Below are 144,179 nucleotides of genomic sequence, written 5' to 3' on the forward strand. Positions count from 1 at the left end.
CATCACTTGCAGATTGTCACTTGCCGCATCACTTGCCACCATTAGCATATTGTCACTTGCCACGTCACCTGCCACTAGATGTGGGTTGTCACTTGCCATGCAAGCAATTTCCACCAAATGTGCATTGTTTCTGCATTGGTGGCAGGCTGGCAGCACTGGTCCATTTAGTGAGGGCAGGAGAGCAGAGATGCAGGGCGGGCAATGAGAGATGATGTAATCTCTCTGTTCCCCGCCGCACCTCCGACATTTAAGAGGCCCGCACTATGAGGACGGAAGTGCGCTGATGTGTGGCGGGCAGTGAGAGATGATGTAATCTCTCTGCTCCCTGCCGCACATCGCTCCCACATTGAAGTGGCCCGGCTGTGAGGGCGGAAGAGTGATGACGTGCAGGCGGAGAGAGATGATGTCATCTCTGCTCGTCCGCCCGCTTGTCTCTCTCCTCTACCTCTAATGCCACCCGATGCAGCCACGACCCTGACCCAGACACCAGAGGCTCGGGGCTATGGCCTCCAGCCTCGATAGCCACCCTCTTGCGACGCCTATGGTCATAGTGCTTTAACCACTTAAAGTGGTTGTATAGTCTTTTTTACAACTTTTACCTACAGGTAAGCCTATAATAAGGCTTACCTGTAGGTAAAAAAAAATCTAAACCTGTACAGCTTAGGAGATATTCCCCTCACAATGCGCCGCTGACTGCAGCGGCGCATGCGCACAGGGGATTCTCGGCTGAAAGTCCGGCAGACGCCGGTCCCTGCCGGAGAGAAAGTGACGATATCGCGGCTCCGGCCACTCGTAGCGTCGGAGCCACGATACCGGGAAGACACGCAGAGGGAACATGTCAGCTCCCTCAGCGTGGATTGGGCCAGATGTCTGGGCCTCCTTCTAAGGTAAGTATTTCATAATGAGCTCGTATGCGGTGCATACTAGCTCATTATGCCTTTTCCCTTGCAGGTCAGAAAAAAAAAAAAAAACCTCAGCGGGTTTACTACCGCTTTAAGGTCGGCCTTATAGGAGTTTTCATGCCACAGGGCAGCACCTCTGCTCCGAATCACGTGTATATATTGTGATATATTGTGTGGATCTGAGGGGTTAACAGGCAGCTGGGAGACAGATCAGTCAACTTAACTGGCTTTATTCAGCAAAAAACTGAAAAAATAATGACAGACTTTGTCTTCATGGGCAGCTCAACACAACACAAGGTGCTCTGCTCATCAGTTTAACATTCTTTTATATCATGTTAGCATCCCAGCCAAACATTGCAAAGTCCCAGTTACAGGCCAGCTCTCCCAGCAGGTTCCATCCAGCATTCAAGTATTCTCAGAACTGATAGCAAAACAGCCATCTCCCCCCCAGGCCTCTCTGACCAGCTGCCTAATAAGCGGGCCTGAAAGGGAAGTACTTGCCCTCTTCCATTAACCTAACCCAGGCTGACTCTTTACAATATATGTGATTCGGCTCTTCCGAGTAGCGGGCCTGAATGTGTGCCGCCAGCAGCTCACTCTCGCTGTGACTTAATGTTTGCCGGCACCCGCCGATCATTCGGTACAGAGGCAGAACGATGATCTAGATGATCTGCCTATGTAAACAAGGCAGATCGCCGTTCTGTCAGTAGGGAAGGCATAGATCCGGTCTTCCTGCAAAGCAGGGACCTGGATCCCATGCCTTCACCTAGTAAAAGCACCTCCCCCCACAGTACACACAGTATTAGGGGGGGGTTTGGGTATTTAAATGAGGCCCGTGACATTCTATAGCCATATGCCTCCATCTCTGAATCTGTAATTTAAAAGGAAAAGGTTTGGGACTTTAATTAACCAGTTCCCGACCGGCGCACGCCGATGTACGTCGGCAGAATGTCACGGGCAGGCATACTAGCGTACAGGTACGTCCATTTTTAAATGCCACCCTGCCATCACGTGCGCGCCGCCAGCGGCGCGCTTGCGTGCCGGTCGGGACCCCCGTGAGTCCGGTCACAGGTCCCACGGACTCGATCGATCGCCGCATCTCCCTGTTCTGCCAAGCAACAAGTGACGCTGATCTCTGCTCCATGTGATTGGAGCAGAGATCAGTGTTCACTAACACAAAGCCCAGACCCCCACAGTTAGTAACACACCCCTAGGAACACTTAACCCCTACACTGCCACCCCCTGGTTAACCCCTTCACTGCCAGTGTCATTTACACAGGAATCAGTGCATTTGTATAGCATTGATTGCTGTATAAATGACAATGGTCCCAAACATGTGTCAAAAATGTCCGATGTGTCCGCCACAATGTCGCAGTCACAATAAAAATCGCTGATCGCCACCATTACTAGTAAAAAAAAAATATTAATAAAAATGCCATAAAATTATCCCCCATTTTGTAAACGCTATAACTTTTGCGCAAACCAATCAATAATCGCTTATTGCGATTTTTTTTTACCAAAAATATGTAGAAGAATACGTATCGGCCTAAACTGAGGGAAAAAAATGTTTTTTTATATATTTTTGGGGGATATTTATTATAACAAAAAGTAAAAAAGTATGCGTTTTTTTCAAAATTGTCGCTCTATTTTTGTTTATAGCGCCAAAAATTAAAACCGCAGAGGTGATCAAATACCACCAAAAGAAAGCTCTATTTGTGGGAAAAAAAGGACGTCAATTTTGTTTGGGAGCCATGTCGCACGACCGCACAATTGTCAGTTAAAGCGACGCAGTGCCGAATCGCAAAAAGTGGTCTGGTCTTAAGCCAGCAAAATGGTCTGGTCTGAAAGTGGTTAAAGCACGTGGCACATAGTTGGTAAAGTGGTCAAATGTAAGATAGCACATTTATTCTTTCATATCCATTCAGATATCATGATGGCATATTATCATTATAATATATCCACTTAACAACCGCCCATTGCCGATTAACGGCTTCAGGGCGGTTGTTTAACTCTGAGAGGCCGTTAATTAACGGCCTCCCATAATTCTGCTCTCGCGCGCCCCCTGGGGCGCGCACACGAGATCATCCGTGACCGCCAGGTCCAGTGGACCCGGCGCATCACGGATCGCGGTAAACGGCCACTCGTCGCGGCCGTTTACCACGTGAACGCTCCGTCAAATGACGGAGTGATCACTTGTAAACAAACCGGCGTCATAACATGACGCCGGTTCCTCCCTCCCCCTCTCTGTACCGATCGGTACAGCGGAGGGGAAAGAGATCGGTGTCAGCAGCGATGTGGGCTGCATCTGCAGTGCCCACATCGCTGCTCACCGAATTTAACCCCTCAATTCCCTGCCAATACTCTGCAATACCCTGCAATACTCTGCAATACCCTGCAATACTCTGCAGTACCCCCCCATTACTCTGCAGTACCCTGCCATTACTCTGCAGTACCCCCCAATACTCTGCAGTACCCTGCCATTACTCTGCAGTACCCCCCAATACTCTGCAGTACCCGCCATTACTCTGCAGTACCCGCCATTACTCTGCAGTACCCTGCCATTACTCTGCAGTACCCCCAATACACTGCAGTACCCCCCAATACTCTGCAGTACCCTGCCATTACTCTGCAGTACCCGCCATTACTCTGCAGTACCCTGCCATTACTCTGCAGTACCCGCCATTACTCTGCAGTACCCCCCATTACTCTGCAGTACCCCGCCATTACTCTGCAGTACCCTGCCATTACTCTGCAGTACCCCCCAATACTCTGCAGTACCCTGCCATTACTCTGCAGTACCCCCCAATACTCTGCAATACCCCCAATACTCTGCAATACCCCCAATACTCTGCAATACCCCGCCAATACACCGCAATACCCTGCCATAAATTGCCATACCCAGCCATACTCGGAGATACCCAGCCATACTCGGTGATACCCTGCAATACCCAGCCATAGACGCCTCCCACCCCTCACCACCCTCCGGTGCTTCTACCAACTCGCCAGTACGATCAAAGCCAGAATCTTTTTTTTTTATTTCAGGCTTCCCAGCCTAGAGGTGAGATGTGGGGTCATATTGACTCCCAGATTTCACTGTAAAGAGGACCTGTCACCCCATATTCCTATTACAAGGGATGTTTACATTCCTTGTAATAGGAATAAAAGTGATCAAAAATTTATTTTTGGGGAAAAAAATGTCAAACTAAAATAAAGAAAGTAAAATGAACAATAAAAAATAAAAAAAATAAAAATAAATTTAAAGCGCCCCTGTCCCCATGTGCTCGCACGCAGAAGCGAACGCATACGTAAGCCCCGCCCACATATGAAAACGGTGTTCAAACCACACATGTGAGGTATCGCCACGAACGTTAGAGCGAGAGCAATAATTCTAGCCCTAGACCTCCTCTGCAACTCAAAACATGTAACCAGTAAAAAAAATTTAAAGCGTCGCCTATGGGGATTTTTTAAGTAGCGACGTTTGCCGACATTCCACTGGCATGTGCAATTTTGAAGAGTGACATGTTCGATATCTATTTACTCAGCATAACTTCATCTTTCACTTTATGCAAAAATTGGGCTAACTTTACTGTTTTTTTTTTAAGCACAAAACTGTTTTTCCCCCAAAAAAACGCGTTCGAAAAATTGCTGCGCAAATACCGTGTGAGATAAAAATTTGCAATGACCACCATTGTATTCTCCAGGGTCTTTGCTAAAAATATATATATATATAATGTTTTGGGGTTCTCTGTAATTTTCTAGCAAATAAATGATGATTTTTACATGTAGGAGAGAAATGTCAGAATTGTCCTGGGTGCTCCAGAACGCCTGATGGCGCTCCCTGCATGTTGGGCCTCTGTATGTGGCCACGCTGTGTAAAAATCTCACACATGTGGTATCGCCGTACTCGGGAATAATAGCAGAATGTGTTTTGGGGTGTAATTTGTGGTATGCATATGCTGTGTGTGAGAAATAAACTGATAATATGACAATTTTGTGGAAAAAAAAAAGGAAAAAAAATCTTGATTTTGCAAAGAATTGTGGGAAAAAATGACAACTTCAAAAAACTCATCATGCCTCTTACTAAATACATTGGAATGTCTTCTTTCCAAAAAGGGGTCATTTGGCGGGTATTTGTACTTTTCTGGCATGTTAGGGTCTCAAGAATTGAAATAGGCCGTCAGTACTTCAGGTGTGATCAATTTTCAGATATTGGCACTATAGCTTGTGGGCTCTATAACTTTCACAAAGACCAAATAATATCCACCAATTTGTACTTATTTTTACCAAAGATATGTAGTAGTATACATTTTGGCCAAAATTTTTGAAGAAAAAATTACTAATCTGCTAAATTTTATAACAGAAACGAAGAAAAATTCATTTTTTCGCAGAATTTTCGGTCTTTTTTCTTTTATAGCACAAAAAATAAAAAAAATGAGAGGTGATTAAATACCACCAAAAGAAAGCTCTATTTGTGTGAAAAAAAGGACAAACATTTCATATAGGTCCAGTGTTGCATGACTGAGTAATTGTCATTCAAAATGTGAGAGCACCAAAAGCTGAAAATTGGTCTGGTTATTAAGGGTGTTTAAGTGCCCAGTGGTCAAGTGGTTAAACACATAGATGTCATGAATAACACATTGCAGTATAAAATATAATTGTTGTGGGGCTGGCTTGTAATCCACATAATAAAATATTAAAATCAATAATGACTGCGAAAAGTTCATAGTATTCTAAGCTGTAAATGCATGATTATAAGGCATCTAAAAAAGTTTGACGCGTGCGTGTAAGTCATCAGATTCAGTATGCAGTGTTGCAATTGAGGGCTGTCAGGGATGTGTCTGTCCGGGAGCTGTGGCAGTGGCATGTGGAAAACCAAGGTACACACGTGCAAACCCCCAATGGCAATTTCTGGTGATTCCAGATGTTAGCAACATAATCCGGAGGTGGTGTGCAATGTCACACAGAAACACAGGCTAGGCACAGAGTTAACCCTTTGATCACCTATGATGTTAACCCATTCACAGCCATTAGTACAGTGACATGCATATTTTTAGCACTAATCATTGGATTAGTGTCACTGGTCCCCAAAAAGTGTCCAGAGTGTCAGAATGTTCCCCGAAATATCGCAGTCCTGCTATAAGTCACTGATTGGTGCCATTACTAGTAAAAAGATACAAATATTCCATAGTTTGTAGACACTATAACTTTTGCGCAAACCAATCAATATACGCTTATTGGGATTTTTTACCAAAAATATATAGCAGAATACATATTGGCCTAAATAAATATAGAAATTAGATTTTTTTCTTTTTTTTTATTGGATATTGAACTTAGTCTTTATATCATGTATGTCATGTACTTAATGAGCTTGTCACCATATTTGTATTAACCGATTCCCGACCAGCGTACGTCGGCAGAATGGCACGGGCAGGCATATTGGCGTACAGGTACGTCCAATCTTCAATGCCACCCTGCCATCGCGAGCGCGCCACCAGCGGCGCGCTCGCGTGCAGGTCGCGACCCCCGTGAGTCCCGTCGCGGTTCCCGCGGACTCGATCGCCGCGGGCATACCCGCGATCGTCTCACGGGATGGCTGAATGGAGGAAATGCCGTGTAAACAGCATTTCTCCATTCTGCCTAGCAACTAGTGATGCTGATTTCTGCTCTATGTGATTGGAGCAGAGATCAGTGTTCACTAAATGAAAGCCCAACCCCCCCACAGTTAGTAACACACCCTTAGGAACACTTAACCCTTACACTGCCACCCACTGGTTTACCCCTTCACTGCCAGTGTCATTTACACAGGAATCACTGCATTTATATAGCAGTGATTACTGTAGAAATGACAATGGTCCCAAAAATGTGTCAAAATGTCCGATGTGTCCGCCACAATGTCGCAGTCACAATAAAAATCGCTGATCGCCGCCATAACTAGTTAAAAAAAAAATAATAAAAAATTATTAATAAAAATGCCATAAAACTATCCCTATTTTGTAAACGCTATAACTTTTGCGCAAACCAATCAATAATCGCTTATTGCGATTTTTTTTACCAAAAATATGTAGAAGAATACGTATCGGCCTAAACTGAGGGAAAAAAATGTTTTTTATATATATTTTTGGGGGATATTTATTATAACAAAAAGTAAAAAATAATGTGTTTTTTTCAAAATTGTTGCCCTATTTTTGTTTATAGCGCAAAATATAAAATCTGCAGAGGTGATCAAATACCACCAAAAGAAAGCTCTATTTGTGGGAAAAAAAGGACGTCAATTTTGTTTGGGAGCCACGTCGCACGACCGCGCAATTGTCAGTTAAAGCGACGCAGTGCCGAATCGCAAAAAGTGGACTGGTCTTAAGCCAGCAAAATGGTCCGGTCTGTAAGTGGTTAATGGCCAAATCTAGTGTTGCCTATAGCAAGCACTGAGCCTCCAGCTGTGTATTTTACAGGCAGGATTGAAAAGACATAAGGAAGCTGATTGTTTTCTATAGTATACAGGGCTGTTGTATCATTGTCAGACATTTGTTATTAGTAGGGATGAGCCGAACACCCCCCGGTTCGGTTCGCACCAGAACTTTCGAACGGACCCCACGTTCGTTACGAACGTTAGAACCCCATTGAAGTCTATGGGACTCGAACGTTCGAAATGGAAAGTGCTAATTTTAACGGCTAATATGCAAGATACTGTCCTAAAAAGGGTTTGGAGACCTGGCTTCTGCCCCAGGGGACATGGGTCACTGCAAAAAAAAGTTTTAAAAACGGCCGTTTTGGCGGGAGCAGTGATTTTAATGACGATTAAAGTGAAAAAAAAAAAGTGAAATATTCCTTTAAATATGGTGCCTGTGGGGTGACTGTAGTATGCCTGTGAAGTGCCACGTGTTTCCCGTGTTTAGAACAGTCCCTGCACAAAATGACATTTAACGGAAATAACTCCATTTAAAACTGCTTGCGGTTTTAATGTTATATCTGGTTCCTGCAATATGGTTGAAAATCATTGAGAAAAATGGCATGGGTAGCCCTCCCTGCCCATTACCAGCCTATTTGGGTCTTGTACGCATATTAAGGGGAACCCTGTACCCATATTAAAAAAAAGGAAATACGTGTGGCCCCCAGGCCCTATATACTCAGAACAGCAGTATACAGGCGGTGCAAACAAGACAGGGACTGTGTAGGTTTGTTGTGTTAAGTTGAATCTGTTTGTAATTTTCAACTGGTACATTTTTAAAGTGTAGCTCCAGTCAAAAAAACTATTTTTAAGCTTTTTGGAAAACATAGGGAAGGGTTATCACCCCTGTATAATTTGTTTTGTCGTCCATCTTTTTTCATCTCACTTGCTGCTGTCTCCTTCCGTTTGCAAGTAGGAGATGTTTGTAAGTTGGATGTTTGAAAGTAGGGGCCTGCCCTGTATGCTCTGCAGAAATGGCGGAACAAGGTGTTGGTTTTGCCACAACATTGTAAGCCCTCAAAGTGACTCTTGGTGGGCGCTGGAGCGCCCTGCTGTGAACGATTATATCAAGAATTGTAATTACATGCCATTGTTGAACAGTGGTAGAAAAATTGACCTTTGGTGGTTGTGGTGCTGGTGCCACAACACTATAAGTCCTCACCGTTACTCTGGGTGGGCACAGGAAGGGGCCCTCCTGTGAAATATTATATCAAGAATTGTAATTACATGTCCCTGTTAAACAGGGGCAGAAAAATTGGGCCTTAGGCACTGGTGCTGGTGCCACCACACTGCAACCTCTGCCATATACTCTAGTTTTATTGCAGGAATTAGCCCTGTTTTATTGCAGGAATTTGCAGGAAATAACCCCAATTGGGCTCAAATAGAGAACAGCTATGTAGGTGGATTATAGCGGTATGTACTGGGTACAGAGCACGCAGACAGCACGCACTATCTCCTAACACTACTGACTGCAAGCTCTATTATTAAAGATAGATCACTAGCTATATAGGTGAGGTGAATATTGCGGTGTATCCTGCGGTCAGGGCATGCAGACAATAACCAGAAAACAGCAGAGATAAAGGGGTATATACAGATGTATACTGTGCTGTGCTGGAGGCACACACAACTTCCAATAACTCCTGCAGATGGCAATTGGGCTCAAATAGAGAACAGCTATGTAGGTGGATTATAGCGGTATGTACTGGGTACAGAGCACGCAGACAGCACGCACTATCTCCTAACACTACTGACTGCAAGCTCTATTATTAAAGATAGATCACTAGCTATATAGGTGAGGTGAATATAGTGGTGTATACTGTGGTCAGGGCACAGACAATAACCACTACACAACAGCAAGATAGGAAATCAGCCAAAAACGATCGGTGTGTACTGTGTTGAAGGTACACAGAACACCCACTGCTTCAGATGCCAACATACTACACGAGGCCGCCTCAATGGCGGCCTTATATAGTGTGGGGCGTGCACTACACAGCCTGAGCTATGATTGGCCACAGGCATCCTGCCTGTGGCCAATCATAGCTCTCCTCGCTGCTGGCGCTGCGATTGGCCAAGCATACAGGGTCACAGTGCATGCTTGGCCAATCATGAGCCAGCAATGCACTGCGCCATCGCAGTGCATTGTGGGCCGTGAGCGCCACGCGAATTTTGACGCGAACGGACCAAGTTTTCGGATTTCGCCGAACGGACGAACAGCCAATGTTCGAGTCGAATGTACGTTCGACTCGAACACGAAGCTCATCCCTAGTTATTAGGTGCTATGTGTCCATTCCAAGTGTAAAAAGATGTTGGCAATAGCAAGCAATCAGAGGGTAATTTGACTACAATCCAGGGTGAAAAAAAGGGGAGTGAATGATTGTACTATAGGCTTGTTAGATAGATGTAACTCTAGCAGAATGTCTTTGGTGTATGGGAGGAAACTGGAGTATCCAGAGGAAACGCATGCAGGCACAGGGAGAACATGCAAACTTGTTGTGGTTAAAAACTTGTTTCAGGTAAAAAGCAGTAAACTGATTTTTATTTTGTTTTTTACCCTCCTTTTCAACATACTAATGCGTTTTTTAGATCAAACCTTTCTGTTTTAATAACATTCCTTATTTCAGACCAAGTGTTTTCATCACTGGGTCTTTATGCTTCTCTATTGAATGCAGGCAGATCATGGCTGGTGGGAGGGACCAGCTGGGTACTATACACAGCTTCCTGAAGACCTTGCAGCACCCTGCCCCAGTACTCCTCTCAAGAGCCCTCAGCCCTGATGCAAGCAATGGGCTGGCTTTTGGGACAAGTTATGCAAATATTAAAATGCCACATGGGCAAATGTTGGTCTGCAGGAGTGGGATTACCTAGGGAGCCTGTATTTGCATGCAGACCACCATAGGTAACACCCATATATGACGCTGAGCTTCCGTAATTAGAAGAACTAAAATCCAATGAATGAAAAGGCTGGACTGGGGAGGAAAGTACTAAATGACGATGGACATTTTACAGACAGAAAATTAGGTGCGCTCTTCTGGGGAATGGGACAAATGGGAATCATGTAAAAGGCACAGCGCAATATTTTTTTTTAATTATGCAGTTTCTAATGCACACTGTGAGAAGGTCACAGTGTGCTTCTCACAGTATGCAGTACAATCAGAGTAAATAATTTCAGTACCGGAAAGGAGCCTGTACAACTGTGCAAGACTGATGGGAAGGCTTTTATGAAATTTGATCCCCTTGTGGGTTAGCTGTTAAGAAGTCCAAAGAGTTGAGATAAATCTATAGATAAAGTAGAAACCCCTTCAAGAAATACAATGCTTCAAAGAGCAAAATCATGCAGTAACCAATTAAGAGATGACCAAATAGAATTGGACAAATCGCACGCCGGTGGTAAGCAATTTTTTGCGGGCAAAGGAAGGCTAGTGCTGGCAATCATCATGGCACCATGGTTATTATGGTGTCAGGGTGATTGAAGCGCATTGTTTCTACTGTTACATTCTAATGTATAATGAAGTGGTTCAACTCACCATAATGCAGAATCAGTGGGAGCTTGCCACATCTCCTGCCACCAGATGCATCATGTCACTTGCCACGTCGCCTGTCATCAGATGCAGCTTTTTAACTTGCCACTGTCAACTGCCACTAGATGTGGATTGTCACTTGTCACATCACCTGCCACCATTTTCAGATTGTCACTTGCCACGTCACCTGTCACCGTTTTCAGATTGTCACTTGCCACGTCACTTGTCACATCACCTGCCACCATTTGCAGATTGTCACTTGCCACATCACTTGCCACCATTTGCAGATTGTCACTTGCCACCTCACCTGCCACTAGATGTGAGTTGTCACTTGCCATGCCAGCCAGTGCCCCCAAATGTGAATTGTCGCTGCATTGGTGGCAGGCTGGCAGCACTGGTCCACTTAGTGAATTTTTTGGAGACAGATAGAGCTTTCTTTTGGTGCTATTTAATCACCACAATTTTTTCGCTAAACAAAAAAAATTTTGTTTTTTTCGTTTCTGTTTTACAATTTTGTAAATAAGTACGTTTTCTCCTTCACTGATGGGGACTGGTGAGGCTGCACTAATGGGCACTGATGAAGCAACACTGATGGGCACTGATGAGGAGACACTAATATGCAGCACTGATGGGCACTAATAGGCGGCATTGATATGTAGCATTGATGGGCCATTATAGGCAGGACTGATGGGCACTAATATGCAGCACTGATAGGTGCCACTGATGGGCAGCCCTTATGGGCACTGATGGACACTGATAGGCAGCAATGTTGGACTCTAATGAGGAGACACTGACAGTCATCACTGATTGGCATCACTCATGGGCACTCCGGGAAGCTAATGCGGGACATCACAGCAGGTGTATTCACACGTAGAACACAGAGCAGTAATGATGAGCAGCGGCATGCAGTGATCTTCAGACTATACTCTACTGATGCCTGAATCTATTGAGAATCGGTCAAGTACCAGGGTTCAAATTCATATGCTGCCTGCAGCCCTGCTGAGTTACCAGGACTGGCCTTTTTATACCAAAATTGAGCGGCTTACTAACAGAGCATAGAGGTTGAACTGGGATTTGTAAGGACTGAACTGTCACTGTCTGTCTTACGGGTTATATACTCTATCTATTCCCTCTGCTCCTTGCATACTGATGCAGTGCTCACTGTCTCTGGTCTGGTGCAAAGACCTGCTACTTATTGCCTGCTGTCGCTTATCTGCTCACGGCTTGTCCCTTCCTGCAATTTTGCTTCACATTTACTTTATGGCATAATGACCATATGTCCATACATGATATGCCTACACAGTGGTTAGCCACATATGGACACTAGTCTGGCTTCTTTATTTGCACTGGGGTAACAGTTTTTTGTCGTATTCTTTATTTGGGGCATCCTTTTAGTACCGCCAACTGGGAACAGTTTATTTAGCATCATACCTGCATTATTCAGATCCACCTGTGGATTGCCAGGGAGTCAGACTACTTATGTTTTGTCCTCATATCTATGGTACCTCTATCTACCCGGGGACTCTACACATTGATGCTGCAGCGGAGACAGATCATTTATTTACCCACATTGACCTGCATACTCCATGTCATTGGGCTTTGCATGTGACTGCTCTGTACCTGCTGCATCACCCTGTTGAGATGTCCTAGGTGTTTTTTTGTGTACACATAGTTCCCATATAATCTACTTTATTTGCTTAAGCTATATTAGGAATGATTGAGCTGTGTACATGTGAGTGTGGCATCCCGGGCACCTTTTTTTGGTTTATTTAAAACAACGTTGTCTTTTTTATTGGTGATGGTGGGTAGTTCGTGTATATGTATTTTGGTTACTATATATGTATTTACTATTTTTTTTTTATATAATCTTTATTTATAGAAATTTTTCTTTTGTAACATAACAATCAAATAAAACAAAATACATACAGAACTGTCCAGCCGTATATCCATATAATACACAGAACAGTAGGCTCGATTAGCCTTCCAACAAAGAGGATATAAGAGACGGAGGTGTCTATTGCGTAGTCAGAAAAACATATCCAAACATTATTAGGGTGTCCCCAATCACTCTGCTGGACACAGGGGGAGATTAAGGGTAGATATCACCAAGTCGGATAGGCAACATTAAAACAAAAACAAAGAAACAAACAACAAAGGATGCACTCATGAGCATATCTGCAGCAGTTAATTCAAATGTTAATCTGGATCAAAAATCAGTCTGACAATTACTCCCCTCCCGCTGGGGACCGGTCTGTTGGACGTGAGTCCATAGCGTCCCCCTCCATGTAGTGAATCCATGTGTCCTATATACTATACCACTTGTCATACCTGTCCCTACATCTCGCCATCCACTCCTCCGCAGCGTTGATGTTATTCACTAACCAGACCCAGTCCGAGCGGCTCGGTATTTGGCTATTCTTCCAGTAGACGGGAATCAATCTCCTAGCCGCATTCAAGAGATGAGGCAGTACTGATTTTCGGTAAAGGCTGAGAGGAATGGTGGGAACATGCAGGAGGAAGCCAAGCGGGGAATCAGGGAAGTCCACATCTAGGATCATTTTAATTTGGGTTCTAATATCTTGCCAGAAAGGGCGTAACTTAGGACAGTCCCACCATATGTGCAGAAAAGAACCTCTATGGCCACATTTCCACCAGCAGCCATCTGAGGACAGCGGGTACATTTTTTGAGCCTGGTGGGGACCCCATACCACCTAGTCAGCACCTTAAAACTATTTTCCTGCATTTTTGTGTCAACAGAGCTGGAATGAGTGAGGCGGTATAGTTGGTCAAGTTGAGTATCAGTGAATTCATGTTGCAAGTCCCTTTCCCACTCCCGAATGTAGGCGGGTTTCCCGGGGGGGTCCCCGTCTCTGTAATAGCTCGTAAAGGACAGATATAGACTGGGGATCGAGCTGGGAGACATGCACAGCTTCTCAAAGGGGATGAAGGATGTAGGGGAACGTATGGCGTGTTGTAGACCACACGCCATGTGCTGAAGCTGCCCATGTCTCCAGCTGTCCATCGGAAATCCACCATAAAGGGCTCTAAGTTCCTCCAATGGGAGCAGTCCCGGTCATGGAAGAACCTGCCGCATCTCAGCTCTCCATCTGATGTCCAAGTACGAAGGAAAGACGGGTGTTCCCCCGGGGAAAACCAGGGGAAGCCACCTAGGGGTGCCAGCGGGGAAAATGGGGGCACGAGCTGTCCTGATTTATTTAAAGCATTCCATAACTTTAAAGCAGGGGCAGTCGTTGGGGGGACATAGATTGGCAGACCTCTATGTGCTTGGGGAAACCATGGGGCATGAGATAGATTGCAACCCACCAAAAAAATTTCTAATGGTACCCAAACCTTAGTAAATACCCCATGGTGCCAGTCCAATATCTGCTGAAGGGCGATAGCCTCATAGTACTTGCGTACATCTGGGACTCCTAGGCCTCCCATACTCTTGGGTATCTGTAAGGTATGGAGAGCCAGACGAGGGCTCCGTCCCTGCCAAATATATTTAAGAAACGCACTGTTGAGGCTCAAAAAGAAAGACCTAGGCAATGAGATAGGCATCATTTGGAGATAAAACATAATGCGAGGTAACACTTTCATCTTTAACACATTGACTTGGCCCATCCACGAAAAAAAGGCCTCCCTATCCCACCGGAGCAGATCAGATTTGATAGTAGAGAGTAGCTGGGCATAGTTAGTGCTATACAGCTGGGAATAGAGGTCCCCACGAATAAGTCTTTTTACTACGAAACGTACGTTGGGTGGCAGACGTGCTGACGTCATCACGATACAGGGTAGGTTGGACGGGCGATTGCATGCAGGCTGGCATTTTTTATGTCCGTTTTTACTGCTTTCTATGTAAGTGTATTTCTTTACTTTTATTAAATTTGTTATACGGAATTATGTCTTCTTTCCATTTCCCTGGGATTTCGAGTACTGCCTTACTGCTTCACGTGCTGCTGTTGACAGTCCCGGCCTGTTTTATTCAATAAGGGAACCTACTGTGATCATGGTCTGAGGAGGTGCTGTGGAGATTGACTATGGGCATGAAATCGCTTGCCTTTTGGTAAGCGCATATTTTGTGTGGTGGTGGTCACGATCCTTGGTGTTTGTTGGTTGCACAGAAGATTGAATACTTTTTATTTTTATTTTCACATTATTATTACACTCATTAGTACCACCATTTTTTTTTATTATTATCGCTAATATATATGTTTTTTAGTTTTATTTTTATTGCTACTATTAACTTAATATTTTTATTTTTTTATGAATTCTTATGAATTTTTACTTTTTATCAATTTAGGTATTTATTAAGTTCTCACTGGTCTATTTTTCATTTATTTGACTTTTTTATCACTTTATCAATTTATGTATTTATTAAGTTCTCACTGGACTATTTTTCATTTATTGGACTTTTTTTTATCACTTTATCAATTTAGGTATTTATTAAGTTCTCACTGGACTATTTTTCATTTATTGGACTTTTTTATCACTTCACTGGGATTTATTAGAGGGGAAGATAAACTTTTCTCACTATTATTGTAATCAATTAATCACTCATGGGTGTTTATATTTAATTTATTTATAGTATTTATGTATGTGCGCAGCTTTTTCCTTTTGTTATCTTATTGTGTTTACATGTATCTTGTAAAACTGAGCTGCAGCGATTTTTTGTTATATTAGTGTATATTTAGGTTTAGCGCGGTATTTATTTTTATGTTACATAGTAAGATATGTAGCATTGCCAATAGGGGAGTTGCCATAGAGGTCAGCGAGTAGCATGGGGTCCCAAACTCGGGACATAACTCCAAGGAGTTGGCCTATGTGGGGGAAGAGGCACAGTATTGGGTGTGAGCTCTCCGGTAAGACCCACCCCATAAAGTCAGAGGGGCATAGCCAGCCCAGTGCAAAAATACCACAGCAGCAGTGTATAACAGTTTCAGAACAGTGCTCCTAAAAGGGGGCATAATGGGCCCTGCAAATAAGTCCAGATGAACTTAAACTTTGAAATCACACGGGTCCTTCAGGTTCTCCCCTGAGAAGGGGAATGCGGCGGACAATGCGGAGCTTCCTGGCAAGTATCAATTTGGGACCGGCATCTGTTCCGACCCCTGCGACGGGAAGTGCTCCAGGGTTGTGGTTGAGGTCGCATAGGAAGCGGGATTTAAGGCTCAGTTTTCCAATCAGGGAATACAATGGCTGGAAGGCCCAGTTGTTGCAGGAACTGTGGTAGGTCTTCTATGGTGCACAAAATAACTTGCCGGCCATCTTTAGTGATGGATAGTTGAAAAGGAAAGCCCCATCTATAGGGCAGCTGAGCATCTTGTAGGGCTTCAAGTAGTGGCTTAAGGGCTCGACGTTGCATCAAGGTGCGCCTGGAAAGATCTGAGAAAAAGGACAACTGGGCACCATCAAAGTCCACATGTCGGACACCTCTGACATGAGCCATAATGCTTTCCTTCAGGCAATATTTATGTAGCTTCTAAATAATGTCCCGTGGTTTGTCAGGATCTTCCAAAGGTGGACGAAGGGCCCTATGATTTCGATCTATTTCAATATGGTCAGGTGCGTCATGGCCGAGGACATGTTTGAAGAGACCCTGCAGAGAGGGCACTATGTCTCTGGGGCCGGTGGCTTCAGGCATGCCCCTGATGCGTATGTTAACCCTGCGGCTCCTGTTATCAAAGTCATCAATTTTATCGATTAAAGAGTCGATCCTGCGATCCTGTCTTTTACAGTGTTCATGGAGAGCCTGCAGGGCTGGTGAAACTACATCCCAATGTGTCTCAAGCTCCTCCAGTCTGCCCCCAATGTGTTCAGTGTCAGCTTGCAGCGCCTCAATGTCCTGCCTAAGGGCCTTCTCCACCCTGGTAGCAAACATCTCCAAGTCTGCTTTTGTGGGGAGGACCAGAATGTGGACCCTGAGATCTGCATCCCCCATTGCTTCCCCCAAGGTTGCAGCGGCCATTGAGCTGACTGAGCTGGTGGGGGAGGTAGGAGGAGGGAGTGAAGGAGAAGGTAGCTGTGGTGAAGGGTTATGGGATGCCGCGTGTGCAGCCTTCTACTTGCCAGTCGGTGCCATCTTGGGGGTCTCCAACGTGGCACAGCCCTGCTCAGAAAATTATAAAACCAATAATACGGATCGGTGTTGGGAGACCCGCTAAGGCTGCGGAGATGTCCGCCGTTAGGGAGGCATGCCTGGAGCCGAGAATCCCCCTGGAGAGGCTGCTGTGGCTTCTGTTAGGGTGGTGGGGAAACAGAGCTCCTCAGCCACATGTCCTCACACTTTCATGCCGTGACCACGCCTCCCCCCCATGTATTTACTATTTTATATTTTTTGTATAATGATATACAGTGGTGTGAAAAAGTGTTTGCCCCCTTCCTCATTTCCTGTTCCTTTGCATGTTTGTCACACTTAAGTGTTTCGGAACATCAAACCAATTTAAACAATAGTCAAGGGCAACACAAGTAAACACAAAATGCAATTTGTAAATGAAGGTGTTTATTATTAAAGGTGAAAAAAAATCCAAACCATCATGGCCCTGTGTGAAAAAGTGATTGCCCCCCTTGTTAAAACATAATATAACTGTGGCTGTCCACACCTGAGTTCAATTTCTCTAGCCACACCCAGGCCTGATTATTGCCACACCTGTTCACAATCAAGGCATCACTTAAATAGGAGCTGCTTGACACAGTAAGGTCCACCAGAAGATCCTTAAAAGCTACACATCATGCCGAGACCCAAAGAAATTCAGGAACAATTGAGAAAGAAAGTAATTGAGATCTATCAGTCTGGAAAGGGTTATAAAGCCATTTCCAAAGCTTTGGGAATCCAGCAAACCACAGTGAGAGCCATTATCCACAAATGGCGAAGACATGGAACAGTGGTGAACCTTCCCAGGAGTGGCCGGCCGCCCAAAATTACCCCAAGAGCGCAGCGACGACTCATCCAAGAGGTCACAAAAGACCCCACAACAACGTCCAAGGAACTGCAGGCCTCACTTGCCTCAGTTAAGGTCAGCGTTCATGCCTCCACCATCAGGAAAAGACTGGGCAAAAATGGCCTGCATGGCAGAGTTCCAAGGAGAAAACCACTGCTGAGCAAAAAGAACATCAAAGCTCGTCTCAATTTCTCCACAACACATCTTGATGATCCCCAAGACTTTTGGGACAACATTCTGTGGACCGATGAGACAAAAGTGGAACTCTTTGGAAGGTGTGTGTCCAAGTATATCTGGCGTAGAAGGAACACTGCATTTCATAAAAAGAACATTATACCAACAGTAAAATATAGTGGTGGTAGTGTGATGGTCTGGGGCTGTTTTGCTGCTTCAGGACCTGGAAGACTTGCCGTGATAAAAGGAACTATGAATTCTGCTGTCTACCAAGAGATCCTGAAGGAGAATGTCCGACCATCTGTTCGTGTACTCAAGCTGAAACGAACTTGGGTTCTGCAGCAGGACAATGATCCTAAACACACCAGCAAGTCCACCACCTAATGGCTGAAGAAAAACAAAATGAAGACTTTGGAATGGCCTAGCCAAAGTCCTGGCCTGAATCCTATTGAGATGTTGTGGTATGACCTTAAAAAGGCCGTTCATGCTCGAAAACCCTCTAATGTAACTGAATTAGGACAATTCTGCAAAGATGAGTGGGCCAAAATTCCTCCAGGACGCTGTAAAAGCCTCATTGCACGTTATCGCAAACGCTTGGTTGCAGTTGTTGCTGCTAAGGGTGGCCCAACCAGTTATTAGGTTTAGGGGGCAATCACTTTTTCACACAGGGCCATGATGGTTTGGATTTTTTTTCACCTTTAATAATAAACACCTTCATTTACAAATTGCATTTTGTGTTTACTTGTGTTGTCCTTGACTATTGTTTAAATTGGTTTGATGTTCTGAAACACTTAAGTGTGACAAACATGCAAAGGAACAGGAAATGAGGAAGGGGGCAAACACTTTTTCACACCACTGTATGTATGATTTGTATTTGTATTTTTCATTGATTCTGGTATTCAGTTTTTTTTACCATATCCGAATGTTTTACGGTTAAATGTGCTTAAGGCAGCTCTGTCTATCTGCCTATTTTGTATATGCATTGTTTTTGGCCATATTTCAGTGAGTGGGTAGGTGAACCTTGTAATGTGTAGGTTCCTCTTTTGTTTCTCCTAAAATTACATACTTTCCTACACTGCATAAGTGAGAAAAGGCCCTAAGATTGATATATAAAACCTATAACAGATTTTCTCAAAAAGGATTCATCCAGATCAGCCTTTCTCAACCAGGGTTCCATGGAACTGTAGGGTTCCACCACAGCTTATTAGGGGTTCCATGAGCTGTGGGCAATTTCTGAATTTCAGATGAGTAACAGCTGACACCAATGATCTTATTAGCTATCTGTAATGCTGCGTACACACGATCAGACTATCCGGTGGACTTGGTCCGGCGGCCAGAGCGGCGACAGAAGACCGGGCCACTGCTAGTAAAAGAGCTGGAAGAAGAAAGCAGAGGCCCGGCAAGAAGAACCGAAGAGGGGGACAAGACCCCCGAAGTCGGAAGAAGAGGTGGCGGCGGCGACAGAAGACCGGGCCATCGCTAGTAAAAGAGCTATAGGAAGAAAGCAGAGGCCTGGCAAGAAGAACCGAAGAGGGGGACAAGACCCCCGAAGTCAGAAGAAGACCCCCGGATGGCGACGAAGAAGAAAGCCGGGCTCCTCCGCTAGTAAAAGAGCAGAAGATAGCGGGGGAGTCTGGCGAGAAGACCCCCCAAGACGGAAGAAGACCCCCGGAGCTGTGCAAGAAATTACTTTAAACCATTGTGTGGTGGTTTTTTTTTACATTTTTTTCACCAGGTGTATGGGTAGGGGTACATTGTACCCCATACTCATTCACATAGGGTGGGGGGCCGGTATCTGGGGGTCCCCTTATTAAAGGGGGCTCCAGGATTCCGATAAGCCTGTCGCCTGCAGACCCCGACAACCAATAGCCAGGGTTGACGGGAAGAGGCCCTTGTCCTCATCAACATGGGGACAAGGTGCTTTGGGGTAGGAGGGCCGCACAGCCCCCCCTTCCCCAAAGCACCCCCCATGTTGAGGGCACGCGGCCTGGTATGGCTCGGGGGGGGGCTTGCTTGTCCCCACCCCCTTTCCTGACTGGCCGGGTTGCGTGCTCGGATAAGGGTCTTATATAGACCTGGGGGGGACCCCCACGCTGTTTTTTCGGCGTAGGGCTTCCCCTTTAAGTCCATATCAGGTGATGGGGCCAGTGACGTGTCAATCTCGCCACCGAACGCGGCGACATTGACTTCCTTCGCTGGTCCCGGCTACCTGGAGCAGTGTTAAAAATGAGCAGACTTTTCTCCGTGTGTAGGCAAGTCCGTTCATTTCAAAAGTCTGGCGGAGGTCCGCCGGAAAAGTCCAGTGGTGGGCAAGTCCCCTCGTTCGGAAAGTTCGGCGGACTTTCCGGCGGTTTGTCCGCCAGACTAAGTCCGCCGGATAGTCTGATCGTGTGTACGCGGCATAAGGGTGAATTCTTCCCACTGACCATTAGGCTCCATTCACACCTGAGTGTAGCGTTTCACTGGCATTCAGGTGTTCTTTTTCAGCATTTTTTCAGCTTTTTATAAGCTTTCTTTTTTTTTTAAAGCAATTTAGGAGCGTATTACAAGTATTTGACAGCTTCAGGCTTTTTTGTTTAGCCAATAGAAAGCACTAGGGGGAGGAGAGGGAATTAGGGGTGGAAAGCTGCAGTTTAAGCAGAAACGAGCAACAAAACGCTGTTAAAACTCTTAAGTAAGGCATTTCTATTGAAGCCTAAGATACTCATGCAAATGTTCTGATGCTTGATCTGATACCTGAGCAGTCAGGGTTGGGCGATGCTGCAGTGGGGGCCGTTACAAGCACCAATCTCCCTGTATAGACTTCAATAAAACAGCTGATAGCCGCTTCTGCTTCTCTCCCTCCTGTGGCTTTCAGCTGCTTTTTTTTAAATCTATACAGGTGCTTATAACGGCTCCCGCCACCACACTGTTCAACCCCAACTGTTCCCTGTCTCCTCCCTGGTCCCCCTCCATGTCCTCGTACAGTCCCGCTCTCTCCTTCTCCACTCCTCCTCCGCGTCCTCCTCCGCTCCCCCTCCATGTTCTCCTACAGTTCCACTCTGTCCTCCTCTGCTTACCCTCCGCATCATCCTCTGTTCCTCCTCCATGACCTCCTCCGCTCCCCATCCGTGTCCTCCTCCGGTCCCGACCGCCCCAGATCTGTCAGGATGGAGAGCAGAGGTAGGGCTTTTAAATCTGTCATTTTCTGGCTCCTTCCTTTTCCAAATGCACAGTGATCACCGACTATGTCCATTCATAACTGAGAATTGTAAACTGGGTTTACAGTGCTTCAGTTTATGAATGAACAGGAGCCTCTGTCTAATGTCCATTCATCTTTAGTGCAGCTGAGGCTGCTGAGAAAGGGACAAGGGAATCTGTGTCCTCAGTCCCTTTCCCTGACTCAAAGGGGAGATGTCAGGTGTCTATTTAGACCCCTGATATCTCCCCAAAGCCCCCCACTTGTCATTTCTGTCTGCTGTTTCGTTCCTCTGCTATCTGCATGAATCACTTCTGACAATTTTTCCTGACACTAAGAGAAAGAAAAAGGTGACGGGGAGGGATCTCCAGCTGATTGACAGGCTCAACTCTTTTCCTGTGTGAAGTGGCCCTTCCCTCCAATCAAATCTCAGAGCTCCTCTCACTGAGCTTTGTAGAGTGTAACTTCTCTCCCTTTTTTAAGAATTCTCAAACTTTATATATTCTGGACTTTGAATGGATTTAAAGACCAGAAGCGTGCAGATAAACAGGTACTACTTATGCAGGAGGATTTATTTCACCTTTGGGTATCACCTGATGATAGCCCCTCGATAGATGTAAGGGCTTACAACCACTTTTGGGGTCGTAAAGGTTTGTGTTTTTCACCTTAATGCATCCTATGCATTAAAGCGGAGGTTCACCCTAAAGTGGACCTTCCACTCATTGGAATCCCCCCCCCCCCCCTCCGGCGCCACAATTGGCACCTTTCAGGGGGAGGGGGGTGCAGGTACCTGCACAGTACAGGTAGCTGCACCCACTTCTGGGATAGCTCTCTGCGGAAAGGGGCGTAGATTACGCCCCTTTCCGAAAGTCCCCCGTTGCCTCCTGGGAAACACACAGATCCCAGAGGCAGCGGGTCCATCCTTATTGCGCAGCGCGACTCGCGCAGTAGGGAACCGGGAAATTAAGCCGAAAGGCTCCACTTCCTGATTCCCATACCCAAGATGGCGGCGGCAGCACCCGAGAGACGATCGAGAGATCGGCTTCGGGTGCCGACATCGTGGGCGCGCATGTGTCCTTATTTTAAAAGTCAGCAGCTGCAGTATTTGTAGCTGCTGGCTTTTAAAAAAAAAAAAAACTGCGGAACTCCCGGCGGACTCCCGCTTTAAGGTGAAAAAACACCTGTCAGTGACTGCCCCCCCCCCCCCCCCATTTTACTTACCTGAACCCTCAAACTTGTCCCACAGTGACGAGTGGTCCCTCTGCCCGGGGTTCTCGGCTGTTGATTGGATAGATTGATAGCAGCACAGCCATTGGCTCCTGCTACTGTCAATCAAATCCAAAGAGGCAGCCGATGGGGGACGGGGCCGAGTCCTGCATTTGGCATCTATGTATGGCGAAATACTGGACTCAGGAGCGCACCTGCAAGGTAACCCCCTCAGGAGAATGCTTCTACCAGGGGGTTATCTGATGTGGGAAGGAGCCACGAGAGCCTCTGAGGGACCCCTGAAGACGAGTCTGTGGCCACTCTGTGCAAAACGAGCTGCAAAGTGGAGGTAAGTATGACATGTTTGTTCTTTAAAAAAAAAAAATGTATCTTTAGTGTCACCTTAAGTAACATACAGGGTTTAGGAGTCAGGATTATATAAGAATTCAGGGATCTGAGCGCATATTTCGCAGCATAGAGCAGCTTGTTCACTTGGGCTGCCCTACACACGGTGAACACAGCAAAGGTAGCTCATGGTAATTGAAATGTTGGCATGTGATTGTGTCTGTGCGTCTGTATCTGCTTCTATGGGCTGCCGTGCAATCATGCATGCAGCTCTGTGATGGATTCACATCTATTGCACTGCAGTGCTTGTGAAGAAAACATGATTCCTAGTAATCAGAAAACATGCCACGTGGGATGCCTGGAAAAAGACGAATTTCTCTTAAAGGAAAGCACGACCTGTGGTATCCCCCAATCTATTGTGTAAAGGCGTTACAGAGTAACCATAGGATCAATAGCTGAGGGAACCGGAAATCCGTGCGTTCCACGGCCTTCCCAAGACCCGGAAGTAGACGCGCAGATGTTCATGGGCAATTGGCACAGCCATTTTCCGTGTAAACAGGAAGTACGCGGTATGAGAGGGAGCAGGTACTGGCCTTAGCTAGTGTTCTCTGATAGCTATGGACATTCTGAAAGCGGAGATAGCCAGGAAGAGGAAGCAGCTGGAGGAAAATGCGCTGCTGGGGGTGAGTAGATGGCCGTGTCCCTGCTGGGGTCGCCCTCTGAAGAGTAGAACATCCCTGCACCTCCCATACTCCCTTATAGTGTAATGTCTATCCTCCCCGCACTTCTCATACTCCTTCATTATAGTGTAATGTCTATCCTCCCCGCACCTTACATACTCCTCCATTATAGTGTAATGTCTATCCTCCCCGCACCTCTCATACTCCTCCATTATAGTGTAATGTCTATCCTCCCCGCACTTCTCATACTCCTTCATTATAGTGTAATGTCTATCCTCCCCGCACCTCTCATACTCCTCCATTATAGTGTAATGTCTATCCTCCCAGCACCTCTCATACTCCTCCATTATAGTGTAATGTCTATCCTCCCCGCACCTCCCATACTCCTCCATTATAGTGTAATGTCTATCCTCCCCGCACCTCTCATACTCCTCCATTATAGTGTAATGTCTATCCTCCCCGCACCTCTCATACTCCTCCATTATAGTGTAATGTCTATCCTCCCCGCACCTCTCATACTCCTCCATTATAGTGTAATGTCTATCCTCCCCGCACCTCTCATACTCCTCCATTATAGTGTAATGTCTATCCTCCCCGCACCTCTCATACTCCTCCATTATAGTGTAATGTCTATCCTCCCCGCACCTCTCATACTCCTCCATTATAGTGTAATGTCTATCCTCCCCGCACCTCTCATACTCCTCCATTATAGTGTAATGTCTATCCTCCCCGCACCTCTCATACTCCTCCATTATAGTGTAATGTCTATCCTCCCCGCACCTCTCATACTCCTCCATTATAGTGTAATGTCTATCCTCCCCGCACCTCTCATACTCCTCCATTATAGTGTAATGTCTATCCTCCCCGCACCTCTCATACTCCTCCATTATAGTGTAATGTCTATCCTCCCCGCACCTCTCATACTCCTCCATTATAGTGTAATGTCTATCCTCCCCGCACCTCTCATACTCCTCCATTATAGTGTAATGTCTATCCTCCCCGCACCTCTCATACTCCTCCATTATAGTGTAATGTCTATCCTCCCCGCACCTCTCATACTCCTCCATTATAGTGTAATGTCTATCCTCCCCGCACCTCTCATACTCCTCCATTATAGTGTAATGTCTATCCTCCCCGCACCTCTCATACTCCTCCATTATAGTGTAATGTCTATCCTCCCCGCACCTCTCATACTCCTCCATTATAGTGTAATGTCTATCCTCCCCGCACCTCTCATACTCCTCCATTATAGTGTAATGTCTATCCTCCCCGCACCTCTCATACTCCTCCATTATAGTGTAATGTCTATCCTCCCCGCACCTCTCATACTCCTCCATTATAGTGTAATGTCTATCCTCCCCGCACCTCTCATACTCCTCCATTATAGTGTAATGTCTATCCTCCCCGCACCTCTCATACTCCTCCATTATAGTGTAATGTCTATCCTCCCCGCACCTCTCATACTCCTCCATTATAGTGTAATGTCTATCCTCCCCGCACCTCTCATACTCCTCCATTATAGTGTAATGTCTATCCTCCCCGCACCTCTCATACTCCTCCATTATAGTGTAATGTCTATCCTCCCCGCACCTCTCATACTCCTCCATTATAGTGTAATGTCTATCCTCCCCGCACCTCTCATACTCCTCCATTATAGTGTAATGTCTATCCTCCCCGCACCTCTCATACTCCTCCATTATAGTGTAATGTCTATCCTCCCCGCACCTCTCATACTCCTCCATTATAGTGTAATGTCTATCCTCCCCGCACCTCTCATACTCCTCCATTATAGTGTAATGTCTATCCTCCCCGCACCTCTCATACTCCTCCATTATAGTGTAATGTCTATCCTCCCCGCACCTCTCATACTCCTCCATTATAGTGTAATGTCTATCCTCCCCGCACCTCTCATACTCCTCCATTATAGTGTAATGTCTATCCTCCCCGCACCTCTCATACTCCTCCATTATAGTGTAATGTCTATCCTCCCCGCACCTCTCATACTCCTCCATTATAGTGTAATGTCTATCCTCCCCGCACCTCTCATACTCCTCCATTATAGTGTAATGTCTATCCTCCCCGCACCTCTCATACTCCTCCATTATAGTGTAATGTCTATCCTCCCCGCACCTCTCATACTCCTCCATTATAGTGTAATGTCTATCCTCCCCGCACCTCTCATACTCCTCCATTATAGTGTAATGTCTATCCTCCCCGCACCTCTCATACTCCTCCATTATAGTGTAATGTCTATCCTCCCCGCACCTCTCATACTCCTCCATTATAGTGTAATGTCTATCCTCCCCGCACCTCTCATACTCCTCCATTATAGTGTAATGTCTATCCTCCCCGCACCTCTCATACTCCTCCATTATAGTGTAATGTCTATCCTCCCCGCACCTCTCATACTCCTCCATTATAGTGTAATGTCTATCCTCCCCGCACCTCTCATACTCCTCCATTATAGTGTAATGTCTATCCTCCCCGCACCTCTCATACTCCTCCATTATAGTGTAATGTCTATCCTCCCCGCACCTCTCATACTCCTCCATTATAGTGTAATGTCTATCCTCCCCGCACCTCTCATACTCCTCCATTATAGTGTAATGTCTATCCTCCCCGCACCTCTCATACTCCTCCATTATAGTGTAATGTCTATCCTCCCCGCACCTCTCATACTCCTCCATTATAGTGTAATGTCTATCCTCCCCGCACCTCTCATACTCCTCCATTATAGTGTAATGTCTATCCTCCCCGCACCTCTCATACTCCTCCATTATAGTGTAATGTCTATCCTCCCCGCACCTCTCATACTCCTCCATTATAGTGTAATGTCTATCCTCCCCGCACCTCTCATACTCCTCCATTATAGTGTAATGTCTATCCTCCCCGCACCTCTCATACTCCTCCATTATAGTGTAATGTCTATCCTCCCCGCACCTCTCATACTCCTCCATTATAGTGTAATGTCTATCCTCCCCGCACCTCTCATACTCCTCCATTATAGTGTAATGTCTATCCTCCCCGCACCTCTCATACTCCTCCATTATAGTGTAATGTCTATCCTCCCCGCACCTCTCATACTCCTCCATTATAGTGTAATGTCTATCCTCCCCGCACCTCTCATACTCCTCCATTATAGTGTAATGTCTATCCTCCCCGCACCTCTCATACTCCTCCATTATAGTGTAATGTCTATCCTCCCCGCACCTCTCATACTCCTCCATTATAGTGTAATGTCTATCCTCCCCGCACCTCTCATACTCCTCCATTATAGTGTAATGTCTATCCTCCCCGCACCTCTCATACTCCTCCATTATAGTGTAATGTCTATCCTCCCCGCACCTCTCATACTCCTCCATTATAGTGTAATGTCTATCCTCCCCGCACCTCTCATACTCCTCCATTATAGTGTAATGTCTATCCTCCCCGCACCTCTCATACTCCTCCATTATAGTGTAATGTCTATCCTCCCCGCACCTCTCATACTCCTCCATTATAGTGTAATGTCTATCCTCCCCGCACCTCTCATACTCCTCCATTATAGTGTAATGTCTATCCTCCCCGCACCTCTCATACTCCTCCATTATAGTGTAATGTCTATCCTCCCCGCACCTCTCATACTCCTCCATTATAGTGTAATGTCTATCCTCCCCGCACCTCTCATACTCCTCCATTATAGTGTAATGTCTATCCTCCCCGCACCTCTCATACTCCTCCATTATAGTGTAATGTCTATCCTCCCCGCACCTCTCATACTCCTCCATTATAGTGTAATGTCTATCCTCCCCGCACCTCTCATACTCCTCCATTATAGTGTAATGTCTATCCTCCCTGCACCTCTCATAATCCTCCGTTTTATAGTGTAATGTCTATCCTCCCTGCATCTGGTGTAACTTTAGATTCAAAGGGTCTGCACATACATACTGTACAGGCCATTTTTTGCTATTCAGCACTGCCCTACTTTAACTGGTAATTGTGCGGTCATGCAACGCTGTACCCAAATTAACTTTATATCGCTCCATTTTTTTTTTCACACAAATAGCGCTTTCTTTTGGTGGTATTGGATCATGATTGTTTTTTTTTTTTTATATAAACTAACAAAAAAAATGTATAATTTTTAATTTCTGATATAAAATATATCTAATAATATTAATAAAACATTTTTTTTGTTATGTCTTTGGTAAAAAAATAAATACCAGGAAGTGTATAATGATTGGTTTGTGTGAAAGTTATAGCGACTTACAATGTATGGTATATGTATATACTGTAATTTTAATTTGTTTTTCAACTAGTAATGGTGGTAATTGGCGGCTTATAATGGGACTGCGATAGTGCAGTGGGAAAACTGACCCTGGGTAGGTGCTGACTAACTGCCACTGACATCACCAGTGACACTAATACAGTGATCAGTGATAATCATATACACTGTCACTGTACTAACGACATTGCTTGGAAAGGGTCTTGGGTTTTTTTTTTTGTTTAAAAATAATAAACCATGTTATACTTCCCTGCTCTGTGTAATGGTTTTGGCAAGAGCAGCCCAGATTCTCCTCTTCTTGGGTCCCTTGTCCCTGTTCCTGACCCTTCCTTCTGCCGAGTGCCCCCACAGCAAGCAGCTTGCTGTGGGGTCACCCGAGCCAAGCCGCTGCTCTTTGTGTTCATTCAGACACAGAGCCGCAGCTTGGCCCCACCCCCCTCTATCTCCTCATTGGCTCACAGACTTTGGTCAGAAGGTTTTTTTATCTTATATCTTGTTGCTAAACCTAAGAGCTCATGCACACTTACTTACACTATTTGAAAGCTGGACCTTGCTGACAAAAGTTGGCGGAGAGGACCAGCGCAAAAATGACTTAAATATGCTCCTCCTGCTGCTCTAAAGATACAAATTTAAACCAGGGCTACACAAATCCCAGGCACCAGGTTGCTATGATGACTATAAATTGTGGCCTGGCCTTTGTCAGCCTATTCCCATAATCGGCTAGTGTGAGCAATTCCCACATTCGTCTAATTCTGATGTCCTCCCAGAGAACCCCCTCCTCCCCCCCGGTTTGCATCTGTGTGCTCTGCTTGAGGTAAAGGGCCAAACACAGAGACCCTTTTCCATGTGATTTAGCTGTGTCCAATCACAGCTGATCACATTGAACACAGACCTGCTGGTTATCGGCAGTACTTTCCTTACGTGCTGTCACAGGCAATTATGACAGGCACATTTACACTGATAATCGGTGCCTATTAGTGGCCATCAGTGCAGGCTCATCAATAATGCACATCAGTGAAAAAGAAAAAATTTGCAGAAATTAACCACTTACCCATCGTACGTTTTACTGTACCTAGTACATGATCTGACATGTCAGGGCCTGGGGTGCACATTTCGCTGGTGACCGGCTCCCGCTGTGATTCTACACAGTGGAAGCCCAGCAGCGGGTACCGCAGACTTGATGTCTGCAGGCACCCGTTCATTTCACATGCAGAACGACAGTCTGCCAATGTAAACAAGGCAGTTTGCCATTCTGTCAGAAGGGAAAACATTGACCCTGTGTTTCTGCAAAGCACCTTCTCTACAGTGAGTAAGCACAACCTAGGCACAGAGTTAACCCTTTTATTGCCCCGATGTTTACCCCTTTCTTGCCATTCTTGTCATTAGTACAGTGACAGTGCATATTTTTTTTTAGCACTGATCATTGTAGGCATCACTGGTCCCCAATAAGAGTCCAGTGTCTGATTTGTCTCCCGCTATAAGTCGCTGATCGCCGGCATTACAAGTAAAAAAAGAAAAAAAAATGTCCCACAGTTTGTAGAGGCTATAACTTTTGCGCAAACCAATAAATATACTCTTATTGGGCTTTCGTTTACCAAGAATATGTAGCAGAATACATAGTGGCCTAAATCTGATGTGTGTGTGTGTGTGTGTGTATATATATATATATATATATATATATATATATATATATATATATATATATATATATATATATATATATATATATATATATATATATATATATATATATATATATATATATATATATATATATATAATTTTTTTTTTTTTTGTTTATAGCGCAAAAAAAAAAAAAACAGAGATGATCAAATACCACCAAAAGAAAGCTATATTTGTGTGGGAAAAAAAAAAAGGACAAAAATTGAATTTGGGTACAGTGTTGCATGATCGCACAATTGTCATTCAAAGCGATGAAAGCTGAAAATTGTCCTGGGCAGGAGGGGGTGAAAGAGACGTTTATTGAAGTGGTTAAAGCGTGAGTCCGCGTTTTTTTTTTTTTTTTTTTTTTTTTAAAGCCAGCACCTACAAATACTGCAGCTGCTGACTTTTAAAATAGTGACACTTACCTGTCCAGCGCACCCGCGATGTTGGCACCCGAAGCCGATCTCTCGATCGTCTCTCGGGTGCTGCCGCCGCCATCTTGGGTATGGGAATCAGGAAGTGGAGCCTTTCGGCTTCATTTCCCGGTTCCCTACTGCGCTGCGCCAGTCGCGCTGCGCTATAAGGATGGACACGCTGCCTCTGGGATCCGTGTGTTTCCCAGCAGGCAGCGGGGGACTTTTGGAAAGGGGCGTAATCTACGCCCCTTTCCGCAGAGAGCTATCCCGGAAGTGGGTGCAGATACCTGTACTGTACAGGTACTTGCACCTCCCTCCCCCCTGAAAGGTGCCAATTGTGGCGCCGGAGGGGGGGAGGATTCCAATGAGCGGCGGAAGGTCCACTTTAGGGTGGACCTCCGCTTTAACCACTAAAAACAAATCAAAAAAACTTTAGCTCTGCTGCTGACCCACAGCAGAGCTAAAGTCTTATATATTTTTTTTTTTTCTTCATATACCGGCACTTCCTATATATTCTCCATGTGTAAAACTGTGTTGTGCATCTGCAAAGATACACATCAGGGCTACATAAGAGAACGGGTTTTGTCGTTGAAAATTAAAGCTTTGTTCGTTAAAATAAATAAAAAAAACTGGCTCCTAATTTTAACGTCAGGTAATGTATCGGGCAAAGAAATTATCATATCAGACAGCCTTAGGACTTGGCTGAAGGTGTCTGTGGTTTGCAATAATTTCTTTCTTCCCCCTTGCTGACTGTTACCGGTTGTCTTTTACATGTAGATTCATCTTTTCATTTGCAATTTTTTTTTTTTTCTTTTTTTAATGTTTCAGGAAAACAAGAAGTTCTTTAAGCGTAGTGAACTTGCTGAAAAAGAAAAGGAAGCATACCTTGAAAGATGTGGATACAAGGTACTGGATTTCTTTCTGCAAAAAAGCTCACATTTTTACAAGGTTTTCTTATCATGTTTATCTAACCCTCTCTTTGTTTAATCTGTCACAAATGTTAGCCTATAAGTGAGAAGCCAACACAAAAGGTAGGAATGCAAATAAAATGGTAATGCATGTTTTGCCTCCAGGCACATTTTCCAAATGGCATTTTGATGGAGACCATTTTGGAAATGTCAGCTGCTGTCACTAGTGTGCTGTCATTTGGCTTGAGATGCTGAGCATGTAATGGCTTGATATGCCTGGCATTCATTTACTTGGACACTGGATCTTTTTTATATGATTGTAATGCACCAATAGTAAGCACACTCTAATCTGTATTTTTGACAGAAATTTCTGATTGCTTTGGATGTAATTGAAGATTGTTTTTTTTTTTTTATCTATCTCCAGCCACCTTACAGTGTTTTCTAAACACCCTCAGGAAAATCCACTTTTTTCCACTCACCCGATTTTTTTTTTTTTTTTTTTTTTTTTTTTTTTTAAATATAATATACATAAGACCAATAGACAATGAAATTAGTAGGGATTACATTGGGAAATGTGTGGATGTTTACAGTGGGGTCACAGTGAGCAGTATTAAATCAAGAATGTATGTAACTAAAATGTTAAAATTTTCACATTCAAGTTATCTTCTTATTCAGTTAAAGGAGGTTCCAAGAGAGTAACATCATGGAGATTCCTTCCTGGGGTGACATGCTACAAACAGTTTTTCTCTATTGGCAAATTTTGTTTTTCAATAGATGTTTTTTTTTCTCATTTCTATTTGAATTGAAAATGCATTTAACAGCTGGCGTGCTGCATTTAGACAATAAAATTATCATGCACTTAGTCACATAACCGCATATATAGAATGAGTGTATAACGTAGAATACAATATTGTTTTAATGTCCAGCTAAGAATATGGGATTCACAAAACCAAATGGGTAATTATTGAGTGGTGGTCCGTCTTATCCTAATCACACACGCCTCATTTGGAAAGGTTAGTTTGAGGTTTGTGCATATTGTAGAACTTTAACTGGGTGCTGATTTGTGATTAGCTTAGTTAGATACACATTGTGATTGATTTGTTAGGTATCCGTAACTAGGGTTTGGATAAATTTAATCCTAAATGTCTAAGAATTTTTAAACCTGGGATTCTTTATTTAGAGAGGCCTCCACCCACTTCATGTACAATACAGTTATCTTTTGTAAACAAGAAAATAGATTAAGTCAGAATAAACCCACAGGATTGTCTTTTTAATTATGAGAGAAATAATAGTTGGTACTAGGGGTTTCCAAAAACACTCATTATGAGGTTAGAAATAACTATGTATGGAGTGGAGTATGCTACTGCCGCCCAAAATTGATTAATCTTGTGACATGGCTAGAAGGCATGATTGGACATAGGGGGGGTATTTACTAAAGGAAAATTCACTTTGCACTGCAAATGCACTTGGAAGTAAAGTCGCTGTAGATCCGAGGGGGGGGGGGGGGGGGGGCATGCAAGGAAAATAAAAAAACAGCATTTTAGCTTGCACATGATTGGATGCAAGGAAAATAAAAAAACAGCATTTTAGCTTGCACATGATTGGATGATAAAATCAGCAGAGCTTCCACTCATTTCAGATCTACCCCTTAGACTTAGAGTGACTGCACTTCCAAGTGTACTTTCAGTGCAGAGTGGTTTTGCCTTTCATAAATAACCCCCATAGTCTGCTTCTAATTGTCCACATTTTAGACAGTGAGAACAGGGGCTTATGCCCAAGAGATACGTTTGATAACGGGGATATATAAGGGTGATAAAAGCATAATTTCACAATAAATTGTGGCTTTGATCGTTCAATCCAAGATAGTTGTAGAGCATTAAGGAGGGTGTCCACGTATACCTGAGCGAAAGCTCAAGTCTATTGATTTATTAGAAGGCCATAATTAAAGTGGATTTCCGGTCAAAACCTAATTAAACCTAAATCTACTCTCTGCCACATTCTAAGCCTAATCTATCTAGCCCTGTGAAGCAAAAATCACTCGCTGTACTTACCTTTTCTGAAGCTGATCCGCTCTGATCTCCAGTGGTGGATCCTGTGTTCAGGAGAGAACTGATGACGGCTGTGAGATGCCTGGAAATTGAAGTCACCCATAGTTACTATGGGGCTTCCATTGTCGGCTGCCTCTCCTGCACTCTCTCACACACTGAAGCTGCCGATGACAGCTCAACATGGGACCCAACTGGAGGGCCTGAAAAACCAAAACAATTTTTTTTTTAATTTTTTTTTTTTCCCTCTCGCTCTACAGGGCTAGATAAATTATGCTTAGAATGTGGCAGAGAGTAAGTTTAGAGCATGTCTTGTTGTAAGTAAGTCCTGATGTTTATATACAAGAAAATAGGGTACTTCTCTTAATCAGATAAGCCTCTTGATTGTTATTGAAAGCCCTCAGAGGGAAATTCAATTAAACAAAAAGTGGGGTAGGAAAACTAAAGCTGTCTTTCTGCGACTCAACAGATATGTCACTGTCCTAGTACCCAGTATCTTGCCTGGGAGTTAGAGCTTTACAGTTTCTATTTTGGGACCTCTTCCTGAGACATGTTGCTTCATTACAGGTTTTTTAAAAGTGGGCATTCACACCAGAGTGCATGCGTTAAAGTGCATTATTTTGACGTGTATGGCAGTGCTTTGACACATTTTTGAAAGGCTCTGAATGCATTTGAATGAAAAACAGCTGGTAAACGCAGCTAAAATGTAGCATGTAGGGTTTATTTTTCCAGCATTGGTATGCACACAATAGAAAATAACCAGTCTTTAAAGAGGAAGTAAACCCTGATGGGTTTATTTCCTCTTTGTCTCTCTGCAAAGCTAAAGCATAATGGGATACTATGCATCGCATAGTACCCCATTATGTGTCACTTACCTGACACAGGAGCCAGCGATGTCACCACTGTCCCCAGTAGCACGAAGCGTCAATCTTCTTCTAGGTATCGCTGCTCCGGCCACTCACAGCGCCGGAGCAGCGATGATGGCACTCCCGCGCATGCGTACGTGAGCCGTCACTAACGGCATTTCGCCGATAGCAGCATGCTCAGTGCGCCTGAGCTCTGCTGTCTACGACGCATACGCCGTAGACAGTGGTGCCTGTGTTTTTGTAAATATCTCCTAAAACAGTGTAGGTTTAGGAGATATTTCTTGGACCTACAGGTAAGCCTTAATCTAGGCTTACCAGTAGGTCAAGTGCTTTGTAAGAGTTTACAATCACTTTAATGTCCAGGAATTTCACCTGAACTAGAAAATGCATTAAAATGTATGATGATGCATTTAGTATAGAACCACTTATAGGAAGGAAAATTTAATAAATTCTATTTTTTTACAAATATCTGAAAATTATGGCATGCATTTGTATTCAGCCCCCTTTACTCTGATGCCCCTTATTAAAATCTGGTGGATTTGCCTTCAGTAAATAGTCCACCTGTGAAATTTATTCTCAGTATAAATACAATTGCTCTGTGAAGCCCTCAGAGGTTTGTTAGGGAACCTTAGTGAACAAACTGCATCATGAAGGCCAAGGAACACACCAGAAAGGTCAGGGATAAAGTTGTGGAGAAGTTTAAAGCAGGGTCGGGGGAAAAAAAAAATATCTCAAGCTTTGAATATCTCACTGAGCACTGTTCAATTAATCTTTCAAAAATGGAAAGAGTATGGCACAACTGCAAACCTACCAAGACATAGCCGTCCACCTAAACTGACAGGCCGGGTAAGGAGAGCATTCATCAGAGAACAATCATCATACAAAATTGAAAATAAAAAAATTGAAAACCATTTATCATTTCCTTCCACTTCACAATTATGTGCCACTTTGTGTTGGTCTATCAAATAAAATACATTTACGATTTTGGTTGTAACATGAAAATGTAGAAAATTTCTAGGGGTATGAATACTTTTTCAAGGCACTGTACGTGTGTGTATGTGTGTGTATATATATATATATATATATATATATATATATATATATATAAATTTACTAATCAATAAAATGGGATGCAAGGCAGAGCATGATATAAGTTCCGTGTACAATATGTTCCATTACACCTGTCCTGAATCCACTGTTTGCTAACCCTGTACTTGTCCCCAAAAGATTGCCAACTCCACTCCAAATATCTTATGTATTGTTACTTTAAATCGTTTGTTAGTGTCACGGTTCTCTTCTGTTTTACTTAATTTACTGATTAAGATCCAGTGCCCTCAAGTGAAATGCATTTTATTTTTAGCCAAGTCAAAGTAAACTTAAAAACTGCTTTTTGAATGTTCAAGCATTAAAGGGGCATTAATGTAGACTTTTTTTTTTATTTTTTTTATTGCCTCCTAAAAAGAATACTTTCTTTGCTCAGATTATGAACTGATATTCATACTCAGTAGGGCTCATGATGAAACTGTCTGTTGCTCTTAGTAAGCAATCTTCTTTTTCCTGTTCTTGCACCAGAATCATGATTGTGGTAGTCTATAATATGGGTAACAAAGCATCTGTTCTTTGGGACACTTCAATCCTAGCGCTGAATGCAATGCTATCACTGATGCACTGTGATGTATACAGAATATTGCATGCTTTTGAATTGGCAAACCTTCCACACTGGTGTTTTTTTTTTTTTTTTTTTTTTTTTTCTGTGAAGTAAGGTTCTCTTCTCTGTTCCTTCTCCAGGGATAAAGCATCAAAGGTGATGAAACATTGTAGCAAAGGGCAAGGCATGCAGCTCTTCCTTTACCGTAGTTTGTTAGGCCATAAGCTGTAAAAAGTTTTATACCAAGTACTGTTCATATCCGTTATGCAGTGCCAAATCATAGAGGCTTGTTCAGCTTAAAAGGGGTTGTAAACCCTTGTTTGTTATGGTGTTTTTCTTTTTTTAAATATCATACTTGCCTCCACTGTGCAGTTAGTTTTGCACAAAGCGGCCTTGATCATTGTCTTCTAGGGTCCCCCAAAGACGCTAGCTGCTTCTCCCTGCATTGGTAAACCCCCTAGGAGAAGTGCTCTCCCTGAGGGTTACCGTGCAGGCGCGCTCTTGAGTCCAGCATTTGCGTCCATAGACACAGAATGCTGGACTTGGCCCCGCCCAACAGCAGCTGTTTCATTGGATTTGATTGACAGCAGCGGGAGCCAATGGCTGCTCTGCTATAAATCTATCCAATCAAGAGCCGAGCCCCGGCCAGAGAGGAAGAGCACATCTCCGGCGGGGGAACGAATGGGCTCAGGTGAATAAAACGGGGGGGGAGGGGGGGCTGCTCAGTGACAGCATTTTATTTTATTTTTTTCACCTTAATGCATAGGATGCATTAAGGTGAAAAAACACAAGGGTTTACCTGGGTCAACACACAGATCCATCTTCATAGCAGGAAGACAAGATCCTGTGTCCTCCCCTGTCAGAACGGAGATCTGCCTTGTTTACTTTCGGCAGATCCCCATAATGTCTCTGCGGGGCACGATCACAGATGGCCGGTGGACATAGAGTCTGCTGGGCCGGCTGATTGGTCAGCAGGGGAGCCAATCTGCGTGCGCCCACAGAACCCCTGTGTATGAACTGATGTACACCTATGCCGATTTGCACAGCCGAGCCAGCTTGCCGTAGCTAAACTTAAATGGCTGGCCAGCAAGAGATTAAAATGGATGCAAACCATTAAACAAAAATTTCAGAAGACTTCTACCTGGTACAGTAGAGGATGTCAAGTCATCTGTGCCCATTCTCACCATGAAGAGTTAACTCGGGTCTGAGCAAGCCTCTTGTCCTTATTTATCTTTTTTGCTAAGATAAGTGTGACGCCACCTCCCCCACTGCTGGGACTGGCATCTGATTTCTTTATCTCATGCATAAGCATGAGAGCAGAGAGAATGTTACTATTCCAGCTTCACATCCCTCCTCCTTTCTTCTCAAGCTTTCCCAGGATTTTCTGCTCCAAACCTCAAAATGATTGGGCAAGCTAAAATCATTTGGTGCCTTTCCTGATTTTTGACTGGATGTTGCTCATCATGTGTCCTGATCAGCTTGATTTGAGGAGGATTTACATGGTGCAGTCAGCTCCCAGGACACCAGCAAAAAGGGTGGGTGGGGAGTCTTGTGACGTCACAACTCTGTCCACCAAACCCTGGCAAAGAGACCTGCCCACCGATTCCAGAGTTTTGAGATACTCCTACAGCTGGAGGGGGTTACAGAGGAAAGGTAAGGGTATATGTGCACAGATTAATATTGTGCCATTAGTTTATACTGGGTGAGTGGTGGGTTTACAGTACATCCACTTTCAGAGAAATAAAGTTAGTGTACTGATGTTTAGCTTCGAGAAGAACGGTAATGCATGCTGGTTCAGTTATCTCCTAGAGCACCCCTGAAGTGCTAAAGAATGCATAATTAAGCTAATAATCTGACACATTGGCTTGCCCCTATACCACCCTTGCTAGTGAAGCAGTAGAGGGGAGGCAATCCCTAAACTGATGATTTCCTAGCTATGGTGCTTCTGGACATGCTTTATGAAATTTGTTTGGAAAGCTTACACACTGAGACAACAGTTTACTTTGATGGGGTCACAATGAATTTCCTTCTTTTTTTTTTTTTTTTTTTTCTCTTTAAAGCCCAGCTTACATAAAACAAAGGAACATTGCAAAAAAACCTCCCACCCATTGTACATCCATTACATAGATGATACGTTGACTTACAAAACCTAGTTGTTAACTATATATTTACATCAGTTTAAAATATGTATACCTGATCACAACCTATAAAGTTATTTTGAAAAGTATGTAAAAATAAACAATGAGATATTTACGAGACAGGATAGGTACCATTTTCGTATTGAATATTCCCATACTAAAAAGAATAATACAGGGCACACTGCTTTTTTTTTTTTTTTTTTTTTTTTATTTTATTTTTTTTTTTTTTCATTCTTTAACCATCCCGGTTCAATCAGGCAAATGTATTTCATTTTTGAATTAGTAGTAAAAAAGTAGTAAAAAAAAGTAGTGTTCTTCAGTGAATTTCAGCCGCTATAGTAGTTGTAGTATCCTCCCGCCTCTGCTTTCTTACCATCTTTTACCCAGGTGCCATAATATTAGTTATTGGGCACCTTTTATACACAATTAGATGGTGCTTAGAAGCAAGGCTACTTGAGTGTCTAATTCCAGCCTTGCTTGCATAGCCAGCAAATCATATGCATACGGAAAAAGGAAAATTTAAGAGAACAGTCAGACAAGGGTGAAATGATGCTGCTGGTCGATTTCTGTTATTTCTGAAGTCATTTTAAAGTAAAAAAAAAAAAAAATATATGTATAATCATCTATCAAGCACCAGTTCTTGAGCAGAGCATTATACTTGATTGGCCATATATGCATATTGGGCCAAACATTTTGTGGATATTAAAGGTAATTAGGAAGTTTTACAACTTAATTTTTCTATTGCATTCTTACATATTCCTTTTCTGAACAATTAGCTACAGAAGCAAGAAGAGGAAGAGCAGCCTTCTTCATCAAGCAATCCTGTGTTGGAGCTAGAGCTGGCAGAGGAGAAGTTACCTATGACTCTGTCAAGGCAGGAAGTGAGTACCGAAATTGTTCTATTGCTTTTATCAAATGTTTTATTTCCCCTATATCTATATCAGCGAAATATTAACATGACAGTTTTGTCACATTACCAGCAGTCAAGCTATATAACAAACTTAATACAAGGGCACAAACTGTGATCCAGTGTAGTCTCACTAAAGCAAGCAGAAACACCTGTCAAACTGTATTAGTAAAGCTGGAATGGATGTTTTGGGCATACTAATCCAGTGGGCAAGGATAGAGCATAGTACATGCGGGCTAAATATCGGATGGCATTGGCCGGTTCAATAGAAGCATTCAGCAATTTGGCCTGTGTGTGCGGCAGTGGAAGGGGCATGACTGAAAAAGGTCTGGCGATTTGCTCCTGATCAGCGCTCTCAGACAATGGTAGGGTTGTCTCCCCACCCCCCCCCCCCCCCCGGAAAAACACAATAGCTCAGCAGGGGAGATTGCTGTACTAACATTCGATTGTTTTGTAGAATGGCTCCTCCCGAACTATACAAATGCACTGATTACTGTGTAAATGTCACTGGGCAGGGTAGGAGTTAACACTAGGGAGCGATCAAGGGGTTAATTGTGTGTCCTAGGGAGTGTTTCTAACTGTGGGGAGATGGACCTGCCTGAGTGAGGAGACCGATTGTTGTTCATACTTGGTATGAATAACAGATTTTCTCTACTCACCCCTGATGGCACAGAGATTTTTCTGTTTCCATTGACAGATCTCCGTTCTGTCTCTGTGGAGCGATTGTGGGTGCTCAGTGGTCATCGTGACTGCCGGGCACGTGCATCGGCTCTGGCGTGCACGCACCCCCTAGTGGCCAAAAAGCAAACCTACGTAAGGTAACATCGTTTTGCCCAGGAGAGCCAACCTGCCACAATACAACTGCGGCAGCTGGTTGGGAAGGGTTTAAAGTACTCAGTAAATCTAACTACATAAGTGAATGAATTTCATATTAATAATAGTGTAAAAACCAGATAAAGAATATATAAATGAAGAAAAGTCAAAATCAAGTGCAAATGTATGATCCACCACGCTGATTAACTCCTGTGTAGAATTCTTGGGTGAGTAACACCACCAAAGAATTGTGCCACAGAACCACTCCACTATAAAGGGTTAATAAGCTCCATACCAGGCCATTAGATCTCACACAGAGATCACAGAACGCCTTGCTGCTCTGCAGCCACCTAAACTCCAGTCCAGAGATAGCAACCTCTCCACTCCAGAATCCACTCATTCCATAAAGGGAATTAAAATATAGTGGAATCTAACATAGTGTAGTATTTTATGGCAGCAAGTTTAATAAAATATTTCAAATGCACTTACAAGAGGCACGGGTACAAATGGCATGTAATGCAACAGGCAGACACACTGGCATACAGAATGATGTTGTGTGTGGCCCAACCCGGCGCGTTTCTCCATAACAAGAGGCGCCAAGGGAGCCTGAGCCTCTGTTTCCCTGACAATGCCTGTCATATTCTTAAACTTAGAAAATATTAATTTAAAATCATTTGTTGCTTTACCATTGCATAATGCTTGTTGAAATTGGAATGCCCCCCCCCCCCCAGGCTGTTTTTAGCCTTTGCTGGGGTGTGGGGGTTACTCAACTGAGAAGCACTGTAGATAATTAACACTAAGGTATGTATATACAGCAGTTGGGTTCATATATATTTGGACACGGCACAATTTTAATTTTTTGTCAGGTATTTACAAAACTATTCATGCTTTAGTTCTATAATGGATATATGCTGAAAGTGCACACTCTTAGGTTTAATTAGAGGGTATGTACATCCAAATCTGAGGAAAGGTTTAGGAAATGCAGCTTTTAAGAATAGCCACCCCCCTTTTCAAGGGACCGAAGGTAGTTGGACAATTGAGTTGAAAGCGGTTTCATGGCTTGGTGAAGGGCTACTCCTTCGTTATTCCTTCATCAATTGAGCAGGTAAAAGGTCTGCAGTTGATGCTAAGTGTGGTATTTGCATTTGAAATCTATTGCTGTGAACCTACATCATGTATTCAAAGGTCCATGCAAGCGAAACAGGCCATTGTAAGGCGTGATGGCAGCAATGTTAGGAGCGACCACATCGACAGTTTGGTACATTCTGAGCTCGGAACCTTAAAAAGGCCTGGATGTCCATGGAAGATAATAGTGGTGGATGATCGCAGGATCTTCTCTATGGTAAAGAAAAACCCATTCGCAACATCCAGACAAGTGAAGGACACTCTCCAGGAGGTGGGTGTATCATTGTCAAAGTCTACAATCAAGAGAAGACTTCACAAGAGCAAATACAGAGGGTTCACCACAAGGTGCAAACCATTCATAAGTGTAAAGAGGAGAAAAGCCAGATTAACCAAAAAACATTAAAAAAAAATAAAATAAAAAATCCAGACCAGTTCTGGAAAAGCATTGTTTGGACGGATGAAACTAAGATTAATCTGTAAAAGAATTCAGATAATGTATGGCCATATTACAGTAGGGGAATGGGTGGAAGGGATCTGCAATTGTTGCTCTTACTCTCTGTTACTCTTTTTATGGGAGGTATCAGTGTGACAATCTGACCGCATTACACGTAGCTGTATATTTGGTATTCAGGTTTTACTGTTGCTGAGTTATTTTTGCAGAATGGACTCTCCTTAAAGTGGTTGTATACCCACATTTTTAACTTTTACCTACAGGAAAGCCTATAATAAGGCTTACCTGTAGGTAAAAAAAATATCTCATAAACCTGTACGGTTTAGGAGATATTCCCCTCGGTATGCGCCGCTGACTGCAGCGGTGCATGCGCACAAGGGGTTTCTCGCCATCAAAATCCGGCAGCAGCCGAGCGGCCGGACTGAAATCTCCCGCGCGCATGCGCGGGAGTGACGATATCGCGGCTCCGGCCACTCACAGCGCCGGAGCCGCGATACCCGGAAGAAACGCCGAGGGAGCATGTCAGCTCCCTCGGCGTGGATCGGGCCAGATGTCGGGGCCTCGTTCTAAGGTAAGTATTTCATAATGAGCTAGTATGCGGTGCATACTAGCTCATTATGCCTTTTGCTTTGCAGGTTTAAAAAAAAAAAAAAAAAAAAAAAAAAATGTGCGGGTTTACTACCGCTTTAAACTCCATACAAGATAGGAGGGTGGCTTGTTAGTGTGTTTTCTTCCATGTCTTTCTAAGCCAACGTTTTCATTAATTTGTAACTTCCTGGGCAACTGTAAATATAAATAAAGCAGTATTGTATAATAGGGCATTTCCATTTTGGGGAAGCTTTTATCTTCCAGTTCGCTTCTCTTCCATGCATAGTTTTAAAAATAAAAGCATGTCTAGTGTAAGAATCTTTTATATTCAGATGTCTATCTTTTTCCTCATCAGCAGTCTTAGTTGGCATTGGCTTTTAAACCACCTGCATCTAAACTAGAGGTCGACCGATATGGGTTTTTCGCTGGCCGATGCCGATATTTAGAAATCATGGCGGCCGATGGCCGATATGTTAGGCCGATTTTATTTATTTATTTTATTTATTTATTTATTTATTTATTTATTTTATATCCCCCTTCATCTCATAAAATCTAACACACCTTTCCCACTGGGGTGTTTTTTCAGGTGCTTTTGGGCTAAAAATAGCGCTTGTAAAACGGCTCCCCTGCAGTCTGTGTGAGAGACAGAGTGCTTTCACACAGAGGTGGTGCGTTGGCAGGATGTTAAAAAAAAAAAAAAAAAAGTCCTGCAAGCAGCACGTTTGGAGTGATGTATACCGCTCCTCCACCACTCCTGCCCATTGATATGAATGGGCACCACTGCCGAAGCGCATGCAATGCGATTTGGCAGCACTGCTTCACGGGCGCATTTAACCTCTTCCTCAGACACTAGCTGGGTTATATGCGCCCCACTAGCAGCCGAATAGCACCGCTAAAATGATGGTAAAGCGCCCCTAAAACTAGCAGCGTTTTACCATCAACGCTTGCCCGCTCCAGTGTGAAAGCAGCCTTCGTAAGTGATGCAGAAAATTTCTTACATTTAAACATTTACTAAACAAAAAAAAACCTCCAATCAGTTCACTTGTATGTATGATTTAGATAAAAACAAAAAAAAAAACCTGATTATATTAAATAAAAACAGGTAGTCAAAACTTTTGGGAAAACAATGGGCTAATTTTACAGTTTTTTTAGTGTGGTTTTTCTTTTCTTTTTTTTTTTTTTTTAAATCATTATTGTATTTTTTTTCCCCAAAAAATTGAATTTGAAAGACCTGCGCAAATGCCGTGTGACATAAAATATTGCAACAACCACTATTTTATTCCCTAGGATCTCTGCTAAAAATACAGGATTTTTACTTGTAAGCAACAAGTGTCAGAGAAGATTTAGACTTTAAATGGTTAAACTGAGAACTCTACACACTGAGATGAGTTCATTCATTCAAGTGTAAACATTGTATCTTTTTGCTCTTTTCTTGGCAGACTGCCCAGAGAGGAGGAAAGTACCTTCTATGAAGACTCAGGCAACTTACACTGACTTCTATTACAGAAGTCTTTTTTGCAAGTCCTGCTGTAGTAATAAATCGGCCTTTTTATCAGTACAATCGTCCGATGCCGATTAATTAAACGACAAATATTGTCCGACCTCTAATCTAAACAGTATAGTTTGGATGGTTGAAAATAAATGGGGCATGGGCGATATACTTTTTGGCCACTTGCAAAGATTCCTGATACTTGACGGTTTTTTCCTTTTTTTTTTTTTTTTTTTCTTTGAACGTTTTATAAGAAAATTCATATCCACAATGTTGCCTTAAGGGATTAAACTTGGCATGTGCAGACCAATTTCTCCATGTACGTTGATTGTGGTTCTGCTCTGGAGCTAAAAAGCTCTCCAACAATAACAGTGTGGTTACTATGTCTTCTGCTTGAGATTACCAAGACATAGGAAGAAAACTCCTCCGCTCTTAATAGGTTTCAGCGTTTTCCATAACCAGAGCATCAGTCTGTGTAGCTTAACATCTACTGGAATCTGAACATTTCAAGGTCACTTGCCCATTTCTTGCAGCTTTATATGGACTAAACACAGTGTTGAAGGCAGTTATATTCAGTGAAATATTAAACTGTTGGACTGATTGGCCTTTCCATCTAAAATAGTAAAATGATTACATTTTTAATAGGTAGGTATCCAAATTCATTACAGACTTTACAATTCAATTTAAGCAATATATAATAGCACTCTACTGGCTTTACAAGTCACACATGAGAGCTTTATTTTGACTTGGCTTTATATAATCACTTTGCTGCCAGTACTTCTGTGATTTTTATTTCCTATAGTAATGATAGGTTTAAAATATATCGCTGAAATAAGAGTTCCAGACTTACTTGCTAGTGTTTATTTAATTGTTAATGTACCCAGTTTATGAGCAAAGTCAGTGCTAGTCAAGAGGTTAAAGACTGTAAACCTAAATACATTTTGCTTTCTGTGGAAGGTTACATAGGTGAAATAATGTTAAAGATATAACTTGTTAATTGTATTTAATGTACCCAGATATTGCTGTCCATGTGCACCAAAAGAGAAAGACAACTGGAACTTTTCAGGTGCCACTCTTACAATTGTCAGTGACTAACGTTAAAATACTCAGGATAGCAAAACCACCGCCTGGCAGTCATTTGTCTGTAGGCTGGACGGGAAGTGGTTAAGGAAAGATTAAAAAAAAAATATATATAATAATAAACATGTTATACTTGCTTACCTGGCCAGCACAGTCTCCAGACCTAAACCCCATCAAGCTGGTTTGGGCTGAACTAGACCGTAAAGGCAGTACATTAGTAGTTCTGGTGTTTTCATCGGTTAAGGAGGGGCATACTTTAAGAATGTTACGGCAGTAAAGGCTAAGTGGTTAGCACATACACCTGGCAGCACTAGGGTCGTTGGTTCAAATCAAATCACAACCACGGCACCACCTGCCTGGAGTTTGCATGTTCTCCCTGAACCTATGTGGGTTTCCTCTGGCGTGTGTAAGGAAACTGGCGTACTCAAAGACATACTGGTAGGTTATTTGGATCCTGTCTAAATATGGCCCTAGTATCTATGTATGAATGTGAGTTAGGGACCTTAGATTGTAAGCTGCTGGATGGCAGGGACTGATGTGCATATATATGTAAAGCGCTATGTAAATTTATGGCTCTATAGAAGTACCAGTAATAAATAAATCATTAGCCGCTTACACATCAGCCACCGTCGTTTATACGTCAATACTTTGACAGGGAATACCATTGTTATGGCAGCAAATAGCTGCCATAACCCCGATATCCTCAAACAGCGGGTGGTCCTCTTTCAGATAAAAAGTGGTCTCTGCAAGATCACTTTTATTGGCAGCGGGAAAGGTGCTCCCCTCCCACCGCGCTCCAGTCATCTCCGCCGCTTATTGGAGTCGTCGATAGCAGCGGAGTTGAGCCGATCCCATCCCCTCACAGGCCTGAAGCCGAGTCGGTGAAAGATGACCTCCACAATATTGGATGATTTTTATTTTAGCAACCTGGCTAGGGACTGATAGATGTGCTATTGCTCTGGATAAAAAAATTCAGGATATGGGACATGGGAAAGAGGGAGGAAAAATGTATAAGCTCAGTTTTTTTAGAAAGGTTGAATAAGTGGTTTGACATTCATACTGTCAGTTAGTAAATTAGTGATCCGTGGAGAGAAGGGTGAGCAAAGAAGAGAGATAGAGTTGGTGTTGTCAACAGTGATTTTTCTGTGCTTGCAGCATGTGTAAAAGGTATAAAACTTGGGGAAATGTGCACGGTTTTTCTTTGTGCTTGGACTTATGCTTTGAAATTGCCAAGACGATAGGTAGACATACTGTTTACTGTACATATTATGTATGTGCAGGCAGGTGGCTTTTTTGCTTATTTACCTTGTTTCTGTGGACTGGTATATTGTGAAATGTGAAGGTAAATCTTCTTAGTTATTGGTCTTGGCTGCATTTCAGTTCTCGTTATTCTTGACAAAGAAGCTTTACTGTGCCCGAAACGCCCAGCTAGCCCTGTGCATTGTTGGTTTTCTTTCTGTGGTGGCTTGGTTCAGCAAAAGCCACATTTACAATGTCAGAGTGAAGATAAAGCATCACGTTAATTCACATTGATAACATTCGGTGCTTATTAGTAGTTAAAGCGTTTTATAAAGATTCAGCTTTTCTTTTTTAATAACAAACACGTCATACTTACCTGCTCTTTGCAATGGTTTTGCTTCGAGCAGCCCTGATCCTCCCTCCTCTTCTGGGTTCCCTGCTGGCTCTCCTGGCCCCCCCTCCCACTAGATGCCCCCATTAAATCTTCCCCCATACTAGTAAAAAAACCTTCAACCTTTAGAACCACTTTAAGTGTAAAGGGAACATGGTACATGAAATATGACAAGTTTAGTCCACAGTTTGTGGATTGTAGATTGTAAAATGGTAACACCCACCTACTACTCCCCTGTAAATTTACCAGTGCTTGGCATTCTTACTTCACTTCACATCATTTCTACTATATGCACTTTCCAAACTAAAACATACCTCCCTATATGGTGAGCTTTCTAAACGGTGGAAAAAAATTGCTGGACAAATGAATAAATAATCTAAACATATCAGAAGTGGGTGTTTTTATAGAGCAGCTTAAAATGACCTCTCAGCACAGGGCCACTTGTATGTAAAACAAAACAACATACCTGAAAAGACTAACCACAAAGTCTGGGGAATGCCCAGGAAAAACCCAAGCATACTTGCCAACCAGCTCGCAGACAACTGAATGAACCTGTCTAGTGCGTTTAAAAATAGGGGTTTAGTCCACACGCTTCTGCAAATGCATGTGTAAGTAAAGACTACATATACTTACCTTTCCAGAAACGCCTTTCCTACAAAAGCTGTGGCTTAACTGCTCACTGCTCTGCAAGTATTTGCCTTACTATATAGATTGCCTATCTGTTCCCTCTGCAGCTTGCTGAGGTACCTTTTTATCGATTTGTATGTCTCGTAGTGATGTAAGAGCTGGTGTTGAAAGCCAGTGAGCGATGGGGAAGCATTTTATTTACACACTTAGCTCTGGTTCACACTGATGCGATGCAGGAAAGCACAAGATTCACTGTTTCCCCGCATCGCACTGCATAGCAATCTCAATGTCCACCCCGAAACAGATTGCAAAATGCAGTGAGATTGCCAGACTGGCATCACATGGGTGTGAACACCCATGCAATGCTATTCAGGTGTGGCAAAAAAAGGGGTCCTGCAACATTTCAGTATGGATGTGATTCGAGCCAAACAAAATGTATTCTCAAATCTCACTGCACAGACATCGCATGTGATCTGCACAGGAATCCAGTGCAACTCCTGTGCGAATTACATGCGGTGTTCTGCATGCATCAGTGTGAATATTTGCAGAGGATGGTGAGCAGTCAAGTGGCAGCTTCTCAGGAAACGGACTGCCAGACAGGCAAGTTTATTTAGTCTTCTCTTGCAGTAGTGATCTTGTGCTGACCAGGTCAAATTAACACCTTATTCACATGGATGCAAGGGTGGTGTTAGGCAATTTAATGTCCATTTTTATTTATTAATGTGTGTCCATTCATTTTAGTGGGCCCTTCAGCGCACATCATTGTATCAGAAAACCTGCATGAACAAGTTTTTTTGTTTTACAATAAATTTTAATAATTTTTGAATAGACAAAGTAAGATGGGAAAAAAATGAAATAAATGTACAATACAAATTTTAAAACGCATACAAGGTAAATGTATAGAATGAAATATAAAATGGGTATAATGTAGGTTTAAAAAAAAAAAAAAAATCGAAATAAAAAGAAACAAAATAAAGGGGGGGGGGGTAAACCTAAAATGGATAAGCAGAATATAGATCAAACAATACAAGGGTGGTTTATAAGGGGAGAAAAGGAAAAATATCAGCATTAAGTTTTTGAAAACACACTGCAATGCAGTACAGGTTACTTCTGAGTTTTTTTTTTTTCCCCCTGCAGGGTTACTCCCATGTAATATAATGCATCATGTTACATGTATGAATGGGCCCTCCAGTGAACCTATACTTTTTTTACCTGCAGAAACCTGAAGATACCTGCTATTTCTGTAGCTTGGCAAGTCTCTTGTATGTTCCTCTCACTTTATTGGAGTCTTCCAGACTTTATTGCTGAGTTTGCCACCCCCCTGCCCAATGAGTGCATTTTTCCTGGACCCTGAGGTAGTTTAAGGAAAGCGGAACTAAACTCATCAATTTAACGGTTTCAAAAAGAGTTGGTCAAAGTAAGTCAGATTTGCTTGTTCTGTCAACCAAACTGCAAGATTTTCAAAAGGCCGGTGTCCGAACTGATCACATGTGCAATGTGCATCATCATGGCAGTTACAGATCAGAAGATCGGAGGCCAAGATGGGATCTTCCTTGGCTGAAAAAGGATAGGAGGGTTTAGTTCTGCTTTAATGTGTATTTTTTATTTAATTAAAATATATCTATATCTATCCACACAGGCAATCAAAGAGTAGATCTGCTTTGATCTCCTCTATGGCCTTGGAAAACTGGAATGACGTCATGTCACTTCCAGTCCAGGCTGGAGGTAAACACGTGTTTTTTTTTTTTTTTTTTTTTTTGATCTTTTGCTTTTAAGGCTAAAGGAGGGATTTGGGGTCTTTTTGACCCCAGATCTCTCCATAAAGAGAGCCTGTCATCCTTATTTATATTACAAGGGATGTTTACATTCCTTGTAATAGAAGTAAAAGTGATCAGAAAAATAAAGGGACAGTGTAAAAATAAAAAATTGTATGCGCCCTTACCCCTGCGCGCAGAAGCGAACGCATACCTAAGTCACGCATGCATATGTAAACTGTGTTCGCACCACACGTGAGGTATCGACATAAATGTTAGCGAAAGAGCAATAATTCTAGCACTAGACCTCCTCTGTTACTCTAAACAGGTAACCTAAAGCATTGCCTATGGAGATTTTTAAGTACTTACTAGTTGCCATTCCATGAGCATGCGCAATTTTAAAGCATGGAATGTTGGGTATCTATTTACTCAATGTAACATCATCTTTCACATTTTACAAAATTAGGATAAATAGTTTTATTTTTTTATTTTTTGTTTTGTTTTGTTTTTTCACAAAAAAATTTCTTGGTAAAACCGCTGCACAAATACTGTGATGCACCAAAAATTTTTTATTTTATTCCCTAGAGTCTCTGCTAAAAAAAAAAAAAAAAAAAAAAGTCTTTTGGGCACTACAATCTATAACATAGGGCCTTTATGCAATAAATAATAGTGTGGTAATACACAACCGCTAATCGGATTTATTTTTCACCATTCTTGCCTGCTGATTTTTAAACATTTTGCTATTTGCAACTGCTCATCATTATTCTATGGGCTGAGCAACTCACCATCTGTATTGTGATCAGCTTTATGTCAGGCTGGTGCACCTGTGTCTTGAAGTATTTTAAATAGTATATTTCATTTACAGGGATAAAAATCCATTCCTTTGTGTCTAATTATTGTCAAGATTTTATAAGTGAAGCTCATTTGTAATATTTCCCATTCTAGGTGATACGTAGACTGCGAGAAAGAGGTGAACCAATTCGACTCTATGGGGAAACTGATTATGATAGCTTCCAGCGCTTGAGGAAGATAGAGATTCTTGCTCCAGAAGTGAACAAGGTACTGCGTTTTGTTTTTTGTTTTTTTGATTTTTTTTTTTTAACAGGGCAATCGCATTCATATATAATGTTTCAAACCAGTACTTCCAGTATTATTGAGTTATTTCATTATTGAACGATTGTATAAACTAATGATGTATTTATTTGATGCACTTTTTTATTGATTTGCGCAGCATTCTTTGTTATACATCATTTAGAATGTATGTTTTTTTTTTTTTTTTTTTTTTTTTTTTAATGCAGTGATGTGTTGATTTTCAAGTGGTAAACCTTAGATGTTTATGATAAACCATGCATATCCCTCTATAGTGTGTACTTGTCTCAACCCAGATCACTTAAAGAAGAGTTCTAACCCCGCCCAAAAATTAAGATTCAGCAGCTACAAATACGGTAGCTGCTGACTTTTAATATTGGGACACTTACCTGTTCATTGATCCCACAATGTCGGCACCCCAGCCCTTTTTCCGATCGACTCTCGGGTGCTGCCACAGCCGCCATTTGAGGTTGGGGAAAACGCCAATAAAGCCTTTCGGCTTCACAACCGTTTCCCTACTTCTAATGCGCAGAGCGTACTGCGCTTTCAAACTGGCCTGGCGGTGGAAGAAGGAGGAGGGGGACGGAGGCACAGTTTTCCGGAAGTGTGTGACAGGTACCTGTCAAAAAATGGGTACCCCACCATAAGGTGCCAAATGTTGCATCGGAGAAGGGGGAGGGAGGAGGCAGGTTCACTTTTGGATGGAACTCCGCTTTAACTGTCATTTCTGTCTGCTGCCTTGTTCCTCTATCAGCATGAAACACTTCTGACAAGGTTTCCAGACACCAAGAGAAAAATGGTGACAGATGAGGAAGCTCCAGCAAACGGCCTCTGAGTGATGGCCTCAGCTCTGTTTCTGTGTGCTGTGTAAAGTTGCGGGTGGTCTCTTCTGTCCAGTTAGGTCTCAGAGCTGTCCTTACTGAGCTCTGCAGAGTGACTTCAACTCTGCCCACTTTCTGACCGAGCTCAGACAATCTTTATAAATTCTGTACTTGATGAATGGATGTAGCAAATAAGACTGCATGTAAACAGGTCTGACCTATGTGAGAGGATTTGTTTCATCTGTTTATCACCTGAGGTGAGTCACTTCACTGGGTATATACAGTGAGGAAAAATCATGGCGTAGTGTGTTACCAATTGTTTTCTTGGTGACTACGGTCCCAGCTGCCTTGAGATCATTGACAAGGTTCTCCCGTGTAGTTATGGGCTGATTCCTCACCGTTCTTATGATCGTTAAAACTCCACGGGGTGAGATCTTGCATGAAGCCCCAAACTGAGGGACATTGACAGTTATTTTGCTTTTCGTCTATTTGTGAATAATCGCACCAACTGTTGTCACCCTCTCACCAAGCTGCTTGGCGATTGGTCTTGTAGCCCATTCCAACCTTGTGTAGATCTACAATGTTGTCCCTGATATCCTTGGACAGCTCTTTGGTCTTGGCCATGGTGGAGAGAGTGGAATCTGATTAAATGCTTCTGCGAACATGTCTTTTTATACAGGTAACAAGCTGAGATTAGGAGCACTCCCTTTAAGAGAGCGCTCCTAATCTCAGCTTGTTACCTGTATAGAAGCCACCTGGGAGCCAGAAATCTTGCTGATTGATAGGGGATCAAATAATAATTTCACTCAAAATGAAAATCAATTTTATAACTATTTTTGTAATGCATTTTTCTGGATATTTTTGTTGTTCTGTCTCTCTCTAAAATAAACCTACCATTAAAATTTATAGACTGATCATTTCTTTATCAATGGGCAAACGTAAAAAATCAGCAGGGGATCAAATACTCTGCTGTCTTTTAATAAATTGACACTTACCTGTCCCAGGGTCCAGCGATGTCGGTCGCTCGTCTCTCCGCTGCCCCCGCCACCATCCTCCTGTCAGGGAATCGGGAAGTAAAGCATTGCGGCTTCACTGCCCGGTTCCCTACTGCGCATGCGCGAGTTGCGCTGCGCGTCTCCACTGGTCCCCACTGTGTTCTGGGAACTGTGTGTTTCCCAGAACACAACGGGGGGGCGGCATCTGCGGCTAGCTTGTCCCGGAAGTGGGTGCAGATACCTGGATTATCCAGGTATCTGCACCCCCCTCCCCCCTGAAAGGTGCCAATTGTGGCACCAGAGGGGGGCAGGGATCAGATGAGCGGAACTTCCACTTCAGGGTGGAGGTCTGCTTTAATATTTATTTTTAATCAGCTATTTGTACACCAGCTTTGGATAAAGTTCTTTTAGGGAGAGCACGGACATTTTTTGAATTTTGCTTTTTAGGAGGACTCTAACTTTTCAGAAATTAGATCTAGGGCTGAAACAACTAATCGATTAATCGATTATGAAATTAATCGATTACTATTTTCATAATCGATTAATCGGCCAGTCACATAATGGGGTTAAAAAAAAAATTAGCCCTTTATAGTACAAAAAGAGAAAATCACTACAGTAAAAAAATGAACCCCTTACAGTAGTGATTATCTACTTTTTTTTTTCTACTATAAAGGGCTAATTTTAGTTTTTTTTTAACCCCATTATGTTACTAAACATCTTAGATCTGGTTCATATCTATGCGTTTTATAGTGCTTTTTGCAGAAATGCACTACAGTTTATTTACACGGTTTCAGGGACTTTTAACGCAAAATAGTGCTTTATTAGTTCAATATACTTCAATGGAGAAGCTGCAGAAAAGCATGTAATGCGTTTTTGCAGCAATTTGTGTTTTTTTTTTATCTGCCCAAAAAAATGCAAACTGCAGTAAAATCATGTGCGCAAAAATCAAAAAGCACTACAGAAACAGATCAAAAGCAAACTGTATATGTGTGTACCGAGCCTTATGCTGGCCTCATGAATCAATTTTCAATATTCAGATGAAAAATCTTTGTACATTCGCTGAATGAAAGAAAACCACATACACTGTCTGAAAATTCCTTTTGACTAAGAAGTTTTCTATTTCCAAATTTTCCTGTAACTGTGGTTGAAAATGAATGTCAATTTGACCCACTTTTTTTTTTTTTTTTATTTTTTTTTTAAGGTTATTATCCGATTAATCGATTAATCGAAACAATAATCGGCCAACTAATCGATTATGAAAATAATCGTTAGTTGCAGCCCTTATTAGATCTTTAAAGTGGTGCTACCACCAAAAATCGTAAAAAAAATCTTTAAAAAAAAACTAAATAATTGGAAAAAAAATAATTTTTTTACTCACCTCTAAATACCTGTTGCTAGGGGTCCCTCGTAGTCTGCCTTCTTCCTTGCCCGGGCTGGTGACATCACTTCCCGTCGCACCACACAGTCATCTGGGACCTCTGACGTGTCCCAGATGACTGTGCGGCGTATCACGGCTCCCTGCGCCGCTTGGGTGCCCAGCTGTGAAGCCACAGCCGGGTGCCCACAGTACGAATGACGGCGGAGCGAGGAATGAGGGGGGGGGGGGGGCTTCGTTCCCCTGCATCGCTGGACCCTGGAACAGGTAAGTGTCCGATTTATTAAAAGTCAGCAGCTGCAGTATTTGTAGCTGCTGACTTAAAAAAATTTTTTTTTTTTTAAGGGCACCCCACTTTAACTTCAAGACGATTGCTAAATTAATTAGCGCAAGATTGAGACCTAAAATAGGAATGTCCAATCAAAATTCCAATGTTCTCTCTATTCACCAAATTGTCCATTAGTTTTTAGAAACATGTTTGAATTTTAAGTAGACTGTATTTAAAGTAAATAAAAAGAAGGAGCTGCGCTAAGTAAGTGACCACACAGAATAATACCAAAACTAGTAAAAAGTGTTACTAATAAAATGAATCACAGAAACGAATTTTATATTAATACTGCAAATATAAAGACAGATCAATTAGTGCAAAGAAAAAAAGTGTCAGAAATTTAAATATAGTGGCGTCATTAGAAATAGTCCAAACCGATAGTAATATCATATATTGAAAGTGATATACATCAAAGTGAATGTCTTTAAATATCCGTGATTTTATTTGAAGATTATTTCCACAAAAACTGATATGTGAAGAACCTCCACCACATAAACACTGCCGCTTACCAGAACCCAGTGGTTCCTTATTACAGGGGACCACACTGCACAGATGGCTGTAACCCCAGCCTAGGATAAAACCGGATCCTCAGCCCCAATGGAAACGTCCCAATTTGCAGCAGACTGGTACCATGAAGTCTCCCCAGCTCAAGGGTAATACCCAGACACACATATATGGCAGGTAACCCAAAAAGCAAATAGACTCGCATAGCATAAAATCCTTATAAATTTATTGTATCCATATAGACAAATGAACATTTACCATACAGAATATAAAAGTCACTATAAAGCGAGCCGGCCGGCCTCGCAAACAGCCTGTGGTTTCCGGGACTGGGCATGTAGCGGTGACGTCAGTACATCACTCCTCATCCCTACGTGTTTTGTCATCAACAGGATGTCGGCATGGGGTATTTAAAGTAGACTGTAGATAAGAAAAATGCAGGAGCTGCCATTGCTAGCCTATCTCTAACAATACTAGTACTAGTCGTCTACTTATCACTGTATTCAGTGCTCTGACTTTAATCAGATTTCCCAATCAGCCAGCATGCACCATTTTAAAGCCCTAGAAAGTAATGGAGTTGTTGGAACAACATCACAACTGGCATTTTCAGAAAAAGTAGTCAAGAATGTCAGCCTCTATATTTTCATACTACAGGTTTCCTTTTAAAGTGACATTTAAAAAATTAAAACCCTCTTCAAAGTATATTTATTAAAAGGGGTAAAAAAAAGTAATCACACCGGTGTGATTTGTCATGCGATTTGCTGGCGATGCGCACTGCTTTGCCGATAATGGAACTGTTCAAATTGCCAAGACTCTTGTCTTGAACTCTTTCGGTTTCTGCACTACTTTTTCCCAATTCATTGTGATTTGTGTAGACTTTTCTTAAACAAAGTCGCAAGCAGCAATGAAATCTGAGGTGCAAATCACAGTGGTGTGAACCAGGGCTTGTGGTTTTGTCTCACTAGATGAATCGCTGCTTCTCGACAGTCTGTGTGACATCCATAGACATGCTTGGTACAGCATTTGTCCCAAGGATTAGAAATGTTCTGCTACCGGTAATACACTGCAGGTAGTGTGTTTTCCTGGAGGGCATATATCTGCTTATAAAATCAATTTTGCAACACCCAGTTCTGGTGGGGCATATCAGAATTATTAGATGGCGGCAACTACTAACTTTATCTGAGGTTAATGTTATTCATGAACAAATGCATTTTTAAAATAATGAAGTAATTATGGTATATATGCATAGTATATGACTTCAGGTTTTTTTTTTTTTTTTTGTCAATGACTATGATCAGCACTCTCCCTATTAACCAAAAGATCAGGAGGTATGTCTGACCTCAGCCTGACAGGTTTGTTACTGGTAAATGCCCTAACTTTTGAGGTGGGAATTGCTATAGTTATGTGGAAGCACCTCTGGGTGCCTGTGATTTATACACACTGACAGTTTGGCTAATCTCTTCTACATGCATGCTGTAAAAGCCAGAGGGTGCTGTTTTCTCACTTTTTACTATGTGTTTTCTAAATCTGACCATTCAGTGTATTTAGCACTTTGGCATTTAGCAATAAAGTCTAAAACTAAGTTTTCTGAGCAATGCTAAATTGTTCCTCTTGTATTGATCTTGTCTGCTAGGGCTTACGAAATGACTTGAAGGCTGCTCTGGATAAGATCGACCAGCAGTATCTCCATGAGATTGTAGCTGGTCAAGAACAGACCGAAGAAGATACACAGAATGACCTGAAAGTCCATGAGGAAAATACTACAATTGAGGAGCTGGAGGTGTGTACTATACTCTGCATTGCAATCAACACATGTACATTATGCTAATGTATATTCTCCTCCTAACATTTGATCCATCCCCTACTTTAAAGTTGGTGCTGAAAAATAATGAACACAGGCAGCCATGATGCTTATTCCTCTTAAGACAAACTCTTAGCTGTTGGGCTTTGGTATGCCTACCAACCAAGAGCAAAGGACAGTGGTGTGCAGTAATACATGATGGTTAAGTGTGTTTAGAGCTACTAAAGACTGAATTACTTTTATTGTTATAAATGCTATAATTTTTTCTTTGACTACTTAAAAACCCCACTGGATCTCATTTGCCCTTACTCTGATTAAATCTTAGTGATTTTGTCTACTCTTGTCTTAGCAATAGTTGGCTAATAAATGGTTGCTCCATTCTAGCTGCTTTAGGTTCCTTAACCACTTCAATACAAGGCACTTACACACCCTTTCTGCCCAGACCAATTTTCAGCTTTCAGCTCTCTCACACTTTGAATGCCAATTAGTTATGCAACACTGTACCCAAACAACATTTTTATATTTATTTTTTTTCACACAAATTGAGCTTTCTTTTAGTGGTACTTAATCACCACTATGTTTTTTTATTTTTTGTGACACAAGTGAAAAAAGTGCAAACATTTTGAAAAACTACGGTTCCGGCTGCCTTGAGATCATTGACAAGGTTCTCCCATGTAGTTCTGGGCTGATTCCTCACCGTTCTCATATCATAAACCTCCACAAAGTGGTCGGGTACTATGATGGGCTGGTGACAGGTACTCTGGGTTGTCGAGGGGACGAGCCTCGTGCTCGATCGCCGCTCTGCACGAGCCCCAGGGGCGCGCAGGAGCACTATGCACGTGATCAGCGGTGATTGGACATAGCCGGTAACGCGGTAAAGAGCTTTTTATTGGCTCTTTACATGAATCTGGGATGGCCTGTTTCTGAGGGACATGCCTCATCCCTGATCGCCGCGCTGGTGGCCTGCAGAAAAGCACCCAGAATGGGAGATCCCACCTGCAGATGTCATTTGACTATGGGCTGGGAGTGAAGTGGTTAAAGTGGTTCTAAAAGCAGAAGGTTTTTTTTTTTTTTTTTTTTTTTTTTTGTGTACCTTAAAGTCCCGCAAATTTTTTTTATTTTTTTTTTAAAAGTCAGCACCTACAAATACTACAGCTGCTAATTTTTAAAATAAGGACGCTCACCTGTCCCAGGGTCCAATGATGTCTGCACCCAAGGCCGAACCGCCCCTCGGTCCTCTGATGCTGCCGTCGCCATCTTCGGTAAGGGAATCGGGAAATGAAGCCTTGCGGCTTCACTTCCTGGTTCCCTACTGCGCATGCGTGAGTCGCGCTGCGCAATCAGAATGGTCCCTGCTGTCTTTGGGAGACCCGTGTGTGTCCCAGCAGACAGCGTGGTGGGGACGGGAAGAGGCGTAGATTCCCACAGGAGTCTATGCCCGGAATTGGGTGCAAATACCTGTCTTAGAGGGTTCCAAAAAGTGGAGGTTCATTTTTTGTGTGAACCTCCGCTTTAACGCATTCTATGCATTAAAGTGGTAGTAAACTCTGTTACTCCACTTATACCTACAGGCAAGCCTATAAAAATGCTTACCTGTAGGTACTGTGATAATCTCTTAAACTTGCAATGTTTAGGATATATTAAGAGTTCATGCAGTGATGTCACCAGCATATGTGCTCTGAAGGTCCAGCATAAAGTGCCGGACCTTTAGAGACTGCGCTGCAAACAGCGGCTCCTGCGTCATCGCGCTCCCGGCCACTCATGTAGCCGGGGGCCGCAAACCCGGTAGGAAGACTGGGGGAAGATGGAAGCCCACTCAGCAGTGGCAATGCGTCGCTGGTGGGCTTTTTTCTCAGGTAAATTTGCGTTGCAGCTGCGGGTTACTACCGCTTTAAGGCAAAAAAGACCTGTGTACAGCTTGCCCCCATATACTTTCCTCAAAGGGGTAAGTATATGTCCCTCCCTCCTCCCTCCTCCCTCCTCCTCCCTCCTCCCCCCTCCTCCCTCCTCCTCCCTCCTCCTCCCCCCTCCTCCCCCCTCCTCCCCCCTCCTCCCTCCTCCTCCCCCCTCCTCCCCCCTCCTCCCTCCTCCCTCCTCCCTCCTCCTCCTCAGGCAGCCGTGGGAGCCATTGGTGCTGCTGTCAATCACAGCCAGTGTTAGTGTCAACGGGCACACAGAGCTCAGCTTGGGAGGGGGAGCCAGAAGTGCCTGCAAGGGACCTGAGGAGGATCGAGGCTGTGCTGGCCTTTTGGTGGTTATAGCGGGATGATCATCCTAGGCATCCTCCCAGTACTGTTTTTAGAGTCAGGTTTCTTGTAAAAGGAATCCTAACAGCTATTTAGCTGCTGTACTGCTTTAACAAGCAGTGAGAGGGGTCGTTCACCCCGCTGCCTTCTACGGCTGGCTTGGGCTGCCCTGTCGGGAGACCTGAGCGGCCAGCTGGCAGGCCTGTCGGCTGGTCAGGAGGTCTAACAAAGCTGGGGATCAGCTTTGAGCGGCTCTCCACTATTGTTACAGTGCAGAGGAAAGATTTGGGGCCTTATAGACCCCAGATTCCTCCATTAAGAGTACCTGTCACATGCCTATTGCGGTCACAAGGATGTTTACATTTCTTGTGACCGCAATAAAAGGGATCAATTTTTTTTTTTCAAAGCAACAGTGTAAAAATAAATTTAAATAATAAAAAAAAATGTAAAGTGCCCCAGTCCTCCTGTGTTCAAGTGCAAAGGCAAATGTGCGTTGGTCCCACACGCACACAAACGGCAATCGTCCCACACATGTGAAGTATCACGGCGAATGCCAGTCATGGGCAGTAAATCTGGAACCACACCTCCTCTGTAAATCTAGAATGATAACCTGTATAGGCTTTAAAGCGTTGCCTATGGATAGTAACATTTACAGCGTTTGTTGCACGGGCATGCACAATTTTAAATCCCAACCCGTTTGATGATTATCTTTTATATTTTACAAAAAAAAATAATTGGGTTATTTACTGTGTTTTTTGCATTAGAAATTCATTAAGGTTTCCCCAAAAATTGCATTTGAAAAACCACTGTGCAAATACCATGCAAAATCTCTGCACTTAAACCAGATAAAAGCCCAGTCCTTGATGGACAAACCTTACACTACTATAGCCTTTGCCCCAGATCATTATCCCCCACTTTCTAGCAGCATGATGGGTTCACGCATCTCTAAAATTTTTAAATCAACTATTCTAAATCCTTTGTGCCTAACCTCATACTTCCCTCAGATGTGCTTGCCACTTGCACCCTTTGCCTAGAAATGTAAAGCTCTCACATACTTTGATATCCAACTACCAGTTAACCAATTTTAGACCTACAGTACATTCACAGAACCACCGCAAGCTGGACCTCAACTTTACCTGGACCTAAGCAGTTGGGACAGATCGGCATTCTTCTGGTCTAGACCCCCCAACTACCCAAACTCTTTTAAGATCAAGGCAGTCTTTCCCATTTAGATACCCGTGTGCTACATCTGCTGTTTTACGACTGCTCTCTGCCATCACCATGATATCCTTTTATTAATTGCAGAGTACTCTTCCATACTGGAGAGTGTTGATTTAACCTTTTATATCAACAGATAGTTACATAGTTAGTAAGGTTGAATAAAGACACCAGTCCACCCAGTTCAACCTGAGTGAGTGTGCGTGTCTACAATTATCCCTGTACCTGTACATTGCATCTCATTAAGCTGCTCATCTATTATATTATTATTTATTTAAGGTACCCATATAGCACTGTCAATTTACACATACATTGCACACTCACATCAGTCCCTACCCTCAAGGAGCTCACAATCCAAGGTCCCCAACTCACACTTGTATACTAGGGCCAATTTTTGTACAGAAGCAAATTAACCTACCTGCATGTCTTTAGAGTGTGGGAGGAAACCAAAGTGCCTGGAGAAAACCCACACAGGCACAGGGAGAACATGCAAACTGCAGGTAGTGTTGTGGTTGGGATTTGAGCCAGCGACCCTTTTTACTGCTAGGTCAGAGTGCTACCCACTATACCACTGTGCCGCCTGATGAAAGCTCTTTGGGACTTTTACGCTCCCCACTCAACTCCCCACAACCCTCTTACTATTTTACCTCTCTGCTATTACCGTATTTATCGGTGTATAACACGCACCTTTTCCCCTTAAAATCAGGGGAAAATCACAGTTGCGTGTTATACACCATTCTTCCACTATTTTGGAGCCTCTGGGTGGCTTTCGGCCACCTTTGGCCCTTCTCGCCGGCTTTCGGCCCTGCTCGGAGGCCGAAAGCCGACGAGAAGGGCCAAAGGCGGGCGAGAACTACCGAGCGCTGCCGAGATACACACTACATCTCGGCTGCGCCATTTTTAAAAATAAAAGCTGAATATAAAACTGACAAGGCTGAAAATGACACTGACAAGGGGACAACGATGGACAAGGCTTCACGACAAAGCTGCATATGACACTGACAAGGCTTCAGATGGACACTGATAAGGCTGCATTGATGGGCACTTAAATTTAAAGTTTTTTTTTTTTGTTTGTTTTGTTTTTCCTTAAACTTCCCTCCTAAGCTTGGGGTGCGTGTTATACTCCGATAAATACGGTACTTTACTACACTTGTCGTCTTTAATATCTTTGATTATTACATAACTTTTTTTCTTTTGTAAAATTCCTAAAAAAAAATACTTGAAGAAAAGACAAATCTGAAGCCAGGTATGTTAGCCCAGGAGCTCCTTTTTAGGGAGCCAGGGAACATATTTTTATATTGGCAATAAAATGTTTAAAAAGTTAGGTACTGGCTGTATTTTTTAGGCATATTGGCTTCCTGTCTCATAAATGTATTCAGGGCTGTTTTACTGATATTTTTCATATTCCGGTAAACTAGGTACACCATACCAAGACTGGAAAAGGGCTTTTGTACATTCAGTACCTTTTTACAGGGTTCATCTGGCTGTGATGCTTTCCTTGGGTGACGATTGCCATTCACTATATCTCTTGTTTTAGCTAAAACAGATGTTCAATTTATTTATGAGGACTAACCCATTCCAAGAACCATTACATCAGTAAAGGTCCATATTCCTCTCTTCTCTTGCACAAAGCATTAGTATTTTAATTCAAGATGGCCTCTGGAGTGCTTTATGGATGACTACACAGAGATGAAATAAGACCCTGCTGGGGAAACTGACTGCCAACAATGATATTAGGACACATTATCTTTAACTTAGTTTCTCACCCAATTATTGAAACAGAATATGGAGATTTCTCTTCATAAATATACTTTGCTGTTCTCAGATTTGTTACCATTATGGATGTTGAATGACTTCTGTACTGGGGAATTGTAGCTGAGAAGTGTTGCTCTTATGTATTCTAAAGACTGAATAAGATAATCTAAAGACGTGTTGTAGATTTCCCTGAATATATAAGAAAAGTCTCTATAAAGTTGTAAATATTGAAAGTAGAAATGAAATGAGCTATATTTTGCCAGTGGTCTCTAAAGAAGAAATTCTGTCTAGAACTTGCTATGCTATGTGCAATATACTTACCTGCACTGTCCAATAGAATGGCACAGAGCAGCCCTGAACCACCTCTTCTTGGGTCCCCCGCTGGCGCTCCTCCTCTCGGGCTAGTGCCCCCAATAAGAAGGCATTTCCCATGGGGGCACACCTACGGGTTTGCTCCTGAGCCCCGCTGCTGCATTCATTGACAGACAGCGGGACTTGCCACTGGCTTTGATTGACAATAGTGGGAGCCAATAGCTCCGGCTACCTCAGTAAAGCCTGTGAAACCAAGAAGCGAGTGGGGAGAAGAGCTGCAGACGTGCACAGCATTGGATTGAACGAAGGGCTCAGGTAAGTATAGGAGAGGGTGAGGGGCCAATATTGATGCCTAAACACTTTATACCTTTAATGCAAGGAATGTTTAAAGCGGATGTAACGGCGAAATTTTTTATTTTTTTTTAAACCCTGCAAAGTAACAACATTATCTGCTAGTATGTATCGCATAATTGACAATTGCACGGTCGTGCGACGTGGCTCCCAAACAAAATTGACATCCTTTTTTTCCCACAAATAGAGCTTTCTTTTGGTGGTATTTGATCACCCCTGCGGTTTTTATTTTTTGCGCTATAAACAAAAATAGAGCGACAATTTTGAAAAAAACGCATTATTTTTTACTTTTTGTTATAATAAATATCCCCCAAAAATATATAAAAAACATTTTTTTCCCTCAATTTAGGCCGATACGTATTCTTCTACATATTTTTGGTAAAAAAATCGCAACAAGCGATTATTGATTGGTTTGCGCAAAAGTTATAGCGTTTACAAAATAGGGATAGTTTTATAGCATTTTTATTAATAATTTTTTATTATTATTTTTTTTTTACTAGTAATGGCGGCGATCTGCGATTTTTTATTTTTTTATTTTTTGTGACTGCGACATTGTCGGGGACCCATCGGACATTTTTGACACATTTTTGGGACCATTGTCATTTATACAGTAATCACTGCTATATAAATGCTGTGATTCCTGTGTAAATGACACTGGCAGTGAAAGGGTTAACCAGTGGGTGGCAGTGTAGGGGTTAAGTGTTCCTAGGGGTGTGTTACTAACTGTTGGGCTTTCATTTAGTGTACACTGATCTGTGCTCCAATCACATGGAGCAGAGATCAGCGTCACTAGTTGCTAGGCAGAATGGAAAAATGTTGTTTACACAGCATTTCCTCCATTCGGCCGCTCCGTGAGACGATCGCGGGGATGCCTGCGGCGATCGAGTCGCGGGTCCCGCGACCGGACTCACGGGGGTCCCGACCAGCGCAGGAGCGCGCCGCCGGCGGCGCGCTCCCGATGGCAGGGCGGCATTGAATATTGGACGTACCTGTACGCCAATATGCCTGCCCGTGCCATTCTGTCGACGTATATCGTCGTGCGCTGGTCGGAAAGTGGTTAAGATTTAGAACAATTTTAAGGCCTCTTGCACACAGGATTAATAAATGCTGCATTTTTTTTTTTTTTTTTTTTTTTTTTTTACTGATTTGAAATTTAGATTCTTTGACTTGGTGACACAAAGAGTGGGACTTTAAAGGTGCAAAAAAAGAGATGACAACTTCTCACAAATGGATAAAACTTTATAATGTTTTATTTTATAACCGTTTAAAAATTTGTCACATCAACATGCGATTCATACAACAATGCAACAACTTCTGCTCTGTGTTTCGCCCAGAAGAACTTCCTCAAGAGAGTTAAGAGTGCTGCATGAAGTTGATGCTATAGATTAAAAGACAAACATTTTATAAACATTTGCAAATATCTAATTATACAAATATTTCCCATTATAATTTATCTTTTTATTATACAAAGTATTTTCTTTCAGGAATATCAGAATATTGAACTAAAGAAGATGGGTCTACCAGATGCTTAAAAATCGGAACTTGAATAAAATGAGCACATAAATTCCAGTAGATGCCAGGCTTATGAGACATAGTGTAACCATAGGGGGAGACGAGGGAGATGTCACCTAGGGTATATAAGACGTTTTTACAAATAATCAAAGACATATAAGACATTTACCTTAATCGTAATGGATCAGCTTCAAACTAATTGGTTCCCCTTTTCCCAGTGAGAAGGGTATTCAGCTTCTGAGAATGCAGGGGGAAGGAGAGCATAGAGGATAAAGGCTAGACGGAAACCCCATAGAGGACAAAAACAGCGAAGATCTCTTCAGCTGTAAAGGCTCAATACAATTGCCTTCTGATCAAAGTTCAGCCAAGGAATCCCGAAGGAACAAAGAAAGCTGTGTTCTTTCTATATGGTTTATGTATAGTGCGAGGGTTAAGACGGAACTCCAGTATCACCCAGGCGGTAGAGAGGTCAGGCACAAGTCTCCCACTCATATGGGGCAAAATAGCCCGTCTCAGCTGGATAACATCCCGCAAGGGCAACTGGCAGGTCCCTGTTCTTATCCCTCACAGTGGTGACAAAGGAGTGTAAGTGGTCAAGTGATTCTTGCCTGTCTTGAATAGATTCCACAGCTCAAATATAGAGGGAGAGGAGAGACACAAGCTCTCTCCACTTAGTTAGAAAATGGTGGCTGGACGCCACTGCTTGTCCCCCCCCGTCCTAATGGCATCTGGAGGGGGGGGGGGGGTGTAGTGTATCTGGAAAGTGCCACAGTCATACAATGGTAGATACAGTCGTTGCAGCATCGCTTGTCAATCATACAATACTTGGGCCTACTACTACTCAAGCCTTCTATTCTGAACTCATGAAAGAAAATATTTTGTATAATGATAATCAGTTATACAGCGTTGAGTACAGAGTGATAAAACAAAAATATAAAATGTTACATGTGTGTGCAGTAATTTACGTTCATGTGCGTGTTTACTCGTCTATAAACATGTTTACACGAGTATAAATGAGTATATTACAACACTGGCAATGAAGAATTTTACTCGCCTATGCCTAATATTACTCAGGTTTTTATTCAGACTTTCTGTCAACAAGTTCTAGAGTAAGCATCAGTAAATTTATGGCACCTGTGTGCAAGGGGCCAAAGCTTAAATGCAACTCAAACTTTAGTTCTAAATGACCACTTTTTTAAGAAAAAATGTATTTCCCATGTTGGCCTATCCATTTCTTTTCTTCTATTTTGCTCTCTTATTTGAAAGTTATAGTTGTAGCATAACAGAGACTAAAAAAAATTCTGTACAGGAATCTGGACATTAAGAAAGATAAACTGTATGTAAAGCTTAAAGTGAAAGTATGGCAAGATTATATAAAAGCAGTGCTAATTTCTAAGTTTAGTTAAAAAAAAAAAAAAAAAAAAAAAAACTACAATGGATATTACATACAATCAATGGCACATAAAATCTCCCCCCCCCCCCCCCTTGCCTTAATCATACTGTGCTGTGGGGGTTAATAGAGCCGAAAGACCTGTCGTGTGCACTCATCAAGAGTGCCAGCTATGCCCACCCTTTTCCCCCCACCTCCTCCAATCATAGAAGCTGCACTATTGTTTTGCATTCATAAAAGCCATCTATGAACAGTGGAGGCAGACGTTTGATTCCTTTTCCTGTCTTCCATTCATAGATCACATTGAATTCAATCTATGGTGCAGCTTCAATCTATTGAGAATGCAGACAATAACACGCTTCTTGTCTTCTCCACTCTTGGATGGAGGAGCAACGGAGACCTGTTTGAACAGCAGAATTGTCAGTCTGGGAAGAGGGTAGTGATGGATGCGCTAGAAAATTACGCCAAACTCCAGCTATCAGTTTTTTTTTCCCTTTTTGGGACAAATAAACATCAAGTCCAATTTACTACTTCTTCCTTTTTTTTTTTTCCTGTCCCTTTACTATCAGGCAGATTTCCCTTCACCTCCCCTAAGAGACACAGTAGAAAGTTAAAGATCTTTCCAGTGAGGGAATATTCAAGGGCAGATGAGCAGGTGTTACAGTGGTGGGGTAGATGTGGTGGGGCAGATGTGCAGGGTAGTACAGTGGTGGCGCAGATGAGCAGGGGAATACAGTGGTGGGGCTGATGAGCGGGGGGATACAGTGGTGGGGCTGATGAGCGGGGGGATACAGTGGTGGGGCTGATGAGCGGGGGGATACAGTGGTGGGGCTGATGAGCGGGGGGATACAGTGGTGGGGCTGATGAGCGGGGGGATACAGTGGTGGGGCTGATGAGCGGGGGGATACAGTGGTGGGGCTGATGAGCGGGGGGGATACAGTGGTGGGGCTGATGAGCGGGGGGGATACAGTGGTGGGGCTGATGAGCGGGGGGGATACAGTGGTGGGGCTGATGAGCGGGGGGGATACAGTGGTGGGGCTGATGAGCGGGGGGGATACAGTGGTGGGGCTGATGAGCGGGGGGGGATACAGTGGTGGGGCTGATGAGCGGGGGGGATACAGTGGTGGGGCTGATGAGCGGGGGGGGATACAGTGGTGGGGCTGATGAGCGGGGGGGATACAGTGGTGGGGCTGATGAGCGGGGGGGATACAGTGGTGGGGCTGATGAGCGGGGGGGATACAGTGGTGGGGCTGATGAGCGGGGGGGATACAGTGGTGGGGCTGATGAGCGGGGGGGATACAGTGGTGGGGCCGATGAGCGGGGGGGATACAGTGGTGGGGCCGATGAGCGGGGGGGATACAGTGGTGGGGCCGATGAGCGGGGGGGATACAGTGGTGGGGCCGATGAGCGGGGGGGATACAGTGGTGGGGCCGATGAGCGGGGGGGATACAGTGGTGGGGCCGATGAGCGGGGGGGATACAGTGGTGGGGCCGATGAGCGGGGGGGATACAGTGGTGGGGCCGATGAGCGGGGGGGATACAGTGGTGGGGCCGAGAGCGGGGGGGATACAGTGGTGGGGCCGAGAGCGGGGGGGATACAGTGGTGGGGCCGATGAGCGGGGGGGGGGTACAGTGGTGGGGCCGATGAGCGGGGGGGGGTACAGTGGTGGGGCCGATGAGCGGGGGGGGGTACAGTGGTGGGGCCGATGAGCAGGGGGGGTACAGTGGTGGGGCCGATGAGCAGGGGGGGTACAGTGGTGGGGCTGATGAGCAGGGGGGGGGGTACAGTGGTGAAACAGATTTGCAGGGGGGTCAGTGATCTGAGGTGTGAAGGTGCATGAATTGGGGCTCATCTGAGGTGTAAAGTTGCAGGAATTGGGGCTGATCTGAGGCGTTAGAGTGCAGGATGTTAATTTCTCACTATTACTAAAGTAGTTTACAGCATTTACTTTATAAAAAAAATCCTTTTTGTGATTTGAGAGTGTGAAGTTGACATTTTTTTGTTAAAAAATTGGCACGTTCAATTTTTTTTTAAAACATTTTTCGGCACACTGCGCTCAAAAGGTGGTCTCCCCCTGGGTTAGTAGGATAGAGAGGGTAAATCTCAACAGCGGGGACAGCAAAAATAGCCAGAAAGAGGTCCTAACCCTTCAACAGTGTATCACAAACTTAAAAACCTATATTAAATATGGTTTTACAAATAAACAATGTAAAAAACATGAACTCAGACTTAACTAATACTGCTGCCAGGAATAAGGCATACTTCAGTTTAGGATAAATGGACTAGTTCCAAGGTTCCCCCCCCCCCCCCCCTTTTTTTTTTTTTTTTTGGTCCTTGTTTCACTGTTAAAATAAAAAAAAGATACCCTTGTGGCCTTCAATGCATTTTTTATTTTTTTATTTTAACATACCTCTGTAGGATTTCTACTCTGAAAGGTTTAAACCCTTCCAGAAGGCGTCAGGCTTCTCACAGCGGAGAGCTGCACATATTTTATACAAACATCTGGAAAGTGGGATTTGAATGACGTCCAGAATAGCTACAACAGGTGTTTGAAATGAATAGTGCTTTAACTACATTATGCGATGGGAAGCAGTCTGTGTATCAGCTGGAACTAATTTTAATATTTAACTCTTTTAGCATGCATCTGCATTAGTACAGAAAACTGTCTCCACAACAAAATGACAGATTTACAGTATAGCATTTTGGTTTAATGCTGTAAGTGTATTAATTGTTGTCTTTTTGTGATGCAGGCTTTGGGAGAGTGTCTTGGACAAGGAGATGACAACAAAGATATGGATATCATTAATAAAGTCTTAAAGGTAAATATAGCTAGAGTATGTCTGCCCAATCTTGTATGATCTACTTTTTTTATGGCTTACTCATCTGATATGCAGTCATTAGAGTATGAATGTGATATACAATATTCAGCCATGCTGACTGCTTCTTACCACTCAAATTTGGACAGGTGTGTGTAGGAGAGCCCACAATTTGCAGTTATAATAAGTTTCTGACTTCAGGACTTCTCATTGGTGTATGCTGTTTGCCAGAACAAATACGTGCCTTCTTTTTCCTACATCCTTGCATTATGAAGTGACAGCTGACATGACTGGTTCTTGTTTAGCTTGGCATGTTGGGATGATGTTATTAGGGCCTTAACTGAGCAGGTGTCACTGATGTTTCAAAAGTGTAGTCTAATGGTAGTAGAGTCCTTATTCTGCTCAATTATAGTCATGCACATATGGTTTCTTTTTATTGCTTGAAAAGTGTTTTGGGACTTTAAAAGGTAAATCTATTTTCATATAACATAATCTTAATCTCTCCCTCTCCCATCCGTAGTCATAGACTCTTGTACAGAAGTCTTCAAACTTCCTAAGCAAAGGGCCAGTTTACTGTCCTTCAGAGTTTAGGGGGGGCCAGACAGTGACCATTGGGAATAGAAATTGTCCTGGCGTCAGTGGGAGTAAACAATGCATTTTTGGTATTCGGGGGAGTAGTAGTTCCTCATTGTTGGCATCAATGGGGAGAAATGGTGCCCCTTAGCTGCTGTCAGCTGCCAGAATTATGGTCCGTTTTGGTGTTAGCAGGAGGAATAGTGTCTTATATCAATGGGAGGGAAAAGGGCTTCAAGGGCCAGATAAAGGCAAGCAAATGGCCACATCTGGCTCCCAGACTGCAGTTTGGAGACCACTACGCTAGTGGAAAAGCTCTCTACTTTCAGGCCTGCAGTGAGATAACATTCCCTTGGGATAGCTATACATTGAAATAACCTAATCCTAACAGACACTACAACCCGCCCCTGCTTAGGATAGCATGCATAGGGAATATAATTTACTAAATGAAAAAAAAATGTTTGTGCAATTCTCTGTAAACCCTGTTTATTTTCCTTACCTGTATTGTATAAATAACATACTTTTAACATTACCTACTCGTCTCAGATTTTCAGGTATCCTTGAAATTATAATTTTCTTGTTAATTTTTTTTTTTTTTTTGGTCCAGTATGTCCTTTATATTTATGTCCTTGTAGCTGTATGGGTGTTTTTTTAAATTTATTAACTTTTTGGGGTTTTTTTTGTTGAAATATATGATTGCATGCTTTCGGGTGACCTCTAGATGGCAATGTGGAGTAAACAAAATCATTGTTTAGTTCCTTTTAGGTGTTTGGGCAAAGGAGTTGAATGCAAGAGAAGACTATGTAAAACGCAGCGTGCATGGTAAACTGGCAAGTGCCACACAGAAGCAAACAGAATCGTATTTGAAACCACTTTTTAGAAAATTGCGCAAAAAGGTGAGGAATGTTAATACAATCTTGGAGTACCTCTGCACATTAATGCCCTTTTATGATTTACTCTATTAATATTACACTTTTTTTTGTAATGTTGCCCAGTATATCACAGAAGGACTTGACAGTTTTGATTGCGATGATACCATTCTCCTTCTTGATCACTGTTTATAGCCCATTTGGTATAAAGTTCCTGCAGCTTACAAAGTGACATGCTTTTCTTGGTAACCCGTCTGTCATCAGTCCTTTTAGTAGAATGAGCAGGCCAAACCTTTTCTAGTATCTTGCTTTTGACTGGAACTTCAGAACCATAAACATAATATGAGATGTCTTGTTATTGTCTTGTTGTTAAGAGAGAAGATATGAAAAGATTTTTAGGCTCCATGCACACTGGCGCTCATAAATGGCCATTTTTTGGAGTTGCGGCATTTTTTTTTTTTTTTTTTAAAAGCCCATAAACTCCACTCTTTAATAAGGGGCCCCCCAGATCCCGGCCCCCCACCCTGTGTGAATGAGTATGGGGTACATTGTACCCCTACCCATTCACTTTGAAAAGTGTCAAAAATAAAATGCACTAAACAGGTTTTTAAAGTAATTTATTAGGCAGCACCGGGGGTCTCTCCCGACTGCGGGGGTTTCTTCCTTCTATTCCGCGCTCTCCGGCCTCTTTTCCGTGCTCTCCGGTTCTTCTGCCAGGCTCCTCCGCTATCTTCTGCTCTTTTGTCCGCTCTTTTGCTAGCGGTGGCCCGGTCTTCTCCTTCGCCTTCTTCCCTCTTCTCTTCCGATGTTGTCAAGATGCTCTCTGCCAAAGTAACGCCCCATGCCAATATAAGTCGTTGCACACCCGGCATTACATCGGGAGAGAGCGTCGTGTCAACATTGGAAGAAGAGAAGAGGGAAGACGGTGATGGAGAAAATCAGGCCACCACTAGCAAAAGAGCAGTCGGTAGTAGAGGAGCCTGGCAGTAGAACCGGAGAGCGCAGAGAAGCAAGAGACCCCTGGAGCTGCCTAATAAATGACTTTAAAAACCTGTCTAGTGTGTTTGTTTTATTTTTGACACTTTTAAAGGTGAATAGGTAGGGGTACAATGTACCTCATACTCATTCACATAGGGTGGGGGGGCTGGGATCTGGGGACCCCCTTATTAAAGGGGCTCCCAGATTCCGATAAGCCCCCCGCCCACGGACCCCGACAACCAATGGCCAGGGTTGTCAGGAAGAGGCCCTTGTCCTCCTCAACATGGAGACAAGGTGCTTTGGGATGGGGGGGGTGTCGCAGGGCATGTTGAGGGCACAGTTCGGGGGGGCACTCGCTCGTCCCCACCCCCTTTCCTGACCGTCCGTGCTCGGATAAGGGCCTCTTGTGGATTTTTGGGGGGACCCCACGCCACCTTTTCGACAAAGAGGGTTTCCCTTAAAATCCATACCAGACCGAAGGGTCTGGTATCGTCTGGGGGGGGGGGGGTGTAACCCCACGCCAATTTTTTTTTTTTTTTTTTTTTTTTTTTTTTTTTGACGGGGGTTCCCCTTTATCCTCGGCACACAAGTCTAATCATGATGATCCGACTTCTGGTGCGACTTCTATTCAAATCAGTGGGCTCCCATAGGGAACCATTGATTTTGAATACAGGCAGAGAAACGCTACTAAACGCTGATAAAATCACATTCAGCCAGTGTTTTCTGCCAGCAATCTGCATCCAGAAAAAGCTTTTTTTGAGCTCCAGTGTGCATGGAGCCTTAAAGCAGAATTATATGCATGTGGATTCCACAGAGCTCATGCTATAATGTGTAAATATGCTCAGCATATTTATTTGCACATTATGGCACACTTGCCTACCCAAGTGGCCCCCTCCAGCATTCTAATATCTTCTCTTCTCTTCATTCCTCCATTGCTGCTGCGGACATCTGCTGGGTCCAGCATTTTCTGCCGTTTCATTAGCCACCCAGGGATGGGCACAAGAGTTACTTGATCTCAGCACCCACGGTATGCTGAGTTTTGTGATTGGGAAACTTCTCTCTTTTCAACAGTCAGCTGTGGAAAGCAGATTGTACTGAAAGCCAATCAGGGGTCAGATTTTAGCTTTGTCGGTCTTCTTCCAAAGCCTCCCATTCACTGATCCAAACCTTTATGCAGGGGGTAACTCATTTGCTTCCCCCTATTAGGTCACCTATGTGTCCTTGGGACTTGAACTTGGTGCTGTCTGTGTTACAGAAATAACCATTTGAGCATATCAAGGAAATTCCATTAGACTTGCTGTCACGCAAGCTAGACTTCCTGATGGCCATCACCTCGGCTAGAAGGGTGTTGGAGTTGGCCTCAACTGTTACATCTACTTTTAGATTCTTGTCTCAACTGTTTGATCTATTTTTAGATTGTAGACCTATTTTTAGCTCTTTGATCTATTTTTAGATCATGGTCTCAACTGTTGGATCTATTTTTAGATCATGGTCTCAACTGTTGGATCTATTTTTAGATCATGGTCTCAACTGTTGGATCTATTTTTAGATCATGGTCTCAACTGTTGGATCTATTTTTAGATCATGGTCTCAACTGTTTCATCTACCTTTTTAGATCCCGGTCTCAAATGTTTTTAGATCCTGGACCTTTATTTTAGATCCTAAAATCCTTAAAATAGAAATGAAAAGCAAAACATTTGTGTATAGATATAAAACATAAATATACCCCCCCCTTTTTTTTTTTTTAATAAGTGATCACATTCCCTCTGTTCACAGCAGCATTGGAGCTGGGGGGAGGAGAAGCAGCAGAACACTGATCTTTCCAGTAAAAGGCTGTGCAGGAGGGGTTTGTCAAGTCTGATCATTGGAGGACAGCAGGCTGAGTTCCCAGCACAGCTAGAGAACTGACCATGGTGTGTTATCTTGCTTAGTGTGGTCAAATTTTAATAGAAAAGCAGAAGGGCTGTTAAGAACATCAGGGATTTCAGTCAAAAGAAGCAATACAAGATAGCAGGATACTTTCTCATACAAGTACATCAGGTACAGCAGGCACATATCAAAAAATTTAGGGTTTACATATTCTTTAAAACTAAATTCAACATCTTGCATGCAAAACTGTTATCAGAATACAATTATGGAGATTATTGCATGCCTCTCTATGCCATGTATTATATCTGAGTACCTTTTTTATTTTTATTTTTTGTGTGTGCAATTGTCATGGTCTTGATGTTTTTCTAGTTGATCAGAACCCTTGATATTTCGTACAACGTTTTGTAAGTTATTATCTTAGGTTGTAGATGTCAGTCATTTCTCTGTAATGGACACTATGGGGGTTATTTACTCAAGGCAAAATCCACTTTGCATTATAAGTGCACTTGGAAGTGCAGTCACTGTAAATCTGAGGGGGAAATGCAAGGAAAATAAACAGCATTTTAGCTTGCACATGATTGGATGATAAAATCAGCAGAGCTTCCCCCTCATTTCAGATCTACCCCTCAGATTTATAGCGACTGCACTTCCAAGTGCACTTGCAGTGCAAAGTGGATTTTCCTTTCCTAAATAACCCCCCTATGTCCGTTTCTTCCTAATTTCTGTATGCAAGGGTTTGAATTCATAAAAGATTAAAAACCTAAAATCAGTTAGGAGGGGGCGTGGTCGGAAATGGATGGGAGTGAGTGTGAGTGAGGAGTGAGAGCATGGCGCGGCTCTCCCTCTTGCCATCCTGCCTATGCTGAGACCCCCGCTCTGACTCTCCACTCCCCGGGCTTGTTTGCTGCCTAAGAGCCCCCCCCCGTATATGCGGGTCTATGGTCTATGGTCCCTATGCCCAGGCTCATAGTGTCTATCTGAGCCGTTGCGGTCTGCTGTTTCTGGGTTTTGGATGTCCGCGGCTGGAGCAGGGGCTGAGATTCTCGCTGGGGATCTCGCGAGATCTCGGCGCCTAGGTTCCTGTGATATTGCAGCCTTCTTCCCTCCGCTCCGTTTGAGCTTGGCGCGCGGATACGTCTGGCGCTCTAGGCTCTGGGCGGCGGGTTCGCTGGCGTGCGGGCCCTGTGTGCAGACCCCCCTCTCCCTCGCTCTCCCCCGCCCTCCCCTTTTCGTTTTGCTGCGCTCTGCCTCCCCCCGGTTTACCTGTTAGCAGGATAGATGAGATAAAAGGCAACATATTGAAGTTCTGACAGTGCTGCCTGATAAAGGGTGCGGAGAAGGGAGAGGAAGACCTGATTGCCCTGCAGACCCCCATCCTATGGACTCATGGATTCTCATGTGGTAACGGATTAGCAAATGAGATAAGTACTCCCTTTTTCTTCCCTTTTTTTTTTTTATTTTTTATTTTTTTTTTTTGGCTCCATTTATCAATATAGTGAACTACTGTGATCAATTGACTGGAATTACCCTAGCCTGAATATGTGCAGATATAAACAAATATAAAACAATAGTGAATACTTGGCTGAAGGGTCATTGCGGAGGCTGGAGGTCTGATGTTAATTAGTATTGTCCCCTCTGATAGATGAGCAGGTGTCACCTACAAAAGGAGAGACGCCACACTATTGCTGTCCCCCTCTTTTTTTTTTTTTTGTGGAATTAAGCGTGCTGTACTAGCGCTACTCCTGCCTGATGAACTGATAGGTGGAAATTGATTACATATAAAACAGGCTTCTACGTGGTCATCCAATTTAAATATGTCGAGAAAAAGATCCCCTGGGGAGCAAATACCCTCAGAGGGTCAACAAATTACCCGAGCCGCTAAGGACAAAACTAACCAGATGGCTTCAGCGTCGGCAGCGGCAAAATTGGAGCGTTATGCCCACTCGGGCCCAGCCTCTCCTAGCAATCTAAGCTCTCAGCAGGCAAATCCACATAATAAAGACACTAAAAACTCTTCCACAGATAGGAGTCAAGGCCAGTCTCTGGTCAACTCCACATTATCAGCTGCTAAGGTGGGGGGCAATAAGGGAGGGGGGGGAGGTAAATCAGCAACAATAACAACGAACCCGGAAGTAACACTAGGCAGCTCCCACTTACCGATGCCGGGCAACCTGGATGAGGAGCCTACATTAAGAGACATTTTGAATGCAATTAAGGAATGTAAAGATTCAATATCCAGTTTTGATGAACAGCTGAGATATATAAAGGAGGAACTATTGTCTATAAGGCAGGAACTGAATAGGACTATACTGAGAACTACCGAGCTTGAGGAACGCACGGGCGCGATTGAGGACGAGTTGAGACCTGCAATGCTGGAAATTGACTCACTTAAAAAGATAGTTACTACACAAGCGGATAAACTCGATGAGATGGAGAACAGGAATCGAAGAAACAACATCAGGGTGCTAGGTCTCCCTGAGCACTCCGAGGGGACTAATTTGATAGGTTTTCTTGAGGGGTGGTTCCGAGAACTTTTTGGGGCTGCAATATTTACCCCGATATTTGCAATAGAATGGGCTTACCGTACCCCGGTAAAAGCTCGTTATGTGGGGGAGCGTCCTAGGCCTATAATGCTTAAGATCCTTAATTACCAGGATAAGGTGTCCCTACTGCGGGAGGCCAGAGCGAGGGGAGATATTAGGTTCAAAGGAGCTAGGGTCTCTTTGTATCCTGATTTCTCTCCCGACCTCCAGAAAAGAAGAGCCGAATTTATACCAGTCAAACGAGAAATGGTTAAATATAAGCTAGAGTATGCGCTCCTCTATCCAGCTCGTTTAAGGGCGATTGCATTGGGAAAAACTTTTTTTTTCAACGCGCCAGAGGAAGCATTCCAATGGCTAGATGAAATTAAAAAGGACCTATAAATATACAATATAGGGCAGTAAGGTGGATTTCAAGGGATTTGGGGGTATATATTCTATGGGGGGGGGTGGGTAGGAATTGCGGGTTAGTTGGGTGTAAATTTTTATATTTTGTAATGTGCACAGTATAGGTGGGGGGTAGGGGTTGAGCAGCAAGGATGTGTGAAGGACAAGGAGGTATGTGTAGTGAGTGGTGGGAGTATTGTAAGAAGGCCACAAGTGTACCCCTAGGGGGTAGCCCTATGGGGCGGGGAGGTTGGTAAGGGGGGGGGGGTGGGAGAGTTGGGATGGGAAGGTGGGGTAAGGGAATAACAATAAAAATAATACAAGGATACACAAATTTGGAGATGCACTACTTAGAAGGGGATGGGAGAAAATATTATGCACTATATAGGGCACACATAGGTAAAATTAAAGGAAAAAAAAGGGGGAAGGCTTCTTCTGGTATTATTATACTTATGCACTTTTTTTATTTTTTACTTTTTTTTTTCTCTCACCTTTTTTTTTTTTACTGTTTTTTTTCAAAACTGCCAAATGTATAAGTTGTTAAGTAGTGATGCAGGTGAAAAGAATTAGGATAGTATCGTGGAATGTGCGGGGCCTGGGAGATCCGACCAAAAGAAAAGTGGTATTGTCAGCTCTAGAGGGTAAAGGACCCGGATTATTATGTCTCCAGGAGACTCATCTGATGGATGATACGATTCGGTGTCTACAAGGTCGGAAATTTCAGACCCAGTTTCATTCTGTGTTCTCAACCTATGCAAGAGGGGTTAGCATCCTCGTTGATAGGGCGGTTCGGTTCGTTTGCTATAATGGCTGTATAGATGCAGAGGGTAGGTACATTTTTTTACATTGTCAAATTGAAAATAACCCCTACGTGATAGCCAACATCTATGTCCCTCCTCCATTTAAATTGGAGATTTTATATGAGTTATTATCCTTTGTAATAGATAAACCTGATATTCCAGTGATAGCAGTAGGGGACTTTAACGAAGTTTTGGATAAATCCCTGGACAGGTTCCCAACTGTAAATGCATCAACGGTGAAAGATGCAACGAGGTTAGCTCGTTTCCTACATGAAGCTGGCCTATGCGATGCATGGCGCACTCGGTACCCGGGAGAGCGACAATACTCTTGTTACTCAGCAACTTTCTCTACATTATCAAGACTCGACATGGCTCTGGTGAATAGTAGCGCGGTGTTACGAGTGGATGAGGTAGAATATGGCCCGAGAGGAGTCTCGGACCATTCCCCTCTAACAGTGACACTCTCTGTAGGTAGGAAACAATATTCTGGCCAATGGAAAATGGACCCCGTATGGTTGGAACTAATGAAGGATACGGATTGGGTAACAACCGGGATAAAGGAGTTTATAAATGTCAATATGGACACAGCACCAATGGGGGTCGTCTGGGACTCTTTAAAGGCCTTTTTAAGAGGTCTTTTTATTCAACAAATTGCTAGAAATAGGGCCGGGATGAAAAAACAGGAAGAGGAAGCCATTAAGGCGGTATTAGAGACAGAAAGACAATATATTATAAACCCAAATCCTATTACACAGAAGGCCTGGCTCGATAAACAGCAAGAATTCAAGATAATCACCAGGTACAAAATGGACAACAGACGTATATTGCAGAAACAAGCAAACTTTGGGGAGGGAGAGAGAGTGGGACGTATGCTGTCCCTGCTGGTTAAAGTAAATACGGCCCCTTCAGCGATATTATCAATTAGGACCCTAGAGGGAGGGACTACTTCTGAACCATCCATTATTAATAACATATTTTATCAATACTATAGTTCATTATATAAATCTCAAGGAGGGAGCGAAGGGGGAGCTACGGCTGCCTTTCTGGGGAATCTGAATATACCAATAGTAACGGCAGAAGATTTAGCAGTATTGTAGGCCCCAATTACTATCGAGGAACTCCAAAGAGCGGTAGCAGAGATGCCTAACTTAAAAGCACCAGGACCCGATGGATTACCAATCGAGGTCTATAAGAGATATGGGGAGGTCCTGCTGCCACAATTATTGGAGACACTGAGGCAGTCCTTGGAGTGTGGAGCCTTGCCTTCCTCGATGCTGGAAGCCACTATAGTGGTTATCCCTAAAGAGGATAAGGACCCTATGGACCCGGCCTCATATCGCCCGATCTCGCTTTTGGGATCAGATGTAAAAATCTTAGCAAAGGTGCTTGCAACACGCCTAAAAAGAATTGTCCATAAGCTCATTCACCCTGATCAGTCGGGTTTTATCCCGAATAGATCTACTAGTATTAATATCCGTAGATTGTTTTTGAATGCCCAGATCCCGGTAGATAATGGAAGCTCCAGAGTAGTTTTGACTCTGGATGCAGCCAAAGCATTCGATATCCTCGAATGGGTATACCTATTCAAAGTGCTTATTAGATTTGGGTTCGGACCAAATTTTCTTAAATGGATAAAACTGCTTTATACAGACCCAAGAGCGAAAATTAAAATCAATAATGTGCTCTCTGAGACGTTTTTGCTGGAACGAGGCACGAGGCAGGGGTGCCCCCTCTCACCCCTATTGTTTGTTCTGGCGGTGGAGCCACTGGCCATCGCCATTAGGGCTAGCCCTGATATACAGGGATTTAGGAGAGGACAGGTAGAGGAAAAAATGTCATTGTTTGCCGACGATATTTTGCTTTTTCTAGGGGATGCTCAAACCTCATTAAAAGTGGCAATGAAGATGATTAGAGAATTTGGTCTCATATCAGGATTAACCATTAACTGGGATAAATCCGCTTTGATGCCACTGGAACGGGGGTTTATTTGCGCTCCCCAGGATATTTTGAACTTGAAACAGGTCGAGAAGTTCAAATATCTAGGGGTGTGGTTTACTAGGGACGCAAATTCTTACCTGGAAGATAATTTATCCCCTCTCCTAGTGAAGTTAAAACAAAAGGCTGATATTTGGAGTCGTCTCCCCCTTTCGCTGGCAGGCCGCTGCAATCTGGTTAAGATGGTATGGCTTCCTCAAATCCTGTACTTCCTTCACAACTCGCCAGTATGGATTGGGGAAGGATGGTTTAAGAAAATAGAATCCTTATTCAGACTCCTTATATGGAAAAAGGGTCCACCGAGGATTAGCTTACGGACTTTGCAGCTGCCGCCGGAAGAGGGGGGGTTGGCGATTCCATACCCTAGACTCTACTACTTAGCGGCCCAGTTGCAGCATTTAGCTGGAGTAATAGCAATAAATGAAGCCAATCCCTGTCATAAGCTACTAATGCTAGGATGTCCACACAATACGCTCATGGAGGCGTTAGAGGCAAACTCGTTTAATATGCGCTGCCCAACAACTATTCAGGTTACTAAACTCTGGAAAACAGTCAAGGCTTTATTGGGATATCAGAAGGTATATCTGATATACCGTGGTGGCTCCCCTATGGGATAATAGGAATCTAGATGAGCTATTTAAAGTTGAAAGATGTAAGGAATGGGTAACTCAAGGGATACATAAGCTAGAGCAAATGGTGCAGGGTTCAACTATTAGGTCATTTATTGACTTAAGGTCTGAATTCTCTTTATCAAACCACTCATTCTATAAATATCTCCAGGTCAGACACGCAATTCAGGCCCAATTTAGATCACAGGAGATACAGCTGATACAGATCCCGGTGATATCCCAAATCATGTCTAGAGATACGTTAAAAGGCTTGATTTCATTTATATATACTAGGTTGGGCGATAAATTGTTAGATCGAAGTGGTATGACCAAAAGTAAAAGGAAATGGGAGAGGGATGTGGGACCAGTGTCTATACCCGATTGGGAGTGGATAATGGATCAGGGAACTAAGGTTTCTATCTCTCCGGCACAAAAAGCCTCCCAACTCTTCTTTTTTCACCGGGTATACCATACACCTAGGAAAATGTTTAAAATGGGATGGAGAGATAATGATCAGTGTCCTAGATGTGGCCAGGTTGGAGACTTCATCCATATGTTTTGGAGGTGCCCGAAGCTTTTTAGATATTGGACACAGGTAATGGAGCACATAAATGAAATCTTTAGCTTGACATTAGATGCGACAGTGAGGACTTGCTTGTTGGCTATACCGGAGGGATATAAAATCCCTAAAAACTTATTTACACCAGTTACTAGATGCCTTTTTCAGGCAAGGAGGCTGATTGCTCAAAATTGGCAGTCACACTCTAGTCCATCACCCGAAACATGGCTGACGAATATAGGGAAAATAACTAGCAATGAAAGGGTTTTCTATACTAAACAGGGAAATAGTAAGAAGTTTGAAAGGATATGGAGTTATGGTTTGATGAAATTGAGGATTCCCTTATAGGTAGTTGTGAAAAGATTGTGTGTCTCATAGTTTTTACACTCTTTTCTTCCCTTCTTTAGCTCTCCGTTTTGTTGTTTAGTGTGTTTTTTTTATATGCGATGAGGGGTGGGGGGGTTTGAGAGGAGGGGGGCGGGGGAGGGCGGAAGCGGGTAAAACACCTAGGTGTAGAACAAGATAAATGTCTATGGTGGCTAGACTAAGAAGAGCTGTAAGCGGGGGAGCCTTGATACTTTGGCTGCTCATTTATAACGTAACCTTATTTAAATAGAATGTATTTATATAAATAAGCCACAATGATGTGTAATGTGGGAGGAGATATAGATGAACTCAAAGGTGAACTGAGTCTCCCGAATAAACTCACTGAGGTGGCAAAAAAAACAAAACCTAAAATCCACCTTTTTAGTTCTATTTTTTTAGAGAAGCCTTTCCTGAGGAAGTATGGAGCTAGTTCTTGCTGACCATCCCCCCATCTAAAAATGCCATTTCAGTGGCGGACATGCAGATCCAATTAGTGATTTCTGACTTGAGCTTGTCTTCTGCTTGGCTGTTCCAGGTGAATGTGTCAGAAAATGATGACACCAAAGACTGCTGAGCATTTTCAGAAAGATGTCAGCAATGGCAGCCTCTGCGTTGCTGTTAGTAAAGAGTTTGTTTAGTCTAATCAAAAAGAAGACCAGAGGGTGATAGATGTGTTAGCTGGTTGTATGCTAACTTCTAATACAAATGTTTTAGTACTGACCACTTTTATCATTATGGAATGACACCATTTTACACCTACTTTTTCAGTTTTAAGCTTCCCCCGGTATCACTTGATGTTTATATTTCAGGTAATCTTCCTCTTTAACACAATCCGATTGAAGTAAAGCTTGAAGATCACAGAAAAGCACAGGGCCATGTGATACTTCAAGCTTTCCCACCTTTTTAAGGGTGGTTTACAAGGCACAATGCATTGTGCTGAGAGAAGATGAAACGAGGTGCTATGTAGACCACTTCACCTGTTCAAATATATTTTCCCATAGTATGTACTGTATTGTATGTTTGTTGCTTTTCTACATGTCAACTATTCAGATTAGTAATAACACTAATGATAAATGAATGTGCAGTATATACACCAGGGTTGCACTTTTTCCATATAGGTAGTGTTTGTGTTTTATTCAGCACCAGAGGGGTTAATCATATCTAACTGATGACTCAAATTCTATTTGGCTAGGGCTGTTTTCAGTTTTAGGATGTGCAATCCCAAAGCCACAGGAATGATATTCATTAAAAATAACCTGCTGCTCAGTGAAAGGGAATGAATCATTTGAAGGTGATTTCCACAGGAAACTTGTTTTTGGCAGCTAGCAGGTATTTTATCGGGAAACCGTTTTTGTGCAGGTAGAAGCATGTATCTAACGTGTCAGCAGCTTTGCACAGATTTCTACTTAAAACCTATTTGGAGCTGGGACTCAAACAGTGTTAATTGTCAGAACAAGGAGTAAAAAAAAAAATCTCAACCACTGCACACTTACAAGCCCAGAGTGTAATGTGCAATAACCGCCTCAGCCTAACTCCATCCAGGCGAGGCTCCCCTGCCCCCCCCCCCCCCGACATGTTTCACCCCACCCATGGAGCTTAGTCATGGAAGTTACTTCACCCTGTACCCTCAGGGGAAAACACCCAATGGGGGGCAGATGCCAGAGCGGAGACCCTAAAGTTGGCTTAGGTTCAAAGTGCTAACTGTGTTTATAATCTATTAGGTTTATACCTGCGTTACAACTTCAATAAAAGGCATCTAAATGCATTTGGTGCTCATCACTAGATCTCTCCGTTTTTTATTTGATAATAGCAGATGCCTCTAGTCAATTTTGTTCTATAAACATTAGGCCAGCAGTTTGCCATTTGTCCTATATCTCCTATAACAGCATAAATTGTTCACCTCTGCCATTCGTATAGATGGTCTTGAGTTACAGTGAAAAGATGGGACTTGCAGTTACAGGTAGCTGCCCAGCCCAAAATTGCCTATCATGGATTTGGACTGTTCCACTGGACAATGCATACTCCTACAATGAAACTATGTGAAGCTGTGTGTTGGCCTAAAAAAGTATTGCGAATGTCCAACTGCTAGTAAATGTCTATAGCACACTTAAAATGCTAATAAACAGAAACATCACGTGTTTCCTTATCAATAAATGGTGGAAGTTTTACCTCGGTTTGGTTTTATGACCACTGTACCTGAGACAGAAAATTATGGAAAATACAAAATGTTATTAACAGAAATAGAGGGAAAATCTTCCAATAGGGACCCTGTTCTGGAGACAACTGTCTAAAAGGAGAATCCCCCCCCCCCCCCTTTTTATATATATTTTTTCTTATTTTAATTTTCTTGTATCCCCAAGATAAGATCTAAAGGGACATCTTCCTAAAGGGACACTGATGGCAAAAAAGAAAACGTTTTGGCCTTTAAATTATTTTAATTATCACATCACATTTCAGATTGACTGGGGTCATCAAAAGTAGTCAGCACTCAACAGGCTCTTAAACAGAATATGAAGCTTTATTGATGCATAGGGTCAAAAACCATGGACACGTTACATGTTTCAGCCTACACGGCCTTAATATTGTCGGGATCCTTCCAGTGCCTGGAGCAGCTCTACTACATCAGCTAACCGCAGGCAATGGCTCCCTCTCAGCTGACTCTGGGTCACAGGAAAAGTAAGTGCGCTCCTATGACCAATAAAAGAAGTATGACCAAAAAAAAAAGCTTTAGCCATACTTATGTTTGAGGCTGGGTTCACATCTCCATGTGGAGCAGCTCACAGCAGGGATCCGGTGCCTCCCTATTTACCGTTTCCAAGTCCGATTTTATTTATTTTTTGTTTGGCTGAATTCGGACCTGAAACAGACCAAAAGACGCACAGGATTCCTGTGAAATTTGCTCCACAGCCATCCCAGAGCTGTGTGAACCAGCTCCATTGAGAGCCAGTCACAGGCTCCTAAAATGTGAATTGGATGTGGAGAAACCTGCATCCAATTTGCAATAGTGTGAACCCAGCCTAAAGAAGAATGAGATAATATTCTCTTCTCACCACCTGTCCCATGTGCAAAAATGATCTAATGAAACGAGGCCTGCAACTCTGGTTACCCATTTATTACCAGTGCTGTTTTCTGTGTTTCATAGGGCTTATCTCCACATGTGGGAATGGTGCTGTAGTGTTTGCTTGCTTAACCAAGGAACAGAACAGTTCAGGATAAAGGGGAAATTATCATTTACGTTCTGTATTAGAGTATTTCTATTACTTCATGACTACATTTTGTTTCCACTGTATAAACAAATGGGTAAAAAATAAAGATGAGCACCCCCCGACCACATCACTAAGCTGAAAACGTGGAAGATATTTATTTTTAATTGTATGTAATATAAAATTTCTGATCAATTTTTTATTTTATTTTTTTTAACGTAGAACCTTCCAGCAGATATAAAAGAATCAATGACCGATATAATAAAATACGTGTTACAAAGAGAATATGTAAAGGTAAGTGGTGTGCTTGGACTTCTTTGTCTATGTGGGTTAACAGCAACTTAGTAACATGGCAAACTATCAGCATTTCTCCTTACTTGAGCTGTTTTAGCAAAAGAGTGTATAGACATGATACAACCCCATTTACAAAACATTTAGGATACCGTAAAATTTACATAAAAACAATTCGTTGGTTTGCAAATCTCACAATCCTATATTTTATTCACAACAGAAAAACATATCAAATGTTTAAACTGAGAAAATGTACATTGTAGACCTAGTCTGTGAAATAACTTTTCCCATTGCTCTTCTTTAGACCACAGTTACAGTATCTCACAAAAGTGAGTACACCCCTCACATTTTTGTAAATATTTTATTATATCTTTTCATGTGACAACACTAAAGAAATGACACTCTGCTACAATGTAAAGTAGTGAGTGTAAAGCTTGTATAACAGTGTACATTTGCTGTCCCCTCAAAATAAACTCAATACACAGCCATTAATGTATAAACCGCTGTCAACAAAAGTTAGTACACCCCTAAGTGAAAATGTCCAAATTGGGCCCAAAGTGTCAATATTTTGTGTGGCCACCATTATTTTCCAGCACTTCCTTAACCTTCTTGGGCATGGAGTTCACCAGAGCTTCACAGGTTGTCACTGCTCCATGACAACATCAAGGAGCTGGTGGATGTTAGAGACTTTGCCCTCCTCCACCTTCCAATTGAGGTTCCCCTACAGATGCTCAATAGAGTTTAGGTTTGGAGACATGCTTGGCCAGTCCATCATCTCTTACCCTCCGCTTCTTTAGTGTTTAGGGTCATTAGCATGTTGGAATACTCTGCTTCAGTATGTCACAGTACATGTTGGCATTCATGGTTCCCTCAATGAACTGTAGTATCCCAGTGCCGGCAGCACTCGTGCAGCCTCAGACCATGACACTATCACCACCATGCTTTACTGTAGGCAAGACACACTTGTCTTTGCACTCCTCACCTGGTTACCGCCACACACAATTGATACCATTTGAACCAAATAAGTTTATCTTGGTCTCATTAGGCCACAGGTTATGGTTCCAGTAATCCATGTCCTTAGTCTGCTTGTCTTCAGCAAACTGCGGGCTTTGTTGTGCAACATCTTTAGAAGAGGCTTCCTTCTGGGGCGACAGCCATGCAGACCAATTTGATGCAGTGTGTGGCGCATGATCTAAGCACTGACAGGCTGCAGCAATGCTGGCAGCACTCATATTTCTATTTCCCAAAGACAACCTCTGGATATGACGCTGAGCATGTGCACTCAACTTCTTTGGTCAACCATGGCGAGGCCTGTTCTGAGTGGAACCTGTCCTATTAAACCGCTGTATGGTCTTGGCCACCATGCTGCAGCTCCATTTCAGGGTCTTGACAATCTTCTTAACGCTTAGCCCATCTTTATATAGAGCAACAATTCTTTTTTTTTTTTTCAGATCCTCAGAGAGTTCTTTGCCATGAGGTGCCATGTTCTTCCAGTGACCATTATGAGACAGTGAAAGTGATAACACCAAATTTAACACACCTGCCCCCCATTCACACCTGAGACCTTGTAACACTAACGAGCCACATGACACTGGGGAGGGAAAATGGCTAATTGGGGCCCAATTCGGACATTTTCACTTAGGGGTGTACTCACTTCTATTGCCAGCGGTTTAGACATTAATGGCTGTGTGAGTTATTTGGAGGGGACAGCAAATTGACACTGTTTTATACAAACAGTACACTCGCTGATTTACATTGTAGCAAAGTGTAATTTCTTCAGGGTTGTCACATGAAAAGATAATATATTTACAAAAATGTTAGGGGTGTACTCACTTTTGTGAGATACTGTATATTTGGTTGGCATTTGGAGCCTTCTTTTTTAATTGCTCTTTCGGGCAGGTGTACTATACTTTTAGTACAATGTAAAGGATAAACTGCAATAACACAATACCTGCAGTCATAGTGCGCTGCTGTGCTATAGCTCTTTGTGGTGAGCTCCAACTATATTTAGACATCACTGTTTTGAAACCTATAAATTGTATTTTCTTTGTGTTAAAGTGTATCAGTTTAAGCGTGTAGTAACTGTCTGGGGGGGGGGGGGGGGGGGGTGCCAAAAATGATTCATGGGAAGGTTCAGAACTGAGGAGCTCTGAAAGTTTGCATTTAGTTTAGTTCTCGTGTGTGTGTGTGTATATGTGTATGTGTGTATGTATGTATGTATGTATGTATGTATGTATGTATGTATGTATATATATTGTCCCTACCTTTGACCTTCCTGGCTAGTTATAGTTTATGATGATTTCATCCTTTGCTTAGATACTTAAATGTAGAGCAATCTGATGATTCCAGTTCTTTTGTTTGCTTAACCACAGGCAAATGATGCCTATCTTCAGATGGCTATTGGCAATGCCCCTTGGCCTATTGGTGTAACTATGGTTGGTATCCACGCTCGTACTGGACGTGAAAAGATTTTCTCCAAACATGTAGCCCACGTTTTGAACGATGAAACACAAAGGAAATACATTCAGGTAATGTATATCTGCATTCCCCTGCTATGCGATGTGCAGCTCGTACATCAATCTCTAATTCAAAAATCTGCCTTTTAAGATCGGTTTGCCTAGTATTTCTTGCTATTACAATAATTTAACACCAAAGAATAACCCAGAATTAAATTCTCCTGCTCCTGACAATTGCAGTGATGCCACACATGTGTATTTTATTTGTTTGCATCTGTAGTAAGGCTCAAACGATGGTACACATTTTTTAATTTTAATTTTTTTTTTAATCTTACCTAAAACATACTGACACAAATTCAAAAATGTTTCAAATCCTACCTAAAATATACTCTACCCTGACCTTTGACCCTTACCTTGACCTTACCACAAACCCTGGCATTGACCAAGATTAAACCTTGATGTAGCTAATTTTTTCTTTTACAAACCTGTGTTTATTTACATCATCTTCAACTCCTGCAAGAAAAGGAAGATACAATGTTTATTTCTCTCAATTCAGAAGAGAAAGTTAGCACAGGGGTGGGCTGCATAGTGAGTGATCACTGTGATGACCCATTTTGAGCCTATCACAGCAATCAAGTCCCAGGTCCTGATTGTTAGTGCTAGTCCCGGGGCTCTCAGTGAGAGCCTGGTCTCTGTGTTGGGGGCAAACTGTGCGGCATCCAGCATGAAGACAGGTGCACTGATATGCTGCCTCACAGATAAAGGCCCACTTCCGTGAGGCCACATGTCCGCTTACCATTAGCGGGATGGCGTTAAGATATCTTAACTAATTTCCATCGATCTAGAAATAATAAGAAAGTGTTAAGCCTTTTCATTTAAGGGGGGAATTCTCCTTATTATGTTTTATAGTGGAAGACGTCGTTGGTCTATAATTGCTGGGTCTTCCATGTCAGTTTGCTTGCTGTGTAATTCTACATTTTATTCATGCCAAAATCGTTGAATTTGTAATTTGTTTGCTAGGTATTTTTTGTGCATTTCGCTCACAAAATATAAACATAAAAATAAACCTTCTGTAGAAGTTTATAAAGCGTGCTTTTGACAGGTGAAGCGTTTCTCAGATGTGCACACATATATAAAATAAGAATTGCTTGTAATGTTAACCTGACTTAGGATGGCCGTCACAAAGTTAGTACTTGCCAGTCACATATACAGTGCCTTGAAAAAGTATTCACACCCTTGACATTTTTCACATTTTGTCATGTTGCAAACAATTTATTTTATTCAGATTGTATGTGATAGACCAACACAAAGTGGCACATCATTGTGAAATGGAAGAAAAATAACTGGTTTTCCAATTTTTTTACAAATATGGGAAAAGTGTGGCGTGCATTTTTATTCAGCTCCCTTTAATCTGATACCCCTAACTAAAATCTAGTGGAACCAATTGCCTTCAGAAGTCACCTAATTCGTAAATAGTCTACATGTGTGCAATTTAATCTCAGTATAAATGCAGCTGTTCTGTGAAGCCCTCAGAGGTTTGTTAGAGAACCTTAGTGAATAAATGGCATCATGAAGGCCAAGAGATAGACAGGTCAGGGATAAAGTTGTGGAGAAGTTTAATGCAGGGTTAAGTTATGAAAAAATATCCCAAGCTTTGAACATCTCATGGAGCACTGTTCAATCCATCATCCGAAAATGGAAAGTGTATGGTACAGCTGCAAACCTACCAAGACATGGCCATCCACCTAAACTGACAGGCCGGGCAAGGAGAGCATTAATCAGAGAAGCAGCCAAGAGGCCCATGGTATCTCTGGAGGAGCTTCAGACATCCACAGTTCAGGTGGGAGAATCTGTCCACAGGACAACTATTATTTACTATTTATGAAAGGGTGGCAAGAGGAAAGCCATTGTTGAAAGAAAGCCATAAGAAGCCTCGTTTGCAGTTTGTGAGAAGCCATGTGGGGGACATGGCAAAAATGTGGAAAAGGGTGCTCTTGTCAGATGAGACCAAAATTTAACTTTCTGGCCTAAAAGCAAAATTCTAAGTGTGGCGGAAAACTAACACTGCACATCATTCTGAACACACCATCCCCACTGGGAAAACATTGTGGTGGCAGCATCATGTGAGGATGATTTTTTTGTTTCTTTAGCCAGTACAGGGAAGCTGGTCAGAGTTGATGGAAAGATGGATGGTGCCAACTACAGGGCAATCTTAGAAGAAAGCCTGTTAAACTTGAAATTGGGGGCGGATGTTCACCTTCCAGCAGGACATACAGCCAGAGATACAATAAAATGGTTTAAATCAAAGTACATGATATGATATGATATTATAACATGTGTTAGAATGGCCCAGTCAAAGTCCAGACCTAACTCCAATTGATAATCTGTGGCAAGACTTTAAAATTGCTGTTCACAGAGGCTCTCTATCCCGTCTGACAGAGCTTTATCTATTTTGCAAAGAAGAATGGGGACAAATTTCACTCTCTACATATGTAAAGCTGGTTGAGACATTCCCAAAAAAGACTTGGAGCTGTAATTTCAGCAAAAGGTGATTCTACAAAGTATTGACTCCGTGGGCTGAATACAAATGCACGCTACACTTTTCAGATATGTATTTGTAAAACATTTTGAAAAACATTTTATAATTTTCTTTCCACTTCACAATTATGTGCCACTTTGTGTCCATCGATCACATAAAATCCCAATAAAAAAAGTTACATTTTTGGAGGTAGCATGAAAAAATTTGAAAAATTTCAAGGGGTATGAATACTTTTTCAAGGCACTGTATGTATACTGTATTGTGCAGATCCCACCCCCCACATAAATCCCTATGGTGTATTGTGCAGACCCCATCACCTTTTCTGAGCTGTAGTTACAGAACATGAAGCTGCTAAGGCCAAAAATAGAACTTTTAACACCAGTGATGCAAACACTTTGCAGTTTAGCACACCTATGGATAATATAAGCGTTTATTTGTCATCTGTGGCAGCCATTTACTTACTAATTTGTGTCTGCCATGCCTAATTCAACATTAAAAAACCTTTTTGTTATATCCTGGGAATGCAGCTACATAAACTTAGCCCTGTTAAAATAAGATTTGTGATCAAGCATATTCCTTAATAATATGCAATCATTTCTTAATAACAATGTTTGGCCCTTTTATTCTCTAACACATCAAATGGAGACTAAATTAAATGCTTTTCTTTATTCTTGGAACCACCATGATTTTAAGGCTTTTACTATTTAATATAAAACTCCAAGCCCATGCAAAGATACCATGCCAAAACAAGCACATATCAAAAGCGCTAATAAAAAATTCCACTGGCGTAAACCTAGTTTAATTGTTGAGACATTAAACGCTTCAGGAACAAGAATCATTAGATTTTATAGCTGTAACCGAAACACAAAGTCTCAGGTGGTAAAGTTATTCTCTTCCCATACATTTCATAATCTACTCTTAACCAGTAACAGTAATACAATACATAGATGTGTACTTTCATGCTACGCTGGCAGAGATGCCTGTAACAAATAATCAGGAATCCTGTTTCGTTAGTATTATTGGACTGCAATCTTGACTATTACACTTTTTTATTTTATTTTTATTTATGGTATTATATTAGAGGGAACGGCAAACTTACAATCTGACAGTTAAATATTCCCTCCTCATTGTTATTATTATTATAATACAGGATTTATATAGCGCCAACAATTTGGGCAGCACTTCACAATATAAAAGGGAGACAATACAGCTACAATACCATAAGATACAAGAGGCTTAAGAAGGCACTTGAAATCTAATAGGGGCGGGGGGGGGGGCAGGTCGTACAAAAGGTAGTAACTGTGGGGAATGAGCTTATGGAAGTGGTAAAAGATTAGTTGGAGGCATGATAGGCTTCCCTGAAGAGATGAGCTTTTAGGGATTGCCTGAAGGCAGCTAGAATAGGAGATAGCTGGACAAGTTAAGGTAGAGAATTCCAGAGGATGAAAGAGGCTCAGGAGAAATCCCAGAGACTAGTATGGGAGCTTGAGAGGAGAGGATGGTTTGGGTGATATTTGGAGACAAGATTTGGTATTGTAGCTTGGGGCAGAGTTGTGAATGGCTTCGTTTGTTGTGGTTAGTATTTTGAATTGAATTTGCTGGGCAGTCGGGAGCCAGTGTAGGGATTGTAGGGGTGTCAGACACCTGAGTGGTTGGTAAGGGGAATAAGTCTGGCAGCAGCGTTCATGATAGACTGAAGAGGGTATAGCCTATGGAGAGGTAGGCCAGTGAGAAGGGAGTTGCAATAGTCAAGGCAAGAGATAACAAGGGAGTAAATGAATAGCTTAGTGGTTTCATTTGTTAAAAAGGGGCGTATTTTAGAGATGTTACAGAGGTAAAGTCTACAAGCTTTTGACAAGGATTGGATTTGTGGCTGAAAGGACAGCTCACGTTGCACCTAGTACCCTGGCATGAGGTGATGGCTTGGTGGTTGCATTATTGATTTTGATGGAAAAGTAATGGAGGGGGGCACGGGGGGGGGGGGTAGCAACATCCATGCTGATATGTCAGTAAGTTAGTAATGCAAGAGGAGACTGAGTGGGTGATGAGTAGACAGATTTGGGTGTCCTCACCATATAGAGGTTGGGGGGTGGGGGAGGTGTAGATAGAGAAGAGAAGGGATCCAAGGACAGAATATTGGAGGAGCCCCCACAGAAAGGGGCAATGGAGAGGAGAAGACAGAGTAACACTGAAGGAGCGCTGTGATGGGTAGGGGGAGAAGCAGGATAGAGCAGCATCCTGGAGGCCAATGGAACTGAGTTTATTGGGACGGAGCTGGTGGTCAACGGTATCAAAGGCCGCAGAGAGTTCAAGTTGTAGGAGTGTGGAGTAGTGGCCATTGGTTTTAGCAGTTAGTAAGGCAGTTTCTGTGGAGTGCTGCAAGCGAAAGCCAGAAACTGCCTTTCTTAGCGTTCTAGAACTTTAGAGGTGAATGGGAGCAATGAGATGACTCTTAAGTTGTTCAGGTTGGTGGGGTCCAGTGAGGGCTTTTTAACCACTTGCTTACTGGGCACTTAAACCCCCCTCCTGTCCAGACCAATTTTCAGCTTTCAGTGCTGATACATTTTGAATGACAATTGCGTGGTCTTGCTACACCGTACCCAGATGACATTTTTTTATCATCTTTTACCCACAAATATAGCTTTCTTTTGGTGGTATTTGATCACCTCTGCGGTTTTTTATTTTTTGTTAAAAATGTTTTGTGTGGCAGTGATGGGCACTGGGTGGCAGTGATGGTTACTGATAGGTGGCACTGATTGGCACCACTGGTGGGCATTGATAGGTGGCACTTGTGGGCATTGATGGGTGGCACTGGCAGGGGGTATTGGTGGGCACATTTGAGGCATAATTGCCTCTTCCTCTTCGGGACCGGTGTCCCTGGCAGATAAGCCAGTGATCGTCTTTATTTTTATTTTTTCTCCTGTCAGCATGAGGAGAAAATAAAACCGTTACAAAGCTTTTGTTTTACATCATGTGATCAGCTGTCATTGGCTGACAGCTGATCTCCTGGTAAGGGGCCAGGACCAGCCCCTTACTCGGATCTGTGGTCACCCAGGTCTCAGTGAAGCGGTGATCGCAGCACACTCGAGAAGCGTGTAAAGGGGAGGCCGTCATATGATGGCCTCCCGAAATTTCAGGTCCGCCCTGCACCCATCATTCGGCTATAGCGCGGGCGGCAAATGGTTAAAGCGAACGTAAACCCATCCATAAAACAGTTTCATTTCTGGCATGTAGCATTACCATTGGTTGTGCTTTCAACCAAACTGTCAAGCCATCCAATGGCTGGTGTCTAAACTGATCACATTTGCAGCATCATGGCTGTTGTAGATTAAACAGAGGCAAAGATGGCAGGTTCCTTGGCTGAAAATGATAGGGGGTTTACTTACACTTTAAGTATGAGAGTGAGCTCCACATATTTTAGAGGGGAGGGGAGGATGCCACTAGAGAGGGAGAAATTGACGATTTGAGTATAAGAATAAGAGTCAACATAGTAGTTGTGAGGGAACAGGATCCAGGGGACAATTGGTTAGGTGGGCATCTGAGAAGTTTTGGATCCTCTTCAGTAGTAGCCAGTTCAAAAGAGGAGTGTTGATTGTGCTGTTAGGCAAGGTATGTTGAGTGGGGAAGATGTACGCACAATGGAGGTGTCCTCACGTATTGCATCAATATTGTCTATGAACTGATTGACAATCTCTTGGGCAGTTGGGTAGAGGGGTTGGGTACGAAGCAGTTAATGGTTGAGAAAAGCCAATGGGGACTGGCTGACAAGGTATTAAGAGAGACAAAGTAGGCTTTGGTAACATGGAGACAGGAATTGTATTTAGGAGGGCAGGTTTCTATAGGGTGAAGTCCGGCAGTCATTTGGTTTTACGCCACAGTTCAAGAGCACAGCAATGTCTCTTGATAATGGTCAGGGCCTGGTTCTACGTGTAGTTAGAGGAGACAGAGCATCCAGTGATGATGAGGGGCAGACAGTACAGTTGCAATACAATTTAATACAGGAGGAATCAGATGGCTCTGCTCGTTAGAGCTTACAATCTCCCTATATCACAAATCAACTTTTTTTTTTTTTTTTTTTTTTTTTTGGGTGAAAATCTTCTTGCCCTTTATGACAGAAGCACACTACTATAAAAGTGCACAATGATTTGTGATTAAGGGCATAATTGGGCTGAAATTGCATTGGATCGCACCAAAAATACTATGCAACCTGGTGCAGGCAAACCCAACGTGTTTGCAATCTGCGTTTTCTTTGTTGTTAGGATTGTATTCGTGCCCGCAGCAGATTGTACACCCAGTGCGTTTTGAACACTTTGTGGGAAACACGCACAAAACCCAGGTTTCTCACACAATGTGCTGGTGTGACCAAGCCCTAACAACTCCACTGCCTCTGTTGCTGAAACCTTTCCATTGTGAGCTACAGTGTCTGGGAGAGTGATTGTGTGAGACACAAAATTAAGGAAGATCATGCTCAGAGGTGTGTGCATCACATAGTAACTGGAATAGCTACTTAGATTTGGATTGGCACACAGAAGCCTTTTAGATGTACTTTAAAGTGGTTTTAAACCTCGGATATGAAAAATGAACAAAGCGTATCCTTCTACAGTGTGTACCTGTCTCAATCCAGAGCGCTAACTGTCATTTCTGTCTGTTTCTTTGTTCTTTTGCTATCAGCATGATAAAAAATGGTGACGGGGTTAGGACCTTCTGCTGATTGACAGCCTCAGCTCTGTTTCTGTGAGCTATGTCCCTCCAATCAGCTCTCGAGCTCTCACTGAGCTCTGCAGAGTTTAACTTCAGCTCTCTCCTTTTTCTGAACTTTTAGACAAGCTTATGAACTCAACACTTTAACCTCCCTGGCTGTATGATTCATTCTGGTTTTAGGTGCTGAAAGCGGTATAATTATCTTGCATGGAAATTTGCAGTTTTTTATATTGTAGTTCTGTAATTCTTAGGAATAACTCACTTAACCACTTAATAACCGCCCTATAGCCGAATGACGGCTTTAGGGCGGTTTCTTAACTGTGGGAGGCCGTCATATGACGTCCTCCCAGAATTCCGCTCTCGCGCGCCCCCTGGGGCGCGCACTCGAGAGCGTCCGTGACCGCCGGGTCCACAGGACCCGGCGCATCACGGATCGCGGTAAACGGCCGCTCGTCGCGGCCGTTTACCACGTGATCGCTCCGTCAAATGACGGAGTGATCACTTGTAAACAAACCGGCGTCATGTTATGACGCCGGTTCCTCCCTCCCCCTCTCTGTACCGATCGGAACAGCGGAGGGGGAGGAGATCGGTGTCAGCAGCGATGTGGGCTGCATCTGCAGTGCCCACATCGCTGCTCACCGAAAATTAACCCCTCAATTCCCTGCAAATACTCTGCAATACCCTGCCATTACTCTGCATTACTCTGCAATACCCTGCAATACCCTGCCATTACTCTGCATTACTCTGCAATACCCTGCATTACTCTGCAATACCCTGCATTACTCTGCAATACCCTGCAATACCCTGCATTACTCTGCATTACTCTGCAATACCCTGCATTACTCTGCATTACTCTGCAATACCCTGCATTACCCTGCATTACTCTGCAATACCCTGCATTACTCTGCAATACCCTGCATTACTCTGCATTACACTGCAATACTCTGCAATACCCTGCCATTACTCTGCAATACCCTGCAACACTCTGCAATGCTCTGCAATGCTCTGCAACACCCACCAATACCCAGCAACACTCTGCAATGCTCTGCAACACCCGCCAATACCGTGCAACACTCTGCAATGCTCTGCAACACCCGCCAATACCGTGCAACACTCTGCAATGCTCTGCAACACCCTCCAATATCCTGCAACGCTCTGCAACACCCGCCAATGCCCTGCAACACTCTGCAATGCTCTGCAACACTCTGCAATGCTCTGCAACACCCACCAATACCCTGCAACACTCTGCAATGCTCTGCAACACCCGCCAATACCCTGCAACACTCTGCAATGCTCTGCAACACCCGCCAATACCGTGCAACGCTCTGCAATGCTCTGCAACACCCTCCAATATCCTGCAATGCTCTGCAACGCCATACTCTGAGATACCCAGCCATAGTCGGTGATACCCTGCAATACCCAGCCATAGACACCCCCCCCCCCCTCCCGCCGCCCTCCGGTGCTTCTACCGACTCGCCAATACTATCAAATCCAGAATCTTTTTTTTTTTTTTTTTTTTTCAGGCTTCCCAGCTTAGAGGTGAGATGCGGGTCTTATTGACCCCACATCTCACTGTAAAGAGGACCTGTCATGCCATATTCCTATTACAAGGGATGTTTACATTCCTTGTAATAGGAATAAAAGTGATCAAAAAATTTATTTTTGGGGAAAAAAAATGTCAAACTAAAATAAATAAAGTAAAATGAACAATAAAATTTTTTATTTTTTTTTAAAAGCGCCCCTGTCCCCATGTGCTCGCATGCAGAAGCGAACGCATACGTAAGTCCTGCCCACATATGAAAACGGTGTTCAAACCACACATGTGAGGTATCGCTGCATACGTTGGTGCGAGAGCAATAATTCTAGCCCTAGACCTCCTCTGTAACTCAAAACATATAACCAGTAAAAAAAAAATTAAATCATCGCCTATGGGGATTTTTAAGTAGCGACATTTGGCGCCATTCCACGAGCCTGTGCAATTTTGAAGAGTGACATGTTAGGTATCGATTTACTCGGAGTAACTTCATCTTTCACATTATGCAAAAATTGGGCTAACTTTACTGTGTTTTTTTTTTTTTTTTTTAAGCACAAAACAGTTTTTTTTCCAAAAAAAAGCATTCGAAAAATTGCTGCGCAAATACCGTGCGAGATAAAAAGTTGCAACGACCACCATTGTATTCTCCAGGGTGTTTGCTAAAAAAACATATATAATGTTTTGGGATTCGATGTAATTTTCTAGCAAATAAATGATGATTTTTACATGTAGGAGAGAAATGTCAGAATTGTCCTGGGTGCTCCAGAACGCCTGATGGCGCTCCCTGCATGTTGGGCCTCTGTATGTGGCCGCACTGTGTAAAAGTCTCACACATGTGGTATCGCCGTACTCGGGAGTAATAGCAGAATGTGTTTTGGGGTGTAATTTGTGGTATGCATATGCTGTGTGAGAAATAAACTGATAATATGACAATTTTGTGAAAAAAAAAAAAAAAAGTAAAAAATATCTTGATTTTGCAAAGAATTGTGGGAAAAAATGACAACTTCAAAAAACTCATCATGCCTCTTACTAAATACCTTGGAATGTCTTCTTTCCAAAAAGGGGTCATTTGGGGGGTATTTGTACTTTTCTGGCATGTTAGGGTCTCAAGAATTGAAATAGGCCGTCAGTACTTCAGGTGTGATCAATTTTCAGATATTGGCACCATAGCTTGTGGACTCTATAACTTTCACAAAGACCAAATAATATCCACCAATTTGTACTTATTTTTACCAAAGATATGTAGTGGTATAAATTTTGGCCAAAATTTATGAAGAAAAAATTACTAATCTGCTAAATTTTATAACAGAAATGAAGAAAAATTCATTTTTTTACAGAATTTTCTGTATTTTTTCTTTTATAGCACAAAAAATAAAAAACCCAGCGGTGAATAAATACCACCAAAAGAAAGCTCTATTTGTGTGAAAAAAAGGACAAAAATTTCATATAGGTCCAGTGTTGCATGACTGAGTAATTGTAATTCAAAATGTGAGAGCACCGAAAGCTGAAAATTGGTCTGGTTATTAAGGGTGTTTAAGTGCCCAGTGGTCAAGTGGTTAAATCTGTTCAAACCAGAGTCTAGCAGACATCCCGGGTATGATAAAGTTTATAATATAATAAAGAATAATAAAAATTATTCAATAATGTAATCAAATCCTAAAACACTGAAAAAGGGACACTTTCTCTGAATTTCAGGCAGAAAAAGCTATTTATAATATAAAAGTGCATGCAGGGCATTGCACAGACCACTAGGGACAAAGGGGGTGTGTAATTTTTTATACAGTACTGTAATCTGTAAGATTACAGTGCTGTGTCTGTTTTTGTGTCTTTTAACTTTTTTGAATTTGGCGCCGATCTCCGCTCCCGTGCGCCGTAACGTCGCAGGGAACGGAGCTCGACGGCATTCGGCACTTTGTGAATCGAGCGGAGGACAGCTCAATCATACAGCACGGAGGACATCGCTGGATCCAGGGGACAAGGTAAGTAACTCTCCCTGTGTCCTCCCTACATCCAGTGATGCGATCCCGAGTCTGCCATAGACAGTGCAAATTCCCCACCAACACAGACAGTGCTGACAGGGGAATTGCTCCTGCAGAGTAAGGATGAGCTCCGGCTTGGTCGTATATTCGACGTGCAGAGCCCACCTTCCTGGCGGGCTCTGCACGTGGAGTATGCGACCACGCCTGAGCTCATCATTACTGCAGAGCCATTGTCTGTTCACAGTGGGGGAAGCTGTTCCTGCCAGGAGAAGACAGTGATTATTGCTAGTGGCTTTAGCCACTGCGAGCGATAATCGCAAGTTAATCCAGCAGGCTGGCTGTACCAAAGTTGATCAATTGACTTGGTACATTCAGCCTGCCCACACTTTTTTTTTTTAAATCTTGGACGGTTCCTGCTGAATCGGCCGAAATTCATACCATCTATGGCCGGCCTTAGTCTTCTGTAACATTTCGGTTTCCGGCATGTGCAAAATGTAATGAAATCTTACATGGTGCTCACACCCCTTGCAGGTGCTGGGTTTAGGAGGTCCTATAGGTTTTTCTGTGGCCATGTGCCTTGTGAGGTCCCGCCTGCAGATTATACAAAGGATTAAATTCTTTCACAGATCCCAGACATCTGCTCACTTGCACAGCTTTCCTTGGGATGTGAACACTATGTAAGCTCTCATTATGTTTTTTCATGTAACAAATGTTAAACAAGAGTTAAAGTGAAAGTAAGCCCTCCTATGGTTTTCAGCCAAGGAAACTGGCATCTTGGCTTCTGTTTAATCTTCAACTGTCATGCTGCTGCACATGTGATCAGTTATGACTCGAGCCATTGGAGGGTTTGACAGTTTGGTTAAGAGCACATCCATTGTGACAGTTACATTCCCAGCATGTGCCGGAAATGTAACAGTTTTTTTTTTTTAAACTGTTAAATATATGTGTTTACTTCCACTTTAATCTACACCATTATTGTGACTTGCTTCAAAGCAGGTACAAATGGCATTATCTGGGATCATGAGTATAAGAGAATACATAGAGGACCTCTGCACCATTTAAGGTGTTTTAGTAGATAAATAGGACTAGGTTTTGACTTAAAAGGCCTACTGTACAACTTTAATTTTGCAAATATGGTAGCAATGCCCAGTTAGTGCTCTGTGTGCTCTGTCTGTTTCACAAAGGGTGTGTGCATATGATGTCAGGTGTATATTGACAGCCTAAATGGTCAGGAGACAGGATACCACAGTTTCAATATACCCAGAAAAGCTGGTAGTCTTGCTTCATTTATTACTTCAGTGGATTATCGCTTAAATTCTGGTGATCCTTGAATGATGATCCTCGAACTTGCAAAGATCAAACCATAGACACTCTCAGACAAAGGAAGATATCTGTAGTGAAGGAATTGTCATTTCCTGGTTGAGGCCGGGTTTACACTGCTTCGGCATGGAAGTTGGACGACTTCCGATCCAACTTTTCCCTACAACTTCTTCTTCATCTCTGACTTTCATGCGACTTCAATAACCAGGGTCTGACTTTGCTCCAACAATACCAGGCCCTTTGAGCTTGATATGAATCTTGAGGAGGGAACCCACACCCAAAAAAAACTGTGTGGGGTCCCCCCCAAGACTATACTAGACCCTTTGGTCTGGTATAGATTTTGAGAGGAAATCCCATGCCAAAAAAAGTATGGGGTCCCCCCCCGAAATCCATATGAGAATCCAGCCTGGCAGGTCAGGAAAGGGGTGGAGCGGGCGCCCCTTGGACTATACCAAGCCACATGCCCTCACCATGGTCGGGATGAGTGTTTTGGGGCGGGGGGCTCCTGCGCCCCCACTCCAAAGCACCTTGCCCGCATGTTGATGGGGACAAGGGCCTCTTCCCAACAACCCTGCCCACAACCACCACCCAGGGTTGTCGGGAAGAGGCCCTTGTCCCCATCAACATGGGGGCAAGGTGCTTTTGGGTGGGGAACCCCACACCACTTTTCTTTTTTTGCCGTAGGTTTCCTTTTCAAGATCCTCTGGGCACAAGTCGCATCACTTAGATGGTGATCCAACTTCAGTGATATTGAATGGGCTGAAAACAGGCATGGCATATCTTGACTTGGCAACTCTTTGCAAAAATGCTCCAAATCTGTCAGATTGCGAGGGCATCTCTTCAGATTACCCCACAGATGTTCAAATGTTCAATCGGATTCAGGGCTGGGCTCTGGCTGGGCCGTTCCAAAACTTAAATCTTCTTCTGGTAAAGCCATTCCTTTGTTGATTTGGATGTATGCTTTGGGTCATTGTCATGCTGAAAGATGAAGTTCCTCTTCATGTTCAGCTTTTTAGCAGAAGCCTTAGGGTTTTGTGCCAATATCGACTGGTATTTGGAACTGTTCATAATTCCCTCTACCTTGACTAAGGGTTCCAGCTGAAAAAAATAAACAGCTCCAAAGCACTACTACCACTGCTATGAGTATGGTGTTCTTTTGGTGATGTGCACTATTGTTTTTGCGCAAAACGTATCTTTTGGAATTATGGCCAAAAAGTTCAACCGTGCTTTTGGGAGACTTCAGATGTGTTTTTGCAAAATTTAGCCAGGCTTGGATATTTTTGAGCTTCTGTCTTGCCACTCTACCCGATAGCCCAAACATATGAAGAATACGGGAGATTGTTGTCACATGTACCACACAGCCAGCACTTGCCAGATATTTCTGCAGCTCCTTTAACTGGTTGCCGCCCACCTACCGTCAAATGATGGCAGGGCGGTGTGGCTCTCGTTCTGAGATGCGGTCATATGGCGGCATCCCAGAATGGCTGCTGCTGCGGCGGCGCGCAGCGTTCGGGGCCGCACCATGTTGCTGGGACATGGCGCAACCCCAATCTCTGTAAAGAGCCACATCCGTGGCTCTTTAACCATGTGATTGGCTGTGTCCAATCACAGCCAGTCACATGTAAACAAGTAAGTGCTGGTAATCGGCGCTCCTCGCCTCACACTGACAGAGTGTGTGGCGAGGAGAGCTGATCAGCGGCATCTCCACGCAGGGGGGGGGGGGGTGGCGCATGTAGGAATGTAATCAGGGCACCCGATTACAGTATAGTAAAACCGTGCCCACCAATGCCAGAAATCGGTGGCCATTAGCGCTGCCCATCAGTACCACCTATCCATGCCACCTATCAGTGCCTGACAATGCCCATCAGTGCCCAACAATACCCATAAGTGTGGCATATTGGTGCCTCCTCATCAGTGCCACCTCATCAGTGCCCATAAGTGCCACCTCATCAATGCCCACCAGTTCAGCCTATCAGTGCCGCCTCATCATCGCACATCAGTGAAGGAGAAAAATTACTGGGGTTACAAAATTTACTGACAGAAAAAAGTAAACTTTTTTATTTATTTTTTTCAAGATTTTTGGTCTTTTTTTTTTTTTTTGTAAAAAATAAACCCAGCAGTGATTAAATACCACCAAAAGAAAGCTCTATTTGTGTGAAGAAACTTATTAAATGTTTGTTTGGCTACAGGGTAGCAGGACCGCGCAATTGTCATTCAAAGTGTGACAGCGCTGAACACTGAAAAATGGCTTGGGCAGGGAAGGGGTGTAAGTGCCTGGTAGGCAAGTGGTTGATGTTCCTGTAGGCTTCTTGGCAGCCTCCCTGACCAGCTTTCTTCTCGTCTTTTTATCAATTTTGGGGGGACGTCCAGTTCTTGGTAATTTCACTGTTGTGCCATATTTTCTCCACTTGATGATGACTGTCTTCACTATGTTCCATGGTATATCTAATGCCTTGGAAATTCTTTTGTACCCATCTCCTGACTGATGCCTTTTAACAGTGAGATCCCTCTGATGCTTTGGAAGCTCTCTGTGGACCATGGCTTTTTCTGTAGCATTGCAACTAAGAAAATGTCAGGAAAGACCTAATAGAACAACTGAACTTTTTTGGGGGTTAATCAGAGGCACTTTATCCACTTACAGACCGGACCATTTTGCTGGTCAAACAAAATTGACGTCCTTTTTTTCCCCACAAATAGAGCTTTCTTTTGGTGGTATTTGATCACCTCTGCGGTTTTCATTTTTTGCGCTATAAACAAAAATAGAGCGGCAATTTTGAAAAAAACGCATTATTTTTTACTTTTTGTTATAATAAATATCCCCCAAAAATATATAAAAAAAAAAAATTTTTTCCCCTCAGTTTAGGCTGATACGTATTCTTCTACATATTTTTGGTAAAGAAAATCGCAATAAGCGATTATTGATTGCTTTGCGCAAAAGTTATAGCGTTTACAAAATAGGGATAGTTTTATGGCATTTCTATTAATAATTTTTTTTTTTTATACTAGTAATGGCGGCGATCAGCGATTTTTTTTTTTTTTTTTGTGACTGCGACATTGTGGCGGACACGTCGGACATTTTTGACACATTTTTGGGACCATTGTCATTTATACAGTAATCACCGTGATGCAGTGATTCCTGTGTAAATGACACTGACAGGGAAAAGGTTAACCAGTGGGTGGCAGTGTATGGGGTTAAGTGTTCCTAGGGGTGTGTTACTAACTGTGGGGGGGGGGTTGGGCTTTAATTTAGTGAACACTGATCTCTGCTCCAATCACATGGAGCAGAGATCAGCGTCACTAGTTGCTAGGCAGAATGGAGAAATGCTGTTTACAACGGCATTTCTTCATTCGGCCACTCCGTGAGACGAACGCGGGTATGCCCGCGGCGATCGAGTACGCGGGTCCCGCGACCGGACTCACGGGGGTCCCGACCAGCGGTGCGCTCCCGATGGCAGGGCGGCAAATTTAAAGGGACGTACAGGTACGCCCATTTGCCTGCCCGTGCCATTCTGCCGACGTACATCGGCGTGCGCTGGTCGGCAAGTGGTTAAATTGTGGCAGGTGTGTACTGACTCCTATTTAAAGTGGAAGTAAACCCATCGATTTAAACAGTTAAAAAAAAATAATAAAAAAAAATAAGGCATGCCGGGAATGCTAACTGCACCTTGGCTGTGCTCTCAGCCAAACTATCAAACCATCCAATGGCTGGTGTCATAACGAATCACATGTGCAGCACCATAGCAGTTGAAGATTAAACAGAGGAAAAGATGGCAGCTTCCTTGGCTGAAAACGATAGGGGAGTTTACTTCCACTTTAACATGAATTTGAATGTGATTTCTTAATTCTGAACACAGCTACATCCCCAGTTATAAGAGGGTGTACACACTTTGTGTGTGTGTGTGTGTGTGTGTGGGTGTGTGTGTGTGTATATGTATATGTATATGTATGTATATGTGTATATATATATATATATATATATATATATATATATATATATATATATATATATATATATATATATATATATATACTCAAATTGTTTTTATTCTTCTATTTTTCTTTATAAACGCACATAAAACATTATAAAATATCCCCAACAAAATACCACTCGCTTAAAGCAAAAAAACACACAAGAGAAAACAAACATATATCTCCATACTATATTTCAAACATTACTTAGTCCCATTCACCACATTACTGCCATAGATACTGCATGTTTTCTTATTTGGTTATTTCCTTCCAAAGTTCTGTCTCAAAATTAACTTTCCATATTGTCGTTAACCACTTCGATACAGGGCACTTTTGCCCCCTTCCTTCCCAGCCCAATTTTCAGCTTTCATCGCTCTAGCGCTTTCAGTGACAATTGCACGGTCATGCTACACTGTACCCAAATGAAATTTTTATCATTTTGTTCGCACAAATAGAGCTTTATTTTGGTGTTATTTATTCACGACTCCGTTTTTTATTTTTTGCGATATAAGCGCAAAAATGCGGAAATTTGGAAAAAAAACTATTTTCTTTTTTCTATTTTAAAAGAAATCCAATAAAATCAAATTTTGTCATAAATTTAAGCCAAAATTTATTCTGCTACATGATTTTGGTAAAAAAAATTCCGTTAAGTGTATAATAATTGGTTTGTGTGATCACGGACATATGTACGCAAATGATCATGTACATATGTGTGCAGGTGATCACGTGTATATATGTGTGCAGATAATCATTGGAACATGTGATTTTAGTGGGACATATGTGGGGGACATGTTTTTATTAGGGACATGTGTTTTTATTATTTGGGGACATGTATGTTTTGGGGACATGTGTGTTATGGGGACATATGTGGGGACTGTGTTTACACTGTGTGGTGTGTTGTGTATTACACTAGACTGGTGATCAGTGAGTAAAAAGCTGTAAAAAAACAGCTCATACTCACTGATCATTAGCCGGCTGCAGCGTTCTGCTCTCCTCTCCTCAGCGATGACTTCTGTGTGAGGAGAGGAGGAGCCGATTGCCTAGCAACTGACTGTTTGTTTACATCACATGACGGTCGTGATTGGACACGGCCGTCATGTGATCAGGAGGGCCAATCAGAGAGCCCTCCTGCCGATCTGAGATGCGCCGTGTGCCGGGTGACACGGACGCATCGGGATCGCGCCGCTGCACGGGCACGCGCGCGCGATCCCGCTCCTTCTGATGGACGTTCCTGAACGTCCTATCAGAAGTAGACAGCTCCCACCCGGCCGTATATGTGCATTAGTCGGGTGGGAAGTGGTTAATATACTCAGCTGATTTCTTAGACAAGTTAGAGACTAACCATCATTGCCATATTTTTACAAATTTGTTAGGGCAACTCCTATGTTTATATGACCGTTCCCGTCGTCTTAAATTAAGATTAGTTGCTATGATCCATTGATCTATCGTTGGCGGGTAGTTTGTTATCCATTTTTGTAATATGAGTTTGCAAGCCATATACATAGTTCTCATCCACATCACTTCCGTTTCATCTGGGATGGTATCTTCCGGTATAATCCCTAGCAATGTGATTTTTGGGTCAAACTGGATTTGTGTAAAACACAGGGAGCCTAAAGTAGCAGTAGTGATATAATTTTGGGTATCGCCACAGCATATGTATAAGTGTGCCTATGCCAGAAGTACATCTTGGACAATTTGGTGTATTTCCTTTACCCCAAGAGTACAGTTTTAGAGGAGTATAATAGACTCTCCTTCTTTTTATTTATTTTTTTTTTTTTTTTTTTTTTTTTTTCCTTTTTATATATTTTTACCTCCCCCAAAAAGATTTCAGTTTGATTTTCAATTGAGTTTTACACTTTCTCTAGGTGACATTAAAGGTGGAAAACGTTCTGAAATGATTTCTCTGTCTCATTTTTTTTTTTTTTTACATCACAGAAACCTGACATTTTAACGGGTGTGTAGACTTTTATTATTTTTTTTTTATCCAATGTAAGTCAAACCAAAGTAGTGCAAGAACCTTTTTCAAAGTTGGACCGACTTGTGTCGGACCAGTTAAGACTGCTCTCATAGGGAACTATTGATTTATACACGTCATGCGACATGTGCTATCAAAGTCGGAGTGTTTGTCGCACCAGTTTGAACCTGGCCTGAATGTTCTAGAAAAACTTTTTAGCTCTGTATTTTTCTTTTTAAAAATTCTGGACTGTTTGATAGAATGACAACTCTCTACACTGTATTTCATGTCAAATTTATTGCTAAGGATTTTTCTCATTTGTTTTCCTTGTATTGGTACTCAGTTCTGTTTCCTTTAGCATGTTTATAATTTGTTTCCCTTTTTTTATTCCCTCTCTTTAGGGCTTGAAAAGGCTAATGACAATTTGCCAGAAGTATTTTTCCACTGACCCCTCAAAGTGTGTGGAATACAACGCGTGTTAGAGACATTTTACCGTTCTAGCCACGTATTGTTCTCAAATTCAGCAATTGCCTAAGCAGCCTTGATGGATGGATTTCTGTTTTATAGAGATACCTCCTATCTTATATTTTCATTCAGTATACCTCCTATTTTGCATCTTCATTCAGTAACGCACCATAATGTTATACAATCATTTCTATAATAACAATTATTTCTTGTATTTGCTTTTACTTTGTGAAGGTTGTGTATACAATAAACACATTTTCAACTCAATTATTATTGGTTAGACTGAAGAATGGTGGTTTATTATGCATTACTTTATTGACATTGTACATCTTTCAGAATGCCTTTCATTACATGACAGGGGAACGATATTCCAAAATGCCACATACAGAGTTTTTGTCAGGACACACATTATATAGAGTATATCTGGACCTAAGGACTAACTTTTCCTATATTTCAGATTTAAAGTCTTTAGATGTGGTTGCATACGTTTAGTGAAATCGTGTGTACTTGTTAATTCCAAGGGACTGAAGCCTTTGAGCTTTTGGTATCCTAGGATAGGAACCATGTTATTGGCAAATCCACTAGGTGAAGATAAAGGAAAAGAATACAGCCACCACGTTACAAGTTAAAGCATATCAAATATTTATTCTGGGGCTTAGTGTTAAGTCAAAGTCCTACTTTTCTTTTTCATACATCATGGGACACAGAGTCAGGCTAATATTCATTCGCTGCTGAATTATCATTCATCAGGTGAATGGACACTGGTGTAGACCAAAAGTCCTCAGACAGGAAGTGATCCTATATATAACCCTTCCCATACAGGAGGTACTTTAGTTTTTTACCAGTGTCTGCAAGGTGGATGGCACGGCTTGTTTGAGCTCTCTGAGCTAAAGGTCTCTAGTCCCACAAATGGTTCAAAAATTAATCAAGGGATTGACCGATTGGATCCATTTGACACAGGCTTCTATGCTTTGATAAATGGTACACGAGCCTTGCAAAGAAGACTCAAGATCCTGTGAGGTTTTGACTGGACACTACAGCGCTAAGGCATTTCCTGCAGGGTGGATAATGACAAAACTCTGGATAGCCTCACTCCAATGCTAAAACGATGCTTTATTAAAATAATATTTAGGACATAGCAAATGACATCACAGCGAAAGGCTAGTGCTTACTCATAGATGGTTAACATGGTGGCAGACAACAAATGAATATATATATCAGGTGGACAGGCACCAGGTGATGTTTCTTTTGTTTGATTCATCGCCTGGCCCTGCCCACTGTCATATTGCAACACTATATATTCATTTGTTGTCTGCCGCCATGTTAACCAGCTATGAGTAAGCACTAGCCTTAGTGCGAAACGCGTCATCTGTTAGCATCTTTCGCTGTGATGTCATTTGCTGTGTCCTAAACATTATTTGAATAAAGCATCGTTTTAGCATTGAAGTGCGGCCGTCCAGAGTTCTGTCATTATCCACATTATCTGCATGCTGTGGCTCGCACCCGGATCCCTTCACCTGGAGCAATTATCTGAGTTCCCAGGACCTACCTTTGAGTGGTGGTGTATATCTAATTTCCTGCAGGGTGCTGTACAGGTCCAATGGAGTGGACCCTAAACACAAATACAGTCACGCCCTTTCGCCAGCACCCCGCGTGCATGCGCACACATGCACAGAATGTCCTGGTGCACACCCAGCTTATTTAAGCAGTGTAGGCCAAGCATGTGGTGCTTCCAGAAGGCAGCTGTGGGACACAGAGCAGGCTCCGAACAGACACTTGCAGTGGTTCATTTTTCCTTACCTGGGTCATGTGAGTCACCAGGTGTTGCTTGGCAGGCTAAAGGTGCTTAGCAGGATTGTTGCATAGGGGCTTGGTGAGCCCTATTACAGGGTCTCCCTTCTGAGGTGTTTTAATACTACACCCAAGTACTCTTTTTTTTTTTTTTTTTTTTTTGGCTATTAAATGTCTTCCAAAAAGAGTAGTGGGACTAATGCCCAGGGAAGGGCACACCTATGTCGTCAGTTCCTGATGAACCTAGTCTTATCCCTAGTGTTGTATCCCCTGAAGGGCCAGCGGCTTTGGGGTAATCTGAGCCGTTGCACCTATTTGGTATTGTGCCTACAGTCAACACTGCTGCTTCACCCTTTATCACTAATGATGAACTGTCCTCAGCCCTAGCCTGGTTAGAGCATAGGATTGCCGGCATGATTGGCTCCATGCCGCAGGGTGACGGGAAGTGTGACAGATCCCCCTCCACAGAGCCTCCTAGTCTGGAGCAGGAATGGGTTGAGGATGGGAAGACCTTAAAGCTCAGGATTTGTGGAGTGCCTGGCTGATGATTCTGTTTCCGAGCAATCTGGACATAATATCCAGTCAATGTCTGCCTCTCAGTCGCAGAGGCTTTTGATCCTGACGCTGATCGAAATTTTTTAAGTTTCCACTTGCAGAGGTGACTGAGCCCCCTTGGTCCTCTTTGGGATCTATGAGGCCTTTTCAGGTCTCACAGATTTTCCCTGTACACCCCCGGTTGGAACAGGCGGTGTACGCTGATTAGGAACATCCTGACAGGACTTTTTGTTCCTCCTAAAAGGTTTTCCCTTTCATATCCCGTGGATGAAAAGTTTGTGAAAAAATGGAGCATGCCAGCCGTAGATGCAGCAGTCTCTTCCTTAAACAAGAACTTAACTTGTCCGGTAGATAACGCACAGGGCTTGAAAGGCCCCGTTGACAAGAAATTGGAGTCATTATTGAAGGCTTCATTTTCTTTGGCCAGGTCAGCTATTCAGCTGTAAAGGATCAGGTCAAACGGCCTGAAAGGCCTAACCAGGAGGATGATCTGCCTGAAAGTAAGACAGATATTCCTAGAGCGCTGTGTTTTGATGTTTGCTGGCCAAAGATCAGAGCACTTTTTGCGATTCGGCACTGCATCGCTTTAAGTGACAAGTGCGACATGGCTCCCAAACAAAATTCTTTCATTTTTTTTTTTTTCCCACAAATAGAGCTTTCTTTTGGTGGTATTTGCTCACCCCTGCTGTTTTTATTTTTTGCGCTGTAAACAAAAAAAAGCACATCACTTTTGAAAAAAACAAATTTTTTACATTTTGCTATAATAAAAATCCCCCAAAAATTATATATACAGTGACTACAAGTAGTATTCAACCCCCTGCAGATTTTGCAAGTTTGATAAGATGCAAATAAGTTAGAGCCTTCAAACTTTAAACAAGAGCAGGATTTATTAACAGATGCATAAATCTTACAAACCAAAAAGTTATGTTGCTCAGTTAAATTTTAAACATAAAAGTGTGGGTCAATTATTATTCAACCCCTAGGTTTAATATTTTGTGGAATAACCCTTGTTTGCAATTACAGCTAATAATCGTCTTTTATAAGACCTGATCAGGCCGGCACAGGTCTCTGGAGTTATCTTGGCCCACTCCTCCATGCAGATCTTCTCCAAGTTATCTAGGTTCTTTGGGTGTCTCATGTGGACTTTAATCTTGAGCTCCTTCCACAAGTTTTCTATTGGGTTAAGGTCAGGAGACTGACTAGGCCACTGCAACACCTTGATTTTTTCCCTCTTGAACCAGGCCTTGGTTTTCTTGGCTGTGTGCTTTGGGTCGTTGTCTTGTTGGAAGATGAAATGACGACCCATCTTAAGGTCCTTGATGGAGGAGCGGAGGTTCTTGGCCAAAATCTCCAGGTAGGCCGTGCTATCCATCTTCCCATGGATGCGGACCAGATGGCCAGGCCCCTTGGCTGAGAAGCAGCCCCACAGCATGATGCTGCCACCACCATGCTTGACTGTAGGGATGGTATTCTTTGGGTCGTATGCAGTGCCATCCAGTCTCCAAACGTCACGTGTGTGGTTGGCACCAAAGATCTCGATCTTGGTCTCATCAGACCAGAGAACCTTAAACCAGTCTGTCTCAGAGTCCTCCAAGTGATCATGAGCAAACTGTAGATGAGCCTTGACATGACGCTTTGAAAGTAAAGGTACCTTACGGGCTCGTCTGGAACGGAGACCATTGCGGTGGAGTACGTTACTTATGGTATTGACTGAAATCAATGTCCCCACTGCCATGAGATCTTCCCGGAGCTCCTTCCTTGTTGTCCTTGGGTTAGCCTTGACTCTTCGGACAAGCCTGGCCTTGGCACGGGAGGAAACTTTCAAAGGCTGTCCAGCCCGTGGAAGGCTAACAGTAGTTCCATAAGCCTTCCACTTCCGGATGATGCTCCCAACAGTGGAGACAGGTAGGCCCAACTCCTTGGAAAGGGTTTTGTACCCCTTGCCAGCCTTGTGACCCTCCACGATCTTGTCTCTGATGGCCTTGGAATGCTCCTTTTGTCTTTCCCATGTTGACCATGTATGAGTGCTGTTCACAAGTTTGGGGAGGGTCTTAAATAGTCAGAAAAGGCTGGAAAAACAGATAATTAATCCAAACATGTGAAGCTCGTTGTTCTTTGTGCCTGAACTACTTCTTAATACTTTAGAGGAACCAAACAGAATTCTGTTGAATTGAGGGGTTGAATAATAATTGACCCTCTGAATAAACTTTTCACTATTTAAAAAAAAATTAAACAAAGAAATAACATTCTTTTTTGCTGCAGTGCATTTCACACTTCCAGGCTGATCTACAGTCCAAATGTCACAATGCCAAGTTAATTCCGAATGTGTAAACCTGCTAAATCTGCAGGGGGTTGAATACTACTTGTAGGCACTGTATGTATATATGTATATATATATATATATATATATATATATATATAAAAAAGTTTTTTCCTCAGTTTAGGCCCAATACGTATTCTACATATTTTTGCTAAAAAAAAAAAAAAAATCACAGTAGGTGTTTATTGATTGGTTTGCGCAAAAGTTAGTGTTTACAAAATAGGATAGTTTTTATGGGATTTTTATTAATAATTTATTTATTTTTAGTGACTGCGACATTATGGTGGACACATCAGACATTTTTGACACATTTTTGGGACCATTATAATTTTATACAGCAATCGATGCTATACAAATGCACTGATTCCTGTGTAAATGACACTGGCATTGAAGAGGTTAACCACTAGGGGGCAGTGTAGGGGTTAAGTATGTCCTGGGGAATGATTCTATCTGTGGGGGGCTACATCTTACACGTCACTGATCTCTCCTGCCGATCACAAGGAGCAGAGATCAGTGACACTGTCACTAGGCAGAACGGGGAGATGTTTCTTTACATTAGCATCTCCCCTCTCCATGAGGTGATCGCGGGGTATCCTCGCGGACATAGAGTCCGCGCGACCCGACCCGTGGAGGTCCGGACGGTGTTGTGCACGCGATGGCACGGCGGAAAATTTAAAGGGACGTACAGGTATGCCCATTTGCCCAGCAGTGCCATTCTGCCAACATACATCGGCGTATGCCAGTCGGGAACCGGTTAAAGGATTCAATACAGCAGGTTTCTCGTCTGGCTCTCTTGTCTGTACATATGCGCAGACTTTTATGGCTTAAGAACTGGTTTCCTTGTAAAGTTATTGGCAGTTTTCCCATTTCATTACGAACGTTTATTCAGTGATCATTTGGACAAATATATCCAAAATGTTTCCAGTGAAGAAAAGCACCAGACGTCCCTCATTTAAAACCCCAGGTACTGCTTCCTCAAATGTCTCGGTGTCAGGGCGGTTCTGCCGCCAGCAGGGTGCTAGGGGCAAGGCCAGGTAAAAAAAAAAGCCCTGGGGCCAAAATTCTTCAAAAACCAGGACCAAGCCCTCCATTTGAGGGGACGCCCCTACTCCATTAGGTGGGGGGAAGGCTGTTGCACTTTGTGTACATTTGGAAAACAACAATTCAGGATGAGTGGGCCGCCTCAATTATATCTCGTGGTTACAAGCTGGAGTTGCGGGGGTTTCCCTCTCTGAGGTTTCTAAGATCCAGCGTTCCCCCGGATCCTCCAAAAAGAAACTTATTGCTTCAGCCACTAAATTATCTAATGCATCAAGGAGTGAATGTAGAGGTTTCTGTATTTGAAAGGGGCACAGGGTTTTACTCAAACCTGTTTACGGTTCAGAAACCAAACGGGACAGGTCCCTGAACAAGTATCTATTAATACAGTCCTTGCGAATGGAGTCTGTCCGCTCACTAGTAATCTCACTCCAGAGGGGAGACTTTCTAGCCTCCATCGATATAAAAGATGTGTATTTATACGTACCTATCTTTCGGCTTCATCGGAGGTTCCTACATTTTGCAGTAGAGGAACGTCATTTTCAGTTTTTGGCTCTACCCTTCGGGCTTGCTACAGCTCCCTGGGTGTTCACAAAAGTCCTAGCACCAATACTGGATCTTTTAAGGGCCCAAGGGATCCTGGTGCTCGGGTATCTGGACACCCACCTGCTCAGAGATCACTCAGTACAGGCTCTAGAACAGAGCATATTATACGCAGTGCGGTATTTGAAAAGCTTAGGCTGGATCATAAATACCAAAAAGTCAGCCTTGAGACCAGCTCAACGTCTAAAGTACTTAGATCTGATCCTAAACAGAGTCCAAGCAAGAGTATTCTTGCCACCCGTAAGGATCTGCGCCCTGAAGGATCAGGTGCGTCAGCTAAGGGGCACCAAGACAACCCTCTATTTGGCTCTCTATGAGTTTTCTAGGGAGGATGGTATTCTTCAAGGCAGTGCCCTATGCCCAGTTCCATTCCAGCCCCTTACAACAAGACATCTTGTTGGCTTGGAACAAAGAAAAGCCCTGGATTATCCAATGTGCTTATCTCCTCAGGCATGCTTAAGCCTAAACTGGTGGCTGCATGATCGGAACCTGCAAAAGGGAAAATCCTTTCTCCAGGTAACTTGGAGAGTACTGACTACAGGTGCCAGTCTCTCAGGCTGGGGAGCGACCATAGACAGGCTCACAGCTCAGGGGAAATGGTCAGGGACAGACCAGACCCTGCCCATCAATTACGGGCAGTACATCTGGCCCTACAGTCCTGGACGGTGGCGCTTCAGGACTGCCCCAGCAGGGTTCAGTCCAACAATGCCATGGCAGTGGCTTATATAAACCACCAAGACTGTACTAGGAGTCATTTCAGCTCTGAAGAAGGTGAACTACATACTAGCCTGGGCAGAGGGACAGGTGCCAGTTATATCGGCAGTCCATATCGTGGGAATAGAGAACTGGATGGCCAATTATCTCAGCCGCTAGCAGATCTGCCCAGGGGAATGGTCCCTACACCCAGAGATGTTCCAGGAAATTTGCCAATGTTGGGAATGGCCAGAGGTCAACCTACTGGCATCTAGGTTCAACAAGCTACAGCAGTTTGTTTCAAACAAGAGATCCTATGGCAATTGGAGCAGATGCTCTGATAGTTCCATGGAGCCAGTACTCCCTGGTTTATACTTTCCCTCTGATCCCTCTCCTTCCACATTTGTTATGCAGGATTCGGAGAAAAGGGGGGTTCCAGTCATTCTGGTGGCACCAGCCTGGCCCAGAAGGCTCTGGTTCCCGGAGAATGTGAGACTGACAATAGACAGGCCATGGACACTTCCAGGTCGGCACGATCTACCATCTCAAAGTCCTATATTCCACCCCAATTTACAGTCTCTAAATTTGACGGCATGGCTATTGAAGCCAGGGTGTTAAAGGACCGTGGTGTCTACTCTAGTGAATGCCAGAAAAGTTGTTACTAGGAAGATTTATCATAAGGTCTGGAAGACATATATTGCTTGGTGTGAAACCATAAAATGGCATCCTCAGAAATACGTGATTGGGAGAATTCTATCTTTTCTACAGTCAGCTGTGGAAATCTGGCTTTAGAGTACAATCAGAGGTCAAGTTTCAGCCCTATCATTTTTCTTCCAAAGGCCTTTAACCTCCCATTGACTGATACTAACCTTTTATGCAAGGGGCAACTCTCTTGCTTACCCCCCATTTAGGTCCTTGGGACTTGAACTTGGTGCTGTCTGTGTTACAGAAACAACCATTTGAACTTAATAAGGAAATTCCATTAGACTTGCTGTCACGCAAGCTAGCCTTCCTGATGGCTATCACCTTGGCTGGAAGGGTGTCTGAGTTGACGGCCCTTTCAGGCAGGGAACCGTACTTGATCCTTCACCATGACACAGTCGTGTTTCGACCTGTTCCATCCTTTTTGCCAAAAGTGGTGTCGGCCTTTCATTTAAAATCAGGACATTATCTTGCCTTCTTTTTTTCTCTCAGCCTCGTTCATTTTGTTTTACCAAAAGGACCCAAGAAGGGGCAGGCAGCTTCCAAAGCTTCGATTGCCAATTGGGTCAGTCAATTGCTCATTCAGGCCTTTGGTCTGAAACATAAAGCTCCTCCCTTTAGGGAGAGCTCGTTCTACGAGGGGTGTAGGAACCTCCTGAGCTTTTTGCCATCAGGTGTCTCTGGCTCAGATTTGTAAGTCTGCTACCTGGTCTTCAATGCATACGTTCACAAAATGTTATCAAGTGGAAGTTCGAGCAGCTGAGGATTCGGCATTCGCCCACAGTGGACTGCGGGCTGCCGTGGAAGTTCTGATGGCTATTGTTTGGCATGGTGTCTCCCTCCCCACAAATTGCACTGGGACATCCCAGCAGGTAATGAATATTAGCCTGACTCTGTCCAATGATGTATGAAAAAAACAAAACAGGATTTTTCCGTCATACTTGTAAAATCCTTTTCTTTGAGTGCATTATGGACACTGGTAGACCAAAAGTCTTCAGACAGGAAGTGATCCTCTATATAACCCCTCCCATACAGGAAGTACTTTAGTTTTGTAGCAAACACTAAATCCTCAAAGTAGGGAGGGATCTCTGTGTTCCACGATGTATTCAAAGAAAAGGATTTTACAGGTATGACAAAAAATCCTATTTTTTTAATGTTGGATGGAGTAGGGAAGTGTTAAAACCACTATCAAAATGTTTTTTTTTGCTGTCTGTGTCTAGCTGGGGATATTCACCTGCATTTCCTGGTATGAAATATCTCCAAAACAAATGGAATTTCCAGTTTTAAGAGTTAATGCAGGAACAGATATTTCAAGTAAAAGATATATTCTACCCTCTAGCTCTGATCACAATTCAAAGTTTATGGATTGACGGTGGTCAATTTGTAAAAAAAAAAAAAGAGGGTAATCATAGCAGAACACCGACAAAAAGAAAAACTTGATCGGGTCCAACCCCTTTCCTCCTTTTAAAACAAAAGAAAGGCCTTTTACATACACTAAGCTCATTCCAGTTTTGAAAGGCTTGGTCCTTGGTTCATACTGTATCCAAATTCTACTAGGTTTACGTCCAAATTTCAGCAGATGCAGCTTGCAGCTGTAAGGTTCTTGCAGCAGCATCCGGCGTTGGGTCCATTGATGTTTATGATTGAGCCAATTGGCACAGTTGTGTTTGCTTTTGTTGTTGCTCAACCTGCATATTCTAAAGCCTATGTCTTGGAGTATAGTGCAGGACACCCTCCGCACTTTGTTGCTAGGCATTGCTTGCTAAAAACTGAGGTTTCCGAGTGGGGTTGAGTTATAGACCTATGTCCAGGAAAGCTTTGCCAGTGTCTTAAACACCAGATTTTTTTTTTTTTTGATTTTCTCTATAATAAACCTTTAGGCAATTTCAATGGAAATGGCTTCTGCCTTATTTGTGCATTTAGGATGGAAGTAATGGCATATGAATACATTCCCTGGAATTCGTAAAGACTGACCGATTTTGAGTGTATCCCTCCTGTTCTAAAAGTGGAACAGCATGTGCCAAATTCATGTACCAATCTAGAACTTGTACCTGAATTCAGCACATGTTGCTCCACTTTTAGAATGCATGTGAAACACTTTGGCATAATCTGTCTGCGCCAGTTTCTCTCATTGTGCACCAAAAGAGAGTTGGTCGTAATAATTTTTTCATAAGATACATACTATTTGTATTTTATTTTGAATATGGCACATTCATTGCGCCAACATGCAAAGGTGGAACATTTTAGAACCACCTGAATTTAGTCGCTGCTGAACCAAAAGTGTTGCAGATGCTTCATGAATTTTGCACAATACATTAACAAGAGGGATTGAGACCAAAAAAAGTAGCATAGCAATTTTTATTTTTTATTCCCCTTTTCTGTTTTGAAAAGGCTTTGCTGTAATACGATTAACTAAAGTGTTTGCATATATACAACCTTACATGTGTGCACAGCTTACCCACATTAACAAACTATTTTTTTAGAATTTGCACGTTTCAAGAAATATTTGGTGCTGTAATATAGACTTTCAACTTTTAAAGAAACGGCAAGAAAAGTATTTTAGAGTTAATGTTCACTGGCAGAAATGAATGGAGGAAGGTATTTATCAGTAACGTGAAAATTATTGCTATTTGGTTGGAATTTTATATATATATATATATATATATATGTATATATATATATATATATGTATATATATGTAATATAATATTTTTTTTTTTTTACTGTTCTATAATATGACCTCCATTATTTCCTTTGTATACCCCTCCCCATTTTGTACTTATCCTTGCTCTCCCACCACCCCTTCCTCCTACAGCTGTCTAAATTACCTGACACTTCAGAGTATGAAGGAACGTGACCTCCTCCCCATAGTGCTCGAGTTTAGTAGCCAATAGTTAATTAGATCTAGCGCTGATAGGGTGAGTGACCTGCATGGACAAGGTGGCAATGTCCCTTTAGGCTGGGTTCAAGCTATTGCCAATTCCCAATAACAGGAGATTTTGACCGTCTCTCTATGGAGCCAGTTCACATATCTCCGGACCTCTTCTGTGAGTCGCATGGGAAGATAGTGTGAACCCAGCCTTAAAGTATATGTTGGCAAAAATGTTCAGAATGCAGTTGTATCATGTAACTGTCAGGGTTGGGCTCTCAGAAGCTCCTTTCTCTGTGCTCAGACTGCTCAGCTGTTGGATAATTGTCAGCACTCATCATTCCACAGTGGCTCACCTGGTGGTCATTTCCTGGTTGTCGGTCCCGCCTACAGCCAGTCCCTTCTTGCTATTTAACCACTTCTTGACTGCCGATGTCGAAATACGGCGACACAATGGCACTCCTGCATGAATTGCCGTAGCTGTATGGTGGGTGCTTTGAGGTGTACAGGACGTGCGCATGCCTGCTGTGTGATGGAGGAGCCAATGCGCGTGCCCGGCAGCCACGATTTCTCCTGAGCAGGGCAGAACTGAGATCTGTCAATGTAAACCGATGGATCTCCGTTCTGTCAGGGTTGAGAAGACTGATCTGCTCTTGCTACTGCTTAGGAACAATGGTCGGTCCCCTCCCCCAGTCTATCCCATCCCCCCCACAGTTAGAAACACATTTAACCCCTAGATCGCTCCCTAGTATTAACCCCCTCCCTGCCAGTGACATTTACACTGTAATCAGTGGCTATTTGTATTACTAATCACTGTATAAATGTCAATGGTCCCAAAATAATGTCAAAAGTGTCCGATCTGTCTGCTGCAATGTTGCAGTCCTGATAAAAATCGCAGATCGCCGCCACTACTAAAAAAATAACACAAAAAATCCCATAAATCTATCCCCTATTTTGTAGACTCTAACTTTTGTGCAAACCAATTAATATACACTTATTGTGATTTATTTATTTATTTTTCCTGTGAAAGACCGGCTGACGTATTTTTTTGGTTTCTGATCCTGTTCTTCTGCCTCCAACTATCTCTGGTTTCCTGATTACTGGCTTGTCTGACTATCCACTTTGGCTTCCGATCTCTGGCTTATGTTTTTACTAAGTTTTACTTATCTTTAGCATTTTTACCATTACATTAAAAGGTTATTTTTACTGTATTTTTTGTCTCAGTCTGATTCATGCTTCCTGATAGTAGGCGAAGGCCATGATTTCAAAAGATGCAGGCAATCCACCTAGTGGTAAGATTTTTTCCAGATTGAATGAGCAGGACCGCCACATGGATCAGTTTGCCATCGTTAGACGCTACTGATTCGTACTGCTCACCTGGGTCCTCCCACTGTGGCTGTTCTGGTACAACCAGTGTTGCAGGCCATCCCTGCTGCTGCTCCAGTCTCTGTGCAGGCACCCGCCTTGAATATTACTGATGTAAGAGGTATGTCTGGTTCTGCCCTGCTTCCCCAGCTTTTGGGGGTGATCCAGTTCAATGCAGAATGTTTCTCACCAGGTTGGAATATATTTTGAGATGCTGCCCCAGGCATTCCCCATGGACAGATGGTAAAGTAGGCTTTGTTATTTCTTTGCTTTCTGATATAGCCTTGGCCTGGGCAAACCCTCTATGGGTGATGCAAAAACCCATTGTCCGGAGTTTCCCTGAGTTTGTGGCATCCTTTAAAAGGGTATTTGATGTTCCCGCTCGCTCCACTTCTGCTGCCAATGACCTCATGTCCATCAAGCAGAGTATGAGAACTGTTGTCGATTACGCCATTAAATTCCGTAATCTGGCAGCAGAGGTTGCATGGAACAATGAGGCCCTTGTGGCTGCTTTTTCTCATGGCCTTTCGGATAACATTAAAGATGAGATAGCAGTCCGAGACATACCTACGGATCTAGAGAAGTCAATCATGTTGGTCATTATCATTGACTCCAGACTCCAAGAGAGACTTTCCTTTAAGGAGCGCTTACGGGAGCCTCCTGTATGTACGTTTGGCTCCGAGCTTTACAGTCCCACCCTTGCCTCCCATGCCTCCTGGTACCGAGTCCCCCAGTAAAGTAGAACCCATGCAGTTGGGCTTCACGTGTCTGTCTGCGGAGGAGAGGGCCTTTAGAAGGAAGGTGAGATGTAACTTTATTGTGGCCAGGCAGGGCACTTTTTGAAGTCTTGTCCTACCCATCTGGGAAATGACCACACCTGAGGTCCTGTAGGGGACAGACCTTAGGTGACGTTATTACATCCCCGGCTATCCTGAAGGATAAGCCTCTAGTCTTGGTTACCCTTTCTTGGTCTGAGTCTTCCATCGATACACAAGTTCTAATCGACTCTGGGGCTGCAGGCCTGTTCATAGATAGTGCCTTTGTGTCTAAGCACTCAATTGCACTGCAGCTTCATGCTACTCCACTTGCCATTAAGGCTATTGATGGGAGACCTTTGCATCCTTCCCATGTGACTCATGAGACTGCTCTGTTGACCATGGCCATAGGGGAATTTCACCATAAGATAATTCAATTTCAAGTAATTTCCTCACCTCATTACCCGGTGGTCATTGGTTATCCCTGGTTACAGAGGCACAATCCCTCTGTTGATTGGCATCATGCTGAGGTCCTTTCTTTGTTGCCACAATGCAGGAAAACATGTTTTCAGAAAGTGGTAAAGTTCCTGCGCACATCTTCACTCTCTTCTTTGCCAGAGGAGTATTGCAAATTTGAGCATCCTACCTTCAATCTGGTGCTATGCCTCCCCGTGGCCGTTTCTACCCTTTGTCGGTTTTCGGAGGATAGAGCCCTGGGGGACTATGTTGCCGATTCACTTTCTCAAGGGTTCATCCGCAAATCCTCGTCTCCTGATGGTGTGAAAAAGAAGAGTGGTGAACTGAGATCTTGTATCAATTCTATAGGGGTCTCACTCGTATCATGATTAAGAACCGCTTATTTGATTCCACTGATTACGGAATTATTTGACCGCCTCAAGTGAGCAACGGTTTTCACTAAGCTCGATTTGAGAGAGGCATACTATCTCGTGTGGATCAAGGAGGGTGACAAATGGAATACTGCATTTAATACTAGGACCGGACATTACAAATACCTTGTAATGCGGCTTGGTCTCTGCAACGCTCCTGCAGTTTTTCAGGAATTCATCAACGATGTCCACCGAGATATGTTGCAGCAATGTGTGGTGGTTTATCTCGACAATATTCTCATATATTCAAAATCCCTATAGAGCCACCACACAGATCTCTCCCTTGTGCTACAGAGGTTGAGAGATAATAACCTGTATTGTCATTTGAAGTGTGAGTTCCATCGTTGAACAGGTGACATTTTTGGGTTATGTCATTTCTACTGCTAGTTTTTCAATGGACCCTGAGAAACTATCTGCAGTTCCAAAGTGGCCCCCGACCCTACATTACCCTTCATTTTTTAGGCTGATGCTTCTGAGATTGGAGTGGGTGCCCTCCTATCTTAACGCTGTACCTCTGAGTGTGCTATGCTTGTGGCTACTTCTACAAGAAAGTGTCTCCTGTGGAATGCAATAACGAAATTGGGGACAGAGAATTGCTAGCTATCGTTTTAGCTATCAAAGGATGGTGGCATCTCCTTGAGGGTACCACTGTCCCGTTCCTCATTTTGACGAAACATAAAAATCTCACGTTCTTGTTTGAGGCAAAACTCTTATCTCCCAGAAGGGCTTGTTGGGCTCTTTTTCTGTCAAGCTTCAATTACATAGTCTCATTCTTATCCGGTACTAAGAATGTAAGGGCTGATGCATTGTCACAACAGTTTTCCTCCTCCTCCAGGATGGAGTCTGTTCCTACTCCTGTGATGCCTCCCGATCGCATTCTAACCACGATTAGCACTAGCCTCACTTAACCTTTGGGTGACAGAATTCTTGCCGTTTAGATCCATTCTCCTCCTGAAAAACCTTGTGACCGCTGCTTTGTCCCTGAGAATCTCCGCACTACTTTGCTCCAGACATACCATTCTCCCAAGGCAGCTGGTCACCCAGGGAAGAATTAAATCATCTGGTCTATTTCTCAACAATTCTGGTGGCCTAGTCTTCGTGCTGATGTTACTGCCTTCGTAGCTTCTTGTTCTGTATGTACTCTGAGTAAAACACCACGACACCTTCCTGTGGGCCTACTATAACCTATACCCAATGGAGAGAAGCCTTGTAACCTCTTGTCTATGGATTTTGTGGAGTTACCCAACTCCCAGTGCAACAGTTATTCTTATGGTGGCTGACCGGTTTGCGAAGATGTTTCATTGTATTCCACTTAGGAAGTTTCCCACATCCAAAGAACTGGCATCCATTTTAGCTTGGGAGATCTTTCGGTTATATGGGCTACCCAAGGTTATCTTGGACAGAGGTAGCCAGTTGTGTCCAGGTTTTGGTTAGCTTTTTGTGCACAGTTGCGAATTCAGCTTTCTTTCTCTTTGGTGTATCACCCGCAGTCCAATGGGGCCCCAGAAAGAGCCAACCAAACCTTGGAGCAGTTCCTATGTTACTATATTTCTGACCACCATAACTGGTCAGATCTCTTACTTTGGGCAAAGTTTGCTCACAATAGTGCCATCAATACCGCTTCCCGATTGTCTCAGTTTATAGTGAAATATAGTTTCCAGCCATCCATGTTGCCTGACACATTTGTTCCTCCAAAAATTCCTGCTTTAGAGGAGCATCTCCGTTCCACTTGGGTGCAGGTCCAAGAGTCCTTGCGAAGTGCCAGTGATAGACGCACACTCCATGCTGACCACCAATGCCTACCTGTGCCTTTGTGCCAAATAAGGACAGAGTCTGGCTGTCATCTCATAACCATAGGGATGAGCTTCGTGTTCGAGTCGAACGTACGTTCGACTCGAACATTGGCTGTTCGTCCGTTCGGCAAAATCCGAACATTTTGGTCCGTTCGCGTCAAATTCGCATGGCGCTCACGGCCCACAATGCACTGCGATGGTGCAGTGCATTGCTGGCTCGTGATTGGCCAAGCATGCACTGTGACCCCGCATGCTTGGCCAATCGCAGCGCCAGCAGCGAGGAGAGCCATGATTGGCCACAGGCAGGATGCCTGTGGCCAATCATAGCTCAGGCTGTGTAGTGCACGCCCCACACTATATAAGGCCGCCATCGCGGCGGCCTCGTGTAGTGTGTTGGCGTCTGAAGCAGTGGGTGTTCTGTGTACCTTCAACACAGTACACACCGATCGTTTTCGGCCGATTTTCTATCTTGCTGTTGTGTAGTGGTTATTGTCTGCGTGCCCTGACCACAGTATACACCGCTATATTCACCTCACCTATATAGCTAGTGATCTATCTTTAATAATAGAGCTTGCAGTCAGTAGTGTTAGGAGATAGTGCGTGCTGTCTGCGTGCTCTGTACCCAGTACATACCGCTATATCCACCTACATAGCTGTTCTCTATTTGAGCCCACTTGCCATCTGCAGGAGTTATTGGACTATTTGGAGTATTCTTCCTTCCTATGGTGGACCTTTTGCTTTTCCATTGGAACATACTTGAGTCCTGCTCCAAAAGGTTTTTTCCTGTCTCGGATGATTCAAGACTGACGTATTTCCTGACCTGAATTTATGATAAAGCGCTCCTTACTGGGGCATCTGGTTAGGGGCCCCTGTTATCCGTCTGGTGGTGGTGCACCTCAATTCGCTTCACGTCAACAAAGGGTCTGAATTTGGATAATCACTTTGGACACGTGGTGTTTTTCCAGTTTAATTCACAAGGACTTTATACTACTGATACATTATTTTATTTTATATGTAATTTTTTACTGTGTTAAATTTTGTTCCCCTTTTTCGAGTGCTGGGATCACGCAGACTCAGTGTTATATGCCAATAGGTTTATGTTTACACTAATGGGTGACAATGCATGTTACTTCATATTTTGCATGTAGTTAATGGATTTTACTTTTGATTTTTAAGTCATATTGAGCACCTTTTTTTCATTGTGGGGTGTTTTATATCCTAATAGGAATATTAGGGATTGCGCAGTTCTCTTTTTTCTTTTTTCAGGAGTTATTGGAAGTTGTGTGTGCCTCCAGCACAGCACAGTATACATCTGTATATACCCCTTTATCTCTGGTGTTCTATAATAAAGGCATCTGCAGAAGTTAGTGGGTGTTGTGTGCCTCCAGCACAATATACACTACCCAATTGCTGTTTTACCCAACTCCCTTCAGGCCATTACCATGTCTGGAAGGCCAGCAAGGAGAGGCAGACAGGCGCGAGCCGATAAAAGAGGGCAAGCAGGCTCTGTGTCTAGAGACAACAGTGCTGGTCGTGGACGCGGTGCATTGTCATCAGCACGTGGCCATGGGACATGCTTGTCCTTCTTTTCGGCAGCTGGACATGTTGAACCACAACATGCCAACGACTTGGTAGAGTGGATGACCAAGCCCTCTTCATCCTCCTCATCCTCTCTCACCCAGTCTCAGGGTAGTAGCAAAGCAGCTGCCAACGCATCGTCTTCCCTCCTCTCAATGTCATCATCAGTGACTCCTTCTCTAGACCCACCACGTCCTCCTGAGGAGTCTCCTGAACTCTTTGAGCACAGTGTTGGGTACATGCTCCAGGAGGATGCCCAGTGTTTTGTGGACTCTGATGATGACACTCAGCTAGAGGAAGGCAGTAGCGTGAGCGCAGAGAGAGGGGATGCTCAAGAAGGACAGCAATCTGGCAGTCATGTTCCACAAGCTGCAGCATACTGCCAGGTTTGCTACAGCGATGAAGAGGGAGGGGATGATGAGGGCACTGACTCCACGTGGGTGCCTGGAAGGAGGGAGGAGGAGGAGGAGGAGGCACATGTCCAATGAGGCAGGATGCCCTCCGGGGGCCAGCTTAGGGGCAGCACACCGACTGAATCACGCCGCAGAGCTCCGCCTGTGCAGAGCGCTGCCTCTGCGCGTTATTCTAAAAGTTCTTTGGTGTGGGCCTTTTTTGAGAGGAGTGCATCAGATCGCACCGCTGCTATTTGCAACATATGTCTCAAGCGTATCTCACGTGGCCAAAACATCAGCCGCTTGGGCACCACATGCTTGACCAGACATATGTTGACCTGCCATGCAGCTCGTTGGCAAGCTTACCTCAAAGACCCACACCAAAGAACAAAGCGGACCTCTCTTTGCTCCTCATCAGCTGGCATCTCCAACCCCACTAGACCTTCAGTCCTCTCTGAAACCTGCTCTGAGAGGAATGAAGGTGTAGAATTAGGTGTGTCACAGCCAAGTGCTTCCGGGAACTCTGCTAGCGGTACACCCACGTCCGATTATAGCAGGCAAATGTCCCTGCCCCAGCTGCTGGACCGGCGGAAGAAGTTCACTCCCAGCCATCCACATGCCCAGCGGTTGAATGCTAGCTTGGCTAAATTGCTAGCACTTCAACTGCTGCCTTTTCAGTTGGTAGACTCGGCCCCCTTCCGTGAGTTTGTACAATGTGCGGTTCCTCAGTGGCAGGTCCCCAAACGCCACTTTTTCTCACGGAAGGCGATTCCGGCTCTCTACCGGCATGTGGAAGGCAATGTCCTTGCCTCGCTGGACAGGGCGGTCAGCGGTAAGGTGCATATTACCGCTGACTCATGGTCCAGCAGGCATGGACAGGGATGTTACCTGTCTTTCACGGCCCATTGGGTCACTCTTCTGGCAGCTGGGAAGGATGCAGGACAAGGTGCAGTAGTGTTGGAGGTTGTTCCGCCACCACGCCTCCAAAATGCTACTATTGGTTGTGACACACCTCTCTCCTCCACCCCCTCCTCTTCTTCTTCCTCCATGGCCTCTTCCAGTGCTCTGTCCTCAGAACCAGCGGTGCTCCGTAGGCGTTCCAGGGGCTACGCAAGTACGCAGGCAAAACGATGCCATGCCGTGCTTGCGCTGGTTTGTTTGGGGGACAGGAGCCACACTGGGGTGGATGTTTTGTCAGCTCTGCAGGGGCAGGCTGAGAGGTGGTTGACGCCAGGCCAGCTTAAGCCAGGAATGGTGGTTTGCGACAATGGCACCAACCTCCTCTCCGCCCTCCGACAGGGACAACTGACCCATGTGCCCTGTGTAGCTCACGTCCTTAACCTGGTGGTGCAGCGGTTCTTGGGCAGGTACCCCGGCTTACAGGATGTCCTGAAGCAGGCCAGGAAAGTCTGTGTGCATTTCCGCCGATCATTTAATGCCTGTGCTCGGCTGGCTGAGCTCCAAAAGGAGTTGAACCTGCCCAAGAACCGCCTTATATGTGACATGCCCACCAGATGGAACTCAGCATTGGCCATGCTGCAGCGGCTGCACACGCAGCAGAGGGCCATCAATGAGTACCTGTGCGACTACGGCACCAGGACAGGGTCAGGGGAGCTTGGTTTTTTCTCACCACGCCAGTGGGGCATGATCAGGGATGCATGCACTGTCCTGTGACCGTTTGAGGAGGCCACAAGGATGGTGAGCAGTGACAGTGCATGCATCAGTGACACTGTACCTCTTGTCCACCTCTTGGAGCATACGCTGCGTGGAATAATGGACAGGGCACTTGAGGCAGAACAGAGGCAGGAAGAGGAGGACTTCCTTGCCTCTCAAGGCCCCCTTTATCCAGACAGTGTTCCTGCTGTGCCACCCATCACACAGGAAGAGGATGAGGAGGAGGAGGATGATTGTGTCAGCATGGAGGTGGAGGCTGGCACTCAGCAGCAGCAGTCTTGTAGGGATGATTTACAGTCCCAAGAAACACGTGGACTTGTACGTGGCTGGGAGGAGGTAGCTGCGGATCATGTTGTCCTTAGTGACCCAGAGGACTCCGGACCGAATGCCTCAGCTAACCTATGCTGCATGGCCTCCCTGATCCTGCAAAGCCTGTGGAAGGATCCTCGTATTCTTCGGATCAAAGAGAGGGACCATTACTGGCTGGCCACTCTCCTTGATCCACGGTACAAGGGTAAGGTTGCCGACCTTATCTTGCCATCGCAGAGGGAGCAGAGGATGAGACATCTCCGGGAGGCCTTGCAGAAAGGTCTGTGCAACGCGTTCCCAGAGACTAGGAGGTTACAAACTCCTGGTCCTGGACAATGTGTTGCTGAGGCATCGGTCAGAAGGAGCGGTGGAGAAGGTGGCCGTCTGACTGATGCTTTCAGACAATTTTTTAGTCCGCAGCCCCAAGGTATGATCGGTTCCAGCACCCATCGCCAGCGTCTGATTTACATGGTGCAGGAATACCTAGGGGCAAGGTCAGACTTGGACACCTTTCCCACCGAAAATCCTCTGGCTTACTGGGTCTTGAGGATGGATCACTGGCCAGAGCTTGCACAGTATGCAATTGAGCTACTGGCCTGTCCTGCATCCAGCGTTCTTTCGGAACGCACCTTCAGTGCTGCTGGTGGCTTTGTTACCGATCACAGGGTGCGCCTGTCCACCGAATCAGTTGATCGACTGACCTTCATCAAGATGAATCAGTCTTGGATCACCCACAGCTACCAAGCACCTGAAGCTGATGTAACCGAATAATTTTTTTTGAAATACCACATCCCTTCAAGACTGCCTATGCTGATGCTGAGTGACTGTCCTGTTATGTTGATTGTCTATCCTCTTCCTCCTCCGCTGATATGTTGGAAGAACATTTCTGGTTCTGGTTGATGCCATCAGCCCAATTTTTCTGCCCCTGTTTAACAGGGGCGTTTAAGTACAATTTTTGATGCAATGCTTTGCAGCAGGGCTAATTCCTGCAATCAAACAAGAGTATATGGGAGAGGTTGCAGTGTGGTGGCACCAGCACCAGTGCCTAAGGCCCACTTTTTCTGCCCCTGTTTAACAGGGGCGTTTAATTACAATTTTTGATGCAATGCTTTGCAGCAGGGCTAATTCCTGCATTAAAACTAGAGTATATGGCAGAGGTTGCAGTGTGGTGGCACCAGCACCAGTGCCTAAGGCCCAATTTTTCTGCCCCTGTTTAACAGGGACATGTAATTACAATTCTTGATATAATATTTCACAGGAGGGCCCCTTCCTGTGCCCACCCAGAGTAACGGTGAGGACTTTGGTGGTTGTGGTGCTGGTGCCACAACACTATAAGGTCAATTTTTCTACCACTGTTCAACAATGGCATGTAATTACAATTCTTGATATAATCGTTCACAGCAGGGCTCTCCAGCGCCCACCAAGAGTCACTTTGAGGGCTTACAATGTTGTGGCAAAACCAACGCCTTGTTCCGCCATTTCTGCAGAGCATATAGGGCAGGCCCCTACTTTCAAACATCCAATTTACAAACATCTCCTACTTGCAAACGGAAGGAGACAACAGCAAGTGAGATGAAAAAAGATGGACGACAAAACAAATTATACAGGGGTGATAACCCTTCCCGATGTTTTCCAAAAAGCTTAAAAATAGTTTTTTTGACTGGAGCTACACTTTTAAAATGTACCAGTTGAAAATTACAAACAGATTCAACTTAACACAACAAACCTACACAGTCCCTGTCTTGTTTGCACCGCCTGTATACTGCTGTTCTGAGTATATAGGGCCTGGGGGCCACACGCATTTCCTTTTTTTAATATGGGTACGGGGTTCCCCTTAATATGCGTACAAGACCTAAAGGGGCTGGTAATGGGCAGGGAGGGCTACCCATGCCATTTTTTTCAATGATTTTCAACCATATTGCAGGAACCAGATATAACATTAAAACCGCAAGCAGTTTTAAATGGTGTTATTTCCGTTTAATGTCATTTTGTGCAGGGACTGTTCTAAACACGGGAAACACGTGGCACTTCACAGGCATACTACAGACACCCCCAGGCACCATATTTAAAGGAATATTTCACTTTTTTTTCACTTTAATCGTCATTAAAATCAGTGCTCCCGCCAAAACGGCCATTTTTAAAAACATTTTAGGCATTGACCCATGTCCCCTGGGGCAGGAGCCAGGTCCCCAAACCCTTTTTAGGACAGTATCTTGCATATTAACCGTTAAAATTAGCACTTTTCATTTCGAACGTTCCAGTCCCATAGACTTCAATGGGGTTCTAACGTTCGTTCGAATTTGGGGTCCGTTCGAAAGTTCTGGTGCGAACCGAACCGGGGGGTGTTTGGCTCATCCCTACATAACCGCTTTGAAAAAAGACATTTTCAGACTTTATAATTTGCTGTCACTATGCACTTTTGCACTTTGTTCAATCATACATTGTTTTTTGTAGTCACATGTTTTTTTGTTTTTTTTACTTAGGAGAATTATTTACTCTATTTAGCGCTGCGCTTATTTGTATATTGTTTGAGGATTGTATACTTCTCTTCTGTGCTAGCGGCTTCTTTGTTGATACACCGAGTGCTCAGTTTTTAAATTTATCTTGTAACCTCCAACTCTGTGTTCCCTCAATGAAACTGGCCCCGCTGTGTATTGGGCCTTTCTGTATTCTTCGTAATATCAACCCAGTGGCTTTACACATTAGACCTTCCTTCCTGCGTATTTCAAATGTATTCCATGTTTCCTTTTTAAAACCTTTGGTGTGCAACCGCTTCATCACCTTGATACCACGTCCTCGCCCGATTCAGGTTGAGAACCATGAGGAGTATGAGATGCAATCTATCATTGACTCCCATAGGTTCTGTGGGTGCATGCAGTACCTGGTTCATTTGGTATGTTCCAGAGGAACGCTCTTGGGTTTCGTCCTCGGACGTACATGCTCCTGTCCTTTAAACTGCCTCATACGTTCATTCCTTTCATGCCTTTACCTGATCAGCATATCTGGATATTCTCTGCTGTGTTCCTGTGAAAGACTGCCTGGCTGACGTCCCTTCCTTCTGGTTTCTGGCCTCTGCCTATGCTGATCTCTGGTTTCCTGATTACTGGCATGTCTGACTATCTGCATTGGCTTTTTCGATCTCTGGGTTATGTTTTGACTACGTTTACTGATCTGTACCATTTTTACCATTACATTTAAAAGCTGTGTTTTTTTTTACTGCATTTTCTGTCTGTCTGATTTCATAGTTCCTGATAGTATCATATGTTCAAAAGTATCCTGTTCTCCCGCCTATCATGAGCCTCTACTTTCATGAACACCGGGGGATATGTGGACCTCCCACATCATACCACCCTCCAATTTCTGCCTCCCTTTCTCCTCTCTTCTTCCGTTTCCTCTCCCTTTCTTTCTTTTTCTCCTCTCACCTGTTTAAATGCTATGTAATAACCCATATGTTGCTATCTATGGCACATGTGATTCACGTTCAGGTTTTCAAGCTTTTGATGACATCTGATACTGAGACTGTGCCAATTAACCTTTTTTGGTCTGTTCTGCGCAACAATCTTTTACCAAGCCACGTTACGGTTTTCTTTTTCATTGACTTCGTTCAGTGCAACCCTGGTTATGTAAACATACCTCTATTATTTGACTACATTTTATACTGTCTGTTTAATTTTTTTTTTTTTTTTACAATGCATAAAACTAATAAACATATTGAAATGAAAATTATCCTGTTCTCTGTATTTCTTCCTTTGTTCGAAATAAGCTGGTGATCCTGCCAGTCCCCCAGCTATACTATTTCAAACTGACCACACTAGACATAAAAGCACATCCTTCCCACCGTGGTCAGTTTTTTGGGTGTGCTGAGACCACACATCCTGCCTGTCCTCCAAAGGCCAAGACTTGTGCTGACACACACCCCACTGCATGACTTTACACATAGCCCTTGCACACACGGTCGGACATTCCAACAACAAAATCCGTTGGATTTTGTCTGACGGATTTTGTACGAAACTGGTGTTGCATACACATGGTTGGACAAAGTTGTCAGAAAATCTGATCGTACGTAACGTGATGACGTTATTCCGTTACGACGGGACTACGCTCACTCTAGTAGCTAATAGCTTTGGTCTAGGAATTTGATCTGAGCATGCGTGGCACTTTGTTCGATCGGAATTCTCTACACACAATCGGACAAAGTCCGATCGGATCATGTTGTCGAAAGTTTTATAGCCCAGCTCTAAATCTTTGTCCGTCCGTATATTCCGACAGAAACAGTCCGATGGAGCCCACACACAGTCGGATTATCCGACAACACGGTCCGATCGGACATTTTCCATCGGAATGTCCGACCGTGTGTACAAGGGCTTAGAAGATCGGTGTATTGCTTTTTCTCTGCCTCCTGCTGACATGCTCTTCTGCAGTCTCCACTCCCCCACTGCTCTAAACCCCTTATGTAGCTGAGGACGGAGGTTATGTGATCACTTATAAAGAGGAAAATGTATTTATAATGCTTTTAACCATTTGACCTCCGGAAGATTTTACCTCCTTCATGACCAGAGCATTTTTTTTGTTATTCAGCACTGTCCTACTTTAACTGGCAATTGCACAGTCGTGTAACACTGTGCACAAATGAAATTTATATTGTTTATAAATTATAATTAAATTATTATATAGAGTTTGTAATGGAAATTTGTAGGTTCTGTATATAATTGTATTCTATTTTATATGTATTGCACAATGCCCTCACTGTGCACACGGCACTAATAATGTTTTCAGTACATGTTTTGCATTCTTTCGAGTTCTGATTAGAATAAGCCTGCCTATGTAACGCCCCTTGTTACCATAAACGTACAATTGTAATATTAATGTGATACCTACGTAATCATGTGTATAAAAACCTTCACATGCGTCATAATAAAGGAGAACGGTTATTTGGAAAGATGTTGAGCGTATCTTTTGTGTCTGTTCCCTACTGCACTAGTTATTAATTTGGAACCACTAATCAATATGAGGATAGGAGTTGCCTATCATCAAAATATCCATTTCAGGTGGCGAAGCCAGAGCCAGGAGGGGTTATCAGGTGACCCTGAGTATCTGAAACGAGGAGCTTGAGACGATCCGGGAATTTCTGATAATCAGCCGGCTGAGGTAAGCCTTTTGCTTACATTTGAGTTATCAGACTTCCTTGATCGGTAAGGCATTTTCGGGACAAAGGGTACCTATTTTACTCCCCTTAATCGAACTGTATTGATTAGTGGTTATATGTTATGTTGTCACTGTCTACTGTCCATCAGAGTGTTATAGAGAAAGGAAAGAATAGTGCTGTTCACAGGTATATGTAGTACATCTGCTAGATAAAGTAGTTTAGAGGCAAAAGGGTATAGGCACACGTAGAGGAGACTGGCCAGTCATTATGGGCATTAAATTAAGTAAGGGAATGAAGGGTAAGAGACCCTCAAAAATGCCCAGCGCAAGAGGAGCGCTATATATGAACCGAAGGTGCGGTTCCGCCTATACTGAGCCCCTAGATTAATGGTTAAAGTGGACAGGGATCCACAATGGGTAACTGGGTTACCACCAAAGTCCACAGGGACAAAGAATCATGCAGATTCATACAGCTAGAGAAACAGCTATTTATGTGAGCAGGATGGATCAAGAGTGACATTAAAGCTGGAGTCCACCGGGACTCCGCGTTTTTTTTTTTTTTAAAAGCCAGCAGCTACAGATACTGCAGCTGCTGACTTTTAAATAGTGACACTTACCTGTCCAGCGCGCCCGTGATGTCGGCACCCGAAGCCGATCGCTCGCTCGTGCCGCCGCCATCTTGGGTATGGGAATCAGGAAATGGAGCCTTTCGGCTTAATTTCCCGGTTCCCTACTGCGCATGCGCGAGCCGCGCGGCGCAATCTGGACGGTCCCCGCTGCCTCTGGGAGCTGTGTGTTTCCCAGCAGGCAGCGGGGCACTTGCTGAAGGGGGCGGGCGCTTGCGGAAAGGGGCGTAACGTACGCCCCTTTCCGCAGAGAGCTAGCCCGGAAGTGGGTGCAATTACCTGGATTATCCAGGTAACTGCACCCCCCTCCCCCCTGAAAGGTGCCGATTGTGGCGCCGGAGGGGGGGGGGATTCCGATGAGCGGAGGTCCATTTTAGGGTGGACCTCCGCTTTAACACTAGACAGAAAGGGACTTTTTGATGTTAAGTTGTGGTATGAATTTGGGGTCAGGCATTACAACTAGTAAAGTCAAGAAACAGTAATGAGAGTTAAAACAGAATGCTTTATATGTTGTCAGAGAGGGAAGATGGGATGAGCACTATGGCTGCCCGTCTGATCATAGAAGGTACAGTATGTGAAGTATGGTATTACAATACATTGGATGCAAAGGATATCAGAACAAAATAAAGAAAGAAAGCAGAAGTTTAAGCAAGGAAGTATTAAAAAAGCGTTAAAAGAAAGTGAGAGAATGATATGCATGTGTTGTGTACAAATTGGAATAATGTAAGCAATTTTAGAGATATATTTGAGTATGTTTGTGAATGCTGGAACCTTTAGTTCGCTCGCTTGTGTCATGTACGCAGATTTGACCCCCTCCTTTGTGCTCTCCTGAAAGACTGTGGCTGGCATGAGAGATTGGTGATAAGCTGCAAGGACACCATGCCAATTTCAGTTTTTTTAGACAAAACATTTATAACAAAATGTGGCGGGTTAACGAATCTAATGATAAACAATGTGATCACAATTATTTTTGAATCTGTTTTCCAAACATAGTAAAATGAAGGGTTCACCCCGATAGATCAGAGCTGTAGCTTTATGCAAAGTTGCTATTAGACAAAGTTACAGATATTATTTTGGTTGAATATTGAATTTTTAATAGTCCGACATTCTGCACAGCAAATATATAGCTAAGTGTTTGTCTAATGAAAGGTTCAAAATATGAATTTGTTTTGTGTGTTTATGTACAAATCTAACAATGAAAAATGTGTACATTTGAATCCAGCCACCTTATTGCCTCTATTGGAGGAGGCTGGAGACAAAGAAAAAGCACATGTGTTAAATTGATGACGTGGGAATCAGCTGCTGTGAGCCTAGTGCAGGACACACTCCCTGGAGACCCGAGTATTTACTTTTTTGTAGTGTTATTCCTGGTTTTATACCGAGGATGAGGTTTATCACCCAGAAGGATTCCCTGTATTCAGAGTCATTGGATCCTTTTTCCCCAGCTCAAGAAGCAGAGCTCCATGTTTTAGAAAAGCCTGTGAGCTATAAAAAGAGTATATATTTATATAGATAGTCGAGATATAGAGAGCTTTTGGTTCCATTTGAAGGGCCAGAAGTTTGTTTTTACTTCGGCAGGTAAACCAATCAAGCATGCCAAGTTAATTTGATTGGCTGTTTTCAGCCTTCCAGGTTCTCACTGAGGTAGCCATACTAACAGTAAAACTCACATATGGAAACAGACCAGGCACCTCTAAGGATGCTGCATTTACAGCCCCGGACACTTGCTGGGTCTGTGCAACTCACAGATTCCACCCTAGTTCTGGCCCAGTATAGCTGGGATTAATAATTCAACTTTAAGGACCCCAGAACGAGAAGCACAAGTGGTCCACAGAGGGCAACTTCTTATGAAACAAGACTTTGGAAAAGGTGATCATTTATGTCTGCCAGACACTCTTTTCCCTTCAGCTTGACACATGGACCGTGTCATCAGTCACAAGTAGTTATGGCTGCCTTAGTAAATGAGCGTAGGATAGAGCCAGTTGTTTTTATAACATACCACTTCTTGTTTTACCTGTTACCAAAGGTGTTACCAAAAGCTGAACATCCCTTCCAGAGATAGCAAAAATATATATCCAGATGCCCAAGTCAGGATCTTCCGAGTATGTATTTTGTTTGTATGGACATGTTTTCTGGATGTCCAGTGGCAAATGCTACTGCAAAGGCCACAGTAAAAAAAGGTGTTCTCAGAAGTAGTTTTTAAGTGCAGAGTGCAGAATCTACAGAGAGTAACAGAGGAAATCATTTTTATAGGAGAGTCCTTACTAGAAGTTTTGAAGTTTTATTTTTACACCCCCTACTGTCTACAATGTAGCGGACAAAGTAGAAACTAGAAAACTTTTGCCTGAATATTTTATTATATTTTATCAAGCCCGTGAGGGGATGTTGGACTCTCTCCCTATGGGATTTGGTTGGGGAGTGTGTTACTCACTTGCTTATATTTTGTCTCAGCAGCTGAAATCCTCCATTTGGATCTCACAGAGAATGTTGCTGATTTTTTTAAGGTTTTTGACAAACTTATTTATGTGTTTTCTCCCCAATTCCAGATCCTAAAAGTTTGGAAGGATCTAAAACTAAAGCCAGTTGACTTGTGGATTGTTAAGAGACATTTATATATAAGGAAATGTTTGGAGACTCAATACAGCATCTATTTCATGTACAGTTTTGCAAAACTTGAAAGAAAAGTCACCTGGATCCACACCAGACACTGCAAATATGACTAAATGAAAGAAATCTCTGTGTTTGATTTGTTTCCCTCTTGCGATAACAGTCTAGGGTACTTTTTGATTCAATTACTTTAATTGTAAGGAATATATATATTTGAAAAGTAGTTTAGCCCATGTTGAAGTCATATTTGTCTTTTGTACCTCTTCCATTTTATGTAGAATTGTCTGTGTTTACATAATATGCTGATAAGTCAGCATACCAGCAATTAAGCTAGAAGGCCATTCTGGCCACAGGAGTGTACAGCCAGTACTCTGTAAATATGTCTTATCAATCATTTGTTTTTCACAGTGAAAAGTCATTTTGTAATGAAAAAAGCTGCTCAGCTATTATTTTCTCCACAATGGAGTTTTTGCCTCTTTGGCCAGGACTACCTCCACCTAAGCGTGTGGAGGTTCCAGGTTAAAGGTGATATCAGGTATGGTTAGTGATCAAAATATTGATCAAAAGAGAGGAGACTGTAATGGAAATTTGTAGGTTCTGTATATAATTGTATTCTATTTTATATGTATTGCACAATGCCCTCACTGTGCACACGGCACTAATAATGTTTTCAGTACATGTTTTGCATTCTTTCGAGTTCTGATTAGAATAAGCCTGCCTATGTAACGCCCCTTGTTACCATAAACGTACAATTGTAATATTAATGTGATACCTACGTAATCATGTGTATAAAAACCTTCACATGCGTCATAATAAAGGAGAACGGTTATTTGGAAAGATGCTGAGCGTATCTTTTGTGTCTGTTCCCTACTGTTCCCTACTGCAGTAGTTATTAATTTGGAATCACTAATCAATATGAGGATAGGAGTTGCCTATCATCAAAATATCCATTTCAAGTTATAAATAATATCACATAAATTATATTAATATAGAATTTATTTTAATAACTCAAATAAATTATAATTAAATTATTAAGAATTATAAATAATATCACAAATAGTGCTTTCTTTCAGTAGTATTTGGTCACCACTGGGTTTTATTTTTTATTTAGGAAAACAAACAAGGGGTTAACATCAAGTGGCAATTAAAGAGTGTGTTACTCCAAAACTTCATATTCGTGATACACTATATTACAAAAAGTATTGGGATGCCTGCCTTTACACGCACATGAACTTTAACGGCATTCCAGTCCTAGTCCGTAGGGTTCAATATTGAGTTGGCCCACCCTTTGCAGCTATACTAGCTTTAACTCTTCTGGGAAGGCTGTCCACAAGGTTTAGCAATGTGTCTATGAGGATGTTTGACCATTCTTCCAGAAGCACATTTGTGAGGTCAGGTACTGATGTTGAATGAGAAGGCCTGGCTTGCAGTCTCTGCTCTAATTCATCCCAAAAGTGTTCTATCGGGTTGAGATCAGGACTCTGTGCAGGCCAGTCAGGTTCCTCCACCCCAAATTCTCTCATCCATGTCTTTTATGGACCTTGCTTGTGCACTGGTCCAATTCATTTGGTGGAGGGGGAGATTATGGTGTGGGGTTATTTTTTAGGGGTTTGCCCTGGCCCCTTAGTACCAGTGAAGGGAAATCTTAAGGCATCAGCATATCAAGATATTTTGCACAATTTCATGCTCCCAAATTTGTGGGAACAGTTTTGGGATGGCCGCTTCCTTTTGAAACATGACTGCCCACCAGTGCATAAGGCCCATAAAGACATGGATGAGCAAGTTTGGGATGAAGGAACTTGACTGACCTACACAGAGTCCTGACCTGAACTCGATGGAACACCTTTGGAATGAAATAGAGTGGAGAATGTGAGCCAGGCCTTCTACTCCATATCAGTGCCTGACCTCACAAATGCGCTTCTGGAAGAATGGTCAAACATTCCCATAGACACACTTCTAAAACTTGTGGACAGCCTTCCCAGAAGAGTTGAAGCTGTTATAGCAGCAAAGGGTGGGCCAACTCAATATTGAACCCTTTGGCCTAAGACAGTTCATATGTGTAAAGGCAGGCATATCAATACTTTTGGAAAAATAGTGTAATGTATGTGTCTGCTTTACCCATGTACTTGTATGAGAAAGTATCCTGTTCTGTTTGTATTGCTTTCTTTATGTAAAATCTCTGGTGTTCCTGCCAGTCGCCTCTGCTTTCCTGTTAAAAACTGAGCACACTAAGCAAGAGTGCACACCATGGTCAGTTTTCTAGCTATGCTGGGAACGCTGTGTACTCTCCTCCAATGTTCAGTCTTGCCCTGACACGCCCCTACTGCTGCTCTGTCTATTCCCCCAGCTCTTGTGCAGCTGAGAACAGAGGAAATGTGATCCCTTATAAAAAAAAAAAAAAAAAGAAAAGGTATTTATAATGTATTTTTATATCTGTACAAAATGTTTTGCCTTTCATTTCTCTTTTAAACTGAATTGGTTGTTTTACAAGGTGATTGTTAACAATCACTTTGTGTGACTAACAAATGTAATGTGTGTATTGTGCTTTTACTAACGGATCTGTCTGCCTTTTCTCCAGTGTTAATTTTAGCAGCAAATTTCAATTTAGTTGTAGTCTTCACTAAATTGACATTTTAGTATTTGTCACATTTTAGTCTTCTGCAATTGTTTTAGTTGCATTTAGGGATGAGCCGAACACCTCCCAGTTCGCTCTTCGCAACAGGACATGTGAACAGGCAAAAAACATGCGAACACGTGAAAATTAAAAAAAGCTAATTTTCAAGGCTTAAATGCAAGTTACTGCCATAAAACTGCCGGGGGGGGTGTCCTTAGTATGCCTGTAAAATGCCTGTAAAGTAGTGCATTCCATGTTTATAACAGTGCCACAGCAAAATTACATTTTTAAAGGAAAAAATTTATTGTTGGATCCTGGCAATATAGATAAAAATACCAAAAAAAAAATGACATGGATGTCACCCCAAAATTCAGGTCTGGAATGGATATTAGGAACCGTGCACCAATTTTTTTTTAAAAATGGCATGGGGATCCCCCAGGCACTATATACTATATATATTGCAAAAGTATTCACCCCCTTGGCTTTCTAACGATTTTGTTAAATTACAGACTTTAGTTCAAAGTTTTTTTAATCTGAATGATATGTGATGGATCAGAACAAAATAGTCTAGGTTGGTGAAGTAAAATTAGAAAAATTATATACGTAAAACTATTTTTCAGAAATAAAAAACTGATAATTGGCATGAAGCCCATAAAAAGCCCTGGTGCAACCAATTACCTTCAGAAGTCACATAATTAGTGAAATGATGTTCACCTGTGTGTCACATGATCTGTCATTACATATACACACCTTTTTGAAAGGCCCCAGAGGCTGCAACACCTAAGCAAGAGGCACCACTAACCAAACACTGCCATGAAGACCAAGGAACTCTCCAAACAAGTAAGGGACAATGTTGTTGAGAAGTACAAGTCAGGGTTGGGTCATAATAAAAAATATCCAAATCTTTGATGATCCCTAGGAGCACCATCAAATCTATCATAACCAAAGGGAATAAACATGGCACAACAGCAAACCTGCCAAGAGACGGCCACACACCAAAACTCACAGACCGGGTAAGGAGGGCATTAATCAGAGAGGAAGCACAGAGACCTAATGTAACGCTGGAGGAGCTGCAGAGTTCCGCAGCAGAGACTGGAGTATCTGTGCATAGGTCGAGAATAAGCCGTACGCTCCATAGAGTTGAGCTTTATGACAGAGTGGCCAGAAATAAGCGATTACTTTCAGCAAAAAAAGTCATGTTTTGAGTTTGCGAAAAGGCATGTGGGAGACTCCCAAAATGTATGGTGGAAGGTGTTCTGATCTTATGAGACTAAAATTGAACTTTTTGGCCATCAAAGAAAATGCTGTGTGTGGTGCAAACCCATCACATCACCCAAAAAAGACCTGGTCAGAGTTGGGGAAAGATGGATGGTGCTAAATACAGGGATATTCTTGAGCAAAACCTGTACCCCTCTGTGATTTGAGGCTAGGACGGAGGTTCACCTTCCAGCAGGACAGTGACCCCAAACACATTGCTAAAGCAACACTTGAGAAACGTGTAAATGTGTAGGAATGGCAAGATGTGCCAAGCTCATAGAGACTTATCCAAAGCGACTTGGAGCTGTGATAGCCTCAAAAGGCATGTTCTGTAAATAAAATAATGTAAATCCTCAAACAATCCATGTTACATAGTAGGTGAGGTTGAAAAAAGAGACATGTCCATCAAGCCCAACCTATGTGTGTGGTTATATGTCAGTATTACATTGTATATCCCTGTATGTTGCGGTCGTTCTATTATCTAATAGTTTCTTGAATTTATCAATGCCCTCTGCTGAGTCCATCGCCTCTGGAAGGGGATTCCACATCCTTGCCACTCTTACAGTAAAGAACCCTCTACGTAGTTTAAGGTTAAACCTCTTTTTTCTAATTTTAATGATTGGCCACGAGTTGTTAAACTCCCTTCCCTTTTATTAGCTTTGTTGCTCTTCTTTGTGCTCCATTTTCAGTACATCCTTCTTGAGGACTGGTGCCCAGAACTGGACAGCATACTCTAGGTGCGGCCAGACCAGAGTCTTGTAGAGTGGGAGAATTATCATTTTATCTCCTGGAATTAATCCCCTTTGCCAATATTCTGTTTGCTTTGTTAGTAGCAGCTTGGCATTGCATGCTATTGCTGAGCCTATCATATACTAGGACCCCCAGGTCCTTTTCCATCCTAGATTCCTCCAGGGGACCCCCCCCCCCGTTGTATAGATTGCATTCATATGTTTGCTACCCAAATGCATTATTTTACATTTTTCTACATTGAACCTCATTTGCCATGTAGTTGCCCACCCCATTAATTTGTTCAGATCTTTTTGCAAGGTTTCCACATCCTGTGGAGAAGTTATTACCCTGCTTAACTTAGTATTGTCCACAAATACAGAGATTGAACTGGTTACCCCATCCTCCTGGTCATTTAGGAACAAATTAAACAGGATTGGTCCCAGCACAGAACCCTGGGGGACCCCACTACCCACCCCTGACCATTCCGAGTACTCCCCATTTATCCCCACCCTCTGAACTCGCCCTTGTAGCCAGATTTCAATCCAGGTTGTGAGGCAACAAAACACGAAAAATGCCAAGGGAGGTGAATACTTTTGCAAGGCACTGTACTCTGAACAGCAGTATAAATACTATATGGCCTGCCCTATATACTCTGCAGGAAATTGGGCCTTAGGTGTTGGTGGTACCAGAACACTGTAAGCCCTCACTGTGTTCTGGTACCACCAGAACGCAGTCACAGAGTTGGGTGCAGGAATGGGCCCAGCTGTCAAATATTATATCAACAATTGTAATCACATGCCCCTGTTCGACAGGGGCAGAAAAATTGGGCCTGTGGTGGTGCCACAACACTGTAAGCCCTCACAGATACTCTTGTTGGGTGCAGAAATGGGGAAAATGGAGAAAGCACCCACAGTGCCACATCCACATATATCAAGGGAAAACAAGGAAGATACCGAATAGATAGACTTTTAAGGCATGAAAGCAAATAAGGAAGTAGCAAAAATAGTTTATTAGAAAATATACAATGTCATAACAGTGTTCAAAACAATATAAAAATCATATAAAAATATCCAATTTGTACATTGAGCCCTTGTGCGTCGGGTCTACGTGTTTCGCTGTAAAGGCTTCCTCAGGACACGGAGAAAGGTTCAAAGACGTAGCAAAAGAGAGCAGAAATAAATCTCACTGTCTTCAACTAGGCTGCACCTCAGGTACAAATGTCATAGCAACGTGGATAAATCCAAATATATGGAGACAGTCAACCACTCTGTGATAGAGTAAACAGCAAGTGGCCCGTTCTGATGAGTACAAACAAAAAGTATTTGCTTATAGCAGGGGCAAGAAAGAAGTCTCATTCACTATTTTACCATCAATAGGCACAGCCAATAGAGGACACAATCCCATCCATATGGAGCTTAGTAGATGCTGGTGACCACATAGTATGGCCGGACAGCATATATAGAGGCTAAGGGTAAAAGTATTTTTGTAGAGACAATGAAGGCATACCCCTGGGAGACAGCCCAACGCTGTGCACGCTGGTGCAAACAACTTTTGAGCAAAATAAGTTTATCTTGATCTCAATAGACCACAGGACATGATTCTATTAATCCATGTCCTTAGTCTGCTTGTCTTCAGCAGGCTTTCTTGTACATCATATTTAGAAGAGGCTTCTTTCTGGGACGACAGTGATGCAGACCAATTTGGTCTGCATGGCATTCATCTTATAGCCTGGGCCATCTTTATGTAGAGCAACAATTTTTTTTTCTTCAGATCCTCAGAGAGTTCTTTACCATGCTTCCAGTGACCAGTATGAGAGAGTGAGAGCGATAACACCAAATATAACACACCTGCTATCCATTCACACCTGAGGCCTTGTAACACTAACGAGTCACATGACACCGGGGAGGGAAAATGGCTAATTGGGCCTAGTTTGGACATTTTCACTTAGGGATGCACTCACTTTTGTTGCCAATGGTTTAGACATTAATGGCTGTATGTTGAGTTATTTTGAGGGGACAGCTAATTTACACTACCATAAACAGATATTTACAAAAATGTGAGGGGTGTACTCACTTTTGTGAGATACTGTGCGTGTATATATATATATATATATATATATATATATATATATATATATATATATATATTAATACACTGCCTGCACTGAGGAGTGAATATCGAGTAAACACTGTCTATATAGTCTATGCTAAATGCTAAGTGTGTGTGTGTGTGTGTGTGTGTGTATGTGTATATATATATATATATATATCAAATACACTGCCACTAACTGAATAACCTGCCTGCTTAATCTAAATCAAGCTATCTCTCTGTCCACACCAACAATAATACACACGGCCGTGGTGTAAGCATCCTTATATAGTGTGGGACATGGACTTAGTCCCCCTGAGCCATGATTGGCCAAAGGCAACCTGCCTTTGGCCAATTATGGTTCTTTTAGCAGAGCGTGCTGTGATTGGCCAAAGCATGCAGGTCAGGTGCATGCTTTGGCCAATCAGCATACAGCAATGCACTGCAATCTTGCAGTGCATTATGGGGTGTTCAGCGATGCTCAAATGTTCCGCGAACGCCCCATAATGCTTGCTCTTTGGCGAACGCCCGATGTTCCAGTTGAGAACATCCCTAGTTGTGTTTAGTCGACTAAATCTCCAGTACATTTTAGTCATCTAAAATCTAATGGGTGAAGTTAAATTGTAATGCATTATTTAAGCATTTCTCTACAATTTATAAACTCATTATATACTGTGAAAAATCAAATATGTTATTATTTATAGTATTAAGGTTTGAACATGAACTAAAGGCCAGTGATAATTTTGACATCAAATTTCAATTTAGATTTAGTCATATTTTAGCCATTTCAATTGTTTTAGTTTTAGTCGTATTTTAGTCTACTAAAATAGTATGTTTTAGTCAGCGAAATTAACACTGTTTTTCTCCTTGCACCCAGAGTTGATTTCAGGCAGAAGAAAGAGACAGATCGAGTTCTGTGTGTTTGTTAGCACAAAACTGTCAATCAGCAGGTTTCAGCCAAAATCATTGGCTGAAATCTACTCTCAAACTAATGCTGCGTCCAATCATAGCATGCGTCAGCAGGGGGTGCATGCATGCGCTCCCCAAACCTGGAAGAAAAGCTGCAACAAGTAGGTATGTCGCCCAGCCTGGCTGTGCTGGACGTCTGCACCAAACGTACTGTGTGCGGGCAACAAGAGGTTAAATCTGTACACAAATATTTTGCCTTGCATTTTTATTTTAAACAGAATGGATTGTTTTTTTTAAGGGGTTTAGATATACTTTAAGCTGGGCATATCACTGTAAGCATAACCATTTTGCATGTTTTTATATAGCTATGGTATAAGAATTTTTTTAAGTCTTTATAAACATCAAAGGATGATTCAATGTTTGCCAGTGCCACCTCCCATCCCTTACGCAAGAAATAAATCTCTTGCATGTTTTAATTTTCATGACAGCAGAGACATGTAAATATATTGTTTAAATAGAACAGTTGCTGTGATTTATATTTAGTTCAGGGTTTTGGTTTTGATTCAGCAGTTAAACTGTACTGTGTAATTCTCTTAAAGCAGACCTTTCATGCAAATAGAATATCTGGTCTGCTTACAGCTTCCGAATATGTTTCTCAAACATGATCTGATATGTGGGTCTCTATCATGTACTTGTGTTAAAAAGTATCCAGTTCTTATTTCAAACTGGGCATGAGGGTACATCTATCTCATTGTGGTCAGTTTTCTGTTTTCACTTCTAAAAATAGAAAAAAAAAAAAAAAAGGTATTTATACACAAATGCTCTAACTTTCATTTTTACTTTAAACTGAATGAGTTGTTTTAGAAGGTGAAGGTTCGCATATAATGTAATATAAACGATTTGACCAAAAAAAGAAAAAAAGACTTTCACCGACAGCCTCTCCAAGCGGTATATAAATGCCTCTTGCGCTAGTTGTTTCTCGCAAAGATATATAAATAGCCATCATGGTATAGTATGTAATCAAAGTTTATTTAAAAAGGTAAAAAACATAGTTAAACTCACATGCGCCTGTGCCTGTATGCTGGCACCAAGCATATCCAGCCGTGTACGTGGGGATGGGGTTCAGATCAGTCACCCAATCTCTCCTCTCCAAGTAGCGGCATTCCACAACCACGGTGTGCCTTCTGAGCCTCGTTTTCGCTACACCGGAAGTGACAAACTGAATTCCCAGCATCCTCTACGCGTTTTGCAAAGTGTCTTGCATCATCAGGAAGCTCGTGGAACGCACACCGCTACTTGGAGAGGAGAGATTGGGTGACTGATCTGAACCCCATCCCCACTATGTTTTTTAACGTTTTAAATACATTTTGATTACATACTATACCATGATGGCTATTTATATATCTTTGTGAGAAACAACTAGCGCAAGAGGCATTTACCGTATTTATTTGCGTATAAAACACACTTTTTTCCCCTTAAATTCAGGGGAAAATCGCGGGTGCGTGTTATACGCCAATCCTCCACGATTTCTGTGCGATTTCTTTGGGCTCTGGGCGGCTTTCAGCGGCCTTTGGCCCTTCTCACGGCTTTCGGCTGCCTTCGGCCCTTCTCAGCAGCTTTTGCCCGCCTTCGGCCTTTCCTCTGCGGCTTTCGGCCGCCTTCGGCCCTTCTCGGCGGCTAAAAACCGCAGAGAAAGGCCGAAGCGGCCAAAAGCCGCAGAGGAAAGGCCGAAGGCGGCCAAGGAAATGCCGAAGGCAGCCAAAAGCCAGCCAGTACGACCGAAGGCGGCTGAGAACTACCGGGCGCCGCCGAGATACGCAGGACATCTCGGCGGCGCCATTTTTAAAAATAAAAGCTGACAACGATGCAAAAGGCTGCAATGATGGACAGGCTGCATGACAAGGCTGCAATGACGGACAGGCTGCATGACAAGGCTGCAATGACGGACAGGCTGCATGACAAGGCTGCAATGACGGACAGGCTGCATGACAAGGCTGCAATGATGGACAGGCTGCATGACAAGGCTGAAAATGACACTGACAAGGTTTCAGATGGACACTGATAAGGCTGCATTGATGGGCATTTAAATGTAAGTTTTTTTTTCCTTAAATTTCCCTCCTAAAAGTTTTTTTCCTTAAAATTCCCTCCTAAACTTGGGGTGCGTGTTATACGCCGGCGAGTGTTATACGCTGATAAATACGGTATATACTGCTTGGAGAGGCTGTTGGTGAAATCCATAACGGAGTGGTTATCCTAAATGAACCAAAGGCGCATATTCTGGTTTATCTGGTGAGTGGCCATTGCAACAGGTGGTGGTGAAGTCACTCATTTGGTGGATAAAATAAGCCCTTATATAGGAGGAATATATTTGTATTGAATTGATCACTCACTTAGGACATTCATTTGCACTGGAATTATTTTTCTGTCCTTTTTTCATATATTTTTTGTTGGTATTTCTCACAATATGGAATTGCACTTTAGATATTGGTATTGAATACATATGTCTTCATTAATGGTGTATTTGTATTGAGGAAATTATTGAGATTTTAATATATGCATGGCACTTTAAATTTGTATACGGCACTGTGAAAGCAATATTTAATGCGCTAGTATAGAGTGGTGATAGTTATCGCAATCCATATCATATAGTAGGTGTAAGTGTGAGTTATTTTTTAATCATCCTTTTTTCTTTTTAATTTCAATCTTGCAAGAATGTGACACTTCTGGGAGTGTCGGATCCTAATAAATGGTGACTCTCCAAACTGCTATGTTAAGGCTGCTTGCAAAGCACCCGCTACTGACAACAGGAGTAATTTACAGATGGCTCTAATGAAAGTACTGTTATTTATACAGCCCTGACAGGTTCACAGAGACTAGCTGGCGCTGTCAGGACCATATGACAGTACAGCTATTTGTAAACCACCTAGGCTGTGCATTAGCGCTTTGCAGGGAGTTTTAGACGACTAACCCAATGTCTGGGTAGCCCATTCTTCAGTTCACCTCTCCCCAGTTGGGAGTTCTCATCATATCTGGGGTAGCAATGACAGGAACGACTCCTGCGATCAGTATAAGTGTTTTTTTGGGATCCGTGGCAACAAATGCAGACAGAAGTCACTATGTGTAAGCAGACTGCTGCTGTGGGCTCAGACTCAAGAGACTCCTGTCTGCAACAAACTGACAGGAGCCATTCATGTCATTGATACCTTTGATGAGATTGCAAATCCTCAGTTGGGAAGAAGTGACAGGACAACAGGCTTACTGGCCACTTGGTTGCCTGTGGCTACCTCCACGCTTTTTACAGCCGTGGCCAAACGTTTTGATGACACAAATATACATTTTCACAAAGTCGTCTGCTGCTTCAGTATTTTTAGATCTTTCTGTCAGATGTTACTATGGTATACTGTATAATTACAAGCATTTCTTAAGTGTCAAAGGATTTTATTAACAAATACAATAAGTTTATTCAAAGCGTTAATATTTGCAGTGTTGACCCTTCTTTTTCAAGACCTCTGCAATACTCCCTGGCATGCTGCCAATCAACTTTTTTGGCCACATCCTGACAAAAATGTATTATTTTTTAGTTCACCCGCCTCTTGAGGATTGACTACAAATGCTCAATGGGAATAAAAAGGAGCAGTTTCCTGGCCATGGACCCAAAATTTTGATGTTTTGTTCCTCAAGCCACTTAGTTATCACTTTTGCCTTATCGTAAGGTGCTCCATTGTGGAAAAAGCATTGTTCTTCACCAAACTGTTCTTGGATGGTTGGGAGAAGTTGCTCTCAGAGGATGTTTTTGTACCATTCTTTATTCATGGCTGTGTTCTTATGCAAAATTGTGAGTGAGCCCAGTCCCTTGGCTGAGAAGCAACCCCACACATAAATGGTCTCAGGATTCTTTACTGTTGGCATGACACAGGACTGATGGTAACGCTCACTTTTTCTTTTCCGTACAAGGTTTTTTTCTGGATGCCCCAAACAATCGGAAAGGGGATTCTTTATTACTTTACCCCAGTCCTCAGCAGTCCAATCCCTGTACCTTTTCAGAATATCAGTCTTTCCCTGATGTTTTTCCTGGAGAGAAGTGGCTTCTTTGCTGCCCTTCTCGACACCAGGCCATCCTCCAAAAGTCTTTGCCTCACTGTGTGTGCAGATGCACTCACACGGGACTTGCCATTCCTGAGCAAGCTCTGTAATGGTGGTTTCCTGATCCTGCAGCTGAATCAACTGCAGGAGACGGTCCTGGCGTTTGCTGGACTTTCTTTTATACATCTGATGCCTCTTCATAACATTCTGGAGTATATTCAAATTGCCATCAGAAAAACTCAGGCAACTGATTTGGTGAAAATGTATATTTGTGTCATTCTCAATTTTTGGCAACAGCTATATACTGACAGCAGAAGTGATTTGTACATAGGGCTGTATTCCCCTGTGAAGAGTGAAAGAGTGAAAGAAAGATGTGCTTATATAAAGACTGAAAACTAGTAGAAATAAGGATTAAACTTTATATTGTTTGATTTATGTATTGTCTTGAGGTACTCAAATATCTATCTTTTAAGAACTGTAGTTAGCAGTGTTTCCACAAGATGGCAGTGAGTACATAATATGACACAAGCTAAGTTCCCTATATAAGGATGAGTCTTGCTTGTGTCTATTGTCCTGACAAAGTGCACTGATGTGCACAAAACTTGTCAGATTACTCGATGCAGAGTAAGACACCGAAGTGAAACATGTCTCCTTATCCAGAAACGTAAGGGTTTTTCCATTACAATCTTCAACATCTAAAGAGTGGCGCATGAAATAGCCTACCTTGCAACAGCTAAAGCTGTGTTCCAGACATCATCTGACAAGTCATGTGACTGAATATCCCCAGGAAGCTTCTCTGTATTGTACACCTGGGACTTGATCAGCCGGTGGCCATTACCAACATGCAATTCAGAGCTATCACAGTTCATTCCAAACGGCCTCCATGTGGAGAGACCATAGAAACAGAAACTTACTTTGGCTGAGGTGGTGATCGATACGAGCAGTAAGAGCCCTGATGGGTAGCTTTGTCTGAACCCCTCCTGTCCTTATTCATCTGTTCCTTTTGTTTACTGTGGAGGTCTATGTGACTTGTGAGATTTGTGAGGCACATATAACTCTTTATGCCAGCTGTTGGCCCTGATTACTGCCTAGTCACACTCAGAAACGGTTATCCCTGGCTAATATACTGGATCCATTATGTGGCAATTTATGTAAAATATATGCTTAATCAAAGGGGACTGCAAAAATCTGAGCCTTCTGAACTTACAGCACTATTTATCTTTAAAGACTGGCATCTTAAAAAGGGGCTGGTGGGAGCTATTTGCTCCCACGTTCAAGAAAATAAGCTACGTTATTTCCTCCTTATTGTTTCAACGTATTTCCTGTAGTGTAGAGAACAATGCTAATGATACTTTAACAATAAGGCTACATGATACTTTAAAAATAAGGTAATTTGGAAGTTCCAATACCAAGAAGCAGTGCCCGGACAAGGTCATCCAGAGCCCAGGGCAAACATGCCAAACTGCGGCCCCCCGCCCCCAAGGTGTATGAGCATTATGTGTCATCAAACATCCCCCCTCCCAAAAAAAACTGAGCACTAATCTTTTTCACCCCCCTAAGCATAAATTCCCCCTCCTCCCAGTGAAAATCTGTTCCCCTGTTGAAATCCCCCCTCCCAGCACAAATCTTACCTCCCATCCCCTAAATCCCCCAAATTCAAGCCCCCCCAAAAATCACTCCTCCTAGCACAAATTATCTACCCCTAAAATTGCCCCCCAAATAACCTCACTGCAAATCTTCTTCCCCTAAATTTTCGCATACCCCCCAAATTTCCCCTTCTAGAACAATACTCCCTGCTGCCCCCCAAATCCCCCTTTCCAGCACAAATCCCCTTCCCCAATTTCCTTGTGGTGCCCCCCCTTACATGATGCCACAGCACCCAGGGCAGCCGCCCCTCCTGCCCACCCCTTGTCCCGGTCCTGCCAAGATGACATCTTTATTGGGAGATACATGTGCTACTTTCATCTGGAGAAGGGAGACTGATGGCTTGGTGGTGGTATTTACAGTGCTCTGTCTGTTTTTTATAATAATGTTATTGCTAATTGCAGTATGTTTTTATCATTGTGTTTGGGTATAGTGAGAGGTGCAGTTTTATATAGAACATAGTGTTGCCTTTTATATTTCCCTATCATTGGGTGTGCATCTTTTTCATCAATAAAGTTAATTAAATAATTAATTTCATCATAAAGCTGTGGTTGACCCTTCTCTTACCTGGTGTTCCCACCACAATTTCTCTTTTTTGTCCCATCCAGTTTTATTTTCACAATCCTATTGGATACCTAGCGCTTTGGCGGAAGAGGAGACCTGGCAAAGGAAACCTGAGGATAAGCCGAGCGGACACAGGAGCCGCAGCCACCGCTTCCTGACGAGGAGGAGAGCCCTGTCACTCCAGGAGAGGAGCAGAGCCCCGCCACACTAGCGGTAAATGCAGCTGCACTGGGGGGGTTAGTGAAGTGACAGCCAAGCCTGGCTACATTTGATGGGCACAAGTGGCTGCATTTGATGGGCACAAGTGGCTGCATATGATGGGCA

General features: G+C 43.1%; 1 protein-coding gene across 2 annotated transcripts; it reads left to right on the top strand.

Annotated features, from left to right (window-relative positions):
• The first annotated feature begins 23,227 nt into the window (after nt 1–23,227).
• Nucleotides 23,228–102,532, top strand: PRPF18 (pre-mRNA processing factor 18). Of its 2 annotated transcripts, XM_077473042.1 has the most exons (11): nt 23,228–23,392; nt 30,560–30,637; nt 30,736–30,762; nt 38,113–38,217; nt 48,746–48,859; nt 54,543–54,689; nt 66,245–66,313; nt 67,639–67,779; nt 81,280–81,351; nt 83,721–83,876; nt 102,202–102,532. In XM_077473042.1, exons 1-11 carry the CDS (start codon nt 23,327–23,329, stop codon nt 102,280–102,282), a joined length of 1,056 nt encoding a protein of 351 aa, XP_077329168.1. In that variant the 5' UTR covers nt 23,228–23,326; the 3' UTR covers nt 102,283–102,532. The 2 variants fall into 2 exon arrangements, with proteins under 2 accessions (XP_077329168.1, XP_077329169.1); XM_077473043.1 differs by lacking the exon at nt 30,736–30,762.
• The last annotated feature ends 41,647 nt before the right edge of the window (nt 102,533–144,179 follow it).

Source organism: Lithobates pipiens, unplaced genomic scaffold, assembly GCF_037356315.1.
Source record: "Lithobates pipiens isolate NorthernLeopardFrog02 unplaced genomic scaffold, aLitPip1_a1.2 Scaffold_8, whole genome shotgun sequence".
Taxonomy (NCBI): domain Eukaryota; kingdom Metazoa; phylum Chordata; class Amphibia; order Anura; family Ranidae; genus Lithobates; species Lithobates pipiens.

Excerpts from the sequence above, each read along its gene's own strand:
- PRPF18 (XM_077473042.1), top strand. The coding sequence starts at position 23,327 with ATGGACATTCTGAAAGCGGAGATAGCCAGGAAGAGGAAGCAGCTGGAG. Across the intron at positions 54,690-66,244 it reads CTACAATTGAGGAGCTGGAG|GCTTTGGGAGAGTGTCTTGG; the intron begins GTGTGTACTATA and ends TTTGTGATGCAG. Across the intron at positions 66,314-67,638 it reads TCATTAATAAAGTCTTAAAG|TTCCTTTTAGGTGTTTGGGC; the intron begins GTAAATATAGCT and ends ATCATTGTTTAG.